Here is a 121,896-nt window from a genome sequence, read left to right on the forward strand (position 1 = left end):
GCCCCAGACACTGTGGACACAGCTTCCAGTTGGTGCTCTCAGTTGTCCTTGTGGTTCCAGTTCATCCTCAAGGTTCCAATTTGTCCTAGCTCTCATTCATGTCCAGCCTCCTCCTTGACAGCTGATATAAGTTACCCAGAGACAACATTAGTGAATAGAGTCCTCTACCAGCTCCCACAATTGTGTAAGGTCTAAACCCTGTAATAAATCCCTTCTCTGATGCTCACAGCAGATCTCTGATTGAACCTTGAGTGATAGACTTTTGTGTGCCACACTGAGAAATTGGGGCTTCATCTTATAGACTTGTTTTTCTCAACTTTTTGTCATTTGAGGACTGCAGTGGCAGAGGTAATGCTAACTGTTCACCATTCTCGTCTTCTTCCTGGGCTCGTGCTTTAGTTCTAGCCTCCCTTGCAGCTAAGTGGAACTATGTGATGAAGTTCTAGCCAATGGAATGTGGGCTAAAGTGAAGCATTCATGTTTAGGCCTGGTCTCCCAAATCCTTCCATGTGACAGCCTCTCTCTCACTTCTCTAGTTGGCTAGCTGAACACAGAAGGTTCCATGGTGGACCCCAAGGTGTGGGGGGTTTCAGAGCCACTAGCTGGAAGGAGCCTGAGTTCCTGAATGACTCTCTGGAACTGAGACTCCCACTGCCTTGCATTGGGCTGTGACTTGAGAAACAGAACTTTATTATGTGAAGCCAGTGAGATTTGGAATTGTTTGCCAGAGTGGGTAGCCAACATCTAAACCATTACTGATTTAATCACTTTTAAAAAATAAGTTTACTATGGCCGGGCGCGGTGGCTCAAGCCTGTAATCCCAGCACTTTGGGAGGCCGAGACGGGCGGATCACAAGGTCAGGAGATCAAGACCATCCTGGCTAACCTGGTGAAACCTCGTCTCTACTAAAAAATACAAAAAACTAGCCGGGCGAGGTGGCGGGCGCCTGTAGTCCCAGCTACTCAGGAGGCTGAGGCAGGAGAATAGCATAAACCCGGGAGGCGGAGGTTGCAGTGAGCTGAGATCTGGCCACTGCACTCCAGTCTGGGTGACAGAGCGAGACTCCGTCTCAAAAAAAAAAAAAAAAAAAAAAAAAAGTTTACTGTTTTTTTTTTTTTGTTTTTTTTTTTGTTTTTTTTTAAAGATGGAGTCTAGCTTTGTCACCCAGGCTGTACTATAGTAGCGTGATCTTGGCTCACTGCAACCTCTGCCTCTTGGGTTCAAGTGATTCTCTTGCCTCAGCCTCCTGAGTAGCTGGGATTACAGGCGTGTGCCACAACGCCTGGCTAATTTTTGTATTTTTAGTACAGATGGGGTTTCACCATGTTGACCAGGCTGGTCTCGAACTCCTGGTGTCAGGTGATTCGCCTGCCTCAGCCTCCCAAACTGCTGGGATTACCGGCGTGAGCTACCACGCCTGGCCAGTTTACTTTTTATAGATTTAATTTATTTGAAAAGAGAACTTTTTATTACTATTTATAAATGCAAAAGCAGTTGTCACTCATAGTAGAGAGAAGGTAATGATAACAAAGAAGTGCTATGAAAATCAAACAATGATGTGATATTCTTTCCATATCTTGTTCAGGACAAGAGCCCCGAAGTCTGCTCTCACTTTGTTATAATGGGAAATTAACAAGTGCTTGACAGATGTTGAAGATAGGGTGGCACCATACTAGACTTTTTCTGCAATGTTCTTGAAACATATCATGATTAGGTGATGATCACACCAGACTTTAGGAAACTACGTGAGGGAAATAAAGCTGATGAATACTTTTTAAACATTCCTTGACATGGGAAATTTCTTTCTTTTCTTTTCTTTTCTTTCTTCTTCTTTTTTTTTTTTTTTTTTTTTTTGAGGCAGGGTCTCACTCCATTACCCAGGCTGGAGTGCACTGGCAATCACCTGTCTCAGCCTCCTGAGTAGCTGGTGCTACAGGCATGTGCCACCACACCCAGCTAATTTTTGTATTTTTAGTAGAATCGGTGTTTCACCATGTGGTCCAGGCTTGTCTCCAACTCCTGACCTCAGATGATCCACCTGCCTCAGCCTCCCAAAGTGCTGGGATTACAGGTGTGAGCCACCGTTCCTAGCCTATAATGGGAAATTTCAGACACACACACATAAACATCATGAAGATAGTACCATAAACCCCCTAGGTGTATGCATTAGGCAGCTTTAACAACTACCAACCCTCTGCCATTCTTACTGCATCTCCTACCCCTTACACATACCCTCCTTCCTTTTCTTGCTGGTCTTGCTGGAATATATATATATATATATATATTTTTTTTTTTTTTTTTTTTTTTTTGAGACAGGTCTCACTCTGTCACTGGAGTGCAGTGTCATGACCAGGGCTCACTGCAGCATTGACCTCCTGGGCTCAAGCCATCCTCCCACCTCAGCCTCCAGAGTAGCTGGGACCACAGGCATGTGCCACTGTGCTTGCCTAATTTTTAAATTCTTTTTTATAGAGACAGGGTCTTGCTATATTGCCCAGGCTGGTCTCAAACTCTTGGCCTCTAGCGATCCTCCAGCTTCGGCCCCCCAAAGTGCTAGGATTACAGTCATGAGCTACCATGCCCAGCCTGGAATATCTTTAAATAAATTACAGACATCATAACACTGTAATACATAGTTCCTTTCTTTTCTTTTCTCTTCTCTTCTCTTCTCTTTTCTTTTTGAGACGGAGTCTCGCTCAGTCACCAAGCTGGAGTGCAGTGGCGTGATCTTGGCTCGCTGCAACCTTCACCTCCTGGGTTCAAGTGATTCTCCTGCCTCAGCTTCCTGAGTAGCTGGGACTACAGGTGTGTGCCACCATGCCCAGCTAATTTTTGTATTTTTAGTAGAGATGGGGTTTTGCCATGTTGGCCAGGATGGTCTCGATCTCTTGACCTCGTGATCTGCCCGCCTTGGCCTCCCAAAGTGTTGGAATTACAGGCATGAGCCACCGCACCCGGTGTGTAACATGTATTTCTAACAATAAATGCATTAGAAAATATTCACAATACCGTTATCATACTTAAAGAATTAACACTTCCTAAGCCAGGCAGGTGGCTCACGCCTGTAATCGCAGCACTTCAGGAGGCTGAGAGCAGGTGGATCACCTGAGGTTGAGAGTTCAAGACCAGCCTGACCAACACGGAGAAACCCCGTCTCTGCTAAAAATACAAAATTAGCCGGGCATGGTGGCGCATGCCTGTAATCCCAGCTACTCGGGAGGCTGAGGAGGGAGAATCGCTTGCACCCGGGAGGCGGAGGTTGTGGTGAGCCGAGATCGCGCCATTGCACTCTAGCCTGGGCAACAAGAGCGAAACTCCGTCAAAAAAAAAAAAAAAAAAAAAAAAAAAAAATTAACACTTCCTTATTACCGTCTAATAGTCTACGTTCAATTTGCCCTAATGACTCTAAAAATGAGGTTTTGCAGCTGGTCTGTTGAAGTCAGGATCTGAGCAAGGGCACACATTGCATTGATTGATATGTACTTAGTCTCTTTCTACCCTGTCGGGGATTGATTGCCAAAAAATGGTCTCTTTCTGTATCCACGCCCTTGGTAAGGTGAAGGCAGCTTCTCTCATTGAGGTGGAGTCTATTTTCAACTTTTGAAGCTGGACTTGGTCAGCTGACTTGCTTGGGCCAATAGAATGCAGCAGAAGTAAAAGTGAGTGACGTCTGGATACCAGCCTTGATGCCTCGACGTGACTTTACGTGCTTCTTGGACCCCTTCCTCAGCAAGGAGAGCAAGCCCAGGCAGCCTGCTATGGGACGAGAGACTGTGGGCAGAAGAACTGTGCCAGGTGAGGCTGTTCTAGGCCAGCCCATCTTCTGACCCTCCAGCTGACCACAGAACATGAGATCAGCCCAGCCTAGCTCAGCTGAACCTGGCCCGGACCAAAAGAGCCACAGCTTCTTGTGTAATAATAATTGGTACTTTAAAATCACTAAATTTAGCTGGGCGCAGTGACTCACACCTGTAATCCCAGCACTTTGGGAGGTCCAGGTGGTTGGATCACTTGAGCCCAGGAGTTCAGACCAGCCTGGGCAACAGGAAGAAACCCTGTCTCTACTAAAAATAGAAAAATTAGCTGGGTATGGTGGTGTGTGCCTGTGGTCTCCGCTACTCAGGAGGCTGAGATGGGAGGATCACCTGAGCCTGGGACCAGAGGTTGTCGTGAACCGAGATTGCACCATTGCACTCCAACCTGGGCCACAGAGTGAGAACCTGTCTCAAAAAAAACAAATAAATAAAAATAAAAAAATAGGCCAGGCGCAGTGGCTCTCACCTGTAATCCCAGCACTTTGGGAGGCCAAGGTGGGCGGATCACCTGAGGTTGGGAGTTTGAGACCAGCCTGACCAACATGGAGAAACCCCGTCTCTACTAAAAATACAAAATTAGCCAGAAATGGTGGCACATGCCTGTAATCCCAGCTACTCGGGAGGTTGAGGCAGGAGAAGCGCTTGAACCCTGGAGGCGGAGGTTGCGGTGAGCCAAGATTGCATCATTGCATGCTAGCCTGGGCAACAAGAGCGAGACTTGGTCTCAAAATAAATAAATAAATAAATAAAGCATTAAATTCTAGTATAATTTATTATATAGTATTATTGTGGCCGATAGATAACTGATACAAATCTACAAATTTCTTCCTGTTTTTTTTTTTTTTTTTGAGACGGAGTCTTGCCCTGTCGCCCAGGCTGGAGTGCAGTGGCCAGATCTCAGCTCACTGCAAGCTCCGCCTCCTGGGTTTACGCCATTCTCCTGCCTCAGCCTCCCGAGTAGCTGGGACTACAGGCGCCCGCCACCTCGCCCGGCTAGGTTTTTGTATTTTTTAGTAGAGACGGGGTTTTACTGGGTTAGCCAGGATGGTCTCGATCTCCTGACCTCGTGATCCGCCCGTCTCGGCCTCCCAAAGTGCTGGGATTACAGGCTTGAGCCACCGCTGCCGGCCTCTTCCTGTTTTTTAAAATGTCATTTACTTGCTGAAGACCCTGGAGCCTTGTCCTTCAGTTTCTAACATTCTAGAGTTTTGCTAATTACGTTCCAGGTGTTATTTATTGTTAGCCTCCGTATTCCTTATAAATGGGTAGTTAATCTACAGGCTGGATTAGAGTCACATGGGGCAAGAACGCTTTATAGGGATTCTTATCTGCATCACATCAGGAAGTACTCAATGTTTGGTTATCCCACTTGGAGTGATGTCAAGTTTGATCAGTCGGTTCAGTGAATAATTTTAGACAAGGTTGGGATACCCAGGGGAGACTTCCTGGAGGAGTCAGGTTTGAGTTGAGCCTCTTTTTAAAAATGAATTTTATTTACTTATTTTTAAGACAGGGTCTTTTAAGATAGGATCTCTGCTCCAAGTTGAGCCTCTTTGAAAGATGGGCGGGATTTAGATAGGCAGAGAGAAGGAGGACACATCCAAAGTGGGGAGGGAGGGGTGAATGGCATGAGTCAGAGAGTGTTTTGAAAATGCAGAGCAATAACCAGCAATAACCTTCTGTCAGCTTTCTTTGTTATCCTCTGGTATAGAGGTCAGGGCAGGAACCAGATTTTATCTTAGGTTCTAATTCTAATAGGTTGGTAATGAGTACATGGAATACTTTGTTGAGATACATTGTGAAACCACATTCTTGCTCAGTGGGAAACTTGCTGTAATTGACTAGTGATGTCTGTCATGGATCTGAGAAGCATTGGTGGTGGTATAATTGCTATGAATCTGCTCTAGATCAATGCCTCTGCTCCCGCCTCGGGGTCTTTGACATGGAAGCCCATAAGGAAATGAGGGCTGAAAGGGATATCTGACATGGACTGTGGCAGACCTTACCAACATTCATTCACTTTTTAAAAATTTATTTTTATTTTTTTGAGGTGTAGTCTCACTCTGTCACCCAGACTGGAGTGCAATGGCATGATCTCAGCTCACTGCAACCTCCACCTCCCCAGTTCAAGCGATTCTCCTGCCTCAGCCTCCCAAGTACCTGGGATTGCAGGTGTGTGCCACCATGCAAAGCTAATTTTTGTATTTTTAGTAGAGATGAGGTTTCACCATGTTGGTCAGGCTAGTCTAGAATTCCTGAGCTCAAGTGATCTGCCCCCCTTGGCCTCCCAAAGTGCTGGGATTACCGGCATGAGACACTGTGCCCAGCTGCTCCATTTCTTTTTAAGGCGAGCCGTGTTCCAGCTGCTGAAAGTGGTGTCCTCAGAGAGCATCCAGGTGTCCGGCCTTTGGGCTGAACCCCTGCCTCACCTGCAGAAGGCCACCTTGCCCAAGGTTACATAAATTTCCTGGGGTGTCCCATGTCTAGTAATTTTGATTATGTGATATACAAAGATCTGGCCATCTTGGCTCAATCTAGACAATTCTGAACAGCCATTTTAACTTCCTGTTTCCTGGCGGGGTTGGTTAAGATGGTGTTGCACCTGCATTTCAGGTCAACTTCTCTCCCTACCCACTCCTGCTTCCTCTCCGCTCCTTCCCCAGGAGATGATATCAAGGGGGCTCCTTCAAATGTCCCCTGAACACTAAACTCTATCTTAGAGTCTGCTTCCTGGGGATCCTAACGCCAGACACACGTAAGTCAAACAGGAGTTTTGCGAAACAATATTTATCTTTTCTATGTGTCATGCATTCTCATATTATCTATACTGTTTTATCTATTTTCATGTTGGTCATGACCCACTACATTGATTTCAATCAGCCATGGCTTTGGAAACACCTGCCTGGGCTATACCCATGAAGCATGGAAGATGGTTACTGTGTCCTTTGGGCTGTCTTTGACTGCAAGACCTGGCTAAACATGGATTAAATACTAGGGGTTCCTTTTCTGCATAACAGATTTGATAATAGGTGATTTCAAAGTTAGTTCATGACTCAACAACTTTATCAATGACCCAGGTTCTTTCTATGTATTTCCTCTCTGACACCCTTGACATGTTGGCTGTGTCTCCTCATAGTCACAGAATGGCTGTCGTTGCCACTACCAGGCATCCCATCGTCATACAACTGCCTCTAAAGGAAACAGGCATGGAGAGCAGCTCCTCACATATTTCTTTTAATTCAGGAAAAAAAAAAAATCTGCAGTTAAATTCAGGAAAAAAAAAAAAATTCTGCAGAAGCCCCAGGAGCGGCCTTCCCCTTATGTCTCGTTGGCCAGAAGTGGGTCATTGTTCATGTCTAAGTGAATCTCTGCCCATCCAATACCTAAGGTTTCATTAGCAAAAACAAAAAGATGACTAGGCCGGGCACAGCGACCCACTCCTGTAATCCCAGCACTTTGGGAGGCTTTGGGAGGCGGAGGCTAGGGGATCACTTGAGGTCAGGAGTTCAAGACCAGCCTGGCCAACACGGTGAAACCCCGTCTCTACTAAAAATACAAAAATTAGCTGGGTATGGCTGTGCTTGCCTATAATCCCAGCTACTCGGGAGGCTGAGGCAGGAGGATCGCTTGAACCTGGGAGGCGGAGGTTGCAATGAGCTGAGATAATGCCACTGCACTCCAGCCTGGGTGACAGAGCAAGACTCTGTCTCAAAAAAAAAAAAAAAAAAGGAGCATTTAATGCCCATCACAGTGTGTATGTGTGTGTGTGCGCGTGTGCGTGTGCTTGTGCGTGTGTGTATGTTTGTGTTACTAGACTGTGATGCTAATGTCTTCCTTATTGTGGGTCCTGGTCAGAGTGTCAGAGTGGTTTGCAAGCCCCTGGCTGGGCTGGGCTGTGCTTCTGCCTGAGTTGTTTTTCTCCTAATTGCCTTGCAGGGTGTAGTCACTTTTTCCAAGGCTCCGTTTGTGAGAAGCAGCCCTGCATTTATGAGGCAGCCCCCTGGCATATTCGAACACCAATGCCAGGCAGAGCTGTTGGTTCCTCCCATGCATTAAGAAATGGCAGCTGCTGCTGATGTCCCCAAACGAAAATGACTAAGGAGGGCTAAAGCCAAGCAATGTCGCTGCTACCCCTGATGAATACACTTACAGGAGCCCTCTGGTTTCCAGGGTCCTCCTCTATCCTGTCTTGGCTGCCTCCTCCTTGACCCTTGGTTTCTTTCTTTCTCTGTCTGCCTTCCCAGAAGATTGTCTTCAGCAAATTGTATTTTAAGTCATGTAATGATGAGTTGGTTAGAGGCTCAGAGCGAGCTCTGCCCTTGGCAAAAATCTGGATGAACCTCTCACACTGTTGGTTTGCAAAGCCCTCCATGTGTGGCTCTTTGCTTGTTGCAGGAGGGAGGGAACAGCAGGGAGGGACAGGAGAGTAAGAACTTCAGGGGCCGTGCTTCTGCCCTCTGGGAATGGAGGCTTGCGTGTCTGCAGAGCTCACGTGTCAAGCTTCTTGTGTGCCCAAGTGCCCTAGGGAGCGTGCTAAAAGTGCAGATTCCTGGGCTGCTCCAAAAGTCCAGTGAGTGACCCAGAGATCTGCATTTAAAAAAAAACAAAACTTTTCACTGCCATAATTTCACCCTTAAAGAAAAGTTGCAAGAATAGTTCCAAGGAGTCGTGTATAGCTTTTCACATCTGCTCTATCACTTCTGACTTTCCAGATATAAATATGCATATTTTTTTTTCTGAATCATTTGAGAAGTTACAAACGCAATGCCTCTTTACCTGAGCTTACCTCCTGAGAACAAGGAAATTGTCTTGCATAACTCAGCACTGAATTATGAAATTTAGGATACTCATAATCAATACTAATATCTAATCCACAGTACCTAGTAAGTTTCCCTAATTATCACCACCCCTTTATTTTTTAATGATCACACATTGCTTTAGTTATATTAGAACAAAAAATTCGTCCTCTTTTATTTTTTTTTTTGAGACAGAGTCTCACTCTGTTGCCCAGGCTGAAGTGCAATGGTGCGATCTCGGCTCACTGCAACCTCCGCCTCCTGAGTTCAAGCAATTCTCATGCCTCAGCCTCCCAAGCAGCTGGGACTACAGGTGCATGCCACCACACCGGCTAATTTTTTTGCATTTTTATTAGAGATGGGTTTTCACCATATTGGCCAGGCTGGCCTTGAACTCCTGGCCTCAAGTGTTCCACCCGCCTCAGCTTCCCAAAGTGCTGGGATTACAGGTATGAGCCGCCGTGCCCAGCCTATCTCTTAATCTGAGAGTTCTTCAGTACCCCCCACCCCCATCATTCATGACCTTAGCATTTTATTTTTTCTATCTCTTCCTTCTTCTCTTCTTCCCCTTCTTCTTCTTCTGCTTCTCCTTTTCCTTCTCCTCCTCCTCCTCCTCCTTCTCCTTCTCCTTCTTCTTTTTCTTTTTCTTTTTCTTTAGAAATGGGGTCTTACCATGGTGCCCAGGGCAGTCTTGAACTCCTGGGCTCAGGCTATCCTCCCGCGTTGGCCTTCGCAGACTTGGTCATTTTACAAGTGTTTAGACCACTTGTTTTGTAGAATGCCCCTCAGTTTGAATTTGTCTGGGGAACCTGTATTTTTAACATCTCTGTTGAACTTGAAACTTTTGAGAGGACTGGACAGCCCTGTCTAAGATGCAAATATTTACAACTCTTACCTTTCAAGAATTCAAAGGACTTGAAAAAAATAGCTTTGCAGGGCATCAGATTTAGTTCCTCAGAGGTGTTTTGAGTTGGGGACTTTTTTTTCAAGATCCGATTTGCTCAGAACTCAAATCCCAGAGATTTCTTAATTGCCTGGGTTGCAAACTGGCTGAGTCTTAAGGGATCCTGCTGGGCTTTTAATTTCTCTGACTTTGATCCTGTGGAAGGCGGGAGGGTTTTGGCAAGGTTGAGGAGCAGGCTGGCAGGTGGGAAGTGGAGGGCAGACAGGGGTCAAGGCTGGGCAGGGATAAAAACAGCAACGTGGCTGGGTGCAGTGGCTGCCTGTAATCCCAGCACTTTGGGAGATGGGTGGATCACTAAAAATACAAAAATTAGCCGGGTGTTGTGGCGGGGGCCTGTAATCCCAGCTACTTGGGAGGCTGAGTCATGAGAATTGCTTGAGCCCAGGAGGTGGAGGTTGCAGTGAGCCAAGATCACGCCATTGCACTTCAGCCTGAGTGACAGAGGGAAACTCTGTCTCAAAACAACATCAACAATAACAAAAAACCAAAAAACAAACAAACAAAAACCTCAAAAAACAGCAACGTGTCCTCCCTGCACAATAAGTGCTGGCAATGTGCTGGGCACTCTGGGCTGACCTGTCTCCCGGGACTCTCACTGTTCTATCATCATTAGCTCCATTTCGCAGATGAGGCGACTGAGTTTCAGAGAGGTGACGTCACTTATCCCTCATTGCTTAGTTAGGAAGTGGCTGAGCTGAGATTTTGTTGTTTTTTGAGACAGGATCTCACTCTGTCACCCAGGTTGGAGTGCAGTGGTGCAAACATGGCTCACTGTAGCCTGGAACTCCTGGGCTCAAGTGATACTCTTGCCTCAGCCTCCGGAGCAACTGTGACTACAGGTGTGTATCACCATACCCAGCTTATTTATTTATTTCTGAGACAGAGTCTTACTCTGTTGCCCAGGCTGGAGTGCAATGGCGCCATCTCAGCTCACTGCAGCCTTGACCTCCTGGGCACAGGTGATCCTCCTGCCTCAGCCTTCCAAATAGCAGGGACTACAGGCATACATCACCAGGTCTGGCAAATTTTAAAATTTTTCTTGGTCAAGGCTGGTTTCAAACTTCTGGGCTCAAGCAATCCTCCCATCTTGGACTCCAAAGTGTTGGGATGACAGGTGTGAGCCACCACACCCAGCCTTGAGCTGGGATTTGAACCTAAGCCTGTTTGACTGCAAATAGGCTTTCACTGTGTTTGCTTAACCATTGTGGCATCCCTCTCACCAGGGATCAAATAAGGTCCAGAAAGTTCTGGAAGGAACTCAATTTCATGAATGAGAAGCATGCAATTTGACCCAAACACCAGCGTAACTGAGGCTGTGATCCAGCTGTGTTGGGGTGCGCCCCATCTGTTAGGTGGTCTTTAGACCTCGCCATCTGCAGCTGAGTACGCGCGGGAGCCACATGGCTTGAGTGTGAATTGTGGCTCTGCCATTAACTAGCAGCGTGACCCTGGGCAGTACTGGGTGTCTTCTGGTGGCCTCGCCAGATCCCTTCCCTGCCCCCTCCACTTTCTCAGCACCTGAGAGTTTGCCCTCTGCTTTTGGGTGGATTTGGCCAAATGGGAACCTGGATGGAATAGAGGGTGAGAGGGGGGGCTCACGGTGTTCATTTTCCCAGCTCCTTCCGGTGGGGACACCATGCATTCTTCTACTGAAGGCCACAGTTTCAATCAGGCTTTTCTCCCAGCCAGGACAGCCACTGGGTCTGGTTTTGGAAGCCTCCCCTTCTAAAACCCTCCCTCCTGTTTCCTTTAGGGCTGCGGTGCTAACGGCTCCTGGCTGGTGTTTTTTTTTTTTTTTTTTTTTTTTTTTTTTTTTTTTTTTTTGAGGTGGATCTCACTCTGTACTCCCAGGCTGGAGTGCAATGGTGAGATCTCGGCTCACTGCAACCTCTGCCTCCTGGATATAAGTGATTCTCCTGCCTCAGCCTCCTGAGTAGCTGGGACTACAGGCACCCGCCACCATGCTTGGCTAACTTTTGTATTTTTAGTAGAGACATTTTAGTAGAAATATTTTTGTATTTTTAGTAGTAGGGTATCACCATGTTGGCCAGGCTGGCCTTCAACTCCTGACCTCAAGTGGTCTGCCTGCTTCGGCCTCCCAAAGTGCTGGGAGTACAGGCGTGAGCCACCGTACTTGGCCCCAATAACTACTTTTATTGAGTGCTTACTATGAGCTAAGATTTGTGCTATATCCTTTGCATTACTCAATTCCTCCTCGCAATCCTAGGAGGTAGGTACAATCACCATCCTGTTTTACAGATGAAGAAATTGAGGTTCAGGCAACTCAAGCCACTTGTTCAAGGTTACACAGCCAAGAAAACAGTGAGACCCTAGGCCCAGGCTGTAGCCACTACCCCACCTCTGTGGCATAAAGGCAAATATGTGGTCTGAATGGGAATTCATGATACAAGAGGGCAGAATTGTGTCAGCCTGGCCTTGGCCTTGGGAGCTGAAACATTTGGGGCATTTTTGGCAGGGTGGTAGGGTGACAGTGAGGTGTTTTGCTCTGACACATGCCCAGGGTCACCTGGTCCAATTCCTGCTCAGCTACTTCCAAGGCTTGTCACCCCAGCAAGTTCCTTAACCTCTCTGTGCCATAACTTACCCTGCTGTAAGATGGGGATACCACATTACCTGCCTCAGAGGTAATGTTGTGAGGATTAAATGAATGAATGTATTAAAGAGCTCAGAGCAGCATCTGGTAAATATTTCGTGACATTAATGTTAGCTATCATCATCATCATCATCTCACCTGTTGGACAACTCATGTGTGTGTGGCTGAGGAAATGGAGTGCGTTTGGCAAATTCCCTCCTTCCCTTGCTACCTGGATCTCATCTGGTGCATCTGAGCTGGTCTCTGCTGAGTCATTTTACTTCTTTGTCCTCTGCAGCCAAAGGGAGTCCTCTCCCTGACTCTACCTGGCCTTCAGACACTTTCAGAAGGCGGTTAACACCATCTGGCCTTGAGAATTCTGAGTCCTTATATTTCAGGATTGAGCTGAGAGCTTTTGTGAAACATCGTCTCCGGGAGGGCCAGCCTGGGCCCAGCTCACAGACGTAAGCTGTCCTAATATCCCAGCTTCTCATTGACTCAGACATGCACTCAGTGCTTTATTGAGCACCAACTGTGTGTCAGTCGCTGTGCAAGGTGCTGGGGCTGTACTGTAGCAAGGAAAACAGGAGACAAGGTCCCTGCCATCATGAAGCTCACATGCTACAGGGAGTGACAGACAGCAGGTAAGTAAACAATAACAAATGAAAATATAATAGCAGAGAAAAATAACAGCAATGGAAACAAGCAAAGCAGGGGAAGGGGGCTAGACAGTGACTACGACAGGGAGGTGGATGGTGTGTGAGTATTTTAAACTCAAGGAGGTGCTTCTTCCTGGGATGCTCTGGGATATTCTGGGATACCTGAGATAGCCAGGTAAAATCCACTGGGAATTTGTTGCTGACACTGAGGCAGGAGAATAGCGTCTGGAGGCAGGGAACCTAAGGTTGATTCACACTGACTTCCTAGAACTAAATCAAAAGGAAAATCCCAACTTTCCAAGCCCAAGTGAAAAAAGGACCAGAGGAGCAAAGGACCAGAGGCTGGACCGCGCCCAGCCTGTTCTTCCTATAATCTTTATGCAGATGCAGACAAATGTGAAAACTAGAGTTTTAAAAAGTCTAAAGGGAGCTAGTTAGAATGTCAACAGAGGCTACTCACAGAACTGTAAGAGGCAGAGGAGATAGAGGGTGGAACCTCGTTTCTGAGCCTGGCTGCCTGGGTTCATATCCTAGCCTTGCCACTTGCTAGCTGTGAGAAGAGGGCAAATCACTTCACCTATGTATGCCTCAGTTTCCTTGTCTGTAACATGGTGTAATAATGACATGCAGATATGAGATTATCTTACTATTTATAAAGCACTTCTGATAGATCTAGTACATGATGAAACCGATCTAAGTGTTTTTTTTCTAACTGTATTGAAACAAGTGGGCATGAAAAGAGATTCCTTTTCCACCCTGAACTACAGATTGAGAAGTTTTTGGGGCTGGGTTCTGCTACCTGCATTAAATATATATATTAAATTAAAAACCCTTTGTTATAGAAAATGTGGAACATATATGAAAGTAGAGAGAATATTACAATTTTTTATTTTGTTTCTTTTCTTTTAAGACAGTCTTGCTCTATCACCCAGGCTGGAGTGCAGTGGCACCATCTCAGCTCACTGCAACCTCTGCCTCCTAGGTTCAAGTGATCCTCCTGTCTCAGCCTCCCAAGGAGCTGGGACTGCAGGCATGTGCCACCACGCTCCACTAATTTTTTGTATTTTTAGTAGATATGGGGTTTAATCATGTTGGCCAGGCTGGTCTTGAACTCCTGACCTCAAGTGCCCCATCTGCCTTGGCCTCCCAAAGTGCTGGGATTACAGGCATGAGCCACTGCACCTGGCCTATTTTTTATTTTCTTGAGACATGGTCTCCCTCTCTCACCTAGGCTAGAGTACAGTGGCGTGATCATGGCTTAGTCACCTCAAACACCTGGGCTCATGGGATCCTCCCACCTCAGCCACCTAAGTAGCTGGGACTACAGGCATGCACCATTGCACCCAGATAATTTTCCAGTTTATTTTGTAGAGACGGGGTCTTGCTATGTTGCCAGGGCTGGTCATGAATTCCCAGGCTCAAGAGATCCTCTTGCCTCGGCTTCCCAAACTGCTGGGATTATAGGCATGAGCCACCTTCCCTGGCTTAGGATATTACAATTAACCTTTGTACACCCATTGTTCATGTCAACAATTAGCAACTCATGGTGACACCTGCATTTTTAACAAGGCCCTGGTGCACACTACATCTTAAGAAACCCCCAGTGGAATTCTAGGACACTCCTGAGGCTGTTACCGGAAAGGGGTCCCGATCCAGACCCCAAGAGAGGGTTCTTGGATCTCTCAGAAGAAAGAAGTCAGAGTGAGTCCATAAAGTGAAAGCAAGTTTATTAGGAAAGTAAAGGGATAAAAGAATGGCTACTCCATAGACAGAGCAGCCCCGAGGGCTGTTGGTTGCCCATTTTTATGGTTATTTCTTGATAATATACTAAACAAGGGGTGGATTATTCACACCTCCCCTTTTTAGATCATATAGGGTAACTTCCTGACATTGCCATGGGATTTATAAACTGTCATGATGTTGGTGGGAGTGTAGCAGTGAGGACGACCAGAGGTCAGTTTTGTCACCATCTTGGTTTTGGTGGGTTTTAGCTGGCATCCTTATTGCAAACTGTTCTATCAGCCTGGTCTTGATGACCTGTATCTGCCTACCTGCTATCTCATCCCGTGACTTAGAATACCTTAACCATCAGGGAAAGCAGCCCGGTAGGTCTCAGCCTCATTTTACCCAGCCCCTATTCAAGATGGAGTTGCTCTGGTTCACATCCCTCTAACAAGGCCTGTTGGACACATGTTAGTTTGTTGGGACTTTGCTAGACAAATTGCTAATCTTGAAATCAGAACAGATGATAACAAAAAACTTTTTTTCTCTCCCAAGAAAAATTTTGTCTGCTCCTCAGACGGGGATTTTCTATCCAAGTTCAGTGAATGAGAGCACCAGACACCCCCTGGAAAGGCTCAAGATTCCAGCCCTGTCCTGTGGTCCCTTCAACTGACAACAACCACTCACTACCCAGCCCCATTTACTATCAAGGGAGGCCAGGCTCTGCTTCACCCAGGCCCCGGGAACAAGGTTTGAGAAGCACATGAATTGTGTGCGTTAATTCAAGGGCCACCTTTGGCTCCCTTAGCAGCACAAATTGTCCCTAAGGACATTGACTCGATTCTTGGATACAAAGGGAGATACAATTTACCTTTGACTGCTCTCTGGGCATTAAAGCTGGTCTTGAATGTTTTCTCTGGGCAGTTCCCTGTCATTAGGGAGGTGCCCACATTTACCAAATCAATGAGCCTGATTTCACCTGGTCACACCCCTCCTTGGCACAGAAAACAGTGACTTCTTTTTCCCCTGCTAATTTGCTATCAAGATCTTCTACTAATCATCATCATAATTACTAATATTCATTGCCACTTAGTAAGCTCTTTATACCCATTAACTCAATTCATTCTTGCAATGACCTTGTGAGGTGAAACTCTTGTTACCCGCAGTTCACAGAAGAGGACACTGAGGCCCAGAGAACTGTGGCAAAGACTGCTCCATGTTCCCAACATCCATTTTTGTTCCCTCTTTCAAAGTAAAAGAAATCCAATTTTACCAGGGAACATGGCTGTCCAGAATTTCCCAGCCTCCTTTGTGGGTAAGTGTGGCCATGGTACTCTGGTATGGCTAAGGATGTAGGGGGAAGAGTCCTGCAGTGGTTCTGAAACACTCCCTCTAAGAGGTCACTGCTTCTTCATCCCTTCTTTTATTCTGGCATCTGGAACTTGAAGGCCGCCATCTTGAACTATGACAGTGGGGTGCCCTGAATGGAGGAGCATCTGGCTGGGAGGATACCCGTGACCACCATACCAGGCCTAGTTAAGAAAGAAGTAAACTTCTTCCTTTGTTCTTCCTCTTCTTCCTCTTTCTCCTCCTCCTTCTTCTTCTCCCTCTCCCCCTCCCTTTCCCTTTCCCCCTCCCTGCTTCCCCCCGCCTCTATCTCCCTCTCTCCCCCTCCTCTTGTTCTTCTTCTTTCTTCTTCTCCTCCCTCTCCTCTCCCTTTCCTTTTCCCCCTCACCCCTCCCTCCCCCTCTCCTCCTCCCTCTCTTCCCCCTCCCCTCCTTCTTCTTCTTATTCTTCCCCCTCTCCCTCCCCTTCTACCCCTCCCTCTCCCCTCCTCCCTCTCTCCCTTCTCCCTTTCTCCTTCTCCTCCTCCTTCTTCTTCTTCTTGTCCCTTTCCACCTCCCCTCTCCCCCTCCCCTCTCCCTCCCCCTTATTCTTTCTTCTACTTCTCCTTCTCCTTCCTTTTCTTCTCTTTTAGTAGAGATGAGTTCTCACTGTGTTGCCCAGGCTGGTCTTGAACTCCTGGACTCAAGGGATCCTCCTGCCTTGGCCTCCCAAAGTGCTAGGATTACAGGCGTGGGCCACTGTGCCCAGCCTCTTCTTTCTTCTCAAAGTTTTACATTTTTATTTATTGAGTCAAACCTCAGTACCAAACATGGTGACAGAATTGGGACTTGAATCTACATCTGTGTGACTCTTAACTAACCTATCTGCAATTGTGGGGGTATGTTGTAATACCCTGTAAGATTCAGAAAACCCTTGTCCAAGGCATTATCTCACATGGTCTCAGATATCAATTCACTTTTGAGTAAGGAGTCTGGTTTTTTTTTTTTTTTTTTTTTGAGACAGAGTTTGCTCTATTGCCCAGGCTGGAGTGCAATGGCACAATCTTCGCCCTCCACCTCCCAGGCTTAAGTGATTCTCCTGCCTCGGCCTCCTGAGTAACTGGGATTACAGGTGTGTGCCACCAAGCCTGGCTAATTTTTGTATTTTTAGTAGAGACTGGGTTTCACAATGTTGGCCAGTCTGGTCTCAAACTCAAGGGCTCAAGCGGTCTGCCCTCCTTGGCCTCCCAAAGTGCTGGGATTACAAGCATGAGCCACCATGCCTGGCCAGAGTTGTGTACTCTAAATGAGTGAATTGCAATGTATGGGAATTATATGCCAATAAAGCTGTTAAAAAAAATAGTAGTGCTGAGGTTGAGAAGCCCTGAACTAGGAGGTAATTAATTTGAAAGAAGAAACTTGGCGGATCAGGTGAGGGGACAGGCAAGGCAGGCTAAGGAGTTTTATCTTTGTTACCGCTGATGGGTGACAAGATTGGTGGACTCACCCCTGGAGATGCATTCATATTTCAAGGTTGTTTGGGCACCTACCTTGTGCTGGGCATTTTCATGTATAGCATTCTGTATTATCCTCATGATGAATCTGCAGTTAGGTCTGGCTAGCTCATTGTGGAGATGAGTAGCTGAGGCTCAGAGAGGTTTGGTGACTTGTCCAAAGTTGCACAACTGGTAAGTTGTATAGCTGGAGTCTGAACATATTTGGACCCTGTGGCTTTCTATGCTGCCCCCTGACTCTCACTGAGGACTGTGGACCAGCCAGTGGCAGGGGAATCATCTGCCTCTGCTCTCTCCTGTTAGAGCCCTGGTTGCAGCTTGAGTCCTGGAAATGCCCCCATGAGACCCTTCTCAGAGTACTGATGTCATCCCTTGGCTGGGGTACAGCTGGCATCTGGATGGGGGATGGTTGCTTAGCAATGCAGATGCAGATTCTGCCCTGAGCAGAGGGAACCATCGTAGAGTCTTGGCTGTGCAAACTTCAAGGAGAACAGCCCCAGGAGGGCCTTGGGAACCTGGGGCCTGTTCTGAGTTGGGAGGGCTGGGAACAGCTTTGTCCCTGGGCTGGACTGGACAGGGAGAGCCCTCCTTAAGGGGGTGATTGAGCTTTAGAGGACAGAAGAGGAGAACCATGAGGCCTGGGTTAATCACAGTGATATTGTTATTATAACCACAGCTGCCTTTTGTGAGCACCACCTGCACCATGCCAGGTACCGTGCTAAGTGCCTTAATTCCGTCATCCTCCCTGAGCCCCTTGCTATAGGGTACTATTAGCATCCCCTTTGCAAAGAAGGAAGCCAGGGTTCATAGAGGTTAATTGATTTGCCTGTAGCCAGAAAGTAGGGCAGCTGGGACCTGAACCCCAACTTCTCTAACACCCTGGATCACCTCATATTGCAGCTCTGACTGGGCACCTGGTGGAGAGACTTCACCATGTGCCTCCAAGGTCCTGTGTGGTCTGTTCCACGCTTTCTGTGGCTCTCTTTTGCCAGCTCCAGACATCATGTCCTTGTTTCATTATCGGAAACACTCTGACTTCCTTCCAGCTACAGGGCCTTTGCACTTGCTGTTCCTCTGTTCAGGTTGCTCTTTCATCCCTCCCTTCACGTGGTTTGCACTGACTCATCCTGGTCTCCAATGGAACATTCTTTCATTCATTCATCTATTGATCCAAACGTAGTTATTGGTCGGCCATTGTGGCTCAGGTCTGTAATCCTAGAACTTTGGATGGCCAAAGTGGGTGGATCACCTGAGGTCAGGAGTTCAAGACCAGCCTGGCCAACATGGTGAAACCCCATCTCTACTAAAAATATGAAAATTAGCCAAGTGTGGTGGCATGTGTCTGTAATCCCAGCTCCTCGGGTGACTAAGGCACAAGAATCGCTTGAACCCATGAAACAGAAGTTGCAGTGAGCCGAGGTCTCGCCACTGCGCTCCAGCCTGGGTGACTCTGTCTCAGAAAACAAAAACCAAAAAAACTCACATAGTTACAGCGCCTCCGAATGCAGATAAACATTAGTAAATAGAGTATACACGATCCCAGACCTCTTGGAGCTTATACACTGGTGCCAGAGGCAGACAATGAGTGATAAATGAATGGACAAGCCAATAAAAACACAGTTGCAAACTCCCTCTCTTCCTGGGAAACATTCCCTGACTCCCCCACCCTTTGGCAAGAATAGATCCGGTCTCCCTTTTAGATATACTCATGGCCTTTCACAGTGGTTGTCACTAATAATCATAATAACTAATCACTTAATTGTGTAATTATTTAATGCTGGTCTGCCCTCTTAGGCTGTGGGTTCTGTGAGGCCAGGGACTGTAAGGCCATCTGGGACTTGCTCACGGGTTTGTTCATAGCACCTACCATAGCTGCTCCTTCAACGCTGTTTAACAATAATAATAAACACTTACACAGCACCTGTGAAGCACCAGGTGCTGTTCGAAGTGCTACCTGTGCAGTAAGTTATTAAATCTTCTCAACAATTCTGAGATCGGACTATTTTTTTTTGACAGAGAATGAATAACTATTCCTATTCATATTTCACAGATAAGGAAACTGAGGCACAGAGCGTTTAAGCAACTCGCCCAAGGTCACACAGCTGGTAGTAGATGAAGCTAGGTTTTTTGTTGTTGTTGTTGTTTTTGAGGCAGAGGCTTGCTCTGTCACCCAGGCTGGAGTGCAGTGGCGCGATCTCGGCTCACTGCAACCTCTGCCTCCCAGGTTCAAGTGATTCTCCTGCCTCAGCCTCCAGAGTAGCTGGGATTATAGGCATCTGTCACCACACCGGGCTAATTTTTGTATTTTTAGTAGAGATGGGATTTTGCTATGTTGGCCAGGCTGTTCTCAAATTCCTGACCTCAGGTGGTCACCTGCCTTGGTCTCCCAAATTGCTAGGATTATAGGCATGAGCCACTGTGCCTGGCTGGAGCTAGACTTGAGCTCATGGCTCCAGGGCCCATGTTTCAATCAGTAGGCCCTGAATGAAAGTAAGAAAGGAAGGAAGGAAGAGAGGGAGGAAGTAGGGAAGGAGGGAGGGAAGGAAGGAAGGAGGGAAGGAAGGAAGAAATGAAGGAAGGAAGGAAAAAGAAGGAAGGAAGGAAGTGAGGGAAAGGAAGGAAGGAAGGAAGGAAGGAAGGAAGGAAGGAAGGAAGGAAGGAAGGAAAGAAGGAAGGAAGGAAGGGAAAGGAAGGAAGGGAAGGGAACTAGGTGCGGTAGCCCATCAAGTGGTCATGCCCGTAGCCAGCTAGGTTTTGAAGGAAGTTGTTATCTTTTTCAGAGCTGGGAGCCCAGCCTCCTGGATTCCTGCCTTCCCTCCTGCTGTGTGACAACCAGGGTTATACAACAGCTTGGGGAAACTCTTAATAATAGAACATGCCACCCACCTGCTTGCTTTGGGCCACAGGCAGGGAACTAGGAGAAGGCAGCTTTGAATGTGACAGGGGCCTTTGCGATGTTCATTGCAACTTCTGCTTCTCAACTGGGAAAACCAAGATCTCGAAAATCTGATCTCACAGGTCCTGAATCCAGCCCAGAGTTCTAGAAAGTACTGGGTTACTCTGTGCCAGTATTCCAAAGAGTGCATTCTCACAAATCTCTGAGCCAATGGGCTTTCTGGGGTCTTCTACATTGTCATACCAAGGAAAGATTCTGGCCAGAGAGCCCCAGAGAACAGTTTTATGAAAGGTTAGGGTCAGAGCACAGAACCAATCCCGTTTTATACAAAAGAAGCCTGGTAATGTTGAGTATGTGCCATGTGCCAGGCAGTGTGCTAAGAATTCTACATAGACCCGCACCTTCAACAGCCCTTCTTGTCTCTGTTGGACGTAATTTTGTTCCCTGTCTTGCTAGCTGTGACCTTAGGCAAGTCCCTTCATTTTTCTAAACTTCCATTTCTGTTTGACATCAGAAAGATGAGGGGACTTGGCCAAAGTCACAGAGCTAGTAAGAAGGAAAGCCCAATGTGTCCGTTCACAAACATTTCCTTAATGTGTGAACACCTATTACTAGTTGGGGCAGGGAGTGGGAAGAGCTGATGAAGACTCTACTAGAACTCGTGGTTTGTCTTGACAGATAACCTGGATCACTTGGTAACGGCTGCCTGGTGGGTTGCATCCTGGATCTATGTGGAAAGAGTGCCGGGACTGTTTAGTAATATCTGCCATGGGATCAGCCATGGGGAAATAAATATTTGCCGTGTCTGGAATTGGAAATACCTGAGGGAAAAGAGGGAGGGAGAGACAACAACTTACAGTTCAAGGAAAACTCTTCGGTGATGGCAGAGGTGCTCTGAGTGGGAAGGAGTGGACTGTGGCTGTGAAGATGTGTGTAGTGTTGCATCCACCCAAACTGGAGATCTCTGGAGACAGAACAGCAGGCTAGAGAGTGCACCGGCCCTGGATTAAATAAAATTTTGACTTTTTTGTTTCTTTTTCTTTTCTTTTTTTTTTTTTTGACAGGGTCTTACTCTGTCACCCAGGCTGGAATGCAGTGGTGCGATCCCAGCTCACTGCAGCCTCCACACCGGGTTTAAGCAATTCTCCTGTCTCAGCCTCCTGAGTAGCTGGGATTACAGGCATGCGCCACTATGCTGGGCTAATTTTTGTATTTTTAGTAGAGACAGGGTTTCACCATGTTGGCCAGGCTGGTCTTGAATGCCTGACCTCAAGTGATCTGCCCACCTTGGCCTCCCAAAATGCTGGGATTACAGCATGAGCCACCACACCCGGCCTGTTTTCTTGTCTTTATAGACAGGATCTTACTCTGTTACTCAGGCTGGAGTACAGTGGCAGTGATCATGGCTTACCGCAGCCTCAGTTTCCTGGGCTCAAGTGGTTCTCCCACCTCAGCCTCCTGAATAGCTGGGACCACAGGTGTACGCCAACACACCCAGCTAATCTTTAAAATTTTTTGTAGAGGTGGGGTCTCACTATGTTTCCCAGGGTGGTCTTGAACTCCTGGGCTCAAGCTATCCTCCCACCTCAGCATCCCAAGGTGCTAGGATTACAGGCACGAGCCATCCTTGACCAGTGTGAAAGAAATTTTGTATTCAAATTCTGGCTCAGTCATCTATTTGACCTGTGACCTGGGGCATATCATGTAACCTCTCTGAACCTCAGTTTCCTCTTTTGTAAAATGAGGAGAAGGCTATTGGGATGATTGCTGAGAGCCTACTCTTGACACGTGGAGCCCTGACTACCATATTCTGAGGGAGGCAGTATTGTCGGTGCAACCACCTTGCAGGACCTTGGGGATGGCATTCAATGTATTGTCTGTGTAAGTGGCGCCCCCTGGTGCACCAATGTGAATGGTGTTTCCTGGAATTGTGCAACATGGCAGCCTGGATCACCGAGCAGAGGCCGGGAGAGGTTAAACCACTTGCCCAAGTCACATGGCAGAGGTGGGATTTGAGATGAGGTCTGTCTGCCTCCACCGCCCAAGCCTATAACCAGCATGCCTTCCTGCCTACTACGAATTTACCACATCTGCAACAGTTCAGCATCCGTGACTGCTTGAATGTCGGGAGACCACTTCAGCTGTGTAACCACCTCATGTGGCTTTTCCCGCAGGGGTGTACAACACATGAGTTCACGTCTGCAAAAATCTCTAGCACACTCCCTTGAGTGTGATGGGCACTCGGTCGGGGAGGGCTGAGCGTAAAAATCAGAACAGCGAGGAGGAGGCTTGCTGGGAGATTGCCCCCACTTGAAGCTAAGTGTGAGAGGGGAAATCCTAAGAGAGAGGTGACAGCCCTCCCCGGAGCATTTTCTTTCTTTTCTTTTCTTTTCTTTTTTCTTTCTTTTTTTTTTTTTTTTGAATTTTTTAAATTAAAAAAAATTTTTTTTTTAAGACGAAGTCTCTCTCTGTCGCCCAGGCTGGGGTGCAGTTAGCAGGATCTCGGCTCACTACAACATCCACCTCTCTGGTTCAAGCGATTCTCCTGCCTCAGCCTTCAGAGTAGCTGGGACTACAGGTGCACACCACCATGCCCAGTTAATTTTTGTATTTTTAGTAGAGATAGGGTTTCTCCATATTGGCCAGGCTGGTCTCAAACTCCTGACCTCAAGTGGTCCACCCACCTCAGCCTCCTAAAGTGTTGGGATTACAGGCGTGAACCACCACGCTGGCCCCCAGGGCATTTTCAATGAAATGGAAAAGTCCAGGAGTCCTTGGCCCGGAGGCAAAGAGGTAAAGGGAGCCAGGCAAACAATGTAGGGAGTTGGGGGAGGTGTGCTCAGCTCTCCAAATGACTGCTGAGTCTCCAGATGTATCAGTTAGGGTCCCATGGAGACAGTCACGTGGGAGTGACAAGCAAATGTGTGGGCAGGATGGGGAGAGCCAGCAGGGATGGCGAAGTGCCTGGGACTGGCAAGTGCAGGGGAAGGACTGTCCTGGAGTCTGAGATCAGAAGCTGTGAGAGAGGGGCTCCCTGATAGGTGCTCTCAATAGAGGAACGCAGCTACCTGCATCTGACAGCACGGGGCAGCCTCCACAACCTCATGGACTGAGCACTGGGAAATGGGATGACCCTCCAGAGGGAAATTGGGGTGCTCTTACAAGATGAAGGTAGAAAAAGCCAACAATGGGTCCTTACACAGCCCTGAACAGGAGAATTTCTTTCCTCCCCTTCCTTCCCCTCCCTTCCCTCTCCTCCCCTTCCCTTTTCTCTTTCTCTTTCTTTCTCTTTCTCTTTTTCTTTCTTTTCTTTTTGCCTGCCTGCCTCCCTCCCTCCCTCCCTCCCTCCCTCCCTCCCTTCCTTCCTTCCTTCCTTCCTTCCTTCCTTCCTTCCTTCCTTCCTTCCTTCCTTCCTTCCTTCCTTCTTTCGTCTGTCTCTCTTGCTTTCTTTCTTTTTTTTTTTGAGACAGAGTCATGCTCTGTTGCCCAGGCTGGAGTGTGATGGCACAATCTCGGCTCACTGCAACCTCCATCCCCCGGGTTCAAGTGATTCTCCTGCCTCAGCCTCCCGAGTAGCTGGGACTACAGGCACCACCATGCCCGGCTAATTTATGTGTTTTGTTTTGTTTGTTTTTTGAGATGGAGCCTCGCTCTGTTGCCCAGGCTGGAGTGCAGTGGCTCAGTCTCTGCTCACTGCAAACTCCGCCTCCCTGGTTCAAGTAATTCTCCTGCCTCAGCCTCCCAAGTAGCTGGGATTACAGGCACACACCACCATGCCTGGCTAATTGTTGTATTTTTAGTAGAGATTGGGTTTCACCATGTTGGCCAGGCTGGTCTCGAACTCTGACGTCAAGTGATTCACCCACCTCAGCCTCCCAAAGTGCTGGGATTAAAAGTGTGAGCCACCGTGCCTGGCCAATTTTTGTATTTTTAGTAGAGATGGGGTTTCATTATGTTGGCCAGGCTGGTCTCGAACTCCTGACTTCAAGTGATCTACCTGCCTTGGCCTTTCAAAGTGCTGGGATTACAGGCATGAGCCACCATGCCCAGCCTGAACAGAATCATTTCAGAACATGCTGGCAGCTCTCAAGTTTTTTAATTTGATAACTATTGACTTGACCAGCTTTTATTTTCCGGGACATTAAGTTGTATGGAATTTTAAAAGGGCACGGATTCTGGGCAGGGTGGGTGGTTGGGGGGAGGGGGCCGAGGTCTGAGGCCATGGGTGTTTAACTATAGCCCTTCCTCAGGTGGCCTTTGTGTTCAAGCCACCGATGATCCCAGAAGGTGAAAATGCACCATCCCCAAACTCCCTGCTATTATTAATCAGCGAACGTGTCCCGGGCAGGTGCGCATGAGTGAATTTTGGGGTCACGGAGGGTAATTGGGTCTGGCCGGGCTGAAGCAGGTGACCCGACTGTCCGCCTGATCTTGAGCTATTAGATAAGGAGATTAATCTAATTCTGTCTGAGGAGAGGATGGCTTTTCGAGAAAGCCTGGGACCCAGAAAATGAAAGTTGGACTTAAACCTCAGGCTAAATTCCCAGCCCCGGGGCCAGCGTGACCTGAGGCGTGTTCCCTGGGGATCTTTTGGCAAGGCTGTCATTGTGCTTGAGCCCCCAGGATGTGAGGAAAGAAAACACAGAGCTCAGAGGGGCCTGGGAGGAATGGAAATGGGAAATTGGGGTGGGAGCTGGGGCGAAGTGGGGAGTCCATGCCCTCCTCAAGGGGTTAAGACCCAGTGCTAGCTGATAGTCACTGCCTAGAGCCAGATAGTTGAGGTTCAGATCCTGGCTCTGCCCTTTACTCATCGTGTGACATTGGACAAGTCACTTCCCCTCCTTGTGCCTCAGTTTTCTCATCTGTGAAACTGGACAATAGCAGAACCCATCTTGGCCGGGTGCAGTGGCTCACACTTGTAATCCCAACACTTTAGGAGGCTGAGGTAGGCAGATCACCTGAGGTCAGAAGTTCAAGACTAGCCTGGCCAACATGGTGAAACCCCGTCTCTACTTAAAATACAAAAAAATTTAGCTAGGCATGGTGGTGTACACCTGTAATCCCAGCTACTTGGATGGCTGGGGCTGGAAAATCGTTTGAACCCAGGAGGCGGAGGTTGCAGTGAGCCAAGATCACGCCATTGCACTCCAGCCTGGGTGACAGAGTGACTCCCACTCAAAACCAACGAACCAACCAAACAAACAAAATAGAACCCATCTCATAGAGTTGTTCTGAGGGCTGAGTAGGTGAAAGTTTTGCAAACGCTTAGAACAGTGCATGGTGTAGAGTAAAAAGTATTATATGACTGGCGGGGTGGCTCGCATCTGTAATCCCAGCACTTTGGGAGGCCGAGGTGGGAGGATCACTTGAGCTCAGGAGTTCAGGACCAGCCTGGTAACCTAGGGAGACCCTGTCTCTACTTAAAAAAAAAAAAAAAAAAAAAAAAAAGCCGGGCATGGTGGCACATGCCTGTGGTCCAAGCTACTTGGGAGGCTGAGGTGGGAAAATAACCTGAGCCCAGAAGTTCAAGGCTGCAGTGAGCTGTGATCATGCCACCACATGCCAGCCTGGGTGACAGAGTGAGACCCTGTTTCAAAGAAAAAAGGGCATTATATATAACATTTGCTAAATAAATTAGGTAAATAAGAATGTAACCTTTTTGTTGCCAGATCTTCTAATCTTTTGAAGAAAGTAAATCTGGAAATCCAAATTTTCATAATTCTATTAATGCCAAACACTCAGGTAGTTCCAAAACACCTTAAGATGTTAAATATTAACAAAACTTTATGACGTAGATACTGTTATTACTCCCATTCTACAGATGGGGAAACTGAGGTTCAAAGATGTCACATAACGCATGCTGGGCCGGGTGTGGTGGCTCACGTCTGTAATCCCAGCACTTTGGGAGGCCGAGGCAAGGGGATCACTTGAGGTCAGGAGTTCAAGACCAGCCTGGCCAACATGGTGAAACCCCACCTCTACTAAAAATACAAAATTAGCCAGGTGTGGTGGTGCGTGCCTGTAATCCCAGTTCCTTGGGAGGCCGAGGTAGGAGAATCACTTGAACTTGGGAGGTGGAGGTTGTGTTGAGCCAAGATCACACCACTGCACTCCAGCCTGGGTGACAAGACTGAACAAATGAAAAAACAAACGTGCTAAAACTATACTAGTTATTGGTAACTGGGATGTAGGGTGACCAGCCGTTCTGATTTTCCTGGGACTGTCCCCAGCTTTTGCACTGTAAGATCCACGTCCCAGGAAACCCTTCAGTCCAGGAAAACCAAGACTGTTCATCAGCCTAGACTGAAAGCTGGTCAGCGTGGCTCCTGCCCTTCACTACTGTGCTCCGTTTTCTCTGGCGTGAATGCTCTGGAGTTTTAAATGTTGGTCCCTGTGAGCCAAACGAAAAAGTTGCAATTCTTGAAAGACTGCTGCTTCAAGACATTAGATTTCCCACTTGTTATAGAGATGGGCCTCAGTTTCCTCACCTGTAAAGGGGGAAAATTATAATCTAGACCTCATAGGGTTGTTGTGAGCATTAAATGAGTTTATAGATGTGGAGCGTTTAAAAACTGTGCCTGGCACAAAGAAAGTGCTTTACAAATGTTTGTGTTCATGTTTTTGTTGTTGTTTGTTTGTTTGTTTTGAGACGAAGTCTTATTCTGTTTCCTAGGCTGGAGTGCAGTGGCATGATCTTGGCTCATTGCAACCTCCACCTCCCAAGTTCAAGCAATTCTCCTGCCTCAGCTTCCCGAGTAGCTGGGACTACAGTCGCACGCCACCAAGCCCAGCTAATTTTTGTATTTTTAGTAGCGATGGGGTTTTGCCATGTTGGCCAGGTTGGTTCTGAACTCCTGACCTCAAGTGATCTGCCTCAGCCTCCCAAGGTGCTGAGATTACAGGTGTGAGCCACTGTGCCTAGCCTATGATTGTTGATAAACACATTCTCAAGATTCTTTCAGACTTCCTGAATCGAAATCTCCAGCCATGTCTCTGTGACTGGCGCCTAATAAAAAGCCTGGACACCAAGGCGTGGGTGAGTCTCCCTGGTGGGCAGTGCCTCTGACGTGTTGGTGTACATCATTGCTAGGAGAATTAAGTGACGTTTGTAAGACTCCACTGGGAAAGGACAACTGGAGGCTCATGTCTGCTCTCTGTGGCTTTAGTCTTTATTGATTTTGATCTGTACCCTCTCACTGTAGTAAACCATAACCATGAATATGACAGCTTTTCTAAGTTCTGGGAGTCCTTCTGTGGAATCATTGAATGTGAGGTTGGTCTTGGGTGGCCGTCTTGGAGCATATCTATTACAAAAGGAGGGAAAGTGGGAGATTTGCCCCTCATGGGCTTCTCCTTTTTGGGCAGAGACTCCCTGCAGAGATCTCTGTATGCCTCATTTGCCTGAAAGGATAGGCCCACCCCTTGACTAATATGTTGGGTATGGTTTAGCTCAAAATAATCCATCCCCGGGACTAAGGAAGAAGTGTAATTGCAAGTAGGCAGGCAACTAAAAGTGACTTCTGTGCTGATGGAGTGGGCGCCGTCATTACCCTCACTTTGCAGAAGAGGAAACTGAGGCCCAGAGAGGTAAAGTGTCTTGCCCAAGATCTCACTGCTGGCTAGTGGCAGCCCAGGTCTTCCTGACTCCAGAGCCTATGTCTGGATGCTGTGATGTACCACTGCACCCAGCTTAGTGCCCTACAAACAGCAGACCCTATGGAAACGAGTTAGGGAACCAAAGACGCACGGCGGAGGGCCCAAGAAGAGGAAAGCGGCACCTATTTCCTCCGAGCTGTGCTGGCAGGGCATGGAAACGTCTCTTTTTATTTATCAAGAAAAACAGCTTGATGTCTCATTCTTTAAAAAACAAAATGAGGAATAATGATGGTTTTTAATGTTGTCTGTGATTTGAGCTGGTTGCCCAAGAAATGTGGGAGAAGCTCTCTTAGGGTGAAAATTGCTCTCTTATCCCTCCTAGCTCCTTCCGTTTTCCTCGAGCCAGTCTAGCAGAATCAGATGAAAAGGGTTTTTTTGTTTTGCTTTTGTTTTTGTTTTTGTTTTTTCTTTTTCTTTTTCTTTTTTTTTTTTTAGATGGAGTCTCACTCTTTTGCCCAGGCTGGAGCGCAGTGGCTCATTCTCGGCTCACTGCAACCCCCACCTCCTGGGTTCAAGCAGTTCTCCTGCCTCAGCCTCCCAAGTAGTTGGGATTACGGGTGCCTGCCACCATGCCCAGCTAATTTTTTTTTTTTTTAAGTAGAGATGGGGTTTTACCGTGTTGGCCAGGCTGGTCTCAAATTCCTGACCTCAGGTGATCCGCCTGCCTCAGCTCCCAGAATGTTGGGATTACAGGTGTGAGCCACTGACTGTATCCAGCCAAAAGGGGGTTAAATTTATCAGCATAATGTGCTAACCAAGATTCTGATTTTTGGATGGTCCAGGAGAGTGGGCAGTGAAGACTTAGCCTGAGTTATTCTCAGTTGCCTCATCTGTAAAATGGGGATAATGTGGGTACCTACCCTGTGGGGTTGTTATAAGAATGTTGGCCAGGCGCGGTGGCTCACACCTGTAATCCCAGCATTTTGGGAGGCTGAGATGGGTGGATCATTTGAGGTCAGATGTTCAAAACCACCCTGGCCAACATGGTGAAACCCCATTTCTAATAAAAGTACAAAAATTAGCTGGGCATGGTAGTGGGTACATGTAATCCCAGCTACTTGGGAGGCTGAGAAAGAAGAATTGCTTGAGCCTGGGAGCTGGAGGTTGCAGCGAGCTGAGAGTGCACCGTTGTACTCCAGCCTGGGTGACAGAGTGAGACACCGTCTCAAGAAAAAAAAAAAAGAATGTTAAGTGAGTTACTGTATGAAAGGTGCTTAGAACAGTGCCTGGTACATAGTAAGTGTTCAACCACTGTTACTACTACTGCTGATATTATTATTGCCATTGCTATTATCATGGAAGAGAGAGATTTTGATTTTCTATGGAGGGAGCAGGAAGCTATAGTGGGGTGAGTGATGATCGGGGCCTAAAGAGAAAGATATTCAAGGGAGAAATTCCCTGTCATGGGGAAGATTGTAGAACTTTATTAGTCAACTATATTAGCAGTTATGTAGGTTGCTAAATCTAAAACCTGAAAAAGAGTGGGCTGGGTGTGGTGGCTCACGCCTGTAATCCCAGCACTCTGGGAGGCCGAGGTGGGTGGATCACCTGAAGTCAGGAGTTCGAGACCAACCTGGTCAACATGGTGCAACCCTGTCTCTACTAAAAATACGAAAATTAGCCAGGCATGGTGGCACATGCCTGTAGCCTGTAATCTCAGCTACTCAGAGGCTGAGGCAGGAGAATTCCTTGAACCCAGGAGGTGGAGGTTGCAATGAGCCAAGATTGCTCCACTGGACTCCAGCCTGGGTGACAGAGTGAGACTCCATCTCAAAAAAAAAAAAAAAAAAAAAAAAAAAGTTAATGCTCTATTTTTCTCTCAGATAAAAGAAGTCTGGAAGAGGTAGGAGTCTAGGACTGTTGGCTACCCAAAGTTATCAGGAAGCCACAATCCTTCTGTCTCTATGCTTATTATGGTTACAAAATAACTACTGGAGCTCCAGCCATTATATCTATGTTTTAGGCAGGAGGGGAGATAATGGTAAAAGAAGGAAAGAGAGAGCATGCCAGCTCAGTCAGCCTGTGTTTTAGGAGATTTCTTGGAAGTGTCATGCTTAGGTCACATTCTCTCAGAAGACTCTGAACCAAAGATCCAGATGCAAGTGATAAATTTGGGAAATGCTCCCAGGGGAAACTGGTCAGGGAGTGAGGGAAGCAGAATGAGGAAAAGGAACACACCAAAGAAGAGTGCAACTTCAGGGCAGCCTCAGCTGGATCCTTGGGGAGCCTGGGAGTGTAAATTACATCTCAGAGTTTGTCCTGCCTCAGAGGAAAGGAACTGGGCTCCTGCATTCCAACCCAGCCATGGGCTGTCCAGAAGAGATTGGGAGGGAGTAAATCTCCAGGAACTTCTGACTTGCCATACAGCAGAGGTGGCACCATTGCCCAAATCTATGTTAGAAGCATAGAAAGGCTGCAAATGCTGGTGAATGTTTGTGGAGTTAGTAAAGGGCAGGCATCTGCTCAGAGCATCAGCAGAGCTCCTTCTACCCCATCCACCATAGTTGCTGGGCCAGATCTTAGTCATACGGCTGTCCATTTCTGTAAAGGAGACTGGGAGATGCAGTTTTTATTTTTTACTTAAGTTTATTTTTTTGTTTTTTGAAATGGAGTCTTGCTCTGTCACCCAGGCTAGAGTGCAGTGGCACAATCTTGGCTCACTGCAATCTCCGCCTCCCAGGTTCAAGCAATTCTCCTGCCTCAGCTTCCCAAGTAGCTGGGATTACAGGCGCCCACCACCATGCCTGGCTAATTTTTGTATTTTTAGTAGAGATGGGGTTTCACCATGTTGGCCAGGCTGGTCTTGAACTCCTGACCTTAAGTGATCCACCCACCTCAGCCTCCCAAAGTGCTGGGATTACAGGCATGAGCCACCATGCCCGACTGAGATGTGGTTTTCAAAGTTGGGCATGTGCCATTCCCAGTAAAGGTAAGAAAAGGGAGGAAGAGAGAGTAGACATTGAGGAGGCAAACGGTCACACTGAAGCTTCCATTTTCCCTTGAGGAGGGGGCCAGACAGACATGGCCTTTGCTCCGCGCTGCTGAGCAGCACACGGGTACGTATACAGCTTGGGGCACCAGGTCTCTGCGCCGCCTCCAGATGGGCAGCCATTTGTTCTCCCGTGCCTTGCAGGGTCACAGCATGGCCTGCAATCTTCTCTCTTCCTCTCACTCGAGCTCTGTGAGCTCTACCTGTTCATAGCCTCAGCTGGGGAAAGTGGGACCATGACAGGGAGAGGAAGGTGGCATACAGGGGGAGGGAGAGAGCTCAGTTCTTTACTTTTTCAAAAAGATGAAACAAGGCTGAGGCAGGAGGATCACTTGAGCCTAGGAGGTTGAGGCTGTGCCTTGATTGCACCACTGCACTCCAGCCTGGGTGACAGATTGAGACCCTGTCTTGAAAAAAAAAAAAAATAGAAAAAGCAAAAGATGAGACCAAGTGCAGTGGCTCCCACCTGTGATCCCAGTACTTTGGGAGGCCAAGGCGGGTGGATCACCTGAGGTCAGGAGTTCGAGACCAGCCTGACCAACATGGTGAAACTGCGACTTTACTAAAAATACAAAAATTAGCTGGGTGTGGTGGCATGCTCCTATGATCCCAGCTATTCAGGAGGCCGAGGCAGGAGAATTGCTTGAACCCAGGAGGTGGAGGTTGCAGTGAGCCAAGATTGTGCCACTGCACTTCAGCCTGGGCAACAGAGTGAGACTCAGTCTCAAAAAAAAAAAAAAAAAAAAAAAAATTTAAATAAAAATAAAATAAAAAATGAAAGCATTTGGCACAACTCCTGGTGCCAAATTGAAATTATTGGCTTCACTCCCGGGCTGGTTCCCATCACTCTGCTGAAGGCACAGTCTCTGCAGCATTGAACCCAAGAAGGTCACTTGCTTGTCACATGGGAAGGTGAAGAGTGGCTGTGATGGTCAGGGCTCTGAAGAAAACTGAATCCAACCCAGATAGTTCAAGAGACTTTAAAGATGGACTTCTCTTAGAGTGTGGGCAGGATTAAGGGAACAGAGAAGGGAGGTTGAGGCCCTGAGAGAATAGCAAGAAAAGGAAGCCATTGCCACAGAGTGGTGAAGGAATTGGAGGGAAGATGAACTAGACGAGGTAAAACAATACGTACATACCATGCATGTGCTTAATAGATGTGGGTATTTTATTTTATTTTGTATTAAACATTTTTTAATAGAGATGGGGTCTCACTATGTTGCCCAGGATGGTCTCAAACTCCTGGGCTCAAGCGATCTTCCTACCTTGACCTCCCAGAGTGCTAGGATTATAGGTGTGAGCCACTGCACCAGGCCAGGTGTGGTCATTTTTATATTTTCTGATGCTCTAGCATGTCCCATGAGCAGATAAGCCATAATTTACTTTAAAAATCTTCCTCTTGGCTGGGTGCGGTGGCTCACGCTTGTAATTCCAGCACTTTGGGAGGCTGAGGCGGGCAGATCACGAGTTCAGGAGATTGAGACCATCCTGGCTAACATGGTGAAACCCCATCTCTACTAAAAATACAAAAAATTAGCTGAGCATAGTGGCGGGCACCTGTAATCCCAGCTACTCGGGAGGCTGACAGGAGAATGGCGTGAATCTGTGAGGCAGAGATTGCAGTGAGCTGGGATTGCACCACTGTACTTCAGCCTGGGTGAAAGAGCGAGACTCCATCTCAAAAAGAAAAAAAAAAAAATCCTCCTTTTGTTCATCTGTCTAGAAAACTTTTGTATCGGAGTACAATACACACGTATAAAGGGTCCATATCAGAAGTGTACGGCGGGATGAGTTTTCATAAATGAAATTGACCAGAAGCCAGGCACGGTGGCTCAAGCGTGTAATCCCAGTACTTTGGGAGGCTGAGACGGGCGGATCACGAGGTCAGGAGATCGAGACCATCCCGGCTAACACGGTGAAACCCCATCTCTACTAAAAAATACAGAAAAAGTAGCCGGGCGAGGTGGCGGGCGCCTGTAGTCCCAGCTACTCGGGAGGCTGAGGCAGGAGAATGGCATGAACCCGGGAGGTGGAGCTTGCAGTGAGCTGAGATCCGGCCACTGCACTCCAGCCTGGGCGACAGAGCGAGACTCTGTCTCAAAAAAAAAAAAAAAAAAAAAAAAAAAAAAGAAATTGACCGTGTAACAAGATCAAGAAACAAAACATCTGCAGCCCGGAAGCCTCTTGATTTCCCTTCTACTTATTCCTTCTCCATCCCCCTGTACCAGATAACCTCTATTCTGACTTCTAAAGGCAAAGTTAGCTTCCCCTAATTTCGTGCTTTAAATGAATGGCATTTTTCAGTATGAGCTCTTTTGGGCTTGGCTTTTTCATTCCAAGTGTTTATTTTGTTGATTTTTACTTATTTCCACTTGCCTATGTAGAGATGATTTTACAATCGGTATCTTTGTATATATAGATTTTTTTTTTTTTTGCCTTTGGCTTATTTTCTTTTTCTTTTTAAAAAGTGCAGTGCTGTTAATGTAACTTGAAAAACACCTCAGCACTCTAAACATACAAAATATAGAAGATTCTTCTTGTTTTTTTTTGTTTGTTTGTTTTTGTTTTTAGATGGAGTCTCACTTTGTTGCCCAGGCTGGAGTGCAGTGGCAAGATCTTGGCTCACTGCAACCTCCCCCTCCGGGGTTCAAGTGATTTCCCTGCCTCAGCCTCCCGAGTAGCTGGGATTACAGGTGCCTGCCACCATGCCCAGCTAATTTTGCATTTTTAGTAGAGACGGGGTTTGCCATGTTGAAGCAGGCTGGTCTCGAACTCCTGACCTCAGGTGATCTTCCCGCCTCAGCCTCCCAAAGTGCTGGGATTATAGGCATGAGCCTCCACACCCTGCCTGATTCTTGAATTTTCAATGATGGGTGGCTCTTTGCTTTGCTGACAAGGAAGAGGTCTGCAGTTTGTTTAAAAGAGAACTTGTTTCAGGTGCAGTGGCTCATGTCTGTAATCCCAGCACTTTTGAGGTGGGAGGATCATTTGAGGCCAGGAGTTCAAGACCAGCCTGGCCAACACAGACCCTGTGTCTGTTAAAAAAAAAAAAAAAAAGTTAGCTGGGTGTGGTGTAGTTCCAGCTCCTCGGGAGGCTGAGGTGGAAGGATCACTTGAGGCTGCGAAGTCAAGGCTGCAGTAAGCTATGACTGCACCACCGGACTCTAGTCTGGGCGACAGAGGGAGACCCTGTCTCAAAAAGAAAAAAAAAGGCCGGGCGTCATAGCTCACGCCTGTAATCCCAGAACTTTAGGAGGCTGAGGCGGGTGGATCACCTGAATTCAGGAGTTCGAGGCCAGCCTGGCCAACATGGTGAAGCCCTGTCTCTACTAAAAATGCAACAATCAGCCAGGCGTGGTGGTGGGCACCTATAATCCCAGCCACTCGAGAGGCTGAGGTAGGAGAATTGCATGAACCCAGGAGGCAGAGGTTGTAGTGAGTCAAGACTGTACCATTGCACTCCAGCCTGGGCAACAAGAGTGAAACTCTGTCTCAAAATAAAACAAACAAACAAACAACAAAAAAAACCCCAAACACTTCTCATGCCAGCTGATCCCACTTTGTCCACAGCTAAGAATGGTAGCAGAATGCTATATCACTCTGTACAGAAACAAGACCACCTGAAGCTAAGTAGATGCTTACCACGGAGTCAACAGGTCCAGTCTCACAGTGAACGCCCTGAGCTGCCACTCCGTCGAAAGCCATCTTCCCCCACGGCCTCATTGTCAAGTGAGGAACATCAAGAGTTTGTCTTGGTTGTTTTGTTCTTTTTTACAAACTATGAATATGTACAGTTGATAACTCAGGATTTCTAGCCAATAACCATATAGTTAACATCGTCTTAGAATTTTAAAAAATGCCAGAAATGTCTTTAAATGCCTTGTCATACCATCAAAGGGCACAGAGAGAGGAGAACACAAGAGTGCCTTTGAATTTTAAAAATCTTTGACTTGGCCAGGCACGGTGGCTGATGCCTGTACTCCCAGGAGTTTGGGAGGCCAAGGCAGGTGGATCATGTGAGGTCAGAAGTTCAAGACCAGCCTGGCCAACATGGCAAAAACCCATCTGTACCAAAAAATGCAAAATTATCTGGGTGTGAGTGTGCACACCTGTAGTCCCAGCTACTCGGGAGGCTAAGGCAGGAGAATCGCTTTAATCTGGGAGGTGGAGGTTGCAGTGAGCTGAGATAGTGCCACTGCACTCCAGCCTCAGTGACAGAGGGAGACTCTGTCTCAAAACAAAAACAAAAACAAAAACAAAATCCCCAACTTTGACTTATTTTCTTAGGCTGAATCTCCACATTTAGGTTTCCTGGGTTGAAGAATATAAACATTTTTGTAACTCTTGCTGTGTAAGGCCAAAATGTTTTCTGAAGAATGTACACCTGTGTGAGAAGTCTGTCACTGAGATAATGAGTGGCACTTATCTTATGGATTAGTGCTGTTTTTATTTTGTTTGTTTGTTTTTTGAGATGGACTCTCACTCTGTTACCTAGGCTGGAGTGCAGTGGTGTGATCTCGGCTCACTGCAACTTCCACTGCCCGGGTTCAAGCGATTCTTCTGCCTCAGCCTCCCGAGTAGCTGGGACTACAGGCAAGCACCACTACACCCAGCTCATGTTTGTATTTTTAGGAGAGATGGGGTTTCACCATGTTGGTCAAGTTGGTCTTGAACTCCTGACCTCAGGTGATCCGCGTGCCCCAGCCTCCCAAAGTTCTGGGATTACAGTGTGAGCCACTGTGCCCAGCCCTGTTTTTATTTTGAATGTCATGGGTGGGGTAAAATGTTTCACAATCTTTGCAGGCTTTAAAGTTCTCCATTTGGTCTTGGCAGTCTCAATAAATCAAGGCTCAGAAAGGTCTATTTGCTCTTCTAGGGGCACACGGCAAACCAGATCCAGGACTCTGGCATTCTCTTCACTGCGCCATTGTGCCTCACTATGTTACAGGAAAGGGGTCCGGATCCAGACCCCAAGAGAGGGTTCTTGGATCTCGTGCAAAAATGAATAGAGAATGAGTCCATAGAGTAAAGTGACAGCAAGTTTATTAAGAAAGTAAAGGGATAAAAGAATGGTTACTCCATAGACAGAGCAGTTCCGAGATCTACTGGTTGCTCATTTTTATGGTTATTTCTTGATGATATGCTAAACAAGGGGTGGATTATTCATGCCTCCCCTTTTTAGATCATATAGGGTAACTTCCTGACATTGCCATGGCATTTATAAACTGTCATGACTCTGGTAGGAGAGCAGCAATGAGGATGACCAGAGATCACTCGTCGCCATCTTGTATTCGGTGGATTTTGGCCAGCTGCTTTACTGCAAACTGTTTTATCAGCAAGGTCTTTATGACCTGTATCTTGTGCTGTCCTCCTATCTCATCCTGTGACTTAGAATGCCTTAACTGTTTAGGAATGCAGCCCAGTAGGTCTTAGCCTCATTTTACCCAGCGCCTTCTCAAGATGGAGTTACTTTGGTTCAAATGCCTCTGACAATTGGAAGGGAGGCCAAGAGGGGTGCAGCTCTGGATCCCACTGGGGAGGAATTGGAAACTCTGGATGTCAACAATGGCCACTGTCTCTGCATCTGACAGTTCTTTTTTCTTTCCTGCCTCAGTTTATTTGTACAAAGAGCACAGGAGGACAATAGTCCCATGGGGATGACAGCCCAGGGGCCACACCAGTCCTTCCGTCCTCACGTAGGCAGACAGAGACCTCTACTGAGAAGCCTTTGTCAGGGCCTGGGTGCCTTTGGGAGCCTGAGCTGGAAGTGAAGCTGGACTCCGAGCCTTGGTTTGATCCTTGGCCTTGGCCTTTGGCCGACAGAGCCTGAGGCCCTTGGTAGTGCCAGCACGAGGCAGGAGAATCACTTGAACCCGGGAGGCAGAGGTTGCAGTGAGCAGAAATCGCACTACTTCACTCCAGTGGGGTGATGCAGGCAGGTTGATTGAGCTTCCCAAGCTTGGAGTGGGCGATGCAGGCAGGTCGATCAAGCTTGTGGCTGATGCCCTTTGGGATCTTGGGCTAGCCTCCTCGGACTTTGCCAGGGCCTTGATAGCCTTGGCACATGCACCCACGGCCTTGGCATTGTTGGCCTGCATCTTCTTCAGGCTCTTTTTGTTGTGCTTCTTGGCAAAGCGCATGTTCCTCAGGAACTTGGGGTCCACCCCCTAAAGAGATTCATATCTTTGCGATCAGAATTTTTTTTTTTTTTTTTTTGAGACAGAATCTCTCTCGTTCACCCAGGCTGGAGTGCAATGGTGCAATCTCAGCTCACTGTAACCTCTGCCACCCAGGTTCAAGCGATTCTCCTGCCTCAGCCTCCTGAGTAGCTGGGACTACAGGTGCGTGCCACCATGCCCGGCTAATTTTTTTTGTATTTTTAGTAGAGACAGGCTCTCACCATGTTGGCCAGGCTGGTCTCAAAGTCCTGACCTTTAGTGATCTTTCCACCTTGGCCTCCCAAAGTGCTGGGATTACAGGTGTGAGTCACCATACCTGGCCTGTGATCAGAATTTTTTGATGCCATTTCTGTGCTATTTTGGGACTGGTTGTCTGCCGTGTGGTTTTTGGACTTGGCTGCACCATAACCTGCAGCCCCTGAAGCACCTGGTTCTGGAAGGGAAAGCCTGTATCTGATAGTTCTCGGTTGCAAACAACAGAATCCTCTCCAGCTGGCTTAAGCAGACGTGGAATGCACTGAAGGCCATTAGGCCTTGGATGATCTGGCGGGCTTGGTGGCTCTGCAGCAGGAACAGAACTCACCTCCCTCCACCTGTAGGCCCACGCACTTCAGCTTACACCATGGACTCTGAGGACTGGAGACATTCGGCCAGCACCTGTCCCAAGTTCTCCCAGCAGATTTCCCCTCATTGGCCACCCTGAGATCTCAGGTAGGCTCAATGAGATCTTCAGACCAGTGAGATCCAGGGTCCTCCACCGAAGTCTAGAATAAAAATCAGGACTTTGCTAGCAAGGAAAACATGAGGGAAGGGCTTTGTGCCTGGTCTGCCTGTGCGGCTACAGCAGTGTAGACTTGGCAAAAGTAGGCTACCCTGGCCTGACTTCACACAGTCTGTTGGCTCCAACATCCAACACCTCATTAACCTATTCATCAATCCTTTGTTTCCCAGGGAATTTTGTGTCCAGATTCCATTTCCTGGGAAAGGAGCTCTGATTGATTTAACTTGTGTGAGGTGTTCTCTTCTCGTCCAATCCACCATAGAAGGGGGGAGGATTGGGGGACCTCGAATGCCACAGGCGTGGAGATTAGGCCACTCGGCAGGGCAGAGGAAGATGGAAGGGGCTAGAGTGGCCTCCTTCGCTGAGGAAAAACAACAACAGTTTATTTGTTTACCCAGAAAACAAATGAAGTGAGACTAATGGCACTAGTGAAGTCGGGACACCCACACTTTTTTTTCCCCCCAGAATGATTTGTTATGTTATTCAGTATACATGACAGCAGAAGTGGGAATCCAGACTACTTCACACCTAGCTTGTGGATCGGTACTGTTTTTATTGAATGCCATAGGTGGGGTGAAATGCTTCACAACCTTTGCAGACTTTAAAGTTCTCAATTTGGTCCTGGCAGTTACAACAAATTGAGGCTCAGAGAGGTCTATTTGCTTTTCTCAGGGCACAAAGCAGAGTAGTTCTCTCCATTACACTACTGTGCCCTCCCTGCCTATGCCCCCTTTTCTAAGAATTTATTTTTATTTTTATTTTTTATTTTTCTGAGATAGGGTCTTGCTCTGTTACCCAGGTTGGAGTGCAGCAACATGATCATAGCTCACTGCAGCCTCAAACTCCCAGGCTCAGGTGTTCCTCCTGTCTCAGCCTCCTGAGTAGTTAGGACTATAGGTGCATGCCACCGTTCCCAGCTAATCTTTGTATTTTTTTGCAGAGACAGAGTCTTGCCATGTTGCCCAGGCTGGTCTTGAACTCTTGGGCTCAAGCAGTCAACCCACCTTGACCTCCCAAAGTGCTGGATTACAGGCATGAGCCACTGCGCCTGGTGAGAATTATTTTCACAGTCCCTGTTGGGGGCCAGCTGACCACGGTCCCCTGGACCCACGTCATTGGGCCAGGACATCAAATCTAGACTTGGACAATTGTGTTCTCTTGGGAAGGCAGGAGGACATTGGAGCATCTCTTGGGAAGAGATGAGGAAATTGAGATGAGGACATTGATTTATTATTTTTTTTAGCTGAGCTCTAAAATGGGAGCTCATAAGAAGCAAGATGGCAGGAAGAGGGGACAGCAGAGAAAATAGTCCTTAAGAAAAAGAGGCCAAGTTGAGAGACCAGGTGGTTCCAAAGAGGGCTGGAGGGAGGAGCTGCCTTGGTTTCTGACAGCTTACTAGTTCCGAGTTCTTGTTCCTCATGGGATCTGCCTCCAACCTTCGCGAGGTAGCCCTAGTATTCATATGATGCAGCATGCTTTAGATGAAAGAAACAGAAACTGCAATCCACACTGGCTTAAAAAAACAAGAAAACATATTCATTTACATAATAGGAAGTGCAGAGTTCCTATTGTTCCTAAGGTGGATTTCAGGCATGGTACGATCACCGTGCCAGCCACATTGTTCTGTAATTCTCCCTAGGCTCCTCCCTCCATCATGTGTTAGCCTTGATCTCACACTGGCTTCCCTCATAGTTGCCAGAGGGCTGCCAGCAACATGACGGGCAACATGCTTTCTTGTTTGCATCCATAAGGGTAGAAAAGCATCTCCCTCCAACCCAAGTCTTCCTTTCTGTCTGATAGGCCACTGTCAGTCGTATGCCTATTCCTGGACCAGTAGCAGTTTCTGGGAGAATGCTATGCACTAATTGGCTTAAACTTAGATTCCCAGTCATTGGCAAGGAGGATGGGATGGCTGTGATTGGCTAACACTAATGGAGATCTACCTTGGAGGTGTGTGTAAAACTCAACTGCTTCTGGTTACATAGGCTTAACAGGGAAGGACTGTTACCTGAACAAATTGGGCTCGGCTGGGAAGAAGGGAAGGGAAACAGATGCTGAGGAGGCCAAAAAAAAAAAAAAAAAAAAAAATCATTTTGAGTGAGTTCAAGTGGGTTTCTGATTTTTGTAACCAAAGAGTCACTTGGACCGTCAGTTTTCTGGTCTGCATCCAAATGCCTCTGCCCAGTTCCTCTGCGGCTTGGCTCTAATTTCCTCCTGTGTTCTAGAGGCTCTGCTGTCGCCAGCGTTTCCCACCGCTGGCTCATCGCTTTGGCAAGCTGGCATCTCACCCTGCTCCAAGTCCCGCTGATGAAGCAGAAGGTCCCTTTAGCAGAATCGATTCTGACATGTTCTAATTTAAAAAGCCTGGTACGTCTCTGCATGGGGGCTGCTGAGAGCTGCGCCCATAAAGACACAGAGAGTAAATTCGTCAGAGGAAGGTCTATTTTTAACAAGTCCTGAACCTAATTGAACTTAATCATTTTTCAGTCGTTGACACTTGAAATGTGTGAGTCACTGGGCTCTGCGTGGAGCTGAGTGCTGGAGCAGCCCTTTAAATATCAGAGATGGGAGATATCAGCTTGCAGGGCTGCTCAGCTTTGGGGCTGCGGTTTCAGTCAGGTTATGGAAAAGCGTGGGGCTCTAGAGACAGAGAGCCTTGGGTTCAAATCCTGGCTGCTCCACTGACTGCAAAACAAGGTTTCTCCAAGTCTGTTTCCCCATCTGGAAAATGAGGATGGTCAAATGTATCCAAAACTCTTCATATGAATCATTTGGAGGTAAGGCCTGACATGTAGCTGTTCAAAATCTATCCTCCTTACTTGACATAAGTATTGATGCTTCCTTGCAGAAACAGTACTGTGTTTGGTTTGGACCGTGTTGCCCAAACCGTATATGTAATATACTGTCCCACTGACTTCCCTCATGGTTACAACGTGGCTGCCAGCAACATCGGGGCAACATACTCCCTTGTGTACCATATTATCTTTCTGAAACCAAAAATATGGTAAGTTCTTTTTTTTTTTTTTCCTGCAACCTTCGCCTCCTGGGTTTAATCAATTCTCCTGCCCTAGCCTCCCAAGTAGCTGAGACTACAGGCACCCACTGGGTGCACGCCACCATGCTGGGCTAAATTTTTTATATTTTTAGTAGAAATACAAACACACACACACACACACACACACACACACACACACACAGGGTTTCGCTATGTTGGCCGGGCTGGTCTTGCACTCCTGACCTTAAATGATCTGCCCACCTCAGCCTCCCAAAGTGCTAGGACTATAGGCATGAGCCAGCACACCTGGCCTTCAAAATGTGGTAAATTCTAAAACACATCCTGTCCCAAGAATTTACGGATCAAGTGGAGACCTTAGCAGGGCTGAGCCTTAGCAGGTCTGAGGCCCCATGGGCTGTGAGTTTGAGACCCTTGAATCCACTCAGGGGGCGAGGAGTTAAAGTGGAAATCACATGGAATCAAAATTACTGTAGAAAATGCGTACCCCCAATAATTTTCCATAAATTCTGTGATTGTTTCTAGAGCTTAGCCCTAGAGGGGCTGACTTGTGTTTCAGGGCCGATTGTATGAAAAATGTGTATCTTTAAACTACTAAACTCCGTTAGGGCAGTGAAAAGCTCACTTGCCTGGATCACACTTGGGTTCCTGTGTTATCCTTCCAGTGGGTGGGGGTCAGGTGAATGTTCTGAAGAAAATTCTCCCTCACTGATGAAGTTATTTTTCTCATAAATGATTTATCTTCCCCCCCAACTTCTTTTTTTTTTTCCCCAGAGTAGGGAAAATTGGGCTCCTTTGAGTTAGCTGCGTATGAAGTCCGTACCTAGCAGGGCTGCTGGGAGCATGAGTGTAGGTGTAGGCTAAGAAGACAGTGAATGGGGTGTGAGTGGGGTGAGGTTGACCAGCGATTGCATGGCGTTGGCCGAGGGAGGGGCTGAGATTGTTGATTGACTCAAGAAGTCACTTAGCGTCATGAGTAGTGTGGTAAGGGATCTTTAGAGAGTGTGTCGCCCCTCTCCCCCCACCAAAAGCTTCCCTCCAACCAGCTGCTCTTGTCCTCTCTTCCCGAGGACCCTGTGCCCTCCCTGTGGACTTGCAGGGGAGAACGTCCATGCCTATGCGGGTCACAAAGGCGCCCGTTCCAGGGGTCCCAGAACGCCCGGGCGTGGGGCTGGGGGTGTGGCGCAGCGAGGCCGCGCAGCAAGCAGTCCTCCCGGCACCGTCGGACTCGCAGTTGCAGCAGCGTCGGACAAGCGGCCCGAGCCACCAAGGACAAGGAGTCCGGGCCCCGCCACTGGTAAGTTTCGCCGCCCGTCCGGCAGCGCCTGCTGCGCCACAGCTCCCCCTGCCAGGGAAAAGCAAAGCGCGGTGGTGGTCCCCAGCCCATTCAGATCTCGCTGCCCTAAGCCTGGAAGATATCAGGGTCTCCCGCAATCATGCATAAATAAATTGTAGCGTGTAAAATAACTCCAGGGCCGCGCGAGGTGGTTCACGCCTGTAATTCTAGCACTTTGGGAGGCTGAGGTGAGAGGATCGCTTGAGCCCAGGGGTTCGAGACCAGCCTGGGCAAATTCGTCTTTACAAAATATTTTAAAACTTAGCCAGGGGTGGTGGCACCACCTGTAGTCCCAGCTACTTGGGAGGCTGTGAGGGGAGGATCGCTTGAGTCTGGGAGGTTGAGGCTGCAGTGAGCCGAGATTGAACCACTGCACACTAGCTTGGATGACAGAGAGAGACCCTGTCTCAAAAAAGGAAAAAGAAAAAAAGTTCGACAAATTATTTTCCTCCCATAATAATCCTTTTTTAAAAAACAAAACAAAACAAAACAAAAAACAAAACCCGTGTATGTGTTTCTGTGCTCCTGTTTGGCTAGTGCCCTAAGCACATGTTTAATTCCATCACCAGGTTGTTCAGCCCTGGCTCAATATGATCCCTATAGCTGCCTGTCCCAAGGTCCCTAGGGAATCCATCATGGGGCAGGCTTGTCTTTTAAAGGCAGGTTGTTAAAATTCAGAAGCAGAGGAGGTGCAGGCCTAATTAGATATTAGATAAATGAAGATGATCTCTGCCTGGAGGAAACTTTATTCATTCAAACTGTGTTTGCCAAGAGCTTCCCATGTGCCCAGGACCATGGATGCTGTGGTGAATAGACTGAGGCCCAAGGAGCAGGAGGCCCTTGCCTGACGTCCCCTGACCTGGGCCACTGGACTTCTCTGCACTTTTCCTTGCCCACGCTGTTCCCCAGAAGTGGGCAGGTCTTAGATTCCTACCAGGAACTGCAAATTCAAATTCCTGCTGGCTCTGGGCAGTTACAGAAAATGTAGAATTAGGGGGAAGGGAGGTTAGCCAATAGGGAGGAGTGGGGCCTGTGGCCAGGAGAGTGAGTGTGTGACCCACATTTATGTTTTGAAACACTATGGAACAGAACTGGAGGCAGGTTGAATTGGCTCCATGGACTGTGAGTTTGAGACCCTTGAATGAGAGGGTGGTAAGCCAGGGGTCAGGACATCCAGGAGATGCTCTGCAGGCCAAGCTATGAGGATGGGGTTTGGGGTGGGGGAGATCTGTTCCCCCAGGGAACATAGGAGCCCATCCCAGAGGGCACTGACTGAAAGGGAAAGGCCTGGGTTAACATCCGGAACGTGAAGAGAAGCCAGCACCCTAGGGGAGAGTGATGGCGTATGTGCGTATGAATCAGCACGAAGGCAGGAGGTGACAGAGACTTTGGTTCCCGGAGGATGGTGCATAACCCAGCCAGTGATCTCAGGGGCCAGACAGACTGGTACTTGAAAATCTAATTCACAAATCAGCTACATTCACCCAGCATCTGTCATGAACTAGGCACTTGAACTAGGCACTATACTAACCACTTTACCAACGTTATTTTACGCTGAGATACGGGTGTGGGTATCCCCATTCTACAGATGAGGAAACTGAGGCTCAGAGAGGTCAAATCACACTATCAGTGAAAGTCAGGAATACCCAATTCAAGCTGTTAAGATGGTGCATTACACATTCACTTAGGACCCAAAGGGCCCTGGAACATAGAACAGCTCCTGGACAATATGAAATTGGAGCTGCCCCAAATTCCAGGGTTGAAAGAGGCCTCAGAGAGAGTATCCTTTGCCCAAACCTTGTTAGTCAGGTAAATCCTCCTACAGCTACTACCGCCACCTGGAGGTGGGGATCATTCCAGAAATGATGAAGATACAGAACCATTGCCTTATACCACTTCCCTGCCTGTGGGAATTGCCCAACATTAGACAATTCACTTGGCCTCCAAACCCTCAAAAACATCAGGGAAAATGTGGAGGTTCCTACATTACCAGCCACTATTTTCCTATCACCCATTAACCTGAGAATCATTTTCAACGTATGCATCATGTGAGTTAGGAATGCTTTAGGCTTCAATGAACAAAATACTTGGTGACTGCCTTAAACAACAATGACTCTTGTTATTTCACCTAACACGATGTCTAGAGGTAGGCAGTTCCAGGGATGGGGCAGTAGCCAACAGTGTCAATTGGGACCTACATTTTTTTCCCATCTTTCCTCTTTGCTGCTGTTAGTGTGATGGTGATATTTCTCCTCATGGTCATGGGATGGTTGCCACTGCACCATCATGCATGTCTTCACAATAACTTCTAAAAGCAGAAGGAGAGGGGAACATGGACAAGCTCTCACTAATTTTTTTTTTTTTTTTTTTGAGACGGAGTCTTACTCTGTTGCCCAGACTAGAGAGCAGTGGTCCAATCTTGGCTCACTGCAATCTCCATCTCCCAGGCTCAAGCAATTTTCCTGCCTCAGCCTCTTGAGTAGCTGGGATTACAGGTGTGTACCACCATGCCCAGCTAATTTTTGTATTTTTAGTAGAGAGGGGGTTTCACCATGTTGGCCAGGCTGGTCTCAATCTCCTGACACCAAGTGATCTGCCTGCCTTGGCCTCTCTAAGTACTGGAATTACAGATGTGAGCCATTGCACCTGGCCCAAATTCTCACTTTTTGTCACAAAGGAATGGAATAGACTTCTCCTTATGTCTCATTGGCCACATCTGGGTCACATGTCCATCCTTAGACCAATCATTGACAAAGGGAAGTGGGGTTACCATGATTAACAGGAACCAATCATGAGTCATCCTCTGGAACTAGGCACATTGAGGGGGTAGAAAATCAGATTTGTGTTAGGAAGAAAGAAGTTAGGGTATTCTCTGAGGCTTACTAGCTGCTGTAACAAATACATCCCCACATTTCATTGGCTTAACACAACAGAAGTTAATGTTGCATTTGTGTAACAGCCCAATGAGGATGTTCATGGTTGGCAGGTGACTTCCTCTACAAGTTGATCTGAGGACGTGTCTTGTGGCTCTGCCTCCTATAAATGTCAGATGGGGCAAGAAAGGATGGAAAGGTCACACCCACTTCTTAAAAGTAATGGTCTGGAAGTGACAGACTTCCCCTCTGCTCACATCCCATTGGTGAGAATTCATCAGAGAGCCCTGCCTGGATCCAAGAGGAGCAGGGAAGCGAAGCCCTGGATGGGCAGCTAACTCAAACAACAATGCCAGATGAAGGGAAGTGACTGTTGGGAAGGCAATGAACTGATCTCTTTCAGGCTGATCTTATCTCATCCTTGCTTTTAAGAAGCATCCAGGCTGGGTGTGGTGGCTCACGCCTGTAATCTCAGCACCTTGGGAGGCTGAGGTGGGTGGATCACCTGAGGTCAGAAGTTCAAGACCAGCCTGACCAAAATGGTGAAACCCTGTCTCTACTAAAAATACAAAATTAGTTGGACATGGTAGTGCATGCCTGTAATCCCAGCTACTTGGGAGGCTGAGGCAGGAGAATCACTTGAACCTGGGAGGCTGAGGTTGCAGTGAGCCAAGATCATGCCATTGCACTCCAGTCTAGGCAACATGAGCAAAATTCCAGCAAAAAAAAAAAAAAAAAAAAAAAAAAAAAAAAAAAAAAAAAAGCAGCATCCAGTCTTTTCCAGATCTCTTTGCTAGTCACTTTCCACTAGACGCTGCCTATACTTGAGCACAAATCATTTTCTGAACACTCCTTTCAGTCACTTTCTTCTCACCCTTTGCCTGGGCAGTTATCTCTGCCCAGAATACCCCCTCCCACCCTCCAACTTTTCTTTTCTGCCTGGTGAACTCCTATTCATTCTTCAAAACCCAAGTTAAAAGTCATCTTTGTGGAGCCTTTTTTACTGTTTTGTCCTAGGCACGATTTATGGCACTTTGCAGGCTGACTTACCACTGAATTCCACACAATGTGTAGCATACAGTGGGGGCTCAGTTTATGTGCTAAATAGATGTAAGTATTTCAGGTATGAGAACTCATTTGGTTGCAAGCAATAGAAAATGCATCTCAGGTTGCTTTAATGGAATATACTGATTTCTGTAATTGGACATTACTCAGAGGTATGTTCAGGCTTGGCTAAATGCAGGTGCTTGGATGATGTCCTCAGGACAAGAGATTCAGTCTGTCTTCATTTTGTCTTCTCTCTTCCATTTTAGCTTGGTTCTCAGTCTCTGCCAGATGGCTGTCAACCCCTCCTGACCTTATCCACCGAGGTTCAAGTTCAGCAGGAAACAAAGTCTCTCTTTTCATGAGTGTTTCAGCTTAAATTCCACCATTCACTCTGGTTGGACTAGCTAGCTTCATGTGCCCATCCACCCCTGAAGAAATCCCAGGCTAGAGGGCTGAGATCATGCAGACTGACCAGGATCTGGCGCTCTGATTCGCCCATCCAGAGTCAGATGCCCCAATCTTGAAGATGGTGGGGTATGGTCAGCCCCTAGGAGTGCAGGAAGATGTGGCTCCCCATGAGAACGTCAGGGTATTGTTACCAGGAGATAGAGGAACACCCCTCTCACCCTTATCAACATTCACCACCCTGCACCTTCACCCTCTGAAACAATCCATATCCTGCCATATCATCCCAGCCACTGTGTACTGAGCACTTACTATGTCCCAAGCACAGTGCTGAGTGCTGAGTGTCTTACACACTCAAATGACATGGCTTCTAGAATTTCTCCCATTTTCCAGGTGAGGAAAATGAGGCCTAGAGAACTGAAGTGACTTGCCCAAGGTTAATAAGTGGCTTTGGAGGAATTTGAAATGAGATCCGATGATTGGCACAACCAATGCTTTAAACAGTTGCATGGCAGGACCCTCAATGGTGGCAAAACTGGAATTTCTGCTTTTGGAACCCAGCTCCTGCAGTCTGGAATTGGCTGTGCAGCGGGTCTCACAACCTCAAAGGATGTGTGGGATTAATGCTGTCCCTTGCTCTGAATAACTATGGGCCAGATGAAGTTCAAGTGGTGACATGATAAGAATAGTGACTCCTGTTCTAAGATGGGAGGGTGGGGATTCCCCGACAGCTGTAGCTGAAGTTGGGCACATTTCTGTTTAACTCCATCAGGGTACACACTGCCCTGATGCCTTTTTTTTTGAGATGGAGTCTTGCTCTGTCACCCAGGCTGGAGTGCAGTGGTGTGATCTTGGCTCACTGCAATCTCTGCCTCCAGGGTTCAAGCAATTCTCCTGTCTCAGCCTCCTGAGTAACTGGGATTACAGGTGTGCATCACCACGCCCTGCTAATTTTTTTGCATTTTTTGTAGAGATGGGATTTCACTATGTTGACCAGGCTGGTCTCGAACTCCTGACCTCAAGTGACCCACCCACCTCAGCCTCCCAAAGTGCTGGGTTACAGGCATAAACCACTGTGCCCGGCCCCCTGATGCCATTTTGCCCCCTCTTTGGGTACACAGGGAGCAGGAGGGTAACTGACACACCGCAACCATCTGCCCAGCTCCTAATAATAACTGGTGAGAGAAACAAGTTCCAGGCAAACATTGCTTTAAAACCAATAAGTGCCTTTTATCACACCCGGGCAGCCATCTGGGTATCCTCCTCATGTGCCAAGGTGTGGGTGGAGGAAGGGATGGCAGGGGGAGGGAGGAGGTGCCGTTCTGACCTGCACCCCCCAGCAGGGGTGGCTTACAAGTTCTCTTCCTTTTGCCACCATGAACAGGGCATTGCAGAGAGAGAGAGACGGGCAGGCTCACTGGCTTTGAGCTCCCTGGATACAGTGTCTGAGCGGAGGCAAAGTGCGGTTCCTTCAAGATGTCTGTGGTAGGTGATGCCAGCTCCCGGCCACAGAACACCTACTATGGGGTCAGGCACTGTGCTGTCCACTTTACACATGTTAGTTCATCTCATCCTGACAACAGATCTGTGCTCGCCCGTTTCGTAGGTGGGAGGCTAGAGGCTCAGAGACATCCAGTAATTTACCCAAGTTCCCACTAGATGGCACAGCGAGAGCTTGAACCCGGAACCCCAAAGAATACCCTCCCCCGACCAGAGTATGCAATTACAAGTCAGTCATCTCTCCACCCTAGCAAGCCAGGGTGGGTTTTCCATGTAATAGACAAGCAGCTGACATCACCCAAGGGAAGGTATTCCACCTCCAGCCCTGGCCCAGCCACCCCCACTGCCCTTCATTCTTAAGCCCATCTGTGGGCTTCTGTAGCCACCTGACCCACTACGGCCTCCCACTCCCCTCCATCTCCCCCAGTTGAAGAAGCACAGAAGAAAAGACTCCGACACTCCCCAGGAACTTTCGGAGAAGGCCAAAGAGCAGCAGGCAGAGGCAGAGCTCCGGAAGCTAAGGCAGCAGTTCAGGAAGATGGTGGAAAGCCGGAAGTCTTTTAACTTCCGAAACCAGCAGAAGATCGCGAGTCAGTAGTAAGTGATGGTTGGAGTTTCACACTGAGTGACCTTGGAGGAAAGTTGGGGTTGGGTTTCATGGTGCTTGTCTTCTGCCTTGTGACCCCTGGGGCAGGGAGCCACCTCTGAGCCCCATTGGAGGACTCATGGTCTTTTATCTGCAGAGCCTAGTTTCAAGAGAAACCCACTTGAGATGGCTTCAGTGGAGAGGGGGAATTTATTGTCAGAATGCAGGGTGTTTTGGGGACCCCCAGGGGCTGGGCACCCAGATCTCAGGGAAGGACCTAATTGAGGAAGGAGTTCTGGTTTCTGTTTTTCTCCACACATGACTTTTGTTCTCTCTCTCTCTGAATTTCAGCCCCAGCTGGTGAGAAGTGGCTGCTCCGACTCTTAAGTTTACCAGCTGCACAGAGAAAGGGTCTTGAATCAATTCGAACCCCACATTCCCGGGAGAGGGAGACTCTGATAGGCTCAGCTTGGGTCAGGGGTCTCCTCCTAGTCCAATCAGCTGTGGCTTGAGGGGGCAAGGGACACAAAAATGTCTGGGGCTGTCACTCCCTTGGTCCAACAGGGAAGTGGAGGAGTTCCCAGAGAAGGTAGAAACCCCAGTGACATTTCCTAATTGTGTGTCCTTATGAGAACTGAAAGATAGAATATTTGAAATTGGGTTGCATCAGAAATTACAGAGTGTATCATTTCTTTTCTTTTCTTTTTTTTTGGAGATGGAGTGTCACTGTTGTTGCCCAACCTGGAGTTGGCAATGGCATGATCTTGGCTCACTGCAACCTCCGCCTCCCGGGTTCAAGTGATTCTCCTGCCTCAGCTTCCTGAGTAGTTGGGATTACAGGTGCCCACCATCATGCCCTGCTAATTTTTCTATTTTTAGTAGAGGCAGGATTTCACCATGTTGGCCAGGCTGGTTTCAAACTCCTGTCCTCAGATGATCCACCCACCTCGGCCTCCTAAAGTGCTGGGATTACAGGCATGAGCCACCGTGCCCAGCTGAGTGTATCATTTCTTCAGGTAACAGAAAGGTGTCCCCTGGGGTTGAATACGCAAACATTAAACAGGCTTTTTTAGATTCCCTCCAAGGGAATGTAACTCCTTAGCTGCATCCATATTGTTTATAAAGGCAGAAACTGTCCATTGTTAGAAAGGAAATCTTACTGTTAGATGTGAAGTTCACAGGATGGGGAAAAGGAATTTTTATTTTTTATTTATTTTTTTGAGACAGGGTCTGGCTCTGTCACCCAGGCTGGAGTGCAGTGGTGCCATCTCGGCTCACTGCAACCTCTGCCTCCCAGACTCAAGCGATTCTCCAACCTCAGCCTCCTGAGTAGCTGGGATCACAGTCGTGTGCCAGCACGCCTGGCTGATTTTTTGTATCGATGGAGTTTCACCAAGTTGCCCAGGCTGGTTTCAAACTCCTGAGCTCAAGCAATCTGCCCGCCTATGCCTCCCAAAGTGCTGGGATTACAGGCGTGAGCCACCATGCCTGGCCTGAAAAGGGATTCTTTAGATTTTCCATGGATTCAACTTACTCAGGGCCAGGACTAGCCCATAAGGGACCTCCATGTGAATTTTTTAAAAAGCACACTTTCTCAAGACACTTTACTGCCATCTGTTGGAAAAATTGTCATTATGTAGAGATTTTGTTAGAACAAGAAAGTGTCTCCAGAAAAGTGTAATAAATCCACAAAACAGTGGGATGTTTTCAAACTGGTGGTGCTTCCGAGGGCTGTACGGGCCACAACCTGCACATCTGTGGCTGGCTGACCTGATTCTCAAGCCTACCTCTGGTGGGCATCAGGAAATACCTCCTTTTGATGTGTCTCTGACAATTTTTTTTGAATTTAACCCTTCTTCACCCCAGCCCCACCCCACACACAGGCTTCTGGATCTACTAAGTCAATCCATTTGATCTGGTTTCACTTTGATGGAACTGAAGGGGAGGAGGGTGGAAGAATGGAGAGTTTAGGTTCTTATTATTTTATTTATTTATTTTTTGAGATGGAGTTTCCTCTTGTTGGCCAGGCTGGAGTGCAATGGCACGATCTTGGCTCACTGCAACCTGTGCCTCCTGGGTTCATGCAATTCTCCTGCCTCAGCCTCCCAAGTAGCTGGGATTACAGGCATGTGCGACCACACCCAGCTAATTTTGTAGTTTTAGTAGAGATGGCGTTTCACCATGTTGGTCAGGCTAGTCTCGAACTCCTGACCTCAGGTGATCCACCCACCTCGGCCTCCCAAAGTGCTGGGATTACAGGCATGAGTCACCACGCCCTGCCAAGTTTAGGTTCTTTCGAGTGAAATACCTATACAGTATTTAAGGAGGCACTTTTCCCCAGCGCTGACCCTGGCTTACAACATCCAGGGAGTAACTTAAGGTTTTGGGGCACTTCACTCCCTTTATACCAGTTCCAGGCCTACCTTCAAGATAGACAAACCTTCCTTTTGCTTTTACCAACCCTCTCTGAAAACCTCTTTTTTTTTTTTTTTTTTTCTTTTTTTGAGATGGAATCTTGCTCTGTTGCTAGAGCTGTACTGCAGTGGTGCAAATTCGGCTCACTGCAACCTCTGCCTTCCAGGTTCGAGCGATTCTCCTGCTTCAGCCTCCTGAGTAGGTGGGACTACAGGCGCCCACCGCCACGCCTGGCTAAGTTTTGTATTTTTAGTAGAGAAAGGGTTTTGACATGTTGACTAGGCTGGTCTTGAACTCCTGACCTCAGGTGATCTGCCTACCTCGGCCTCCCAAAGTACTGGGATTACAGGCATGAGCTACGGCGCCCTGAAAACCTAACTTTTGTAGAGTGTTGTACTCTCTTTTTTCTCTCCACCTTAACAAAGACACTCAACCCCCTCTTCCCTCCCACTCCCCACCTCCTTCCAGGAGGGGCTTAAGCAGGGGAGATGAGTCCCCAGGACTGTTGAGAAGACAGGTGGTCACTGGCCAAATATGGCTATTTACATTTGTAATTAATTAAAATAAATAAAATAAAATAAAATTTAGTTCTGCTGAAATAGCCGCATTTCACGTGCTCAATGATCTCTTGTGCCGAAGTGGATACTATGGGCCCCTCAGAGAACATTTTCATCGCTGCAGAACATCCTGTTAGAACGGGATCTACAAACTACGGCCAAATCTGGCTGGCTGCCGGTTTTTGTCAATAAAGCTCTATTGGCACACAGCCATGCCTATTGGTTCACTTTTTGGCCAGTGAACCAATACAGAAAAAGGTTTGCCAACTCCTGTCCCAGGACCCTCTCTCTCTTTTTTTTTTTTTTTTTTTTTTTTGAGACAGGGTCTCACTCTGTGTCTCCCAGGCTGGCTGCAGTGGCACAATCTCAACTCAGTGCAACCTCTGCCTCCTGGGCTCAAGCAATCCTCCGACCTCAGCTACTTTTAATATATTTGTAGAGATAGGGCCTCACTATGTTGTCCAGGCTGGTTGCAAACTCCTGAGTTCAAGCAATGCTCCTGCCTCAGCCTCCCAAAGTGCTGACATTACAGGAGTGAGCTACTGCTCCAGGCCTGTAGAACATTCTTTTTTGTTTGTTTTTGTATTGTCGAGATGGAATTTTTATTTTTTATTTATTTTTTTGAGACAGGGTCTGGCTCTGTCGCCCAGGCTGGAGTGCAGTGGTGCGATCTTGGTCCACTACAACCTCCGCCTCCAGGTTCAAGCAATTCTCTGCCTCAGCTTCCTCAGTAGCTGGGATTACAGGTGCCTGCCGCCACCCCCGGCTAATTTTTCGTGTTTTTAATAGAGATGGGGTTTCACCATCTTAGCCAGACTGGTCTTGAACTCCTGACTTCGTGATCCACCGACCTTGGCCTCCCAAGGTGCTGGGATTACAGGCATGAGCCACTGCGCTGGGCCTGTAGAACATTCTTTGCTGTTCTATAGCAGTGTGTCCAAAACTGTTGAAGCATCTGGACACTTGATCTTGTAATGAAGCAGATTCTGATCCAATTGGTCCCAGGTTGAGCACCTGAGATTCTGCATTTCTCCAGGCTTCGAAAGGATGTTCAAGCTACTGATCCGCAAACCGCATTGGGCAGTGGGTGTCAGTCTCCAGACTGCCAGAAACTCAGCCTCTGTGCCATTTCCCCTTGTTCCATTGTTGTGCAGTCTTTCAAGCTCCCATTGCTCTTTTCCAAATCCCACTTTTCCCACATCCCAGTAGGCAGGGAAAAGAGGAGACTTGGATCAGCTCATTTCATCATTAGCACTGCAAGGAGAGAAACTGCTGGAGCTTAGAGGCTACTGTGCATCCCTGTGTTGATGCAAACTTGAAAAATCCTGCCTGGCCAGGCGCAGTGGGTCATGCTTGGAATCTCAGCACTTTGGGAGGCCGAGGCAGGTGGATCACATGAGGCTAATAGTTCAAGACCAGCCTGGCCAACATGGCGAAACCCTGTATCTGCTAAAAATACAAAAATTAACCGGGCATGGTGGTACACAGCTATAGTCCCAGTTGCTCGGGAGGCTGAGGCAGGAGAATCGCTTGAACCTGGAAGGCGGAGGTTGCAGTGAGCCGAGATCCTGCCACTGTACTCCAGCCTGGGCAACAGAGCGAGACTGTCTCTAAATAAAGAAAGAAAGAAATAATCCCGCCTGATGGTTTGCTCCTCATTACTGGAGCTAATTGGCGGTGAAGTCTGGAAAGATGGGCTGCCAAATCAGACAGGTGCCAGGGAGTTGCTGGCAAAAGAAAACTTGGGGGCTTCCTCCATGTCTGGGTAATGGCTTTTGACAGGCACAGCTGCAAATCGTTCCCTAGGAAAAATACCCACTTCAGAGAAGGCAAGGCAGCAGGAAATCATGGTGAACCGGGTCTCAGGTGATGAGGCTTCCAGACCTGGATCTGAGACCCTGGACACGTCCCTTTTGCCTGCTTGCTTAGGTGGGAAGTTCTTCTCTCCCAGTCTCCTTGCAGGACTGATGTGCCTGGAGTTCTCTGTCAAGGTAAACTCAGGGGTTCGGGGTTAATCATGGGCTGCTTTTCCAACAGCAAGGAGATCCAGACCTTGAAGGCAGAGCAGGATGAGATCACCCTGCTGCTGAGTCTCATGAAATCCTCGAGGAACATGAATCGGAGTGAGAAGAACTACATGGAGCTGTGTCTCCTGCTGCAAACCAAGGAGGACTACGAGGCCTTGATTAAATCCCTGAAAGTGCTGTTGGCTGAACTGGATGAGAAGGTGTGGTCTTTCTCTTAAAGGGTTAACCAGAACACAGAGCAAAGAGGGGGAGTTGTGGTGCATATTCATGATGGCTTAGGCCAGACCTCACACCCCAGTATGGAAGTATCTCCTCTGGAAAGCCCGCTAAATGTGACTGCTGCTATTGTCTCACTACCCTTGAGACCTCTGGGCTCCAGTATCCAGGCTCAGCCATACCACTCCATCCCTCCGCCATGCTCCCCAGCGCCACCCGCTGCACCCAGGATAAACCCCCACAGCTGCACCCTATCGATTAGAAGAGGCTTGGTTATGCTGCAGGAATAAATGCCGCCCCCTCACGCATGCTCAGTGGTTTAAAACTTAAAGTTTAAGGGTTCTTACTTGTTGATGCTATGTAACTGTTGTGGGTTGGCTAAGAGCCCTTATATCTTCTCACACTGGGACTAGGCTGAAGGAATAGCCACCATCTTGAACATTGCCAGGTGTTATGGGAAAGAAAGAGTTCTAGAGGGTTTCATGCTGGCAATTGAATGTTTCAGTCTGGAAGTGAAACATGTCACTACTTCTTTATTTTTTGAAACAGAGTCTTGCTCTGTTGCCCAGGTTGGAATGCAGTGGTGCAATCTTGGCTCACTGCAACCTCTGCTTCCCGGGTTCAAGCGATTCTCATGCCTCAGCCACCTGAGTAGCTTGTATTACAGGCGTGTACCACCATGCTGGCTAATTTTTGTATTTTTAGTAGAGACAGGATTTCACCACGTTGGCCAGGCTGGTCTCAAACTCCTGACATCAAACGATCTGCCTTGCCTCAGCCTCCCAAAGTGCCGGGATTACAGGCGTGAGCCACTGTACCTGGCTAAAACACGTCACTTCCGCTCATGACCCAGGGGCTCAAAATAGTCATGTTTTCTAATTATGGTAACAAAAAAAAAAAAAAAAAAAAAAAAAAAAGAGAGAGAGAGAGAAAGAAAATAAAAAGCAAGAGAAAATAGTCACGTACGGGACCCTACCTGTCCACAAAGGGGTCGGGGAAGTGCCACCCTCTCATTATCTGGAAGACAAAGAGCTGGAGGTATTTGCAGGACAGCATTAATGCTCATGCCCCTTACCATGGCTTGAAAGGCCCTGCGTGATCCAGCCCCTGCCTACCCCTTGGCCCACCTCAGGGCCTTTGCCTGTGCTCCCCCACTCCCACCCCTTCCTCTACTCGAGCTTGTCTTTCAGGTCTCAACTTAAATGTGACTTTCTCAGGGAGGCCTTTTCTGTGCCCCCTCTCCAGTTTATACCTCTCTGTGTCAGTCAGGTTCCGGCGGGAACACAGAGCACCCCCAGCAGGGTATTTTGAGAAGAGTTTAACTCAGGAACCATTTACAAGGATGTGGGCATGAGTAGGGACGTTGAAACACTAGGGTTCGCAAGAGCGGGGAAGGGGGCAGTGGTCTGGAACTTGGAGAGCCTGGGACAAGCCAGGGGAAATGGCTCCTCTTTCTTCCAACCCTCTGATCCTCAGTGCAAGGGAGCCCCTCAGGGATGCAGCCAGGTCAGCTCATTAGGGCACAGAGCAGTGGGTCTGGGGGGCAAGCAAGGGATCCCATGGACTCCACAGTATCCTCTTCATAGCTCTTCTCGCCATTGTCATGAGGCCTTAATCTGGTGTTGTTTAATGGCTCCCTAAGCAGCCTGACAGCTCCACAAGGGCGAGGACCACGTCTGCTTTGTTCCCTACCGTGTCACCCCTGTCCCCAACCCTGTGCCTGTCCCAGTGTCCCGCACACAGTAGATCCTCAGTAAACATTTACTATTTCTATTATAGCATTAATTAATTGCTATAAAGAAGTGGCTGAGACAGGTAATTTATTTATTTTTAAATATTTATTTATTTATTTATTTATTTATTTATTTATTTTGAGACAGAGTTTTACTCCTGTTGCCCAGGCTGGAGTGCAGTGGTGCGATCTTGGTTCACTACAGCCTCTGCCTCCCAGGCTCAAGCAATTCTCCTGCCTCAGCCTCCTGAGTAGCTGGGATTGCAGGCATGCACTCCCATGCCCAGCTAATTTTGTATTTTTAATACAGACGGGGTTTCACCATGTTGCCCAGGCTGATCTCAAACTCCTGACCTCAGGTGATCCACCCACCTCGACCTCCCAAAGTGCTGGGATGACAGGTGTGAGCCACTGCATGCAGCCAAGACAGGAAATTTATAAAGAAAAGAGGTTTGGGGCCGGGCGTGGTGGCTCACGCCTATAATCCCAGCACTTTGGGAGGCCAAGGCGGGCAGATTACCTGAGGTTGGGAGTTTGAGACCAGCCTGACCAACGTGGAGAAACCCCGTCTCTACTAAAAATATAAAGAAAAGAGGTTTAATTGGCTCACAGTTCTGCAGGCTATACAGGAAGCATAGCAGCTTCTGCTTCTGGGTAGGCCTCAGGAAACTTATAACTCATGGCAGAAGGCAAAGGGGGAGCAGGCAAGTCGCATGGCAGCAGCAGGAGGAAGAGAGAGACGGGGAGGTGCCATACTCTTAAACAATCAGATCTCATGAGATTTCACTATGACAAGACAGTACCAAGGGGGATGGTGCCAAACCATTCATTAGAAACCGCCCCCCACCATCCCATTGTCTCCCCCAGGCACCTCCTCCAACAGTGAGGATTACGATTCAGCATGAGATTGGGGAGGGACACCGAGCCAAACCAGACCACTACTGAATGAATCTGGAAATCTCTTCACATCTTTTGTCTGCTTCAGACCCTTCAGAAAGTTCCTGTTGTTCTTTCCATAAAGGCCCTACTCCCTAGTGGGGCTGCATCAGCTCTGCCTGCCTCTCTCACCTCCCCCCTGCCCCCACCTGCTCTGTGTTCTACTCACAGAGGCCCTCTTCGTGTCCTTTGAGCCCACGGTGCTGTCCCTCACTTCCAGGCCCTTGCATGTGCTGTTCCCTTTGCCTGGAGTGCCTTTCCCTGTCCTCTTTGCTTGGAGACCTCCTATTTATCACTTAGGTCTCAGCTCAAATGCTATTTCTTTCTTTTTTTTTTTTTTTTTTTGAAATAGAGTCTCACTCTGTCACCAAGGTTGGAGTGCAGTGGTGTGATCTTGGCTCACTGCAACCTCCACCTCCTGGGTTCAAGCGATTCTCCTGTCTCAGCCTCCAGGGTAGTTGGGACTATATGTGCCTGGCTAATTTTTTTTTTTTTTTGTACTTTTAGTAGAGATGGGGTTTCACTGTGTTGGCCAGGCTGGTCTTGAACTCCTGACCTCAAGTAATCTGCCCTCCTCCGCCTCCCAAGTGTTGGGATTACAGGTGTGAGTCACTGCGCCCGGCCTCAAATCCTATTTCTGTGGGACGTCATCCCTTCATCTTTCCCCACTAGATGCTCCTCCTACTGTGTGTGCTTGAAGTACCTTGTGTCTCCCGTCCCCTAGGGCTTGGCGCCCTCTTCGTGGCTTGTTTCCAGTCCTAGAATGTAAGTTCTCGGAGGGCAGAGACCCTCTGTCCTGATTATTGTCATCACCCACCCCTGCTGTTCTGGCATCAGAGCAGGTGTTTAATAAACACTGGTGAATGAATAAATGACTGAAAGATGACCAAGGAGGCAATAAAGGGAATAAAGAGAAAAATTGAAGAAGAGCTGGTGCCATGGGTCTTCAGAAGCATTAGGAAAAGGCAACACAGTGTGGGGTCCTCAGAAGTTTCTGGGGCTCACTGCCCAGTGCAAACCGTCTTTGCCCAATTTCATTCCGGGGTGGAAGGTCCCAGAATCCCTTCCTCCTATGCCCACCCTCGATGGGCAAAGCCTCATCCTTACCGAAGGTCACTGGAGGTGGGGACTCCCCAGGCCCTACCTGGCGTTCCTCGAAAAATAGTTAATAAGCTGATGGGAAGACAGCATCTTGCTTAGGGAATACAATTCTCCACCAGCCACAGCCTTGGAGAATGTCTTCCATTGGGCAGAGGCTGAATGACTCCCAGCATCACAAAAGCAGCATCTGACATAAAGACTCCAAAGGAAATCCAACTCTGAATGTAATCATGAGAGCCACCAGGAAATGCTGATGCCACAGCTTCCCTTGATGGGGAGCTGGAGCTGGAGGACTGCAGGCCCAACTCTAGTTGGGGCGGGCCTACCTTCAGAGCAGGTGATGGTGCAGTCTGGAGATGCCACCATTGCAGATGTGAAAACAAATTGGTTGGTTTTTTTTTTTTCTTTTTCTTTTTTTTTTTTTTTTTGAGACCGTCTCACTCTGTCACCCAGGCTGAAGTACTGGGGTGTGATCTCGGCTCTCTGCAGCGTCCACCTCTCGGGTTCAAGCAATCCTCCCGCCTCAGCCTCCCGAGTAGCTGAGATTACAGGCACCCACCACCATGCCTGGTTAATTTTTGTATTTTTAGTAGAGATGGGGTTTCATTATGTTGGCCAGGCTGGTCTCAAATCCCTGACCTCAGGTGATCCACCTGCCTTGGCCTCCCAAAGTGTTGGGATTACAGGCATGAGCCACCATGCCCAACTGTTTTGTTTTATTTCATTGGTGAGTTAGTGAGGGTCTGCACTGGGGGTGCCGCCTGTGCATGGAACAGAAGGAACACCAAAGCAGAGCAGTGGCCTGACCCCACTGTGTGTGTCAGAGCAGGTGAAGCCCTTTAGTCTTGCTTTGAGTGACGCACACGTGTGTGTGTGTGTGTGCGTGTGCGTGTATGTTCCAGCTGAAGTCCAAACCACGGCTAGTATCCATCGTAAATAGCATTCATGTGCCTCACCAGTTCATGTGAGACCCAGCAGTTCCCTTGACACCTGATCTCCTGAGCTGCCACTTGCATGATGTACCAGCGAGGAAAGGTTGGGCTGCAAATGACAGAATTCTCAAGTGGAAGTAATTGAGAGGGTAGAGGTTTGCTGTTATCACATAACAAAATATCTGACTGGAAACAGGCTATCCCAGGGATTTTTTTTTTTTTTTTTTTTTGAGACAGTCTTGCTCTGTTGCCCAGGTTGGAGTGCAGCGGCGTGATCTCGGCCCATTGCAACCTCTGCCTCTCGGGTTCAAGCAGTTCTCCTGCCTCAGCCTCCCTAGTAGTTGGGATTACAGACATGTGCCATCATGCCTGGCTAATTTTTGTATTTTTAGTAGAGATGGGGTTTCACTGTGTTAGCCGCGCTGGTATTGAACTCCTGACCTCAAGTGATCTGCCTACCTCAGCCTCCCAAAGTGCAGGGATTACAGGCGTGAGCCACCATGTCCGGCTTCCAGGGATGGTTTAGCATCTCTGCAATGATGGTTTGTCTTTTTCTCTCTGATCCTCTTTGCTGGTTTGCTCCTCATGGTCACAAGGTGGCTGACAAAGCATAGCTGGCATTAGCTTCTGCCATAGCCACATTCATCCTCGCAGAACCACACTCAAAGACATGATGAGATGGGAGAGAGTATTTCACAAAATCCATCTGGCAGATTTTCCCTCATCAGCCATGGCTGGCATATATGCCCATTTCAATGTCAGTCACTGACAAAGGGAAATAGAATTTCCAGAACTGGCTTTGAGTAGACCAGGGGTAGCAAATTATAGGCCGAGGGCCAAATCCAGCCTATCTGTTTATAGTCTTTCAGCAAAGAATGGTTTTGACATTTTAAATGATTGTATGAGTACCTGGTTATAACCTCTTAGTCCTTGGAGCTTAAAATATTTACCATCTGGCCTTTAAGAAAAGTTTTCTGAGTCCTACACAGTTGCGCCTGTGGTCCCAGTTACTGGGGAGGCTGAAACAGGATGATCTTTGAGCCCAGGAGTTTGAGACCAGCCTGGGAAACATAGCAAGACCCTGTCTTAAAAAAAAAAAAAAAAGAGTGGGAGCCGTGACTCATGCCCATAATCCCAGCACTTTGGGAGGCTGAGGTGGGAGGATCACCTGAGGTCAGGAGTTCCGAACAGACCAGCCTGGCCAACGTGGTAAAAACCCCGTGTCTGCTAAAAACACAAAAATTAGCTGGGCATATGGTGGCGCATGCCTGTGATCCCAGCTACTTGGGAGGCTGAGGCAGGAGAATCACTTGAACCCAGGAGGCAGAGGTTGCAATGAGCCAAAATCACGCCACTTCACTCCAGCCTGGGCAATAGAGTGAGACTCCATCTCAAAAAAAAAAAAAAAAAAAAAAAGGAAAATAAAATGTTTTCCACTTGGCTTAGGCCGGTGATGCTCTATCCCCTGGAGCTGGGGTAGAGACCACATTCCCTGGTAGATGACTGGTAATAAGGAAACGTTTTGTCTCATATGGCAGGAAGTGCAAAGGTAAGGCAAGCTTCAGGGTTGGTTGGTTTAGCAGCTCAGTTTTGCTGTCAGCTATGTTGGGTGTTATCCTTTGGCTGGGGCAAGGTGGGAACAGCAATTCCAGGCACCACACCCAGACTGACACTACCTTCAGGAGATGTACCCTCTCCTCCAATAACTCTGTTTTAGGAATGAGAAGACTTCTTCTAGAAGCTTCCTTAGCAGACCTCCCTTCCCAGTGCAGAGGCCCCAGCTGGTTTAGTCCCGCTCACTCTGGAATCAATATATCACAGGCAGAGGGGTAGAATTCTCGTGGTGGCCTTGGATATGGGAGGAACGGATGTGGGGAGCTACCATCCACTGTGTCTACCACAGTCCTGGGTGTCACCTCTGCCAGCTGTCTGGCTCTGGGTCACTCTTCTGTCTTCCACTGGGCACTTCTTGCTGCCTAAAATCCATCTTTCATCAGGGCACTGTGGTTCCATGACTCTAAATGTGGATGTAGACCAAGGATCTCAAACTGGTAGATCTCAGGATGGATTAAGTCTGGTTACATGAAGGCTTTGGCCCATTTATTGTTTAAGATTTAATTAGTTGACAACATGTTAATAATTGACAGATGTTCAGCATATACCAAAAAAAAAAAAAAAAAAAAAAAAAAAAAAAAAAAAAAAAGAGAGAAAGAAAAAAGAAAAAAAAAACAGAGAGAATAAGATTTCCAGCTTCTCTTTTTAGAAACTGAAAGATCTGGTGATGTCAGGCCTGAATTTTCATAGAACAACCATTAACTAAATAGCGTTGTGGGTGACACGGACAACTGTTCCCCTATTGTCTACTTTTTCTTCTCTAACAGATTTCTGACCTTGTTCAAGCTGGTCTTGTGCCCAACGAAAATGCTCCTCCCATCTTCCCTTGCAGCTAAAGGTGGACAATGAGTTTTAAAAGGAAGTCTGTTGGGGTTTCTGGGAAAATCTTGCTTTCCAGAAAGATGACCTACCTCTTCATCTGTATTGCATTTTCTACTTTCCTCCCTGGAATATGACTGTGAAGGTCGGTGCAATGGCAGGCATCTTTTAACAATAAGGGAACAGTCAGGTGAATTACAGAGATCTTGTCCTTACTTACTTGAGCTATGGAACTCAGCTCAGCAACTTTTTTTCTTTTTTTTTTTTTTTGTGAGACAGAGTCTCCCTCTGTCACCCAGGCTGGAGTACAGTGGTGCATCCTTAGCTTACTGCAGCGTCCACCTCCCAGGTTCAAGCAGTTCTCGTGCCTCAGCCTCCCAAGTAGCTGGGATTACAGATGTGCACCACCATGCCCAGCTAATTTTTGTATTTTTAGTAGAGATGGTGTTTCACCGCGTTGGCCAGGCTCGTCTTGAACTTCCGACCTCAGGTGATCCACCTCCCTCGGCCTCCCAAAGTACTGGGATTACAAGCAGCAGCAACTTGCTATGAGAAAAAGATAAACCGTGATTTGCTTAAGCCACTCTTTAGTTGGGCTTTCCATAACTTACATTTTTTTCTTAACTGATAACAAGCTGGTGCCCCTTAACATAGGGTGCACACATTCTAGTTTGCTATCATCTCTGCCATCCTGTCATGTCTATTAGCTGGCCCACTTTTGTATGCCATCCTCCTGCCCACATTTTGCAGCCCACTAGTGTAGATTTTTCTCTCAGCTTCCCATGATGATAGCTGAGACTGTGCTGTGTAGACTTTCTGAAGACTTGGGGATAACCAAAGGGAATTAAAGCTCAGGGATGCTAACATGGAATCCCAGATGCAACTGCTTGCAGAATTCACCAGCCCAGGCTCTGCACAGGGCCCCTGATTCCCAGCTGGAGGCTAGCAAACTTTATATTTCACAACACTGAGCACTTAAGCCTTCCTCATCTAGAACTCCTCACTTCCAGAACAGGAACTGAGCTTTAGATTATCCTCATCAAGTCACCATCTTGACACAAACAGGAAAAAACCAAGTTGCTTCGAATGTCATTGTCCCCTTCATTCCCTGTTGCCTTTACCTACCAGGGTTCCAAAAAGACATCTCAGAGCTTAGGCTCAGCCCAGCCTCCAAGAAGAGAATGTGCCTCTGTTGTGCTTAGGATCTGGTACTTACCAGTCTTGAAGGGCACTCTTCTTTAGATACTAGTTCTGGAACTTCTCTAAGGCCTTCTGGGACTTAGCATTAGCCATCTGCTTCTAGATGGGGTTGAATATTGAGGTGGGGTTAAATATCTGAAACTTCTCTAAGGCCTTCTGGGACTTAGCATTAGCCATCTGCTTCTAGATGGGGTTAAATATTGATAATGAAGATATTTGCCTGGGTGTGGGCTAAGGCTGCATCACGGGCTGGTTATGCACACTGCTAGCAGTGTTTCTGAATGCCTCATATGAGAAACTATGGAGTGAAGTTTCTGAGACAGTGGCTGGGGAGCGTTTGGGTCTGGAGAACTGGGCTGGCATTACGAGGGTATAGAGAGACACTAACATTTTTTCCTGCCAGCCATGGCACGGTAGATTTCACTTATTTGAAGTCAGACTCAGTCGTGCTAATGAGTAAAGTGGATGGTGTGTCAGGAATGTTTTTGACTGCAAATAACATAATACTCAACCAAGGAGGCTTGGACAAAAGGATATTTATCAATTTTTTTTAAATAAGTTTTTTTATTTTGGCATACTTTAAAATTTACAGAATGGTTACAAAGATAATATAGTTCTCACATACCTTTCACCCGGCTCCCCCTAATGTAAACATTGTACATTACCATGGGACATTTGTCAAAACTAAGCAATGAATGTTGATATGTTACTATTAACTGAACTCCAGTTTTTATTGGAGTTTCTTTTCTTTTCTTTTCTTTCTTTCTTTTTTTTTTTTTTTTTTTTTTTGAGACAGAGTCTCGCTCTGTTGCGAGGCTGGAGTGCAGTGGTGATTTTGGCTCACTGCAACCTCCGATTCCTGGGCTCAAGCGATTCTCCTGCCTCAGCCTCCAAAGTAGCAGGGATTACAGGCACATGCCACCACATCCGGCTAATTTTTGTATTTTTGGTAGAGACGGGGTTTCACTGTGTTAGCCAGGATGGTCTCAATCTCCTGATCTCATGATCCACCCGCCTCAGCCTCCCAAAGTGCTGGGATTACAGGCGTGAGCCACTGTGCCTGGCCGCTTGGAGTTTCTTTATTTAAGACGGAGTTTCGCTCTTGTCGCCCAGGCTGGAGTGCAATGGCATGATCTCAGTTCACTGCAACCTCCACCTCCCAGGTTCAAGCAGTTCTCCTGCCTCAGTTTCCTGAGTAGCTGGAATTACAGGTGCCCACCACCATGCTTGGCTGATTTTTGTATTCCTAGTAGAGACGGGGTTTCACCATGTTGGCCAGGCTGGTCTCAAACTCCTGACCTCAGCTGATCCACTCGCCGCAGCCTCTCAATGTGTGGGGATTACAGGCATGAGGCACCACACCCGGCCCTTTATTGGGATTTCACTGGTGTTTTCCATTCATGTCCTTTTATTGTCCCAGGATCTAATCCAGGACACCACTTTGCATTTAGGTTATTTACATTTTACTTAGCAAAAAGTCCTCTGGATGTAGGTGGCCTCGGTGTTGTTTCATCTGCTTTAAAAGACTGTGGCAGCCATACCTTTCCCTGCACCCCAAGAGGATGCAGCCCTCCATCCTCTGCTCCATCTGCATTGCCTCAGAGGGAGAGGTGTCCAATTGCCTTTCTATACGGCCAGACCCCTCCTGTGTTAGGCCTCCCTCAGTCGCATCCCCCATTATTAGGGAAATACCTCGCTTCATCAATGACAGCCCTGCTCTCATCTTCACCTTCTGTTTTGTCAAGGTATCCCTCCCTTGCCTCTTTTATCTCAAAATAACCTGAAAACTGAGCACAAATGAAACTCAAAACACAACCCACCTGCAATCCCAAATTATTGCCAGCTTCCCCCTTTCTAGAAATTTCTAGAAAGACTCGTCTACATTCCCTGCTTCCCTTTCTTGGGCAGATGTTATTTCCACCTCCATCTGTGGTGATGGGAAGAAATCACCTCCACTGAAACTGCTTTCTCTGGGGTCACCAAGGACCTCGACCTTTCTAAGCCCAGTGGCTTTGCCTCAGTTTCCACCCCAAGACTTTGACAAAAACAGGTAGTGGGCCAGATTTGGCCACCGGCTGGAGTTTGCAGACCCCTGGCCTAAAAACTGCAGTCAGAGGCCTGTACTGATAGGCAGAATCACTAAACATTATACACACTGCAGACAGATGCAGGCCGACTGTATCCACAACTTAAAGAACATGATTCAGGCTGTGCTGGTGATGTGATTTTCAGAATGGTGACTAACTCTTAGTAAAGTTACAAACAAATCAAATAACAATCTTCTCTTAATTGATACAGTGACTACAGTCCCAGATAATTCAGTGTCTATTAGAATTGTATGGAAAATTCTGTGTGTGTACGTAGAAAAGATAGTTGGTTTTTGTTTGTTTGTTTGTTTGTTTTTTAAGATAGGGTCTTGATCCGTTCAGGCTGGAGTGCAGTGACGCAATCATGACTCACTGCAGCTTTGACCTCCCAGGCTCAAGTGATCCTCCTGTCTCAGACTCTCAAGTAGCTGAGACTGTAGGTGCATGCCACCATGCCTGACTATTTTTAGATTTTTTTTGTAGAGATGGGGGTCTCACTTTGTTGGTCTCAAATTCCTGGGCTCAAGTGATACTCCCACCTTGGCCTCCCAAAATGCTGGCCAAATTTTCTGTACCTAGAATCAAACTATCTTTTTTGACCAGATGTGGAAAAGGAGCCAGGCATAGTGGCTCATGCCTGTAACCCCAGCACTTTGGGATGTTGAGGCAAGTGGATCACTTGAGGCCAGGAGTTCAAAACCAGGCTGGCCAACATGGCAAAACCCCATCTGTACTAAAAATACAAAAAAAAATTAGACAGGCATGGTGATGCATGCCTTTAGTCCCAGTTATTTGAGAGACTGAGGTAGGAGAATTGCTTGAACCTGGAAGGCGGAGGTTGTGGTGAGCCGAGATCGTGCCACTGCACTCCAGCCTGGGCGACAGAGTGAGGCCCTGTCTCAAAAAAAGAAAAGAAAGTCTCAAAAGAAAATAAAAATATAAGGAGGTCTCTCATCTACGTAATGTCCAGAGGGGCACTGGGAAGTCACAAGGATGGAGGATGAGTCTTGGATGCCTGGTGCTATCTCACATGCTGCAGGGTATGTGACCTCTCGTGACCCACCCATTACATGCCACTAGTGCCTTCATCATTGCAAGAGCCAAAAAATCACTTCTCCAAGGTTACAGAAAGCCCCTCGGAGGAGGACAACGTCATTTCTGCTGGAAACCATGGCTTCGGGTAGGCAGAATGTATGTCAATGTATGTAAATGTCACAGGTGAGTGATATTTACATGCACAGGTGACAGCAGATCTCCAGATTGCTTCATTGTACCCCAGACTGGCTAAGATTAAGTCTAATTAAGGAGGCATCCAAGAGATAAGTTAAAATTCCATTTATAGGAAAAGAAAGAACATTGCAGTTTTTGTCTGAGCACACTTCAGTTAGTGAACTGTAGAACTGGTACTCATACAGATGCTAACACAGCTGGAATTTCTCTCTTTCTCTCTCTCCTCTCTCTTTTTTTTTTTTTTTCAGATTGTTGAGATGGAAAAAAAAATCGCAAACCAAAAACAGATTTTCACAAAAATACAGGAGGCCAATAACCCCCGGAAACTGCAGAAACAGATTCACATTTTGGAAACCCGTTTGAATCTCGTATGTAAGGTGTTCTCTGCAGCTCTGCAAACAGCTCTGCCTGACTTTGCTCAGAGCAAAGAATGATGTCTGCCCAGTCATTAGCAGAACATACCCATTTCCCTGGTTGACTCAGGAGCAGGTGAACTAATGGACACACAGGCCAGGAAGCCTTTAGGATTTACCGTCCACCTTAGCAAATGCGGTTATCCCCTCAAACCCTTACCCGAATCCCCCAACCTACCTGGGATGCCTACTCTTAGTTCTCTGCCCCAAACTTCCTGTTTGTTTTCAAGAAGCAGCTCAAATATTATCCATTACCAAAGCAGCATTAGTTAGACCTTCTTCCTCTGTGACAAGCTGCTCATGCCTCTGTCATAGCCAGTGCCTTTTTGTTGTTGGTGTTGTCTCTAAGAATTAGTCGGCATAGATATGCATAACTTGATAATGGGAAAGGTGACACTCATCACCCTCAACCTACAGTGACTTTTGTATTAAGCAGGGTTCCCTAAATTGCAATCTGGCTTAAGCAAAAAGGGGAACGTGTTTGTCATAGAATTGAAAGATCCAGAAGAGGAAGTGGGGCCTTCAGGCACAGCTGGATCTAGGTGCTCCATACACGTCTTTAAGACATATTCTCTGTCCATCTCTCCTCTGAGTGGATTTCGTTTTTGGGTAGCCCCCACTGTGAACAAATGCAGTAGAAATGAAACATCTTTTTCATAAGAGTTTAATCACATATTCTGGGGAGAGTTCCCACTGGGTCAACTTGGGTCACGTGCCCATTTCTGAACCAATCACAGTGGTCAGAAGAATGAAATACATGGGCCTGAGTCACATGGCTACCCTGGGGGCCCTCTCTCCCAGATCCACCCACTGCCACCCCAAGTCAGGGAAGGGCAACCCTATCCAAAATACGTGGATTAGAGGAGAGGTGGTTCCCCTGGAAAAGCAAAAAGAGTGGAGAAGGAATGACGGGCAGGGACAAACAACACATTCCAGTCTGGTTTGTGAAACTGTAGCTCCCATGTGAGCTACTAGAGAGAGAAAGTGAATGGATTTGGAAGAAATCCTGTCATTCCCTCACTAAACAAAGCTCCTAGCTTCCCCCGGACTTTGACCCCCAGGCTTTGACCAGGCATGGTGGGAGCTAATTGGATCTGATCTCTGTCTACCTCCCCAAGTTGCTGCTGAAGGACAGGGCAGTGTCTTTTTGATATCTATGCCCAGTGATTTGCAGCTGTGCCTCAGGATTCCCAGGATATGTGTTAAAAATACAAATTCTTGGATCCCCTCCGGATTCACCAAATCAGAACCTCCAGGGCGTAGGTTCAGGCATCTGTACCGTTATCAGCAAACCCAGAAAGACTGAAGATCCCATTGGTTAAGAATCATAGATTTAATGCATGGCATGGTGTTTAATGCCTCAGCAAATGTCTGTGATTGAATGAGTTACTAAATGCATGCATGATTTAATGATGACTTGTCTATAGGTACAATTTTTTTTTTTTCTGAGACAGAGTCTCACTCTGTCACCCAGGCTGGAGTGCAGTGGCATGATCATGGCTCACTGCAGCCTCAGAGGTCTGCTTTTTTGTTTTAAGTCTATTCAGATGTTCTATTCTCCTCAAATCAATTTCAGTAGTTTGTGTCTTTCTAGGAATTTGTCTATTTCATCTAAATTATCTTAATCTGTTGGTATATAGTTGTTCCTAGTATATCCCTTGTAGTTTTTCCATAAGATCTGTAGTAATGCTCCTTTTTATATTTTTGAGAGGTCTGTTTTTTGCATCTCAAACTGGTCCTGTCTTCCCTTCATCCCTAACCAGATGTGATTGTGCCTTTTAATAGGTTAGGCAGCTGGCCTGGTGTGGTAACTCATGCCTATAATCCCAGCAATTTGGGAGGCCAGGGTGGTGGATCACTTGAAGTCAGGAGTTTGAGACCAGCCTGGCCGCCATGGTGAAACCCTGCCTCTACTAAAAATACAAAAAATAAAAAAATAAAAATTAGCTGGGCATGATGATGCATGCCTGTAATCCCAGCTACTTGGGAGAATGAGGCAGGTGAATTTCTTGAATCTAGGAGGCGGAGTTTGCAGTGAGCCAAGATGGTGCCACTGCACTCCAGTCTGGATCTGGACGACAGAGTGAGAACCTGTCTCAGAAAAGAAAAAAAAAAAAAGAAAGAAAGAAAAGAAAAAGGTTAGGCAGCCATCTCTAAAGGTGATTTCGGGGTCTCAGAGTACCCCATGGTCCTAAATATCCTCCACCTACTCAGTGGGGCCTGAGAGTCCTCCCCCTAGGTCAGGTCTTCCCCCGCACAGTCAGAGGATAGATAGTATGCCTACAGTCCTGGAGCAAAATTCACAGTAAAGAGCAAATAACTGATAACTGATAACTTCCCAAGAGGAAGTGGAGGATGCAAAGATAGAATAAGAATGCTCTGCTCCTAGGGACTCCCCTACTTTGTGTGGTGGCTGTGGAGACACTCAGGAACACCCAGAGCTGAGACTAGCAGCAGCAAGCAAAGAGCTCAGGATGCAACATTTTAGGAGGTTCTCCTGCTCAGGCTTGAGGAATCACAGGGCTGGCACCTGAGAGAGAGTGCCTCCTTAAATTTCATGCCCCGGTTGCCTCACTTGCTTTACCCTGGTGTTGGCCCTGCAGAAACCAAATGTTTCTTAGAACATACTTTGAAAACCTCCAAAGAAATTAAATCCCTTTGTTGTTAGGAATATTTTTTTGGAGTTGTTTCTTCTCAATGCTTATGGGAGCACTTCACATGGTCTTTTAAAAAAACTTAAAAAATTATTTTATTAAAAAAAAGATAGACTGGGTGTGGTGGCTCACACCTATAATCCAAGCACTTTGGGAGGCTGAGATGGGAGGATCATTTGAGCTCAGGATTTCGAGACCAGCCTGGGCAACTTGGTGAAACCCTGTCTCTACTAAAAATACAAAAAAATAGCCCAGCATGGTGGTCTGCACCTGTAGTTCTAGCTGCTCGGGAGGCTGAGATGGGAGGATCGCTTGAGCCTGTGATTGCACCACTTCAGTCCAGCTGGTTGACAGAGTGAGACCCTATCTCATAAAAATAAAAACTAAATTCTACTGTGTATATTTAAGGTATATAATATGTTATTGGATACATATAGATATTAAAGTGGTTACTATAGTGAAGCAAATTCACATATCTGTTATCTCACATAGTTACCCATTTTTGTTTTTGTGACAAGAACCTCTAAAATCTGCGCATTAGCAGGAATCCCAAATACAGTACAATTTTTTATTTTTTTTTATTTTGAGACAGAATCTGGCTGTGTCCCCCAGGGTGGAGTGCAGTGGCACAATCTTGGCTCACCACAACCTTCGCCTCCGATGTTCAAGCGATTCTCCTGCCTCAGCCTCCTGAGTAGCTGGGATTACACGTGCCCACCTCCACGCCCAGCTAATTTTTTGTATTTTTAGTAGAGACAGGGTTTCACCATATTGGTCTCAAATGCCTGACTTCAGGTGATCCACGCATCTTGGTCTCCCAAAGTGTTGCGATTATAGGCACGAACCACTGCACCCACCCCAAATACAGTACAGTCAGAGTCCCTGGAGTCCTCATGTTGTACCTTAGGGCTCTAGACTTGCTCCTCCTCCATATCTGCTACTTGCTATCCTCTGACCTCCGTCTCCCTGCTCCCTTTCCCCCTCACCCCACCTGCCCCTGGTAACCACTTTTTTATTCTCTGTCTCTGTATATTTGCCTCTTTTTTGTTTTGTTTTGTTTTGATTTTTGAGACGGAGTCTTGCTCTGTCGCCCAGGCTGGAGTGCAGTGGCGCAATCTCAGCTCACTGCAACCTCTGCCTCCTGGGTTCACGCCATTCTCCTGCCTCAGCCTCCCGAGTAACTGGGACTATAGGCGCTTGCCACTATGCCCAGTTAATTTTTTGTGTTCTTTAGTAGAGACGGGGTTTCACTGTGTTAGCCAGGATGATCTCGATCTCCTGACCTCGTAATACGCCCGCTTCGGCCTCCCAAAGTGCTGGGATTACAGGCATGAGCCACCACGCCCGGCCTTTTTTTTTTTTTTTTTTTTTTAGACTGAATTTCATGCTGTCACCCAAGCTAGAGTGCAGTGGTGGGATCTCGGCTCACTACAACCTCTACCTCCCAGGTTCAAGCGATTCTCTTGCCTCAGCCTCCCAAGTAGCTGGGATTACAGGTGCCCACCACCATGCCTGTCTAATTTTTGTATTTTTAGTAGAGATGGGGTTTCACCATGTTGGCCAGACTGGTCTCAAACTCCTGACCTCAGGTGATCCACCTGCCTCAGCCTCCCAAAGTGCTGGGATTACAGGCGTGAGCCACTGCACCCAGCCTTGACTTTTTTTTTGTTTAGAGTCCACATATAAATGAGATCATGCAATATTTTTCTTTCTGTGTCTGGCTTATTTCACTTAGCATAATGTCCTCCAGTTTCATCCATGTTGTGACAAATGGCAGAGTCTCCTTTTTTAAGGCTCAGTAATTGGGGGTGATTTTGCCTCCAAAGGGACGTTGTCTCCAAAGGGAGACACTGTTGGTTGTCATAACAGGGTTGGAGGTGAGGGTGCCACCTGAATGTAGGGGGTATTTAATATCCCACAAAGCATAGGACAGGCCCCTGTTGAAAAGAATCATCCAGCCCAAAGTGCCAGTGGTGCTGAGTTTGAGAAACCCTGTATAAAAACAGCCCCACCCCATTTTTTTTTCATGCTATCAATTTGTTGAAGAGTCCACATCAGTTGTCCTGTAGAAAGTTCTATTAATACCTTCTCAGTTTGGCTTATTATTTCCTATGGTGTCATTTAGCTTGTTCCCCTCTCCTCTGTTAATTGCCTAAAACTGGAAGTTAGGTCTAAAAGTAGTTGAGGAATTTGAGATACAGTAAAAAGGATCCATTAAAGGGCCCTTAGCCAGTTGGTGGGCCACTCAACTGACTCCAACTGGTTGAACCTCTTGCCTAGTGCTCCAACCACTCTTCCATGGCCCTTGGGAATGAGATGGGGCAAAGACCTGACAGTCCTCCAGGTACCTTCTGGAACCTTGTCTTACACCCCAGAAATGAGACCTGTTTTGAAGCATGGCCCTTTCAACAGGTCACTGTTCACTTTGACAAGATGCTGACCACTAATGCCAAGCTCCGGAAGGAGATTGAAGACCTACGATTTGAGAAGGCTGCTTATGACAATGTCTACCAGCAGCTCCAGCGGTGCCTGTTGATGCAGAAGAAAACCATGAACTTGGCCATTGAGCAATCTTCTCAGGCCTATGAGCAGAGGTGGGCTGGGGATAGGTCCAGGGGCAGTGAGGTCTCTTAGCCCCTTGCTGAGCATCTAGCTTTCTACTCTGGGCCACCACTGCCCCTGGTCCTTATGTGTTGGGGAATCTTAAATCATAGTAGTAATAATTCTGAACACTGCGTGCCAGGCATGATGCTAGGTACTCTGGTGGGCATTGTTTTAACTCTCACAACTGCCCTAGGAGTTATTATCCCCATTTTACAGACTAGGACATGGAGGCTTAGAGATGTTAAAATGCCTATCTGAGATCCAGGTAAGTGGGATTGTGGTGAAGTTGAGATTCAGACCTCTGTGCTGTGCCATCTCCTCCAAGTGCCCCTGTCTCTAGTCCAAGGGGATCTTTCTCAGTCTGGGTCTTTGCTGGCTTCACACTCTTAGGAGCAAAAGGCATATAGTTTGGCTGTAAAGGGCATAGGCTTTAGAGTCAGACAGATCTGGGTTTAAATCCTGGTTTCATCACTACTATATTGTTGTGGGAGTTCTTTAGATGGTGAAGAGGATTAAATGATATATAAATGTAAGGTAGTGCCTGGGACACAGTAATTAATAAGTGGTGATGGTGGTGGTGACGATAATGATGGTGATGATGGTGATAATGGTGATGGTAATGATAATGACTGTGGTGATGGTGGTGGCGATGATGGTGATGGCAATAATGATGGGGATGATGGTGATTAGGAAGATAATGATGATGGTGATGGTAATCATGGTGATGATGGTGATGGTAATGATGGTAATGATGGTGATGATGATGATGGTGGTGGTGATGATGGTGGTGGTGGTGATGATGGTGATGGTGGTGATGATGGTGATGGTTGTGGTGATGGTGATGATGATGGTGATGATAGTGGTGATTAGGAAGGTGGTAATGATGATGGTGAGGTGGCGATCATGGTGGTGGTGATGATGGTGATGGTGGTCATAGTAATGATGGTGATAATGGGGATGATGATGGTGGTGGTGATGGTAGTGATGATAATGGTGATAATGGTGATGGCGGTGGTAAGGATGATGGTGACAGTGATGATGTTGGTGATGGTAGTGATGATGGTGATAATGGTGATGATGGTGGTAATGGTGGTGGTGGTTATGGTAATGATGGTGATGGTGGTGGTGATGGTGGTGGTAATGGTGATGATGATGATGGTGGTGATGAGGATGGTGATGGTTGTGATGTGATGGTGGTGGTGATGGTGATGGTGGTGATGATAGTGATGATGATAGTGGTAATGGTGGTGGTGATGGTGGTGGTGATGATGGTGATGGTGGTGATGATGATGGTGATGGTGGTGGCGGGTGACGATGGTGATAGTGATGATAGTGGTCATAATGGTGATGGTGGTGAGGATGATATGGTGACACTGATGACGGTGATGGTAGTGATGATGGTGATAATGGTGATGATAGTGGTGATGGCAGTGGTGGTGGTGGTGATGGTGATGGTGGTCATGGTAATGATGGTGATAATGATGGTGGTGGTGATGGTAATGATTGTGGTGATGGTGGTGGTGATGATGGTGATAGTGATGGTGATGGTGGTGGTGATAATGATGATAATGGTGATGGTGGTGATAAGGGCGATGATGGTTATAGTGGTGGTGGGGTGGCGATGGTGATGGTGGTGATGATAGTGGTGATAATTGTGATGGGGTGGTGGGTTGGTGATGGTGATGGTGGTGATGATAGTGATGATAATGGTGATGGTGGTGATGGGGTGGTGATGGTGATGGTGGTGATGATAGTGATGATAATGGGGATGGTGGATGGATAATGAGGGTGATGATGGTTATAGTGGTGGTGGGTGGTGATGGTGATGGTGGTGATGATAGTGGTGATAATGGTGATGGTGGTGATGATGATGGTGGTGGTGATAGTGATGATAATGGTGATGGTGGTGGTGGGGTGGTGATGGTGATGGTGGTGATGATAGTGATGATAATGGGGATGGTGGATGGATAATGAGGGTGATGATGGTTATAGTGGTGGTGGGTGGTGATGGTGATGGTGGTGATGATAGTGATGATAATGGTGATGGTGGTGGTGGGGTGGTGATGGTGATGGTGGTGATGATAGTGATGATAATGGTGATGGTGGATGGATGATGAGGGTGATGATGGTTATAGTGGTGGTGGGGTGGCGATGGTGATGGTGGTGATGAGGGCGATGATGGTTATAGTGGTGGTGGGGTGGCGATGGTGATGGTGGTGATGATAGTGGTGATAATGGTGGTGGTGATGATGAGGGCGATGATGGTTATAGTGGTGGTGGGGTGGCGATGGTGATGGTGGTGATGATAGTGGTGATAATGGTGATGGTGGTGATGAGGGCGATGATGGTTATAGTGGTGGTGGGGTGGTGATGGTGATGGTGGTGATGATAGTGGTGATAATGGTGATGGTGGTGATGAGGGCGATGATGGTTATAGTGGTGGTGGGGTGGTGATGGTGATGGTGGTGATGATAGTGATGATAATGGTGATGGTGGTGATGAGGGCGATGATGGTTATAGTGGTGGTGGGGTGGTGATGGTGATGGTGGTGATGATAGTGGTGATAATGGTGATGGTGGTGATGAGGGCGATGATGGTTATAGTGGTGGTGGGGTGGCGATGGTGATGGTGGTGATGATAGTGGTGATAATGGTGGTGGTGGTGATGATGGTGACAGTGATGATGGTGATGGTAGTGATGGTGATAATGGTGATGATAGTAGTGATGGTGATAGTGGTAATGGTGGTGGTGGTGATGATGATGGTGATGCTGAAGGCAATGATGATGATAATGATAGGAAAATCACTTCTGGGAGTGATCTAGAGCTTACAGCTCTTGTTGTTCAGGTAAGGAGGGTTGTTTTTACACAACCAGAAACCATTGTAATTAATAAAAGTGATAGTCATTGTCTAGGCAGGAAGGCCTTCTGGACTAGCAGGGAAAGGGAAGCAGACGGGTGGAGCCTCAGATGCTTAGGCTCTGTACCTTTTGCCCAGAGTGGAGGCCATGGCTCGAATGGCTGCCATGAAGGACCGCCAGAAGAAGGACATCTCTCAGTACAACCTGGAGATCCGAGAGCTGGAGCGTCTCTATGCCCATGAGAGCAGACTCAAGTCCTTCCTGCTTGTCAAGCTGAATGACCGCAATGAATTCGAGGAGCAGGCCAAAAGGGAGGAAGGTACATTCTCCAGGAGCAAACTTGTGCTCTCTCGCTCTCTTTCTTGCCTTCTTTCTCTCTCTCTTTTTAAGTGAAGGTGCCCAAGTCTCCTTGTGGTTGCCAAATTTAACAAATAAAGATATAAGATGCCTAGTTAAGGTCGGGCACTGTGGCTCACGTCTATAATCCCAGCACTTTGGGAGGCCAAGGCAGGCTGATCATTTGAGGTCAGGAGTTTGAGAACAGCCTGACCAACGTGGTGAAACCCTGTCTCTACTAAAAATACAAAAAATTAGCTGGCCATGGTGGTGAGTACCTGTAGTCCCAGCTACTTGGGAGGCTGAGGCAGGAGAATCACTTGAACCCGGGAGGCAGAGGTTGCAGTGAGCCAAGATCATGCCACTGCACTCCAGCCTGGGCAACAGAATAAGACTCTGAGACCCTGTCTCAAAAAAAAAAAAAGCCTAGTTAAGTTTAAATATAAAATAAACAATAAATAAATATTTAAGGATAACTGTGTCTCACGCAGCATTTGGGACATACTTTCTGATAAAACTTCTTGTTTATAATTGGGACATATTTATACTTAAAAATATATTTGTCTGAAATTCAAATTCAACTGGGAACCCTCTATTTTATCTGCCAACCCTAATTTACGGCATGTGTCTTCATTTGGGGCTCTCTTTCTATTGTTTAGAGGGAGACTGATTGTCGGGGTCCCCAAGTTCATCTCTAGGTTTGATGATTCACTAGAATATCTCACAGGACTCAGCACAGAGGCACCTTCACGGCTGTGATGCATAACAGTGAAAAGGTGCCAAGCAAGGTCAACACGGGGAGAAGGTGTGTGGTCTGGTGTCTGGAGGAAACTGGACGCAAGCTTCCCAGTAGAATCACACTGAGCACACGTGGTTCTTCCAGGATCTAACTGTGACCACACATGTCAAGAGTTATCTACTGGGCTGGGCATGGTGGCTCATGCCTATAATCCCAGTACTTTGGGAGGCCAAGGTGGGAGGATCAGGAGTTGAGGCCAGGAGTTTGAGACTAGCCTGGGCAACAGAGCAAGACCCCATCTCTATAATAAATTCAAAAAATTAGTTGGGCATAGTGGTACGTGCCTGTAGTCCCAGCTACTCGGGAGGCTGAGGTTGGAGGCTTGATCTCAGGAGGTCTGATGGTGACAAGGTGCTGAGGGGTAGAAAAAAGCAGATCCTAAGCCCAGGAGTTTGAGGCTGCAGCAAGCTATGATTGCACCACTCCAGCCTGGGTGACAGAGTGAGACCCTGTCTCTTGGAAAAAAAAAAAAAGGTTGTCTCATAGTAGGGTATACTAGAGATTCTGTGCCCCAAATTCTTACTGGGGGCTGGTCGTGTAGACATCCTCTGCCTAGCACATACCAACATTCTAGACCCCCAGAGGAAAAGCAGCTGTTTGGGATAAACTGCTGGGCATGGTGACACTTGCTGTGGTCTCAGCTACTGGGGAGGCTGAGGTGGGAGGATCACCTGAGCCTCACCAAAACAGTGGGGAGTGACTACCTGTGAAAGGTCACATGGTCAGGTGTGCCTAAAAGATCCTTTTTTTTTTTTTTTTTTTTTTGTTAAAGAAACAGGGTCTTGTTCTTTCTCCCAGGCTGGAGTGCAGTGCTGTGACAGTCATAGCTCACTTTAGCCTTGACCTCTTAGGTCCAAGCCATCCTCCCACCTTGGCCTCCCGAGTAGCTAGGACCACAGGCACTCACCACGACACTTGGCTAATTTTTTAAATGTTTTTTCTTTTTTTAGACGGAGTCTTGCTCTGCTGCCAAGCTGCAGTGCAGTGGCACAATCTCGGCTCACTGCAACCTCCACCTCCTGGGTTCAAGTGATTCTCCTGCCTCAGTCTCCTGAGTAGCTGGGACTACAGGCACACGCCACCACACCCAGCTAATTTTTGTATTTTTAGTAGAGACGGGGTTTCACCATGTTGGCCAGGATGGTCTCGATCTCTTGACCTTGTGATCCGCCTGTTTTGGCCTCCTAAAGTGCTGGGATTACAGGCATGAACCACTGCACCCAGCCTAATTTAAAAAATTTTTTTGTCAAGGTGGGGTCTTGCTATGTTGTCCATGCTGGTTTTAAACTCCTGGGCTCAAGTTATCTTCCCACCTTGGCCTCCCAAAGTGCTGGGATTACAGGTGTGAGCTACCATGCCCGGCCAGGGCAGGGATTTTGTATCAGCAGTGCCTAGCACAGTGTGTGTGGTTCATAGTAAATGCTTCATGAGATATTTGTGAAATGAATGATGGGTGAAGCTTCTGCTCTATCTCCTGGAAACATCTAACCTCATCCCTAAGGCATACTACTACTAGTACTCCTCCTCCTCCTCCTCCTCCTCCTCCTACTACTACTACTATTACTACTACTACTACTACTACTGCTATTACTACTACTAATACTACTATTACTACTACTACTGCTATTACTACTACTACTGCTATTACTACTACTACTACGTATATATAAATATATATACACATACACACATATACGTATATCTATGTGTGTATATATATATTTATTTTTATTTATTTATTTATTTGAGATGGAGTCTTGCTCCGTCACCCAGGCTGGAGTGCAGTGACGCAAACTCGGCTCACTGCAACCTCTGCCTCCCGCGTTCAAGCAATTCTCCCGGCTTAACCTCCCATGTAGCTGGGATTGCAGGCATGTGCCACCACACCTGGCTAATTTTTATATTTTTAGTAGAGACGGGGTTTCACCATGTTGGCCAGGCTAGTCTCGAACTCCTGACCTCAGGTAATCCGCCTGCCTTGGCCTCCCAAAGTGTTGGGATTACAGGCGTGAGTCACCATGCCTGGCCATAATGATAATATAGATCACGTTACTGTCTGCCTGGCATGGATCTGAGGCGCTTCCTTTTGAGTGTCACAGTGGCTGATTTTTCCTTTCCTAGCTCTCAAGGCAAAGAAGCATGTCAAGAAGAGCAAGGGAGAGAGTTTTGAGAGCTACGAGGTGGCCCACCTCCGGCTGCTGAAGCTGGCTGAGAGTGGGAACCTAAACCAGCTCATTGAAGATTTTCTGGCCAAGGAGGAGAAGAATTTTGCTCGGTTCACGTATGTCACGGAGCTCAACAACGACATGGAGATGATGCACAAGAGGACCCAACGAATCCAGGTCAGGGTGCCTCTGCTTTCCTAGGCCCTGGGGCCCCTGTGTCCACAGCAGCCTTTCCAGAGCAGTCTCCCAGGAAGGCTCTGTGAGAGGCACTATAGAAAGCAGTTTGGTCAACACCCCTCTATTCCCCCTACATTTTATTTTTGAGACAGGGTCTTACTCTGTTACCCAGGCTGGAGTGCAGTGGTGCGATGTTGGCTCACTGCAGCTTCGACCTCCCGGGCTCAAATGATCCTTGCATCTCAGCCTCTTGAGTATTCTGGACTACAGGTGTGCACCACCATGCCTGGCTAATTTTTGCATTTTTCGTAGAGTTGGGATTTTTGCCATGTTGCCCAGGCTGGTCTCGAAATCCTGACATCAAGCGAGCCTCCCACCTTGGACTCCCAAAGTACTGAGATTACAAATGTGAACCATTGCTCCCACTGTCCCCTTACTTTTTATTTGTATTTTTGTTTTTGAGATGGAGTCTTGCTCTGTCATCCAGGCTGGAGTGCAGTGGCATGATCTTGGTTCACTGCAACCTCCACCTCCCGGATTCAAGAGATTCTCCCGCCTGAGCCTCGGGAGTAGCTGGACTACAGGCGCCCACCACAATGCCCTCTTTTTTTGTTTTTGTTTTTGTATTTTTAGTAGAGACGGGGTTTCATCATGTTGGCCAGGCTGGTCTCAAACTCCTGGCCTCAAGTGATCTGCCTGCCTCAGCCTCCCAAAGTGCTGGGATTATAGATGTGAGCCACCGTGCCTGGCCTGTAACAATGGATACCTACATTTAATGTTTTCATGTCCCCCAACCCAATAGTGACTTTATAATCCATGGCGTGTTTTATTAACCAGCATTCAGGAAGCTACAGTCAGTCCATGGCTGTTTCTGTGCAGCCCATGAGCCAAGAATGATTTTTACATTTTTAAAGGATTGTAAGAAGAGAAAAAAAAGAGAGAGAGAGAAATACGCAAGAGGGACCTGCAAAGCTGAAAGTATTTCTTATTTGGCCCCTTACCTGACCCTTGTGAATTAACAGTTTCAAGGAGAGATAACGCATTCTTATCTTGGCGAGACTTGATGCACATGAGCATAGTAAAGGCCCTGACAAGTCCTGCAGTAAAGAAACCTGCCTACCTTTGTTGAACCCATAATTTCCCAAATGTCACTGGCTTCCTGGGCTATTTACATGCCAGTATATAAATAAACATCCTTTGGAACTATCTGCATGGAATAGAGTCTAAACCCCTTAGTGTGACATTCCAGCCCCTTCAAAATTTGGCTCCTACCTGCCTTTGCAGACACAGGTCCTGTTATGACCTCCAAGACACCCTCTGCTGCTGCCAGCCCCAGCTGTCCCATGCATTTCCCTCCGCCAGTGTCTTCCCCGTGCTGTTCCATCTCTCTCCCCTCCTTTTCTCTTCTGATGAAATCCTGCGCATTAGTCCTGACCCTGCACAAATGTTGCCTCCTCTGGGAATTCATTACTCCTTCTTCTGAGGGCCCTGTCCTCTGCTTACGTGATGAGGGGAGCTGCTTTCCTTTGCAATATATCACTGTTTCCCACATGTGGGGTATGCACGCTGGCCATGTGCAAATAGATTGCAACTAGAATATAGGTGAAAATATTTTCATTTACTAGTGATGAATTAATTTTTAAAGGAATAATAGAGCTTCCAGAGCAAACTTGTGATTTAATGGATATTTACTTAGGGTAGTAAGTAATAACAGTAAACAAAGAATAATAAACATAATAAACAGAATGGCTTGGTTTACAGAAAACTATTATAGATAACAGTCCATGTGGCTGCAAAAAATGGAGTGAAGGTGACTTTATCAGCTAGGGTTGTCACAGGAAACAGCACAGCCAACATGGGTAAATTGGCCAGGCACGGTGGCTCACACCTATAATCCTAGCACTTTGGGAGGCTGAGGCAGGTGGATCACCTGAGGTCAGGAGTTCAAGACCAGCCTAGGCAACATAGTGAAATCCTGTCTTTACTACAAATACAAAAAATGAGCTGGGCTTGGTGGCGGGCACCTGCAATCCCACTACTCGGGAGGCTGAGGCAGGAGAATCCTTTGAACCTGGGAGGCAGAGGTGGCAGCGAGCCGAGATGGCGCCACTGCACTCCAGCTGGGGCGATAGAGCAGGACTCCATCTCAAAAAACAAAAACAAAAACAAAAAAATCCACCCCAAAAAACCACCAAAATCCAAAAATAAAATGGGTAAATTGAGGAGAGTTTTTAAAAAGGGGCTGTTTCCAAATGTCTGAGGAAATTAAGAAGGCAGCACGTGGGAACAGCCAGAGCTCCAAAATGGGTCAGGGGAGGGAGGAATGAGGAGACGGCTGCCCGCTATGCCCTTCCTGGACTGGTGCAGCCAAACTAGGGATGGACCCAGGGCGTGGCAAATACCCCAACCTCCCTCTCCTCCCACCCTTTATCTCCCACTTGTGCGTGCCACTGGCTGGGCTGCCCAGCAGCCAAGCACAAGGGAGCCCATAGGTACAAGCCCCGCAGGTCCCAGGCAGGGCATGGGGAGGTGCAGGGTGGGAGGTGCGTCTGGGGGTGGGGAAGACAGACTTGAAGGACCCTCATGCCACTCTCTGTCCCTCTCCTGGAAGGAGGTCTTCCTGGACGAGGGTCCAGGACAGGCACAGGAAATGGTTCTTCCCCAGAAATGACCTAGACCTCCCGTTCACCTTGAGGCTGCTCTGTCCTTTCCTGCTGCAGCTGCACAGCATCTCACGCACGAGGACAAGTGCAGGCGCTCTGGGACTCAGTCTCTCTATCTGTAGAATGGCACACACACTTGGACTAGAGGAGTCCTCCAAGTCCAAACTCTTTTTATAAAAAAAAGTTTCAAACTTTTATTTAAAAAGCTACAAAAGATTTTTTTTTTCCTTTTTCTTTCTTTCTTTTTTTTTTTTTTTTTTTTGAGACAGAGTCTTGCTCTGTCACCCAGGCTGGAGTATAGTGGCACGATCTCGGCTCACTGCAACCTCCACCTCCCGGGTTCAAGTGATTCTCCTGCTCAGGCTCCTAAGTAGCTGGGACTACAGGCATGAGCCATCATGCCTGGCTAATTTTTGTATTTTTAGTAGAGAAAAGGTTTCACCATGTTGGCCAGGATGGTCTCAAATGCCTGAACTCAGGTTATCCGTGTGCCTCAGCCTCCCAAAGTGTTGGGATTACAGGGGTGAGCCACCACGCCCGGCCATACAGAACGCTTTTGTTTAATTCCATGTTTTGAGGAAACACTGGTATATAAAACATAGGAAATGGAGCAGACCTGGATGGAGGAGTGGGGGTGGGATGGGCCATGCGAGGGGCCTGGGACCCTACCTTTTTGCCTTCTTGTGGCATCTTTGCTCAAACTAAGGGATCAGGTTAAAATTTTTTTTTTTTTTTTTTTTTTTTTTTTTTTAATTAAAAACAATTAGGAGGCTGGGTGCGGTGGCTCACACCCGTAATCCCAGAACTTTGGGAGGCTGAGGTGGGTGGATCACGAGGTCAGGTAATCAAGACCATCCTGGCTAACACGTGAAACCCCGTCTCTACTGAAAATACAAAAAATTAGCCGGGTGTGCTGGCCGGCGCCTGTACTCCCAGCTACTCAGGAGGCTGAGGCAGGAGTATGGGGTGAACCCGGAAGGCGGACCTTGCAGTGAGCCGCTGCCCTCCAGCCTGGGAGACAGCAAGACTCCGTCTCAAACAAACAAACAAAAACACACACAATTAGGATTCTAACATCTGACTGCACCCCTCCCTAGAGGGCTGGGGGTGGAGTCTCATAAACCAGCCTCCGGAGTAGCTGGGACTGCAGGCGAGCGCCCCCACGCCCAGCTAATTTTTGTATTTTTAGTAGAGACGGGGTTTCACCATGTTGGCCAAGATGGTCTCAATCTCTTGACCTCGTGATCCGCCCGCCTCGGCCTCCCAAAGTGCTGGGATTATAGGCGTGAGCCTCCACGCCCGGCTCCAGCCTTCTGTTTTAGTTTCGTTTGGTTTCCTCCACCTCCCCAAGTTGTTAAATTCTTAGTGGCAGTGATTTAAAAACCAGGATATTCCACATGAAACTCTGAATTTCTGGTTTCTCTTGGAAAATCGGATCTGACTCCTCCCGCCCACATTCCCGCGGGAATCCGGGTTCCTACAAACGGAGCCATTGGCTCCCTCCTAGCTCACAGAGACCAGCCGGGCCGAAGCGCTCCGGGGCCCGCAGAGGTTAGCGGGCCTTTGAGTTGCTGAGGTTCAGGCGCGTCACCACTGCCCTCTGGCGGCCATTTGCGGTATCGCAGGGAAGGTCTTTGCGGGCCCGCCTGAAGTGGGCAAGACCCTTCAGGGGTCCCAGTGGGACATTGAGGACAAGCCCTGGCAGAGTGGTGTGAGGACCCCGGCTGGATATCCTGACCTGATAGAAAATATTCCTGAGCTGACTTGGCCTTGATTTTCCCCACTCCTCATAAGGGGACCCTCTTCCTTAGGGTCATGACAAACGTGTCTAAGATGGGTAAGCGCTGCCCTCTCTGGGCCTCAGTTTCCCCATCTGTAGAGTGATGTTCGGATCAGAACAATAGCTTCCAAGCTGTTTGTTAAGGTTACAGAACTGTGCCTTTTTGGGCTCAAATAGAGCTGCAAATGCCTGTTGAGTAAGCCCAGAGAGCACTGATTTCCAATGGTAAGACTTAATTTTGCAAAAAATGTTATAGGACAAAGATATGCTCCCTGTAGAAAATCTGGAAAGCAACTAAAGATGGAAGGAATTTTAAACCACCCACTATCCCATTGCCTGAGACAATCACTGGTGACATTCTGAAATATTTCCTTCTAACTTCCCACTTTTTTTTTTTTGGCCCTCCCTTCCTGCCTGCCTGCCTTCCTGCCTTCCTTCTTTCCTTCCTTTTTCTTCCTCTTTTTCTTTCTTTTTCTTTCTTCTTTTTTTGCAGGATCTCACACTGTCACCCAGGCTGGAGTACAGTGTGGCTTGATCTTGGCTCACTCCAGCCTCAATCTCCCCAGCTCAGGTGATCCTCCCATCTAAGCCTCCAGAGTGGCTGGGACTACAGGTGTACACCACCACACCCAGCTAATTTTTGTATTTTTTGTAGAGATGAGGTTTCAGTGTGTTGCCTAGGCTGGTGTCAATGGTTGTGCTTTTAAAATGTAAAACTTTATATAGTTATTACTGTATAAAGTTGTGTATCTGATTGAAGCAAATGTCCTTTTGATTATTCGTTCATCCAGCAAGTATTTATTGAGCACGTACTGTGTTCCAGGCACTGCTCTAGACCCTGATAATGTGACAATGAACAGGATGACAAAAAGTTCAGCCCTCACAGAACTGCTGTTTTTGGCAGGGAGAAACAGACAATAAGCAACAAGCCCAATACTTACACAAATTATAGAGTAAGTTAGAAAGGGAGATGCAGTGAGGTTAACAAGATGAAGTAGCGCAGCGGAAGACGGGTTTTGGAGCCGGTTGTGGGCCCCGGGCAGTTGGGAAGTTAAGATCTGGGTGAACTTACAGGTGAGGGATTGAGCTGTCCAGATCTCTGGGGAAGAATGCTTCAGGCGGAGGAAACAGCGCACGCAAAGGCTTTGACGCAGCTTGCAAGCAGGCCAGGGTGTCTGGCACGCAGAGAGAGAAATGGGAGGGAGAAGGGGTGAATCTGGGAGGTGAGGGCTGCTGGGCACATTTCCGGAAGCGGTTTTGGCCATTTCTCTGAGAAGCAGGGGCCATGGGAGATCTCCAAGCAGGGGAGTGGTGCCATCGACTCAGGTTATTGATGCAATTTGCAAACTACTAAAAAGTCTCAATGTGAATCCCATCTCCTGGATATGGCATTGGTTCATCTTTTTGGTAGAGATCCCCCACCCCACCCCTGCCCTGTAAAGATGGGAAGACTCATTTCCTTTCTATTTTTTTTCCAAAATAATATATTTTTTTCTGATTAGAATTTTTTTTCACAATTTGGAAAATACTAAAAAGTATAAATACCACCCCCAAATCAGGAATAATTCTATCACATGGACATAGCATTGTTTCATCTTTTTGGTAGAGTTTTTTCCTGCTTTTTTAAAAATTAAAAATTTCCAGGACTTTAGGAGGCTGAGATGGGCAGATCACTTGAGCACAGGAGTTTGAGACCAGCCTGGGCAACATGGCGAAACCCCATCTCTACAAAAAATACAAAACACAAAAAGAAATTAGCTGAGTGTGATGGTATGTGCCTGTAGTTCCAGCTACTCAGGAGGCTGAAGTGGGAGGATTGCTTGAGCCTGGGAGGTCAAGACTGTAGTGAGCCAAGATTGTACCACTGCACTCCAGCCTGGGCAACAGAGCAAGACCCTGTCTCAAAAAAAATTAATAAAAAATTTAAAAATTAAAGGAGATGAGCCTTCTAATCTTTACAGATGGGAAAAAAAGCAAGAAAGAGCTCTTACCAAAAACATGAAGCAATGCTATGTTAGGAGATGGGATTCTTCCTGATTTGGGTTTGTATTTGTTCTTTGCAGAATTTTCCAAATTGTGTAAATATATTATTATACACCTGTGGGAAAGTGTAGGCAATTCAGAAAAACATAAAAAAAAATTGAAAGTCACCAAGATACCATTACCTGGAGATAATTAACATTTTGTTGACACCGCTTTATGAAGGCAATCTGTGCTTACACGTGTGCACACACAGACACACACACACACGCCCATTTACAAGCCTATTTTTAGTACTAGGTCATACTAGACAGTTCATGCTGTTTTGTAAACCTTTTGTTTCCCAACGATTTACCATAGATACCTCCCAACATCTTCTATTTTTTTTCTCCTTTTTTTTTTTTTTTTTTTTTTTTTTTTTTCTGAGACAGGGTCTTGCTCTGCTGCCTGGCTGGAGTGCAGTGGTGGGATCTCAGCTCATTGCAGCCTCGGCCTCCTGGGTTCAAGGGATTCTCCTACCTCAGCCTTCCGAGTATCTGGGGACTACAGGCATGCACCACTACACCTGGCTAATTTTTGTATTTTTTTGTAGAGATGGGCTATCACCATATTTCCCAGGCAGGTCTCGAACTCCTGGGCTCAAGAGATCTGCCTGCCTTGGCCTCCCAAAGCACTGGGATAACAGGCGTGAGCCACCATGCCCAGTCCACTGTGTTTTTTTAAATGGCTTCTGGAGACCCTAGATGCTTTGTAGTATGGAATCACAAGATGCTTCTTAAAAATGCACATTCCAGGCTGGGTGTGGTGGCTCGTGCCTGCAGTCCCAGCTACTCAGGAGGCTGAGATGGGAGGATCACTTGAACCGGAGAGGCAGAGGTTGCAGTAAGCTGAGATCACACCACTGCACTCCAGCCTGGGCAAAAGAACGAGAGCTTGTCTCAAAACAAACAAATAAACAAACTAAAAACCAGAAAAATGCACTCCTGGCCAGGCACAGTGGCTCACACCTGTAATCCCAGCACGCTGAGAGGCTGAGGCAGGAAAATTGCTTGAGCACAGGAGTTCAAGACCAACCTGGGTAACACAGTGTGAGACTCCATGTCTACAGAAAATTTTTTTAAAAATTAGGCATGTGCCTGTGGTCCCAAGTGCTTGAGAGGCTGAGATGGGATGGGAGGATCGCAGTCTAGGCTTCAGTGAGCCGTGATTACGCCACAGTACTCCAGCCTGGGAGGCAGAGAGAGACCCGTTCTAAAAAAAAAAGAAAGAAAAGAAAAGAAAAAGAAAAGCACATTCCCTAGAACCACCCCCCTCCACATACCTACAGACCTAGCTTCTCTGTGGATGGGCCAGGAATCTGCATTGAGCCATGTTTTAACTTAAGACCCTCTCCCCTGTGTTATGAATGTGCCATCATTAACTGACCCCCTATCAGTAGACATGTGGATTGTCCCCAACTGGGGGCCACTAAACAAGAATACAACAGACAGCCCTGAGGGTCCACCTTTGCCGACCTGTTCTGTTGTTTCCATGGGACAGACTCCTAGGCATGAGATTGCTCAGTCGAAAGGTGTGTGCCTTTTTCTATCAGGGCACATGGTGTAAGCCCAGTGGTTCTCAAAGCTGGTCCCTGGGACAGCAGTGGCAGCATCACCGGAGAACTTGTTAGAAATGCACATTCTTAGGCCCCACCCAGACGGACAGAATCAGAAGCCCTGGGCTTGGGGCCTGGCATTCCGCATTTTCACAAGCCTCCAGGTGACTCTGGAGAGTCTGAGAGTATGCTCAGGTTTGAGAACTCCTGCTCCACAGCCACGCTGTTCAACACCATAGCCACCAGCCACGTGTGGCTTTTTCAGTTACATTAACTGAAATTAAATGATATCTAAAAATTAGTTCATCAGAGGTTGGGAACGGTGGCTCATGCCTATAATCCCAGCACTTTGGGAGGCTGAGGCAGGAGGATTTCTTGAGTGTAGGAATTTGAGACCAGCCCAGGCAACATAGTGAGACCCCATCTCTATAAAAAGAAAAAAGAAAAAAAAAGAAAAATTAGTTCCTAGTGGCGCCAGTCATATTTCACATGCTCAGCACCATGTGGCTAATGACTACAGTATTAGGGCGGATAGGACATTACCATCAGAACAGAACATTCTATTGACTGTGTTGTTCTGGAATATTCCAGAAGAGGCCGAGGTGGGCGGATCGCCTGAGGGCAGGAATTCAAGACCAGCCTGGCCAATATAGTGAAGCCCCGTCTCTAGTAAAAATACAAAAAGCTGGGCATGGTGGTGCTTGCCTGTAGTCCCAGCTACTTAGGAGGCTGGGGCAGGAGAATCGCTTGAACCTGGGAGATGGAGGAGGTTGCAGTGAGCCAAGATTGCACCAGTGCACTCCAGCCTGGGCATCGCATCAAGACTTCATCTCAAAAAAAAGAAAGGCTGACTCACCCCTCTTACCCCCTTTCATGCTCTCACCCTCCTTTTACTTAAGAAACGTCAGAAGAAAAAAAAAATAACCCCATGGGCATAAGAGGGGCCCAGGAGTTCAGGGCTCTTTGAAACGGATCATTGAAATCCTCATCGACTCTTTGAGGAGCACGCTTATTTTTGGGAGCAGTGGGGAGGGACGAGCCCGCTTTTCCTCATGGTCTTGTTCTCTCCCGAGCAGGACGAGATCATTCTCTTGCGATCCCAGCAGCAATCGTCCCACGATGACAGCCGCTCTGCTCTGAGACAGCTGGAGGTGAGACCAGGATTGGGAGGGAGGGATGCGGGAGCTTTTGTTGTCTGTCTCTGTGTCCGACGGGAGCTTCTGTCTGTCCGTTGGGCATCGGTCAGCTGATTCTCAGGAGCAATAAGAGGTCTGCCCTGTGACTCGAGGCTGGCCTGGATCATATCCAGACGTGTCCTGATGTTTTGTCCTGGGCAGCCTCTGCTACAATGTCATTGTAGAATTCTGTCCCTTCATCCATCCTAAAGGCTCCCCCATTTCAGGGAGTCCAGCCCCGGCTCTTGGGCCTGCAATTTCATCCCCGATGGGCTCCTTCCACATGGATCTCTGCCTCTTTCCTTCTTTCTTCCCCTTGTCCTGCCTGTGCCCTGTTCTCAATCAGTAATAGCAAATACACACATTTCTGCAGTAATTACCATGTACGAGGCGCCGGGCTCAGAGCTTGGCCTGCACTTCCATTGAATCCTGATGGCAGGTGCTGTTGATCTCACCGTTTTACAGATGCAGAGGCTAAGGTTCACAGAAGTTAAGTCACTTGACCAACATCAAGGAGCTGGGATATTGTATAAGTTTTGAGTTTTATTCAGCTGCTAATAATAGGGACTCCAAATAATAGTGGCTTAAGCAGGCACAAGTTTATTTACTTTAAGAAGTAAGTCTGCCACCCTGGTGAAACCCCGTCTCTACTAATAATACAAAAATTAGCCGGGCGGTAGTGGCACACACCTGTAATCCCAGCTACTCGGGAGTCTGAGGCAGCAGAATCGCTTAGGCCTGGGAGGTGGAGGTTGCAGTGAGCCGAGATCATGTCACTGTACTCCAGTCTGGGTGACAGAGTGAGATCCTGTTTCAAAAAAAAAAAAAAAAGTCTGGAAATAGACACTTCAGGGCTGGTTTGACACCTTTATGATGTCATCAGTGACCTGGGCTCCATCTGTCTTTCTGTTTTGCCATCCTTAGTGTGTGACTTACATACCAAGGGCACCCCATGGTTGCATTGTAGCTTCCACAGATCCAGCCATCGCATATACATTCCAGATAGGAAGAAAGTGGGAGCTGCAAAAAAAAAAAAAAAAAGCCCTCACTAGCAGAGTCAGCCAGCTTAAAAGTGCTTTCCCAGAAGTCTCAGTCAATGACTTCTGTATTTACACTTCGTTGGCTACCCCTATTGCAAGAGAGGTTTGGAAATGTAACTTTTAGTTGGTCACATCGCCACAAATACAATCAGAGTTTTGTTACTGAGGTATAAGGAGAGAGTGGATAGCATATGTCTGACAAAGACCTGAGAACTGCCCTCCGGAGTCACTTCTCTTCCCTTCTTTGAGGCTGTTTTCTGCTTTTATTCTGTCTGACACCTGGGAGACAGGGATGGCCACCAGGGTGTTATTCGCCTCTGGGCCACTGGATGGCAGCAAAGCACATGCTGCCCATTGAGGTGCTCAGAGCGGCATCTCCCGGGTATCTGGGTATGGGGAATAACAGGGTTCCAGGCACGGTCCAGATCCACAGAGACCCGCCCCAAGCTGGGCAGATGCCTGGGGGCCCACGTCCTTCACTCGGAGCCACCCAGAATCCAGACTTTTGTTGGGGTTGAGACTGGTGCCCCTCACATCTTGGGGTTTGGAAGAGGTTGATCAGGCAACCCAAACATCTCACCGGCCTCTGCCTGAAGCCCCTCCGCTAGCTTTTTGTTGCTTTGGCTTTAGCATGACTTTGAGGGGCTTCTTTTCAAATGCAGATACTCTAAGCAGGATAATTGGTCTTCTATATTTTTATTTTATTTTATTTTATTTATTTATTTTTTGAGACGGAGTCTTGCTCTGTCACCCAGGCTGGAGTGCAGTGGTGTGATCTCGGCTCACTGCAATGTCCACCTCCCGGGTTCAAGCGATTCTCCTGCCTCAGCCCCTGAGTAGCTGGGATTATAGGTGCACACCACCATGCCGAGATAACTTTAATTTTTAATTTAGTGTTTTATCTATCTATCTATCTATCTATCTATCTATCTATCTATCTATCTATCTATCTCATCTATCTGCCTACCTACCAACCTACCTACCTATTTTGAGATGAGGTCTCACTCTGTCGCCCAGACTGGAGTGCAGTAGCATGATCTCGGCTCACTGCAACCTCCACCTCCCAGGTTCATGCGATTCTCCTGCCTCAGCCTCCCGAGTAGCTGGGATTACAGGTACATGCTACCATACCCGGTTAATTTTTTGTATTTTTAGTAGAGACGGGTTTTTACCATGTTGGCAAGGCTAGTCTCCAGCTCCTGACCTTAGGTGATCCGCCTGCTTTGGCCTCCCAAAGTGCTGGGATTATAGGCGTGAGCCACTGTGCCTGGCCGGAATTAGTCTTGATAGCAACGGACTCACAGATGTTTCCTACCCCCTGCTAAAGATCACTTCCACCTGCTCTATTCTTGAAACCCTTTATTTCATCTTCTCCTTCCCCTTTGGGAGAAATGGTGGGACCACATCCATCATGGGAGGGTTTTGCATAGTAATTAAGCAACCAAGCTCTGGGAACCTGGCTGTGACTTGCAGAAAAGTCACTTCCTAGCTGTGTGACTTTGGGGTAGTGACTCAATCTCTCTGAACCTCAGTTTCCTCATCTGTAAAATGGGGATAATAATCATACCTACTTCTTAGGGCTGTGAAGGTTGAATAACATCACACATGTGTACATTTGACACACTGCAATGCAGACAGTTGTACATTGTAGCTATTATTATTATTGTTATGTGAGCCAGAAAAACTGGTAAGTCACCCTTACTTTGTTACTAAATCATTGCCCAAGTAGAGTTGAGCTCAAGGTCAAGCCTTTGGATGAGCTTGGTTCAGGGGAGCTAAACATGAGTTCACTTTTCTTCTCTGACCTCAACATTCCTCATCTGAAAACTAGGCTGATTATGAGGCTGAGTTCAGATGATGTGTGTAAGGTACCTGGAATATTTTAGGAGCTAGACACATATTATCACCAGCACATCAAGCTTAACATTGACTTTTAAAAAATGAATCCTGTGATTTTTTTAAAAACGTGATTTTTTAAATGCACTTTTATTATAATTTATTTTTTGAGACAGGGTCTTGGTCTGTCACCCAGGCTGGAGTGCAGTGGTGCGATCACAGCTCACCGCAGCCTCGACCTCCCAGGCCAGGTGACTTTCCCACCTCGGCCTCCCAGTGTGCTGGGATTACAGGCATGAGCCACCATGCCTGGCCTAATGCACCTTTAGAGAGGGCCACTCTTCTTGTCATATGGGAAATTTGCAGCCCTGGGAACTAAACATTCTAGTAGCTGGATGGAGGAAGCCATCTGATGTGCTGCCGAGTTCAATTCCTGGCTTCCTTCTCCTGACTGTGTGCCTTGGAGCCTCAGTTTTCTCACCTGCAAAATGGGGGTGTGAATAGGGCCGACCCTGTGGGATCATTATCCGGGATGGTGCGTGCAGAGTTCACCTGCGGGAATGGAGCCGGTTCATCCAGGGTCCAGTTCACCTTTGCAAGCTGAGATCTCTGAGGGAAAGGCAGGAATCAGTGAAGGAAATACCCTAGAACAGTGATCCTCAGTTCAACTGCGCGTCACAATCACCTGGGAGGCTTTAATGAGAACTCCCAGATGCCCAGGCTGCACCTCAGGCCAATTAAGACTGAATCGCTGAGGGTGGGGTTGGGCAGCAAGCAGTTTTAAAGTTCCCAGGTGATACCAGTGTGAAGCCAAGGTTGAGATCCAACGGACTGGCAGAGGCTCTCAGACTTGACTGTGCACCAGGATCACCGGGAGGCTTGCTAAAACCCAGGTAGCCTGGTCCACCCCCAGGGCCTTTGATTAAGACTGAGGTGGGGCCCAAGAATATGCATGTCTAATAAGTTCCCAGGTGAAGCTGATGCTGCTTGTCCTGGGACCACAGTTAAAGAACCACTGGGCTAGAGCAATGTGTTTTAAACTGTGAATGGTAAAATCGGTTTATTGGATGGTAACCAACATTTTAAAATAGTGAGATAGAACAGAAGAGAAAATATTAGAACACATAATAAAAATATTGATTTGAGGCTGGGTGCGGTGGTTCACATCTGTTAATCCTAGAACTTTGGGAGGCTGAGGCAGGAGGATCATTTGAGCCCAGGAGTTTGAGACCAGCTTGGGCAACATGGTGAGATCTTGTCTCTAATTTTATTAAAAAATAAAAAGAATATTGATTTGAACTGGCATGGTGGCTCACACCTGTAATCCCAGCACTTTGGGAGACTGAGGTGGGAGGATTGCTTGAGCTCAGGAGATTCAAGACCAGTCTGGATCCCATCAAAATCCCATCTCTACAAAATTAAAAAAAAAAAAAACCCCAAAACTTAACTGGGTGTGGTATTGCATGCTTGTAGTCCCATCTGCTCAAGAGGCTGAGGCAGGAGGATCGCCTGAGTCCAGGAGTTCAAGGCTGCAGTGAGCTGTGATCACACCACTGCACTCCAGCCTGGGTGACAGAGCAAGACCCCAACTGTATTTTTTAAAAAAATTGATTTGTGAAACTTTTATATTCATTTGATTAGATAATATGGATAAATCTACATATACAACATACATATGTATGTTTGTATGTGTTGGCTACAATGTATTTCTTCCTGTGGACTACCTTTTTTTTTGAGATAGAGTCTCGCTCTGTCACCCAGACTGGAGTGCAGTGGCATGATCTCGGCTTACTTGCAACTTCCGTCTCCTGGATTCAAGCGATTCTTCTGCCTTCTCTGCAGTAGCTGGAATTACAGGCACATGCCACCATGCCCAGCTAAGTTTTGTATTTTTAGTAGAGACAGAGTTCTGCTATGTTGGCCAGGATGGTCTTGAACTTCTGGCCTCAGGTGGACCACCATTTTTTAAAAAATGAGTGAACTGGCTGGGCAAGGAGGCTCATGCCTGTAATCCCAGCACATTGGGAGGCCAAAGTGGGAGGATTGCTGGAATCCAGGAGTTCGAGACTTTGAGACCAGCCTGGGCAACATGGCAAAACCCTATCTCTAAAAAAATACAAAAATTAGCTGGGCATGGCGGCGTATGCCTGTAGTCCCAGCTACTCTGGAGGCTAAGGTGGGAGGATTGCTTGAGCCCAGGAAGCTGAGGCTGCAGTGAGCTGAGATTGGGGCACTGTACTCCAGCCTGGAGCCTAGGTGACAGAGCAACACCTCGTCTCAAAAAAAAAAAAAAAAAAAAAAAAAGAGAGAGTCAACAGCTTTTAAAAAATATTGTAGGCTGGGCATGGTGGCTCATGCCTGTAATATCAGCACTTTGGGAGGCCAACATGGGTAGATCACTTGAGGTCAGCAATTTGAGACGAGCCTGTGTCTCTACTAAAAAAAAAAAAAAAAAAAAAAAGTAAAAAAGTTAGCGTGGTGGCACCTGCTTGTAATCCTAGCTACTTGGGAGGCTGAAGCATAAGAATTGCTTGAACCTGGGAGGCAGAGGTTGCAGTGAGCTGAGATAATGCCTCTACACTCTGGCCTGGGTAAAAGAGTGAGACTCTGTCTCAAAAAAAAAAAAAAAAAAAAAATTCGTAATCCCGTAGACATGTAGACACACACACACACACACGTAAGTGAAGCAAAACTTACGTTGAACAATATTTACCCTTATGACCCTCAATGTACACTAGTATTTTCTCTTCCTTTCTTTGCTATCCTATTTTATTTTGTTTCTTCAAAATTCGATGGAAACCCATTTAATTGATCTCATGTGCCCTCAGAGGTTTGAAAACCTGCAGTTTGGAGACCCTGACCCCGGAGGGTCCCAAACACCCTGCCCACCGAAAGTCTTCCTGAGCAGGTGGGAATTGGGGTCTGCCACCAGGATAAACTGAGGAAGACCACGGAGGAGGCAGATATGTATGAGAGCAAGTACAGGGAGGTCAGCAAGACCTTGGATCTACTCAAGAACTCAGTGGAGAAACTGTTCAAGAAGATTAACTGTGATGCCACCAAGATCCTGGTGCAGTTAGGGGAGACGGGGAAAGTCACCGACATCAACCTTCCGCAGTATTTTGGTGAGTCAGGCTGGGGCCCGTTGGAGTCTTAGGAAACATTTCCAGAACTTTCTGTGACTGGGCATGAGGACTTGCTCTTACGGAGTAGTGAGCTTGGTGGTGAAGTGTGTGGACACTAAAGCCAGCCTGCCTGGGTTCGAATCCTGGGTCTATGATTACTAGCTCTGGAGCCTTGAACAGGTTTGTTTTTGGCTTTGTTTCTTTTAAGACAGAGTCTTGCTCTGTTGCCCAGGCTGGAGTGCAGTGGTGCAATCAAGGCTCACTGCAGTCTCAACCTCTTGGGCTCAGGCAGTCCTCCCACCTCAGCCTCCCAAGTAGCTGGGACTACAGGCATGTGCTGCCATGCGCGGTAATTTTTTGTACTTTTTGTAAAGACAGGATCTTGTCACATTGCCCAGGTTGGTCTCAAACTCCTTTGCTCAAGTGATCCACCCTCCTTGGCCTCCCAAAGTGCTGGGATTACAAGTATAAGCCGCTGTACCTGGCCAGGGCAGGTTTCTGAATCTCACTGTGCTTCAGATTTTTGATCTACAAAAATGGGTCTCTCTTAATGCCTTCAGTTTAAAAAAAAAAATGGGTGTGAACCCAGTATCTACCTCATAAGACTGTTGGGAGTCTTCAATAAATGTATAGTTATTTGAGAAAAATGATATTATCACCTCAATAAATGCAGACGAAGCATTTGATAAAATTCAACATCCATTCATGATCTTAAAAAAGAAAACTCTCAGCTGGCGCAGTGGCTCAAGCCTGTAATCCCAGCACTTTGGGAGGCCGAGGTGGGAGGATCACGAGGTCAGGAGATCGAGTCCATCCTGGCTAACATGGTGAAACCCTGTCTCTACTAAAACTACAAAAATTAGCTGGGTGCGGTGGTGCATGCTGTAGTCCCAGATACTCCGGTGACTGAGGCAGGAGGATTGCTCGAACCCAAGAGGTGGAGGTTGTAGTCAGTCAAAATTGTGCCACTGCACTCCAGCCTGGGCAACAGAGCAAGACTGTCTCAAGCAAACAAAAAAAAAAAAAAGAAAGAAAGAAAACACCCAAAACTACAGCAAACCTCATCCTTCATGGTGGGAGTAGGAAGTGGAATGTTTTTCTCCTAAGATCAGGAACAAGGAAGGGATGTCTGTGTGCTGTCACCATGCCTATTCAGTGCTGTACTGGAGGCCCTAGCCAATGCAATAAAGCACGAAAAAGAAATAAAAGGCACACAGATTAGAAAGGAAGAAATAAAGTGCTCAGAGTAGTGCCTGGCATGTAGCAAATCTATTAACAATCACATACATTTCTAGGCATTGACCCTAAGCTCAGAGTGGACAGGGAGGGACATACCTGCACAGATCCTGACAATTTGGAATGAATGGCTTCCACTGCTCCTTGAATTAAACCTCAGATTCTTTTTTTTTTTTTTTTTTTGAGGTGGAGTCTCACTCTGTTGCCCAGGCTGGAATATAGTGGCACGATCTCAGCTCACTGCAACCTCTTACTCCCTGGTTCAAATGATTTTCCTGCCTCAGCCTCCCGAATAGCTGGGATTACAGGCACGTACCACCACGCCCAGCTAATTTTTATATTTTTAGTAGAGATGGGGTTTCACCATGTTGGTCAGGATGGTCCATGATCTCTTGATCTCATGATCCACCCGCCTTGGACTCCTAAAGTGCTGGGATTACAGGCGTGAGCCACCGTGCCCAGCCAAACATCAGATTCTTAATACACTCTATGTTTGGGAGGTTCCCCAAACCCATTCTATCCTTCTGGCCACATTCAGTGATTTGCTAGAGGACTCCCAGGACTCAGTATATAGTCACACATATGGCTATGATTTATTACAGTAAAAGGGTACAGAACAAAATTAGCAAAGCGACATGTTAGTGTGAACCATGTGATAAACCATATTGTGCAAATTAGGCAGGGTGAGACACTCTTTTAAAAAATTAAAAAAATTTTGTGGGTACGTAGTAGGTGTGTATTTTGTGGGGTACATGAGATGTTGTGATACAGGCATGCAGTGCACAACAATCAAATCATGGAAAATGGGACATCCATCCCCTCAAACATTTATCTTTTGTGTTACAAACAATTCAATTATACTCTTTTAGTTATTTAAAAATGTACAGTTAAATTATTTTGACTATAGTCACCCTGTCGTGCTATCAAATACTAGATGTTACTCATTCTTTTATCTATTTATTTTTATTTTTATTTTTTTTGTAGAGATGGGGTCTCGCCATGTTGCCCACGATGGACTCGAACCCCTGTACTCAAGTCATCCCCCTGCCTGGGCCTCCCAAAGTGCTGGGATTACAGGCATGAGCCATTGTGCCCAGTCTTATTCATTCTTTCTGGTTTTCGTATTCATTAACCATCCCCACCTCCCTCCCACCTGCCACTGCCCTTCCCAGCCTCTGATAACCATCCTTCCACTCTCTATCTCCATGTATTCGTTGTTTTGAGTTTTTCATCTTGCAAATAAGTGACAGCATGCGAAGTTTGTCTTTCTGTGCCTGGCTTATTTCACTAAACATAATGACCTCCAGTTCCATCCATGTTGTTGCAAATGACAGAATCTCATTCTTTTTTGGTGGCTGAATAGTACTCCATCGTGGATATGTACCACATTTTCTTTCTTTCTTTTTTCCTTTTTTTCTTTCTCCTTCCCTTCCTTCCTTCCTTCCTTCCCTTCCTTCCTTCCTTCCTTCCTTCCTTCCTTCCTTCCTCCCTCCCTCCCTCCCTCCCTCCCTCCCTTCCTTCCTTCCTTCTCTTTCTCTCTCTCTCTCTTTCTTTTTTCGGAATTTCGCTCTTGTCACCCAGGCTGGAGTGCAATGGCGTGATTCCTGCTCACTGCAACCTCTGCCTCCTGAGTTCAAGTTATTCTCCTGTCTCAGCTTCCTTAGTAGCTGGGATTACAGGTGCCTGCCACCACGCCCAGCTAATTTTTGTATGTTTAATAGAGATGGGGTTTCACCACGTTGGCCAGGCTGGTCTCGAACTCCTGACCTCAGGTGATCCACCTGCCTTGGCTTCCCAAAGTGCTGGGATTACAGGCATGAGCCACCATGCCCGGCCATCACATTTTCTTTATCCATTCAGGTGAGCCACTCTTATCAGTTAATGGTGTTGGGAACCCTGCTGAAATCCAGGTTCCTGGATGCCAGCCCAAGCCTGACCTGGTCAACAAGGCTTTCAGAGGAGAAAGCCTCACCCTGCTGTGTTGACCTTTTTCTGTACACAGCCTATCAGGTTCTTCCTAGCCTGGCCTTGCTTACATTTCTCATCTCCTCTTGTCCTGCTCTGTCCCTGGCTCACCACCTGCAGGCACACCATCCTCCTCTCGATCCTTCCAGTCTCCCCCACTGCTGCCCCTGCATCTTGTTCCCACCTCAGGGCCTTTGCACAGGCTGTTCCTGGAAGACCTGTCCCATGCCCAGTTCCTTCACATTCTCAGATCTCAGTTTCATTGTCCTCCCTGCACTGAAGCTGCCCTGTCCCCACCCATCTGAAGCTGCCCGTGCCCCTCCCGCCACCACTATTATTCCCTCCCATAGCAGTCCTAGTATTTAGCATTCACCCAATTTGTCTCTATGGACAGGTGGCTTTCAATGTCTGGATCTATGTGGTTCCTGAGATATGATAGCAAATTTTGGATGCCAATGATTTTTATTTATTTATTATTTATTTATTTATTTATTTATTTATTATTTTTTGAGCGTCACTCTGTTGCCCAGGTGGAAGTTCAGTGGCACAATCTTGGCTCACTGCAACCTCTTCCTCCCAGGTTCAAGTGATTCCTGTGGCTCAGCCTCCCAAGTAGCTGGGATTACAGGTGCCTGACACTACACCCGGCTAATTTTTTTTTTTTCTTTGAGACAGAGTCTCGCTCTGTCACCCAGGCTGGAGTGTAGTGTCACCGTCTCGGCTCACTGCAACCTCTGCCTCCCAGGTTCAAGTGATTCTCCTGTCTCAGCCTCCCGTGTAGCTGGGACTACAGGCCTGCACAACCACATCCAGCTAGTTTTTGTATTTTCAGTAGAGATGAGGTTTCACCATGTTGGCCATGCTGGTCTCAAACTCCTGACCTCAAGTGATCCACATGCCTTGGCCTCCCAAAGTGCTGGAATTACAGGTGTGAGCCACTGTGCCTGGCCTAATTTTTGTTTTTCAGTAGAGACAGGGTTTCACCATGTTGGCCAGGCTGGTCTTGAACTCCTGACCTCAAGTGATCCACCTGCCTCAGCTTCCCAGAGTGCTGGGATTACAGGCGTAAGCCATTGTGCCTGGCCTGGATGGTAATATTTTCGATCCCTGATTTTCAGATAGAATAGCAGCAGTCTGGACAGTGTGAGGTTTATTCAAAAAACATACCCACATCCAGTAGTTATTGAATCAGATAATGAACCTCTGGAGGGCGAGGGCTCCCTGTAGTGACCTGTTCAATTGTTGAACTTGGCTTTCTCTCTATGCCTCCATACACACTGAAGCTCTGGTAGGGCAAGGACTGTATTTTTGTTGTTAGTGTTGTCATTGTTTTGTTTTTCCTCCATTACATCCTTAGCGTCTAGCACGGTGCATGGTGTGGTAGGCATTGAGTAATCATTTGCGAATGAATGAATGAATGAATGTCTTGTGACTGCATGGGGCTATGGAGCTGCAGTGCAAGCGGATGTCTCCTGAATGAGGCAGGTCGGGGAAGCATTCCTGCAGGTGGCGAGGCCTGACCTGCGTTTTAAAACACCTCTAGGGGGTTATTCAGGGAAGTGTGTAGGGAAAGGCATTCTGGCAGAAGGAACAGCATAAGTAAAGGCCTGGAGACTTGAAACAGAGAGCACTGGGGCAAGTCAGGAGTTTAAGGTGGGGCTCCCAATTTTTAGTGTAACCTGGTGTTTCTCAACCTTCTTTTCGTTATCATCCTGCTAAGGAGCCTCTCTAGACATATTTTCCTAATTGCCCTCCTTGTGAATGTAATATTTTAATATCATTGAGATACTGTGTGTCTGCTTATGTTCTGTGTGTATCTGTGTTATATACATTCGAGACCATCCTGGCGAACACGGTGAAACCCCGTCTCTACTAAAAATACAAAAAAATTAGCCGGGCGAGGTGGCGGGTGCCTGTAGTCCCAGCTACTCGGGAGGCTGAGGCAGGAGAATGGCGGGAACCCGGGAGGCGGAGCTTGCAGTGAGCTGAGATCCGGCCACTGCACTCCAGCCTGGGAGACAGCGAGATTCCGTCTCAAAAAAAAAAAAAAAAAAAGAAGTCAGAGGCCAGGCACGATGGCTCACGCCTGTAATCCCAGCACTTTGGGAGGCCGATATGGAAGGATCACTTGAGACTAGGAGTTCAAGATCAGGCAGACACGGTGTCTACAAAAAATACAAAAATTAGCTGGGCATGGTGTCGTGCGTCTTTGGTTGCAGCTACTCGGGAGGCTGAAGCAGGAGAATCACTTGAACCTGGGAGTTTGAGATTGCAGTGAGCCAAGATCATGCCACTGCACTCCAGCCTGGGCAACAGAGCCAGACCTTGTTTACAAAAACAAAAACAAAAACAAAAAAAAAGTCAATTATTTTTCTCTCAAGAACCAAATTTCAGCCTCTAAGGGTGAGGAGTGATGTTGTCCTGTTGAGAATGCATGGTGACACCCAGGAGAAAGCCTTGTCCTTGTCAGAGGTCAGATCCTGCACCTCCTGTACTTCCTGCTCCTCCCCACCTTCTGCAGTGGGGGCGCCACCCCCAGCACCCCCAGGTCTAGGTCTCTCAGCAGCCATCTTGGTCCTACTTTTTGTTCTCCAGCCATCATTGAAAAGAAGACCAATGACCTGCTGCTGTTGGAGACCTATAGGCGCATCCTGGACATGGAAGGGGCAGAGGCTGAGATCCCGCCACTCTTCCTCAACCCTTTCTGGGGTGGCTCTGCCCTCCTCAAGCCCCCAGAACCCATCAAAGTCATCCCCCCAGTGCTGGGGGCTGACCCCTTCGGTGACAGGTTGGATGATGGTGAGTTCTCTCTCTCAATCTGTGCAGGTTGTTGGGAAACCTGTGCCTTCAGGTCTGGGGAGGCCTTGTCCAAGCGCCCGAGGGGGTCTGCAGTGTTGAACCTCATTTTCCCCTCTTTATGAACCATTGTGGCCTGCCAGTTCCCTTGGGTGCATTCTTGGCTGTGGTCACGGTATCATTTGCTTGGGGACTTTTCTCTCTATGATGCTAGGGTGACACAGATCCTGAAGTTCAGTTATTTTGGATATTTTTAAAAGTCAAAACTACCTTTTGATCATTTAAAATGAACCTTAAAATATCAAAAGTTTACAAATTGGCAAGTTATGGGTAGACATAGTTCCCAGACTCTGTGTCTCACGCTCACCCTATCTATGCTCCTGAGTCTCACTCGCCTATAACCTCCCTTTCCCTGACCCATTGTGCCTCTAGAACCCATCCTTGGCCCCTCCTCATTTTTGTTCCCTAACCCCACGGTTGAAGCAGCTTCAACCTGGTCCATGCCAGAAGCGAAATGGTCAACCGTGGTTCTTCCAATACTGGCCCATTGATCTTCTTCTTTTCCAAGGTGGAACCTCACTCATCCCCCTCATGCAGGGAGCCAGGCCTTCACTCTGAAGGTGGGAATCAAATTGGCCTCACCTGCTTTTTGGAGAGCAGTTTGGCCACATATATGGGAACTGATCCTTCCAGAAGGACTTACTCAAGGGTCGAAGGTGAAAGGTGGAGGAGTGGAGGCTATTCACTGTAGCTCCAAACTGGAAACAAGTGTAATGCCCACCCCTTAGAGATTGGTTAAATAAGGTCCAGCTCATCCACCCATGCAGTGGAATTCTAAGCAGCCCCAAAAATGAGGCATGGGGCCAATATGAAGAGACTAGGAAGATGCCCTTGATATTAAGACAAAAAGGGAAAACAGTCAGTTGCACGACAATTGTCTGGGCATCCTGAGAAGTACTGTATTGTATAATCCCATCTTTTGAAAAACATTCTCTACATATGCGTGCAATACACAGGCACACACATGTGTGTGTACATGCACACATGTGTGTGTATATGTGTGTGTATATATGTGTATATATAGATGTGTGTGTACATATATGTGCGTGTGTGTATATGTGTATAGATGTATGTGTGTGTATATGTGCGTGTGTATATATAGATGTGTGTGTATATATGTGCGTGTGTATATGTGTATATATAGGTGTGTGTATATATGTGCATGTGTGTATATGTGTATATATAGATGTGTGTATGTGTGTGTATATATGCGTGTGTGTATATGTGTATATATAGATGTGTGTGTATATATGTGCATGTGTGTATATGTGTATATACAGATGTGTATATATATGTGCATGTGTGTATATGTGTATATATAGATGTGTGTATATATATGTGCGTGTGTATATGTGTATATATAGATGTGTGTGTGTATATATATGTGCGTGTGTGTATAAGTGTATATATGGGGGTGTGTGTGTGTGTGTATATATATATATATTTTTTCTTTGCCAGTAGTCCTCAGTCAGGGGTGATTTACCCTTTATGGGACATTTGGCAATACCTGAAGGTATTTTTGGTTGTCACAACTGAAAGTGATGGTGTTGCTGTCATCTAGTGGCCAAGGATGCTGCTAAAAATCTCACAATGCACAGGATAGCACTTCACAACCCTGATACGTAATAAGAGATATAAGACATCCGAGAGAGGGGGAGGGAGAGGGAGAGAAAGAGGAAGGCTCAGAGGCAGGAAGAGGAGGAGGAGGAGGAGGAAGGGAGGGAGGGGCGATGAGAGAAAGGGAAGGAGGAAGGTTTCTAGATTATGCATAGAAAACCAGAGGTGTATAAGCCACCTGTTACAGTGGATGATTGTGGATGGTGGTTTGCAGATAATGTTGCATTTCTGTATTGCAGAAATGCAATACAGAATGCAATACGTTAAACAATTCTGTATTGTTTGAAATTTTCTCTTACAATGACCTTGCATGACTTTAGTAAGTAGAGAAAAAAATCAATTTTTAAAAAGCTGCCGCCATTTCTCTGAGCAGCATTTCAAGTGTGCCAAGGATGAAGGGATAGACCCCCAATAAGCACACGTGCACACACACGCACACAACACATGCGTACACACATGCACAGATAGAGATCCTGCGTGTTTCAGCTGAAGAGATTGAAATGCGGCAGGAGTGAAAGCTAGGCCAGATGACACCCATCTCAGCACAACTTCCACCACCCTTTCAGTTCCTAAAAGGCTGGGGGGAGAGGTGGGCAGAGCTGCTGGTGGGTTGTCCTCACAAGGTCGGAAGTGTACGGATACTGTCTTCACCTCTGTTCACGGGAATGTCGATGAACTTTAGTTTCTCCCAGCCCACTGGCCTCTATGGCCTACAGGTGTGAATTAGAAGAGGGGCCACTTTTGGTTAGATTAATTAGAAAAAGGTGCCCCTTCTGGGTAGCTATGGCTCAGCAATCAAGTGGGGGCTGGATTTCAACCCATCTGTCTACCCCTCTCCTCTAAGTGTCTTTGTGTAGTGCATATCCTGAACAACTGCACATGGTGGCCCTAACTCCTTAACATTAAACCAAATATTCGTCACATCCTTGTCTAGGAGGAAAACTAATCATTGTCTGGGCAGCCCCGAGAAGTATATTTCTGTTCATTCTCCCCTCCTTGAAACCTGAGAATTTCCAGGCTCCACTCCCCAATGCTATGGAGGGATGCCAAACCAGGCTTGGCCATCCCTGCCTTGGGCAGAGAGACAGAGTCACTGGGAAGGAAGCCCCAGCCCTGGGTTTGATTTCCCAGCATCTCACACAAACCTGGTCTTGGTGCAGTGGAACAGCCCCTGGATCACAGCAGCCTTCGGCAGCTGATTCTCGACAATTATATCCTGAAGGAGAATCGGAGTAAGGAAGTGCGCGGAGACAGCCTGCCTGAGAAAGTGGATGACAGTAGGTCCAGGAAGAGGGTAACCATGTGAGGTGCATGCATGGGGCCACCTTTGCACAATAACTGAAAAAATAAATGTTTTGTTCTGTAGCCTCGTGCCTGTCACACGCATTACTAAGGGCTTTGGGTGCTGAGGCCACCTCTGGGCTGGGACCAAGGAGTGAGAAGTAAAAGCGGGAACAGGGGGCAGGAACCGTGTGAGGCCATCAAGGCCCCTGGACACCTCTGAGCTGGAGACCAACACAGGCCACCCCCAGACATGCAGAGACACAGATGCAGATGCGGTCCACCAGGTGTAATGGACTAGCCCGGGGGAGGGGCCATGCTGGAGCCAAAGTGTGGATCCTGAGACGCCGCTGGCTACCAGAGGTGTGGCGAACACCTGCGGATGGGAAGTGGGAACTGGGGGCATGCTGGATCTGCTTCTGTGGGTGTGTCTCCGTGTACATGTGTGTATATCTGTGTTTCTGAGTCTGTGTCTCTGGGTGTTTGTATCTGTGTGTCTGTATATATGTCTGTGTGTCTGTATCTCTGTGTATCTGAGTGTCTCTGTGTGTGTCCATATATGTGTGTACCTGTGTGTGTCTCAGAATCTGTGTGCATCTCTGTATGCCTCTGTCTCTGTCTCTGTGTCTCTGTGTGTCTACACCTGTGTGTGTCTTTGTGTGTCTGCACCTGTGTGTGTCTCTGTGTCTCTGTGTCTGCACCTGTGTGTGTCTGTGTGTCTGCACCTGTGTGTGTCTCTGTGTCTCTGTGTGTCTGCACCTGTGTGTGTCTCTGTGTGTCTGCACCTGTGTGTGTCTCTGTGTCTCTGTGTCTGCACCTGTGTGTGTCTGCACCTGTGTGTGTCTCTGTGTCTCTGTGTGTCTGCACCTGTGTGTGTCTCTGTGTCTCTGTGTGTCTGCACCTGTGTGTGTCTCTGTGTGTCTGCACCTGTGTGTGTCTCTGTGTCTCTGTGTGTCTGCACCTGTGTGTGTCTCTGTGTCTCTGTGTGTCTCTGTGTCTCTGTGTGTCTGCACCTGTGTGTGTCTGTGTGTCTGCACCTGTATGTGTCTCTGTGTGTCTGCACCTGTGTGTGTCTCTGTGTCTCTGTGTGTCCGTATCTGTGTGTGTCTCTGTCTCTGTGTGTCCGTATCTGTGTGTGTCTCTGTGTGTCTGCACCTGTGTGTGTCTCTGTGTCTCTGTGTGTCTGCACCTGTGTGTGTCTGTGTGTCTGCACCTGTGTGTGTCTCTGTGTCTCTGTGTGTCTGCACCTGTGTGTGTCTCTGTGTGTCTGCACCTGTATGTGTCTCTGTGTGTCTCTGTGTCTCTGCGTGTCTGTATCTGTGTGCATCTCTGTGTGTCTCTGTATGTCTCTGTCTCTGTGTGTCTCTGCATGTCTGCACCTGTGTGTGTCTCTGTATGTTTCTGTGTGTTTCTGCGTGTCTGTATCTGTGTGCATCTCTGTGTGTCTCTGTGTCTCTGTCTCTGTGTGTCTCTGTGTGTCTCTGTGTGTCTCTGCATGTCTGCACCTGTGTGTGTCTCTGTATGTCTCTGTGTGTCTGTATCTGTGTGTGTCTCTGTGTGTCTCTGTGTCTCTGTCTCTGTGTGTCTCTGTGTGTCTCTGTGTGTCTGTATCTGTGTGTCTCTGTGTGTCTCTGTGTGTCTGTATCTGTGTGTCTCTGTGTGTCTCTGCATGTCTGCACCTGTGTGTGTCTCTGTGTGTCTCTGTGTGTCTGTATCTGTGTGTCTCTGTGTCTCTGTGTGTCTCTGTGTGTCTGTATCTGTGTGTCTCTGTGTGTCTGTATCTGTGTGTCTCTGTGTGTCTCTGCATGTCTGCACCTGTGTGTGTCTCTGTGTGTCTCTGTGTGTCTGTATCTGTGTGTCTCTGTGTGTCTCTGTGTGTCTGTATCTGTGTGTCTCTGTGTGTCTGTATCTGTGTTTCTCTGTGTGTCTCTGCATGTCTGCACCTGTGTGTGTCTCTGTGTGTCTCTGTGTGTCTGTATCTGTGTGTCTCTGTGTCTCTGTGTGTCTCTGTGTGTCTGTATCTGTGTGTCTCTGTGTGTCTCTGTGTGTCTGTATCTGTGTGTCTCTGTGTGTCTCTGCATGTCTGCACCTGTGTGTGTCTCTGTGTGTCTCTGTGTGTCTCTGTATGTCTCTGTGTGTCTGTATCTGTGTGTATCTGTGTGTCTCTGTGTGTCTCTGCATGTCTGCACCTGTGTGTGTCTCTGTGTGTCTCTGTGTGTATTTATGTGTCTCTGTATCTCTTTGTATGTCTCTGTATGTCTGTTTCTGTCTGTGTGTCTCTGCATGTCTGTATCTGTGTGTGTCTCTGTATGTCTCTGTGTGTCCCTGTCTGTGTGTCTCTGCATGTCTGTATTTGTATGTGTCTCTGTATCTCTGTGTTCATCTCTGTATGTCCCTGCGTCTCTGTCTCTGTGTGTTCTGTGTGTCTCTGCATGTCTGTACCCATTCTTGGGATTCTCTTTCTTCTTCTTCTTGTTTTTTTTTGAGACAGAGTTTGGCTCTGTCACCCAGGCTGGAGTGCTCTCAGCTCAGTGAGTGGTGTGATCTCAGCTCACTGTGTATCTGTGTGCATCTCTGTCTCTCTGTGTGTCTCTGCATGTCTCCATCTCTGCGTGTGTCTGTCGTGGGTGAGCATGTCACTGCAGAGCTGAGTGCACAGTGTCCTGCCCAGAACCACGCACTGCCCTGGAGTGTCCTGAGTCCCGCCTTCTTGGTGCCGGACTGCATCTCTGACCACAGGAGCCCGGGGTATGAGGCTCTCAGCCTGGACTGACTCTGGAGTGCAGGGAGGCTGTGAGGGGCAAGGGTCACCACAGGGTGTGGGGCGTCCTGGGTCATGGGGTGGGGCCGTGACTCCCCTGGGTCCCTGCCCATGCAGCCTGCTTTGAAAGGGGCCCCAGATCTCTGCAGCCAGAAGACAGTTTCGTACATTCTGTCGCTGGCTCGGCCCTGAGCTCCTGCCACGGATGGCACTGTTGCCATTGTCAAGCCTTGAGGATGGCACTGTTGCCATTGTCAAGCCTTGAGGACTGGCCCTAACTGTGGCTCCTCTGGCCTCCTGGGCCCTCCTGCCTTCACTGTGACCCCAGCTCCACTCTGTCACCAAATTTCAGCTTGTTCCCATCACGTCATTGACTTGGGCTGTGTTCTTAGGTTCTTGGGATTCTCTCTTTTCTTTTGAGACGGAGTTTGGCTCTGTCGCCCAGGCTGGAGTGATCTCAGCTCACTGCAACCTCCTCCTTCCGGGTTCAAGTGATTCTCTTGCCTCAGCCTATTGAGTAGCTGGGATTACAGGCATGTGCCACCATGCCCAGTTAATTTTTGCATTCTTGGTAGAGACGGGGTTTTGCCATTTTAGCCAAGCTGGTCTCAAGCTCCTGAACTCAAGCGAACCGCCCGACTCGACCTCCCAAAGTGCTGGGAGGGTTCTTGGAATTCTCTTGAAAACTTGAAGTGCCTGAAGTCCATTCCCTGCTGCTTCTCGGGTTTTCCTCCGGGGAATCTTCCCTCCCATCTCCAGGCCATATGGTTCAGGAGGGTTTTGATTTCAACCCCAGCACAAGGCTGATCAGTTGAGCCAGGCCTGTCCATCCATCAGAGTACTGCCTTTGCCAGTCCATGGTGATTGGTTCAGGGGTCAGGTGCCCCAGAGGGATCCCATGAAGCCCTGTTCTGAGGTTTGTGTGGAGTTGGGAGAGAGAGAAATATGCTCTTCGAGGATTGCTAAGGGGCTGGAAAGGGGGCAGGAACTGCTCTTAATTATTTTGCCACTGCCGAGAGCAGAGCAACATGACAGGAAAGAGAGGCCTCCCCAGCCTCTGAGGGCACTGCCTGGGCTCCTGGATGCAACTGTGCCTGAAGTCCTTGGACTTCTTAGTTATTTGAACCTATTTCTTTTTCTTTTTTCTTTTTTTTTTTTTCCTTTTCTAAGAGACAGAGTCTCATTCTGCAACCCAGGCTGGAGTGCAGTTCACTGCAGCCTCAACCTCCTGGGCTCAAGCGAGCCTCCCACCTCAGCCTCCTGGGTAGCTGAGACCACAGGTGCACACCTCTATGCCTGGCTATTTATTTTTTGTAGAGATTGGATCTCACTATGTTGCCTAGGCTGGTCTCAAACTTTTGGGCTCAAGTGATCCTTCTGCCTCAGCCTCTCAAAGTGTGAGCATCACAGGGATGAGCCACCACACCTGGCCCTATTTGTTTCTTACATTGGGGATCTTGCAGCCATAATAGACCTGAATGCTTCAACCATGACTGTGGTCACTCAAAATCAAGGGTCAACTCACATCCAGGCCTGGGCCCCAGACAGGGTCAGAAGTCGGTATCACTCCCCGACTTTGCTGGGAAGAAGTACAGACAACTTCTACTTTATCTGAAACTAGAAATCACTCTCTTAGAATTGGCAGGTGTGATTACTGTTGAAGGAACTATGTTCCTACCATGTGTCAGGCCACTTCCTTCTTGTCACTGTCACTGGCAGGAGAGGCATTCCGATGGCATCCTAAGGGAAGGATGTCATGGAAGCAAGGTCCTCTAAATGCTTGAGCTCTTTGGAAGAGAAGGCTGTGGTCATCCAGGTAACATTCCAGTAAAACATGGTCCTTAATAGAAACAGTTTTGAGTGGCTGCAAAGGTCTACCTTAAATAAAGAGTCACCAAGATTCAATAATGACTGCAAGGCTGTCACTAGCTCATCTGCTTTTGCTTTCCTTACTCAAGGCACTATCTGTCAGAGAAATGTCGTGACCAAATACACAACCTCCTGTTTATTGGAACACGGCCTCTGGATGGATTTCCATCTGTAGGATGTGCGGCCATGAGGTTATCTGTAGCCACCCAGGCTGCAAAGAAGATGGAGGTGGATAAATGGGGCAGCCACACAGCTAACAGACAAGGTGGGGACAGAGGCAGTACTTGGGGGAGAGAGATGAGGGCACGGACCACTCTGCAAAGACGAGCCCAGGGTGCAGCAGCCAGCCCCCTCCTAGTCCTTCTCTTCTCCGTGGGTGATGATGTGCACCAGGTTCTTGTAGTTCAAGTTACCAGTCACGTCAGGGGGGAAGGCGGCGAACATCTGGTCAATCTGCAATGAGCCAGCAAGACATGCTAAGGATGAGGGGAGGGGAACTGAGACAGACGGTGGGGGGTTGTGGGCGGGGCCTGAGTGGATGGGTAGCTGGGGTGGGGGATGGGAACATGGGCCACTCAGAGGGTCCTCCAGAGAAGGACTTCCCCAGCTGCTGCAGGGCCCCCTCGCCCAAGGTCATGCTCTTTCTGGGGCAGCCCACAGCCAGCGGATGGGATTGGTGTGGGGGTATAAAGGCGCGACCATCTCGCCCAACTTGGTGCCTCCCAGGAGAGCTATCGAATGAGCTCCCTCCCTGGGGAGTCAGCGGTGCTGGTCTTTGGGCCTGAATCTTGGCTCAACTTCTTCCTTCATGCACTTTTCCTTCCTTGCCCTTCCCTGTTCTTCCCTGACCTCAAGGGCCCTCCCAAGTAAACATCATGCAGAGATGTCCCCGGAAACCCAGCCTTCCACCAGCATCACAAACTCAAGAGTTCCAAGGGGCCAGGCAGGTTATGTAAGGGAGTAGGATAGGTCCTGTGGCTAAATGGAGACACATGGCAATCTAAAAAGGTGACATAAAGGTGGCCACAGGGACCAGGGCATCAGAAATCTAGAGTTTTGTTTTTACACAAACTTTCCCCATTTAAAAAGCATTGGCTAGTTTTTTTTTTTTAAAAAAAATACTGGCTATTCATAGCCAGCACTTGTATTGCCCTTGCCACAAGTTCACACTTTCCCCACATTAACATGTCAAATCCTTGCAATCTCCTATGAGGTAGCTTCTATTATCATTCCCACTTTACAGATGAGGAAATTGAGGTGCAGTGAGGTTAAGGAGCTTGTTCAAAGCCCACAGCAGGTGGAAGGTGAAGGCAGCCCTTTTAGCTGCTTGAATTTTTGGGGAGGGGAAATCTATATACAATTTTTAGTAAAATATGGAACTTGATGGAGAGAGGCCTGTGAGGCTATGAGGGGGCATTTAAAATCAACTCATTAAGGTTCACTAATAAGATTGATGGCACCGTTGCTTGCTCATACAGAAGCTTTGGTAAATTAGCAAAAATGCCCCTTCTACCAAACTCACTACCGCATCTCCCAGAAAAAGGTCACTGAGTTAAAAAAAATTATTACCAGACAGTTTACTGCCAGTTCTGGAAAGCTGTTGCAACAAATACACAGTCTAATGACTGTGTATTTTCTACATGTCAGTTTTATGAAACTGACATCTAGAAGAGTTGTTCAGTGCACAACTTACATGACAGTATGTGGCAGCCCTTCACACCACAATAATTTCATGCTCTAAGCAGGTCTCTATGCATCGTGAGGAAGGCAGAACCTGCAGTCACATAGACCTAGGTTTGAATCCAGGTCCTGGCATTTACTATTAGTTTTGTTATCTTATTTTATTTTATTTTTGAGACGGAGTCTTGCTCTGTTGCCCAGACTGGAGTGCAGTGGCATGATCTCGGTTCACTGCAACCTCTGCCTCCCGGGTTCAAGAGATTCTCATGCTGTGCCTCAGCCTCCTGAGTGACTGGGAATACAGGCGTCCACCACCACGCCCAGCTAATTTTTGTATTTTTAGTAGAGGCAGGGTTTCATCATGTTGGCCAGGCTGGTCTCAAACTCCTGGCCTCAAGTGATCCTCCTGCCTCGGCCTCCCAAAGTGCTGGGATTACAGGTGTGATTGTTGTTATTTTAGACAAGTGACTTTACTTCCCTGGGTCTCAGTTTGCCCATCTGTAAAATGGGAGTTATGCTAGTCCCTACCTCATAGGGCGGCAGAGAATGAAATGAGGCGAGGGCTCGGAAGACGATAGCTGGTTCCCTGTCAGTGTGGGGTCAGGGGTGCTTTAGACAAGAAGGGGAGATGGACCCCCCCAGAGGGAGAACCCGGGAGCTGGGGTACAGGGAGTGCTTGAAGGACCCCATTACCTCCTCCTTGGAAAACCTCTCCGCCTGCGTGGTCAGCATGTCTCGAACACTGCAGAGAGAGGAAAGCAGATGTTGGTGTCAGTTGTGCATGTGTAGGGGGGCAGGGGGGCAAGCAGGGAACCCCCCTCCTCCCCACAGACCCCACTCACTAATCAGCCTTCAGCACCCCTTTGCCTTCAGGGTCAAACACTTTGAATGCATTGAGTATGGTTTCCTCAGGGTCTGCTCCTGAAACGGAACACAGGGGTTACATGTACTGGGGGTGGCTGGGAACCACTGGCACCCCAGGCAGGTGGGCCCATGTTCCCCCAGAGATGAAGGGGCCAGAGCAAGGCTGCTTTGCATGGAGGAAAAATACCCTGCTTTCATCTGATCACTGAGCCTCTATTTTGAAAGAGAGGGCTGAGATGAAGGGGCCAGAGCAAGGCTGCTTTGCATGGAGGAAAAATACCCTGCTTTCATCTGATCACTGAGCCTCTATTTTGAAAGAGAGGGCTGAGAACCCAAGGTCAAACATCATCTGGATTCGAAGGCCTGGGATTCGAATCTTAACTCTGGCACTTGCTAGCCGTGTGGCCTCAGACAAGTGACTTTCTGTCTCTCAGTCTCAGTTCCCCATCTGTAAACTGAGGATAAGAATAGAGTGTACCTCCCAGTTGCTATTAAGTGGGGTAATGCGTATAAAGTAGTTAGCATGAGGTCTGACTTAGGTTAAGTCCTGGAGCAATGTTAGTTGCTGTGTTTTTGTTTTGTTTTGTTTTGAGACAGAGTTTCACTTTGTTACCCAGGTTGGAGTGCAGTGGTACAATCTCGGCCCACTGCAACCTCCGCCATCCCGGTTCAAGGGATTCTCCTGCCTCAGCCTCCTGAGTACCTGGGACTACAGGTGTACACCACCGTGCCTGCTAATTTTTTTTGTGTTTTTAGTAGAGGTGGGGTTTCACCATGTTGGCCAGGCTGGTCTTGAACTCCTGACCTCAAGTGATCCACCCACTTCGGCCTCTGAAAGTGCTGGGATTACAGGCATCAGCCACTGCGCCCAGCCAAGTTGCTGTTTTCATTATTTTTTCCAATGGTGCTTTATCTCTTTTAAAGTTAACCATCTTCTGCCAGCCCCCCAAAGAAACATAGACACACACACACACGACCTTACCCTTAAGTTTCTCCCCAAACATCGTGAGGAACACAGTAAAGTTAATTGGACCCGGAGCCTCCTTGATCATTTCATCAATTTCTTCATTTTTCACGTTCACACGCCCTAGGGTAGAAAACACACACTCAGGGACTCGGAGCTGGAGGAGAAAGAGCCATTATGACACTGCCATTGGCTCCTGGGATTCCACTTCAAGAAATCTAGTCTAGAAATAATCGGAGATGGGGTGGATGGGGGCAAAGATCTTATGTGAGAAGATGTTCTTGACAGTGTTATTTATAATAACCAAATGACTGGAAGCAACCCTAACATCTGATGTGGGAAGGGGTTCATTATTTACTTATTTTTCTTTGAGACAGGGTCTGGCTCTGTCATCCAGGTTGGAGTGCAGTGGTACAATCTCGACTCACTGTAACCTCCGTCTCCCAGGTTCAAGCGATTTTCGTGCCTCAGCCTCCTAAGTAGCTGGGATTGCAGGTGCACGCCACCGTGCCTGGCTAATTTTTGTAGTTTTTTGGAGAGATAGGGTTTTGTCATGTTGCCCAGACAGGTTTCGAAGTGCTAGGTTCAAGCGATCTTCCAGCCTCCGCCTCCCAAAGTGCTGGGATTACAGGTGTGAGCCACCATGCCGGCCAGTTTGTTATATTTAAAATAGTGTCTTCAGAACCTGGAACATTTAATGCAGATATTTTCATTTTTCACTCAAATGGGAAAGGCTCGTATTGTAAATTAGCCCTTCACAGTTGGAGGCAGGAGAGACAGATCAGGATCACCTGAGGGAATTTTTTCAAGTTAAACCTGCTGTAACCCATGGCCTTGGAGGTTCTGATTTACCTGCTCTAGTCCTGCCACAAGCCTATCTTTGTGCAAATAAGAAAAATCTGTCACTTTTTAAGCCAATGTATGTTTTAAGTATAAAAAGCTACACTCACTACAAATGTGAATAGTTCCCTGTAGAATTGTGCAGTGCACCGTCTGCACAGCTGTGTATGGTTGCCCTGAGTTCTAAGGTTAGGAGTAAGAGGTGGTGGTGGGTAGCAGATTAGACATGTATATTTTGAAGAAACTCCATGTACTCGTGCTCATACTGTTGAGATGATACATTTTAGAAGATGAATTCAAAAGAGAATGATTCCAATAATTTAAAAAACTAAAACCTAAACCTAACAGACATGTCTAGAAAGACTTAGAGGAAAGAGACTGGAATGTTCACAGTGGAATATGACCTTCTGGGTGATGTCATTTTCTCCTTTATACTTTTCTGCATTTTTCCCTATTTTCTGTTGTGAGCTGACATTGCATTCAAAATCACACAAAAAAGTTATTTCAGGAGAAAAAAGATATCTGAAGACACTCAAAGACTAAACACTTCTTTCCCATCCCCTGAAATTTGTCTTAAAGAGCATTTGTGGTGGAGTTGTTTCTTTGGGAAATGACACCCATCTTGGGCTTTTCTGATGGTCCCACCTGGTGCTCCTCATGGATGTGAGATAAAGAGACCCTCCTGCAGGGCTAGAGGGGGCGACATACCAAGGGCAGCAAAGGTGTCTCTCAGATCGTTCTTGTCGATGAAGCCATCCCTGTTCTGGTCCATGATAGTGAAGGCCTGTGGAAGGGAAGTGATTGGCAGCTCAGCCTGGGAGAAACTGACAGAGTTGCCCAAGAAGTTGGGCCAAGGACTTGGCAGGAGTGGATTCTGGGATCTTCAAAGATCATTGCAGGACCTCAGATCAAAAGTCAACAATTGAAGATAATCCAACAATTTCTTCAAAATGTTAGGCCTCGTGTTATCATATGACCCAGACATTCCACTGCTAGATATATACCCAAGAGAATTGAAAACATGTCCACATAAAAGCCTGTACACAAGGCTGGGCATGGTGGCTCATGCCTGTAATCCCAGCACTTTGGGAGGCCTAGGCTGGTGGGTCACTTGAGGTCGGGAGTTCAAGACCAGCCTGGCCAACATGGTGAAACCCCGTCTCTATGAAAAATAGAAAAATTAGCCAGGCGTGGTGGCGCATGCCTGTAATCCTAGCTACTCGGGAGGCTGAGGCAGGAAAACTGCTTGAACCTGGGAGGCGGAGCTTGCAGTGAGCTGAGAACATGCCACTGAACTCCAACCTGGATGACAGAGCAAGACTCCATCTTGGAAAACAAAAACAAAAACAAAAACAACGTGAACACAAATGTGTGTAACAGCATTGTTCACAGTAGCCCAAGACTGAAAACAACCTACATATCTATCAGCTGATGAATGGATAAACCAAATGTGGTCTGTCCATACAATGGAATATTATTCAGCCATAAAAAGGAAGGAAATTCCTACAAAGATTACAACATGGATGAGCCTTAAAACATATGTGAAAGAAGTCTGACACAAATACCACATATTGTATGATTCAATTTCTATGAAATGTCCAGAACAAGAAATTCATGGAGACAGAAAATGGATTAGCGGTTGCCAGGGGCTGGTGGGAGAGGGAGGAGCAGGAAGTGACTGCTAATGGGTATGGGGTTTCTTTCTGGGGTGATGGAAATATTCTGAAAGTAGATAGTGGTGATGGTTGCACAACTTTGTGAGTATACTACAAACCACAAAACAGCACACTTAAAAGATGAATTTTATGGTATGCAAATTATACCTCTATAAAGCTATTTATTTATGAGAAAGAGTCTTGCTATGTCGCCCAGGCTGCAGTGCAATCTGGTGCGATCTCGACTCACTGCAACCTCCACCTCCCGGGTTCAAGCGATTCTCCTGCCTCAACCTCCCAAGTAGCTGGGACTGTAGACACGCACCACCAATGCCCAGCTTATTTTTGTTTAGTAGAGTCAGGGTTTCACCATGTTAGCCAGGCTGGTCTCAAACTCCTGACCTCAAGTGATCTGCCCACCTCGGCCTCCCAAAGTGCTGGGATTACAGGTGTGAGCCACTGTGCCTGACCTATGATTCCTCATTTGTGAAATACTTGGGCATTTATAAAGTTCTGAGAACCTCCCTGGCCGCCAGCTGAGACAGATTACTGGTCCCATTTTACAGACAGGGCAGGCTAGGGAGTGGGGAGGTCAGATGAGACACCAGTTTTTAGCTTTTTAAAAAAATAATAGCTTTAGGCCAGGTGCAGTGGCTCACGCCTGTAATCCCAGCACTTTGGAGGCCAAGGCAGAAGGATCACTTGAGGCTAGGAGTTTGAGACCAGCCTGGCTAACACAGTGAAACCCTGTCTCTAGTAAAAATACAAAAAAATTAGCCAGGCATGGTGGTGAGTACCTGTAATCCCATTTACTCAGACAAACAAAACAAACAAACAAAACCAAATGGGGAATCCTGGCTACGTGTTTTGAGCTCTCTGCATCCCCTGCCCACACCCCTCCCCCGTAGCTGATTCCGGAGGTTGGGAAAAGAGGCGGGTGTAGCTTTCTCCCTGGAAGGTGACTATCTCAAGTTCAGATACGACACTTGTCTCAGGAATTTCTCTTTCCCTATGGGACACAGCATTCCTGCAATCTGAATGTTAGTGAGGACAAAAGGTACGACTGTTCATTTCCTGTTTCGAAGCCCCAAATGGTTTCCCCTTTGATATAAAGCATGTTAGGGCAGGGTGTAGTGGCTCACGCCTGTAATCCCAGCACTTTGGGAGGTCAAGGCAGGAGAATTGCTTGAGCCCAGGTGTTTGAGACCAGCCTGGGCAACACAGGGGGACTCAATCTTTACAAAAATCACAAAAATTAACTGGGCACAGTGGTGTACACCTGTGGCCCCAGCTACTCAGGAGGCTGAGGTGGGAGGATTGATTAAACTGGGAGGTTGAAGCTGCAGGGAGCCATGGTTGTGCCACTGCACTCCAGGCTGGGTGATAGAGCCAGACTCTGTCACACACACACACAAAAGCAGACTGGTCTCTTTAGCATCATTTTAGCATCGTTCCCTCTGGACAGCCAGGTAGTAATGTGGATGAGTCAGTGTGAGCCCTCACGACTGCTGGAAAATGTATTCCGAGCCTGTCCCTCCAAGCCTGTGTGCAGTTTGGTCTAATTAGTACTTGGGTTCTCTTCATAAGGTCCATTGCCATTGAATGCAATGGGGTTTCAAACGGGGCTAGTGGTTAATAATCAAAGACTGTAACATTTAAAACCCAGAAGATACTGCTTTTTACCTCTCAGATGGCAAAAAAAAATTGTGACTATTAATACCCAGCGTTGATGGAAATGTGGGGAAAGGCACTCTCTTCTTGAGGCTGCTGGGCATAGGAATTAGTGCGGTGATTTTGGGGGGCAATTCGGACCAGCAGTTCTGCCTGTTTTTAGTTCTTTTGTTGTTGTCGTTTTAAGTTCCTTTGACCCAGCAGTTCTGCTTTTAGGACTTTACTCCCAAGAAGTAACCAGAGATACAAGCAAAGAGGTGTTATTTATAATAGTAAAACATTATAAACAAATGTCATATTTAACCATAGGAAAATGGTTTAAATATATGATAGGAAATGTTAATGGTGAATTTCTCAAAGAAAAAAATGCAGGTAGTAATCAGTGGGCACAGAAGATTATAATTTTGTTTAATACACATATACATAGATAACAAAAATGGCTTGAAGGGTATATACCAAAATGCGAACTGATTATCTCTAGGTAATAGAATTGTAGGTAGTTTTTATTTCCTTTTTTGTGCTTTTCTGAAAAATTTTCCGACATTTTTCAGCAAGGAATATATTTTACTTTGATAATCAGTGAAGCTATTAAAAAGTTTCTTTTAAAAATTTACATATCCATTCAGGCTGAATTTGGGATTGTTTGGAGGACAGAGGCGTCTAATGAAAAGTCCCTGCTGGGAATATGGAACAAAAGGAAAGTTCTCCCTCACGAGTGGGATTTCCTTCCACGTGGATGATTCAACAGCTGCACCCACCTCCTTAAATTCCTGGATTTGGGTCTGTTCGAACATGGAGAACACGTTGGAGTTGGCGCCCTCGGCTCTCTTCTTTGCTTTCTTAGGTGCCTGGGGGAAAAAAAGCATCGATTAAAAGAGTGAGAGGCTGGGAGTCAAAAAACTAGGTCAGGCCCCTTCTCTGGGTGAGTTCATCTCTGTTGCAGGGCTCAGCTGCTCATCTGTGAAATGCGGGTACAGCGTCCACACTCAGGTCTCAAAACAGTGACGCTGGAGGGAGCAAAGGACACGACATAAAGTTTCTCCAGAGTCCCCTGGTCGCAGGGGATCATAAGCGTTTGTGCATCTTGTAGTGGCTCCTTCATTAACTAGGAGAAGCCACAGGTGTGTCCCTGAGGATGGAGGCCACACCTACAGATAGTCCCTGCAGGATCCAGCCGCTTTTGTTCCGATGCATTTCACAAAAAGCTCAGTAATGCACAGAAGGAGAATTGATTGGAGGGAAAGAAAAAGTCAGGCTCACTAAGCCATGATGAATGCCAAGATGAAATGACAGTTCTTCAAGGTGTTAAAACCCAACTGCGCCCCACAGCCCACAATTTTCCCTTGATCCAAACGGCAGCAAAACCTCCTCTCTGAATGCCCTGTCCTTGCACCACGTCAACAGGGCAGAGAAGAGCGAGTTGACCTTTCCTCCCCACCCCACTTCTCTCTTTCAATAACAGCAAATGCTTCAATACTCTACATATGTATTATTATTTAATTCTCATAACCGCTCTGTCAAGGGGATACTATTATTATCATCCCCATTTTACAGGGGAGGCAACTGAGGCTCAGAGAGGTTGGGTCACTTGCCCAAGATCACACAGCCACACACACACAAAAGGCAGAGCTGGAGTTGAACTTGGGTATTGAACTTGGAGAGTTGAACTTGGGCATTCTGACTCCAGAGTTCCTGCCCCTAACCACTCTCCGTCCTGCGCTGACCCTGATTTGGGAGCTGCCCACTTCAGGAGGGGGACACGCAACCCAACAGCACAGGAAGAAAGGTTTTAAATTTGCAAGTTCAAAAGGTGAAAACAAAAACATTCTTTTTCCCAGCTGCCTGAACAAGAGAAAAGAATTACAATTTGATCCTTAAAAGCGTTCAATCCCATTTTGCAAGCCCTGGGAGTTATTGATTTCTTGAGAGGTCAGTAGACAAGCCATAAAAAAGCCAACTCTCTTATTTTGTGTTTGTGAGTCCCCGGGAGCTGCTGTTATTTGTGGCCTATTGGGGCATTGATTGGGGTTCCTCTGTGCGCGCGCAGTCAGCGGGGCTTTTTCCACAAGGGGCTGGAGGCTTTGAGAGCCTCCTTCCTCCGCCTCCGCCGTGGTCCCCTGCTTGTAGTGGCTTCCCCTCCTCGCCCACCCGGCATCATCACCTCCTGGAGCCCTTGTACTCACCATGGTGGAAGGGACCCAGCACTGCCTCCCGAGAAGAATTCCACACTCCGCCCAGCTCTCCGCAGCCCGGGAACAATAAATACTTCCTCCCCATGTTTAAAAATAACCCCATGACCGCTTTTGGCAGTCATAGGTGAGGCGGGCACCACCTAAGGCCCCCCCACCCCATGCCGTTCTTCTGAAGTAAGGGTGGCTCACTCGCCACTGGGTGACACGTGAGCCCCCAAAAAGGCATTCAAGGTTAAAGAAGCAGTAGCTGGGTCATGGTCACGGGGAGAGATGCTGTGCTCTCTGCAGTGCTTGGGCCGGGGACACTTGTGCTTGTCAATTTTGAGAAAGAAAATGGCAGGGAGAGGAGACTGCTAAAATGCTCTGTTTTATCAGCCTGGATCTGGCCTCAGGGCCTTTGCACCTGTGTGCCTTCTACCTGGAATGCCTTTCCGTCAGTCATTGCACGGCTCCTTCCTTCACCTCCTTCATTGCATCTTTGCTCAGATGTCATCTCCTGAGTAAAGCCTCCCCATCCACCCTATTTAAAATAACCATGAAGGCTGGCACTGTGGCTCATGCCTGAAATCCCAGCACTGTGGGAAGCTGAGGCGGGAGGATTGCTTGAGCCCAGGAGTTTGAGAGCAGCCTGGGTAACATAGGGAGATGCCTGTCTCTACAAAAACAAACAAACAAACAAACCCCCCCAAAAAAACCCCACAAAAACAAAACAAAACAAAAAACAATTAGCTGCGCATGTGGTGCATGCCTATAGTCTCAGCTATTCAGGAGGCTGGGACAGGAGGATCACTTGGGTCCGGGAGGTTGAGGCTGTGGTGAGCCACGATCACACCACTGCGCTCCAGTGTGGGTGACAGAGCAAGACCCTGTCTCAAAACAGACAAATAACACAGCCACGCACCCGCTGCCCTCAGATCTCACTTCTCGGCTTTGTTTCTCTGCACAGCGTGAGGCGGTCCTGAACACTGCCTGCAGTGCACTGACTCATTCTGTTAGGTGCCAGTGGAGTGTCAGCTCAGGGGGCAGGGATCACTTTAGTTTCCCTCACCACTGACCGTCTCCCCAGCTCCCAGCTTGTGACGCGCACAGCAGCAGCTCAAAAATGAGTATTTGTTGACTGAAGAAATGACAAATCTCATTGACTGAGCGCTGGCACGTGCCGGGCACCATGTGCTCATGGCTCCCACACACAATTTTCCAACCACCCTCAAGGGTGGGGACCACCTCATCATCCGTGCCCCGATTTTACTAATGAGGAAACAAAAGCTCAGAGAAGCAAAGTGAGCTGCTCAGGGTCACACAGTGATGGAGCTGGGCATGGACCCCTTTGGAGGCCCCTTTGTCTCCAGAGTCCAGGCTCTTTGAGGGCCTTGAAAACAGCAGCTGCTCTCAGAATGCAAGGTGTTGTTATATAATATTTTTACTCAAGACAGCTTTCCTGCTGAGTGCAGTGGCTTATACCTGAAATGCTAGCACTTTGAGAGGCTGAGGCGGGTGAATCACTTGAGTCAGGAGTTCAAGACCACCCTGGCCAACATGATGAAACCTGTCTCTACTAAAAATACAAAAATTAGCCAGCTGTGGTGGCGTGGGCCTGTAGTCCCAGCTACTCAGGAGACTGAGGCAGGAGAATCTCTTGAAGCTGAGAGGCAGAGGTTGCAGTGAGCCAAGATCGCACCATTGCACTCCAGCCCTCTAGCCTGTCTCAGAAAAAAAAAAAAAAAAAAAAAAAAAAAGGCCGGGCATGGTGGCTCACACCTGTAATCCTAGCAGTTTGGGAGGCCAAGGCGGGTGGATCACCTGAGGTCAGGAGTTCAAGACCAGTCTGGCCAACATGACAAAACCCCGTCTCTACTAAAAATACAAAAATTAGTTGGGTGTGGTGGCACTTGCCTGTAATTCCAGCTACTTGGGAGGCTAAGGCAGGAGGATTGCTTGAACCCAGGAGGTGGAGGTTGCAGTGAGCCAAGATCGCACCATTGCACTCCAGCCTGGGTGACAGAGCGAGACTCCATCTCAAATATAAGAACAAAAAAAACCCCAAACCAAACCAAAACAACAAAAGACGGCCATCCTCCTATGCCCTTAAAGACAGCCTTGGGATTCAGGGAGCAAGAACTCGGGGCTTGGAATCATTGTGGTTATTTAGTGGCCATGGGTGGCAGAGGTCACACCTCTAAGAAGGAGAATGTCCCTCTGCCCTCCCAGTGGTGTGGGCACAGGGCTGATGGTTGAACCAGCATTCTTTCCCCTTAATGGAGCCCAGCGCAAAGCAGCAAATTTCCCGCCCTTGAGGAGCATAAGTGTGAGGGGAAGATGGACAAAGTGAAAGTAAACAAATGCACAACCCAGACAGTTCCAGGCAGTGACGGGTCTCATGCAGGGATGAGACAGAGGCATGGCAGTGGCCAGGTGAGAGCCTCAGACGGGGACGCAGGTGGGCTCCTCCAAGCAGAGTCTGCAAAGGGGGCTCCAGGCAGCAGGGACAGCACATGCCTCAAGGCAGGGAGAATTTGGAGGCTTTGAGGAACAGAAGTCCCCTTGGGGCTGGAGTTTTCCAGAACATAAAAAAAAAAAGATCAGTTTTCTTATTAGGTTTTCCGCAGGGTAAAAGGAGGTGAGACCTGGTAAATGGTAGCTATCACTCACTCCCCTTCTCAGGTGGAAAAAAAATCTCAATTTTGGGGCACACAAACCCAAGGACCATTTACGGCTGTGATAAAAAAAAAAGGTGTGGGTTTTTTTTCTTCTCTGCAGTCATACATGGGTTAGAATTACCCAGGAGACTCTTCTAACAGTCTTTAATAACAAAAGATGTGTTCGTGTGCGTGTGTAGGCACATGTGTGCACAGACAAAAACACGTCTGCACATGCGTAGAGACACACAGACACGTGCACGCACACGCATCCACATACGTACAGCGCACACATCAAGAGGAGCTTTTCTGTCCGAGGTTCTCTTGACAACACCGGAATAAATGTTTCCCTAGCTAATAGCACACCATGGATTTTCATTAAAACCCTGTGCGAGCAGTCAGTAGCTCTAACTGGCCACGTGAAAAGGTTGTTGCAGCCACAGAAGATGTGGAGAGTGTATGATGGGGGTGGGAAGTCCCGGGGTGGGGATTAGGATGGGCTGGGCCCCCAGAGGCGAGTGGGGGTGTGTGTTCCTGAGGGACGCCTGTACAGCCAGGCCTCCAAAAGGGGTACTAGGGGAACAATTCTGGCTGGATAGCAAGAGGAGTTGTCAAACAAGGCACTCACCCTCTCGGGCCTCAGTTTCCTCACCTGGAAAATGGAGATCACACACTCCCATAAGGCTGCTGGGAGGATTAAGTGAGATTGTGTCTAGGGATTCTGGGAACATGGCAGCCTGAATGGGACATGGAACCACGTGGCTGCTGGGACATGGAACCCATGGGCTGTGGGTTAGGCCTTGGGGTCTGTTGAGAGAGCCAGAGATCCAAAATCTCTCTCACCAGTGGCTTGTGTTGCCCCGGGGAGCCCACAAGACCAGGGACAAGGCCCTGGGATTGGAGAATCCAGGGAGGACTTGGGTGTTGGTTCTGCGTAAACTTCAGGGGTTCCTTTCAGCATCAGTCTCAAGACCGCAGGGGCTGGGGAGGGAGCGAGTGGGCGGCTGGGGCTGCTGTGCCCTCGAGGCTGGGTGGTGGAGGCCTCTTGCTGTGAAGCACAGGCCCACAGGACCTGAGACCCCTGCCTTTTTGCTATCTGTGGGATTCCTACAGCTAAGTTTCCAGCAACTAGACCTAAGTCCCACCGAATAGAAAAATAACTGCTCACTTGAGGTGTCAGAAGCCAGAGAGAAACACAGTGGGCCGATCCATTAGAATAGCAACTTCTAGAAGAATCAGAAACCCAAGTGTATTTGTTTCTTATTGCTGCTATAAAAATATTACCGATTTGGTGACTTAAAACAGACAGGGTCTCACCCTGTTGCCCAGGCTGGAGTGCAATGACACGATCATAGCTCACTGCAGCCTCAAACTCCTAGGCTCAAGTGATCCTCCTCACTTGTCCTCCCGAGTAGCTGGGATTATAGTCATGCACCGCCATGCTCGGCTAATTAAAAAGGGTTTTTTTTTTGGTAGAAACGGGGTCACATTATGTTGCCCAGGCTGGTCTTGAACTCCTGAGCTCAAGCCATCCTCCTGCCTTGGCCTGCCAAGGTGCTGGGATTACAGGCTCAAGCCACCACACCTGGCAACATATTTAATATCTTGCAGTCACAAATAGGACTGTGTTCCTTCTGAAGCCTCCTGGGGAGAACCCAATTTTTGCCTTTTCCACCTCGGAGGATTCAGAGGTTGGAGCGATGTGGACCACGAAGTAGGGAATGAGGCGCCGACATTCCTTGTGGACCACGAGGTCCCCATATTCCTTGGTTCATGGTCCACATCACTCCAACCTCTGAATCCAATCTCTCTGACTCCTCCGCTTTCATCTTTTTATTTTTGGTCGGGGGGTGTGGACAGGGTCTCACTCTGTCACCTGGACTAGAGTTCAGTGGCACGATCTCGGCTCACTGCAACCTCTGCCTTCTGGGTTCAAGTGATTCTCCTGCCTCAGCCTCCCAAGTAGTGGGGATTATGGGCACCCGCCACTATGCCCGGCTAATTTTTGTATTTTTTTGGTAGAAATGGGGTTTCACCATGTTGGCCAGGCTGGTCTTGAGCTCCTGAGCTCAAGTGATCTGTCTGCCTCAGCCTCCCAAAGTGCTGGGATTATAGGCGGGAGCCACCGTGCCTGGCCCCATTGACAATTTTAAAAGAAGAGATGAAGAGAGGGAAAATAGGTGAGTATTCTTCATAGGCACACACTGCTTTTAAGTAAGAATGATTTTAACCCCAAATCAAAGAACATGAATTTACATATAGATATTTATTCGAGCCCCACTATGTGCCGGGCATGATGTACACCAGTAAAGCTTCATGCAAAGTAAGGGGAGATATATACATATTAAGCTTAAATTCAAGAAAAGTGGAAATTTATGTTCAACTGTATTATGGTACGACAGTCTTCATTTTCGAAAATAGAGGAGTGTATTAATTTCATTATTTTTTAAAGCCCAAGTACTGTTTTGCTCCAAAAAATAAAAATAAAAACAAACCAACAAAAAAACCTTAATTCAAGTGAAACCCAGAATGACTTCCTAGAGCTTTAAGACCTGATTTTCAAACTAAAAATGAAGTGAATGAATTGCAGGAAAGGTTAGTTTTGTTGCAATTTAAATACTGGCCTAGAAGATGATATCTTGGGAATATCATGAAGCAAAATAACAAAGAAATGCAAATAAAAAACATTCCAGAAACAGAAGCCAAAAGTGAGCAAGTAATACAAGAAAATGTTCTTCAGCACAAAAGAGAACAAAATCTGCGGGATGAAAGAACTCCCAAACCCCAAGCTGGAAGGATAAGGAAAAACACACACGAAGGTGCATCCCGGCAAGATTCACAAACTCCAAGGATTAAGAGAATACCTGGCCTACTTCTGAGCAGAAAGAACATAACTCTAGTGGAAAAGTCCGGCTGGTGTCGTACTTCTTGGTAACACTGCCAAAAAGGAAACAGAGCACAGAGGGCTCCGACACACAGACCCTAAGCCTGACAAGATATTGATCATCTGCCAGATTGAGGACTGGGGAAATATTTAGTTTTGATTGGCCTGACGTGGTAGCTCAGGGCTTTGTAATCGGACTAGCCAAGGTT

At 47.5% G+C, this 121,896-nt stretch overlaps 2 protein-coding genes across 9 annotated transcripts; one reads left to right on the plus strand and one right to left on the minus strand.

Moving 5' to 3' along the window:
* The first annotated feature begins 42,082 nt into the window (after window positions 1-42,082).
* CCDC63 (coiled-coil domain containing 63) lies at window positions 42,083-101,779 on the plus strand. Of its 3 annotated transcripts, XM_008004717.3 has the most exons (12): window positions 42,083-42,200; window positions 47,949-48,049; window positions 48,492-48,661; window positions 53,660-53,849; window positions 65,765-65,884; window positions 70,996-71,177; window positions 74,184-74,365; window positions 77,303-77,523; window positions 86,617-86,691; window positions 92,524-92,716; window positions 98,513-98,716; window positions 101,551-101,779. In XM_008004717.3, the coding sequence occupies exons 2-12, from the start codon at window positions 48,041-48,043 to the stop codon at window positions 101,694-101,696; spliced, it is 1,692 nt and encodes a 563-aa protein (XP_008002908.2). In that variant the 5' UTR covers window positions 42,083-42,200; window positions 47,949-48,040; the 3' UTR covers window positions 101,697-101,779. The 3 variants fall into 3 exon arrangements, with proteins under 3 accessions (XP_008002908.2, XP_037852457.2, XP_037852458.2); XM_037996529.2 differs by lacking the exon at window positions 47,949-48,049; XM_037996530.2 differs by lacking the exons at window positions 47,949-48,049; window positions 48,492-48,661.
* Window positions 101,780-106,422: 4,643 nt separating this feature from the next.
* Window positions 106,423-117,380, minus strand: MYL2 (myosin light chain 2). Of its 6 annotated transcripts, XM_073021351.1 has the most exons (8): window positions 114,734-114,784; window positions 113,988-113,989; window positions 111,870-111,969; window positions 111,358-111,433; window positions 109,828-109,932; window positions 108,824-108,902; window positions 108,675-108,723; window positions 106,518-106,754 (listed from the first exon to the last, which is right to left on the minus strand). In XM_073021351.1, the coding sequence occupies exons 1-8, from the start codon at window positions 114,767-114,769 to the stop codon at window positions 106,656-106,658; spliced, it is 546 nt and encodes a 181-aa protein (XP_072877452.1). In that variant the 5' UTR covers window positions 114,770-114,784; the 3' UTR covers window positions 106,518-106,655. The 6 variants fall into 6 exon arrangements, with proteins under 6 accessions (XP_072877455.1, XP_008002910.1, XP_072877454.1 ...); XM_073021354.1 differs by lacking the exons at window positions 111,870-111,969; window positions 113,988-113,989 and adding an exon at window positions 117,069-117,380 and having other exon boundaries at window positions 106,423-106,754; window positions 114,734-114,823; XM_008004719.3 differs by lacking the exons at window positions 111,870-111,969; window positions 113,988-113,989 and adding an exon at window positions 116,159-116,211 and having other exon boundaries at window positions 106,423-106,754; window positions 114,734-114,823.
* Window positions 117,381-121,896: the final 4,516 nt, after the last annotated feature.

This window comes from Chlorocebus sabaeus, chromosome 11 (assembly GCF_047675955.1).
Source record: "Chlorocebus sabaeus isolate Y175 chromosome 11, mChlSab1.0.hap1, whole genome shotgun sequence".
Classification (NCBI taxonomy): domain Eukaryota; kingdom Metazoa; phylum Chordata; class Mammalia; order Primates; family Cercopithecidae; genus Chlorocebus; species Chlorocebus sabaeus.

Excerpts from the sequence above, each read along its gene's own strand:
- CCDC63 (XM_008004717.3), top strand. Across the intron at positions 48,662-53,659 it reads CAGAAGATCGCGAGTCAGTA|CAAGGAGATCCAGACCTTGA; the intron begins GTAAGTGATGGT and ends CTTTTCCAACAG. Across the intron at positions 53,850-65,764 it reads TGGCTGAACTGGATGAGAAG|ATTGTTGAGATGGAAAAAAA; the intron begins GTGTGGTCTTTC and ends TTTTTTTTTCAG.
- MYL2 (XM_073021351.1), bottom strand. The coding sequence starts at position 114,769 with ATGTTCGAACAGACCCAAATCCAGGAATTTAAGGAG. Across the intron at positions 108,724-108,823 it reads GGGGTGCTGAAGGCTGATTA|TGTTCGAGACATGCTGACCA; the intron begins GTGAGTGGGGTC and ends CTCTCTCTGCAG. Across the intron at positions 106,755-108,674 it reads AGAGGTTTTCCAAGGAGGAG|ATTGACCAGATGTTCGCCGC; the intron begins GTAATGGGGTCC and ends GGCTCATTGCAG.